Source organism: Aristolochia californica, unplaced genomic scaffold (assembly GCF_029961685.1).
Source record: "Aristolochia californica isolate CCGP_79_NKW_82.1479 unplaced genomic scaffold, dmAriCali1.0.hap1 SCAF_2, whole genome shotgun sequence".
In the NCBI taxonomy this organism is placed as follows: Eukaryota; Viridiplantae; Streptophyta; class Magnoliopsida; order Piperales; family Aristolochiaceae; genus Aristolochia; species Aristolochia californica.
Genome location: NW_027181881.1, coordinates 4,211,624 through 4,316,763, shown reverse-complemented (window position 1 = coordinate 4,316,763; position 105,140 = coordinate 4,211,624). Strand labels below are relative to the sequence as shown.

At 38.2% G+C, this 105,140-nt stretch overlaps 12 protein-coding genes across 18 annotated transcripts; 6 read left to right on the top strand and 6 right to left on the bottom strand.

The window, feature by feature from the left end:
* Positions 1-3,480: 3,480 nt before the first annotated feature.
* Positions 3,481-4,314, bottom strand: LOC137957097 (early nodulin-like protein 6). Its single transcript, XM_068804808.1, has 2 exons — positions 4,113-4,314; positions 3,481-4,010 (listed from the first exon to the last, which is right to left on the bottom strand). Exons 1-2 carry the CDS (start codon positions 4,312-4,314, stop codon positions 3,571-3,573), a joined length of 642 nt encoding a protein of 213 aa, XP_068660909.1. The 3' UTR covers positions 3,481-3,570.
* A 560-nt stretch (positions 4,315-4,874) lies between these two features.
* LOC137956182 (kinesin-like protein KIN-14O) lies at positions 4,875-8,381 on the bottom strand. Its single transcript, XM_068803557.1, has 10 exons — positions 7,912-8,381; positions 7,741-7,824; positions 7,506-7,667; positions 7,304-7,410; positions 7,011-7,195; positions 6,726-6,890; positions 6,374-6,577; positions 6,232-6,269; positions 5,848-5,975; positions 4,875-5,759 (listed from the first exon to the last, which is right to left on the bottom strand). Exons 1-10 carry the CDS (start codon positions 8,087-8,089, stop codon positions 5,136-5,138), a joined length of 1,875 nt encoding a protein of 624 aa, XP_068659658.1. The 5' UTR covers positions 8,090-8,381; the 3' UTR covers positions 4,875-5,135.
* Positions 8,382-10,153: 1,772 nt separating this feature from the next.
* On the top strand, positions 10,154-14,946 carry LOC137956528 (protein MAEA homolog). Its single transcript, XM_068804063.1, has 7 exons — positions 10,154-10,796; positions 10,971-11,165; positions 12,755-12,877; positions 13,603-13,788; positions 13,930-14,063; positions 14,225-14,411; positions 14,496-14,946. The coding sequence occupies exons 1-7, from the start codon at positions 10,515-10,517 to the stop codon at positions 14,595-14,597; spliced, it is 1,209 nt and encodes a 402-aa protein (XP_068660164.1). The 5' UTR covers positions 10,154-10,514; the 3' UTR covers positions 14,598-14,946.
* A 2,656-nt stretch (positions 14,947-17,602) lies between these two features.
* LOC137956287 (uncharacterized) lies at positions 17,603-27,467 on the bottom strand. 5 transcript variants are annotated; one of them, XM_068803714.1, is made up of 7 exons: positions 26,572-27,467; positions 25,346-25,520; positions 24,977-25,176; positions 21,144-21,251; positions 19,327-21,056; positions 18,840-18,912; positions 17,603-18,190 (listed from the first exon to the last, which is right to left on the bottom strand). In XM_068803714.1, the coding sequence occupies exons 2-7, from the start codon at positions 25,452-25,454 to the stop codon at positions 18,050-18,052; spliced, it is 2,361 nt and encodes a 786-aa protein (XP_068659815.1). In that variant the 5' UTR covers positions 25,455-25,520; positions 26,572-27,467; the 3' UTR covers positions 17,603-18,049. The 5 variants fall into 5 exon arrangements, with proteins under 5 accessions (XP_068659815.1, XP_068659816.1, XP_068659818.1 ...); XM_068803715.1 differs by lacking the exon at positions 26,572-27,467 and adding an exon at positions 25,843-25,913; XM_068803717.1 differs by lacking the exons at positions 25,346-25,520; positions 26,572-27,467 and adding an exon at positions 21,463-21,562 and having other exon boundaries at positions 24,977-25,035.
* Positions 27,468-30,359: 2,892 nt separating this feature from the next.
* Positions 30,360-34,908, top strand: LOC137956575 (protein mago nashi homolog). The gene is made up of 3 exons (XM_068804118.1): positions 30,360-30,662; positions 30,770-30,946; positions 34,390-34,908. Exons 1-3 carry the CDS (start codon positions 30,447-30,449, stop codon positions 34,447-34,449), a joined length of 453 nt encoding a protein of 150 aa, XP_068660219.1. The 5' UTR covers positions 30,360-30,446; the 3' UTR covers positions 34,450-34,908.
* Positions 34,909-35,320: 412 nt separating this feature from the next.
* On the top strand, positions 35,321-46,970 carry LOC137956110 (uncharacterized). 3 transcript variants are annotated; one of them, XM_068803453.1, is made up of 20 exons: positions 35,321-35,558; positions 36,031-36,089; positions 37,866-37,975; positions 38,117-38,266; positions 38,684-38,746; positions 38,842-38,931; positions 39,065-39,373; positions 39,526-39,623; positions 39,762-39,797; positions 39,912-40,032; positions 40,132-40,368; positions 42,469-42,564; positions 42,657-42,722; positions 42,930-42,968; positions 43,054-43,188; positions 43,328-43,713; positions 44,933-45,026; positions 45,776-45,952; positions 46,127-46,247; positions 46,380-46,970. In XM_068803453.1, the coding sequence occupies exons 3-19, from the start codon at positions 37,877-37,879 to the stop codon at positions 46,223-46,225; spliced, it is 2,295 nt and encodes a 764-aa protein (XP_068659554.1). In that variant the 5' UTR covers positions 35,321-35,558; positions 36,031-36,089; positions 37,866-37,876; the 3' UTR covers positions 46,226-46,247; positions 46,380-46,970. The 3 variants fall into 3 exon arrangements, with proteins under 3 accessions (XP_068659554.1, XP_068659553.1, XP_068659552.1); XM_068803452.1 differs by lacking the exons at positions 35,321-35,558; positions 36,031-36,089 and having other exon boundaries at positions 37,767-37,975; positions 43,346-43,713; XM_068803451.1 differs by lacking the exons at positions 35,321-35,558; positions 36,031-36,089 and having other exon boundaries at positions 37,767-37,975.
* A 1,732-nt stretch (positions 46,971-48,702) lies between these two features.
* Positions 48,703-53,804, top strand: LOC137956037 (zinc finger protein CONSTANS-LIKE 13-like). The gene is made up of 5 exons (XM_068803336.1): positions 48,703-48,747; positions 50,383-51,027; positions 51,961-52,185; positions 53,129-53,415; positions 53,544-53,804. Exons 2-5 carry the CDS (start codon positions 50,482-50,484, stop codon positions 53,671-53,673), a joined length of 1,188 nt encoding a protein of 395 aa, XP_068659437.1. The 5' UTR covers positions 48,703-48,747; positions 50,383-50,481; the 3' UTR covers positions 53,674-53,804.
* A 2,543-nt stretch (positions 53,805-56,347) lies between these two features.
* Positions 56,348-56,833, bottom strand: LOC137957090 (transcription factor MUTE-like). Its single transcript, XM_068804799.1, has one exon. It carries the CDS (start codon positions 56,831-56,833, stop codon positions 56,348-56,350), a length of 486 nt encoding a protein of 161 aa, XP_068660900.1.
* A 1,662-nt stretch (positions 56,834-58,495) lies between these two features.
* LOC137956638 (CASP-like protein 1E2) lies at positions 58,496-60,436 on the bottom strand. The gene is made up of 2 exons (XM_068804203.1): positions 59,869-60,436; positions 58,496-59,065 (listed from the first exon to the last, which is right to left on the bottom strand). Exons 1-2 carry the CDS (start codon positions 60,129-60,131, stop codon positions 58,726-58,728), a joined length of 603 nt encoding a protein of 200 aa, XP_068660304.1. The 5' UTR covers positions 60,132-60,436; the 3' UTR covers positions 58,496-58,725.
* A 14,293-nt stretch (positions 60,437-74,729) lies between these two features.
* Positions 74,730-76,003, top strand: LOC137957227 (CASP-like protein 1D1). The gene is made up of 3 exons (XM_068804974.1): positions 74,730-75,026; positions 75,139-75,265; positions 75,592-76,003. Exons 1-3 carry the CDS (start codon positions 74,791-74,793, stop codon positions 75,811-75,813), a joined length of 585 nt encoding a protein of 194 aa, XP_068661075.1. The 5' UTR covers positions 74,730-74,790; the 3' UTR covers positions 75,814-76,003.
* Positions 76,004-82,982: 6,979 nt separating this feature from the next.
* LOC137956302 (phytyl ester synthase 1, chloroplastic-like) lies at positions 82,983-99,278 on the top strand. Its single transcript, XM_068803746.1, has 13 exons — positions 82,983-83,380; positions 83,507-83,558; positions 85,300-85,355; positions 87,858-88,016; positions 88,129-88,233; positions 93,335-93,441; positions 94,000-94,121; positions 94,721-94,829; positions 95,146-95,279; positions 95,356-95,725; positions 96,675-96,788; positions 98,579-98,664; positions 98,774-99,278. The coding sequence occupies exons 1-13, from the start codon at positions 82,999-83,001 to the stop codon at positions 99,069-99,071; spliced, it is 2,094 nt and encodes a 697-aa protein (XP_068659847.1). The 5' UTR covers positions 82,983-82,998; the 3' UTR covers positions 99,072-99,278.
* A 3,692-nt stretch (positions 99,279-102,970) lies between these two features.
* LOC137956620 (divinyl chlorophyllide a 8-vinyl-reductase, chloroplastic) lies at positions 102,971-104,620 on the bottom strand. Its single transcript, XM_068804178.1, has one exon. It carries the CDS (start codon positions 104,472-104,474, stop codon positions 103,212-103,214), a length of 1,263 nt encoding a protein of 420 aa, XP_068660279.1. The 5' UTR covers positions 104,475-104,620; the 3' UTR covers positions 102,971-103,211.
* Positions 104,621-105,140: the final 520 nt, after the last annotated feature.

Genomic DNA, 105,140 nt, shown 5'->3' with positions numbered 1-105,140 from the left:
GAATATTAAAGTCAACATGCGTGTACTTCCCTAAATTTTAAATTATGTTTTGGTTATAGTTTATTTATTTACTTTGTGTATAATTTTTATGTATATAAATGTCTCTCCATCCACACCCACTTTCAAGCAAGGATGACTCGTTGAAGGGCTCCAAAATGGACAAGTTTATCAGAGACCTAAGTAGAAAGTTCCCTATGGAGTTCAAGAACTCATAGAGGAAGGCATCAAAGTGTTATAGTCCACCCTTCACCTAATGGATAGGCCATGTCCATAGGAATTATATGGACCCAAGGGTGGATAATTTTAAGGTCTATACTAACGAACAATTATCATATGAGTACCCCTATATTGAGATAAATAATAATATTTTACAACTAGAATTTTATTTTAACACTTACCTCTATTGATGGGTATGATAATATTTTATTTTTGAGTTATTCCTTTTTTCAAGGAAAAATGTTATGTTTATATTCAAAGTAATGCAAAGGCATGTGTTGCCGTGCATTCTATATGGGGTACTGCATTTTACGAGTATTGGGCTAGCATGTATGCTTGGTACAGGGAGCATGGGCCACCTTGTAGCACCGTCGACCCTTTATAGAAAGGTTTCCCTTGAGGATTGGTAATAGTTGTGCCGAAGCGACTTTCAAGGGGAAAGATTTCAAGAAATTGGGATTGTCGGGTTTGTACATAAAAGTTTTAGTTATTCCTTATTATAATAATATTTAATTCTAAATTGCAAAGATATTCTCAAGCAAAATGACAAAAACATTAGGAAATAAACTATTCGATATACTAAGGAACAAAGTCACTCATGTGCATTTGACAAAAGATGGCATGTATTCAAATTGAAGTATTTTTTTGTTAGAAGATATAAACAAACATAGGTGTCATTGATGTAATTATCCTATGATCTCTGTCCCTTATTCACTCCTACTAGGGTGAAGGGTACACTAATAATTTTTTTGTTATTGATATCTATAAATAAAGCTCAAGGGGGAGGGTTAGGATATAAATCTAAAACCCTAATTTTCCTCTATTTTTCTCCTCAACATGCTCTCTCATCTCTCTCTCTCTCTCATTTGTCCTCTCTCTTCTCTTCCTTTCCTCTTCTCCTTCTTTCTTCTCTCTTTCATTACCTTAAAGTTGAAGACCTTAAAGGCAATGAAATCTTGAAAAACAACATGGTATCAGAGTAGTCATTTTAGGATGACATTTTTTTTTCTTTTATGTTTGTATTATGAAATATGAATGTGTTGTTTAGTCTTGAAGATGTGAAGATTGCATGAGTTGTTCGGTTTTGAAGGAGCTGCCTAAGTTGATTCAAAAAAGATAAGTTCTTTCTCTTGGTTTCTCTATCTTTCATATCTAAAGTAGTAGATATACATACTATTCTTTAGTATATGTTTCCAGACTAGTATTTGCATCAGTAAGATTGTTCTTTGAATCTAAAACTGGCTGCAAGATGTGCTTCTTCGTTTTTGGAAAATAGAATGAACTGGTAAGAGACAGATGTTTTGTGATCTTTTGCTAATGACTCGATGAAGTCCACAGTGGTAAGACAAATCTTGGGAAGGTTTGCTTCTGGTCAAGTTGGAAGAAGCTTTCCTTGTTCCTAAGATTCAACAGTCTTGGATATGTGGGTTTTGATATGTGCAAGAACAATACTTAAGAGATTTATGACTTCAACAGGGGATTACTTGTTGATGCCACAGACAAGAAAGTGAAGCAGGGCCTCGAAAATTGTTCTGACTTCTATGAAGTGGTACTCCAGGAGGGGGAGCATGGCAATAAATCTCAGGATAAAAGGAATTACTCCGCAGTGAGGACCAATGCTTTGTACATCAGAGATGATAAGCCCGAGATTCTGAAGAGACCTTTCACCAGCTTCTAATGGAGTTGCCTTTGACGTCGAGGAACTGGAACTTGTTGAGTCTCCATGAAATCCTTTCCATCGTTTTAACTTTGTATTAGAATATACATACGTTTATCTTTTTTTTATTATTTTAATATTTCATTACATTGTATTATACGTATTTCATTATGTTGTATTTTTTCCATCTTGGTGTATAAAGACCCTTTGTATATTTCGAAACGGTAAGAAATCAGAAAAATCTTTTTTACCTTAGTCTTCTCGGCTGCGCCTCCCCGACGAGCAGAGCTTAACGGCTCTTTGATATTTTGAGTTCTAACACTTTGCTTAATGGAGATGCCTGAATCGTTTCAAAACTTCACCAGTACGAATCATGAATTGGTTACTAGTATTCTTCTACTAAACTAACGTAATCTGATTAAATCTGGTCTTCTTGTTGTCACCAGACTCCAGAACAGGAACTTTTATTTTCCTATGAAGCCTGTGATTGCTTGTTCATTGCTTGCCTTTGACGACGATCGATCATTGTTCCTTGCAAGAGAAAGCTCGGCACCATGCAGAAGCTCATATTTTGTAGGAACCGGGAACTGTGTGGTTCAATTATTTTATGGAAGATTTAAGTCATTGCCTCAGAGTTAATGGGAGAAGTTCATCGAACAGATACCTGCTTTCAGCATATAATTACGATGATTTGAAGCTAGAAACTTAGTTGCATTATGTTAGTAAATAATTATCTGTGATTTCTTGTAAACAACCAACGTTTTAATCCTTCTTCGCTTGCAATTATTTATATTCAAATGTACAAGAAAAAAGGCAACCAGTCAGGAGTTCTTCAACGCTGAAGTCCTGGGCGACCTTAGATCAAGCTTCTGAGATGATATCAATGGTGTCCAGGACCAGAAGAACTGAATCTGGTATCTGGCATGTTAGCTTTCGCTGTTGAAGGCTACGGCAACCCCTTTAGCCTGCCTCTCGGAATTCTCGAAAGTTTATTCCACAGGTCTTGAAGTTGTCTCGCGCCATCACAGCATCTTCCGGAACATGGATTAGTTGCTTGTCATGAATCCCAGAACAAAAAAGATAAATCAACATAAATGAAGAGTTAATACTCAAGTTACTGCGTTTGGAGGTAATGGTAGTTTTCTCCAGCTTCTGATATGCACACCAGCTTTGATGTTTATACGTAAGAAATATTTGCCCCGAGGAGTGATTGCAGCCTCCACGCCGGCGGTGATGGTTCTGAAATCTGCGTTGCCATCTTGAGCAACGGCGCCACGAGGGCTGCTAGTCCCACCTTGCCCAAGATCGTATTTAAAATGGATGTCCACTATAATTACTAATATCAGGCATCTCTACATACAGATACGAAGAAGGCAATTTTCTGATCTGGATCGGTTTCATGTTGCTTTCATGGCTTGGCATATGAAGAATTCAAGTTTAACAGACGAGCTCCAAATACGAAAGAGAGAAGGTAGCAAGTTCATACGATTACGTCCTTCATAGAAGGAGTATGCACGGAACAACCGAATCTCACAATCTGATATGTGAATTTATGAGACAATTGAAGTAACATATAATAGAAAACAGAAGCACTGAATAATCCTCGTATAAAACATAATCTAATGAAACGTAACAGGTACATACAGTAAATAAATCGGAAGAAGGGTGGAGAAAGATTGAATCTGCTTCTGATCTGTTCAAACAATCATGCCGACGAGAGCTATCAAAACGGAAGCGACACCGAAGGTCAGTTTAGTGCTCGAACTAGTTGTCTGACTCGCCCCACCTTTATCGTCTTCTCCGCCTTTCCCATCATCTTGACTACCTCCACCTCCTGATGGTGGCCCAGATTCTCCGTCCGCGTTGGGTGGTGGCGAGGTAACCACTACGCCTCCCGAAGAGGGTGCGGGGGAAGCTTCTGGGCTCGAGGGCTCCGTTTGTCCCATGACTTGTACAATCAACTTCTGGCCGGCCTGGCAGTGGCCGGAGGTTCCGCTGATGAAGTAAAAGAAGCCATAGTGATCAAACACGAAGATTGTATTCCCATCTTGGTACGTCGACTCTGGGTCGGACGTATCACATTTCTCGTAGTCTTCGGATTCCACTACCAGCACTGAATCGTTACTGTATTTGAAATCTAAAGGGAAAGGAAAACAGAATAAACAGAAAGAAGAGACCGTTTAAGTAATAAAAGAAAATCCTACATAACTAGGATCACCGAGAGAAGTAGAGAGCTTACACAGAGAATCTCCAACTTGGAATCTGTTCTTGACAGCCCATTCATTGTAGGTTTCAGCCTCGTTTCCACTGGGTTCGATCCAGCCTTCGGAGCCACCGACGGCAAACTGGCGAGCAGAAGTGCCAAGCGCTGCTATGGGGATGACCAAGCCGCAGCATATGAAGAGGAATTCGCAGATGCGGGCAGCAGAGGAAGAAGCCATTGAAGGAACAATCGAACAAATCAACAAAATTTCAAACAGAAAACACTGGAACACGGGTCAAAGACTTCTGCTTGGAGATTGCAGGGTGATTTTGAATGGGGAGAGAGGTGGGAAGGCAAATCGACATTTAATAAGGGTTGGGTGAACAAGTTGGCGAGTGAACTTGGGAGAGTGGGCGAGTGGGAGAGTGGGAGGGATATGAATGAAGGCAGTTAGATGAAGTTGAGGGCAGCTAACCGCCTTAGTTGGTCCAAACCCAGGAGCGGAAACGATCTCAGTTGAACTGGTCAAAGATCAGCTCTGCAAGAGTGGGGCTTTCGAGCCTAAAGAAAGACCTAAAATTGTTCCTTTTGCTTTTGCTGCTCAATGCAACTGCAGACCAGCAAATTACATTGCAGAACGAGAATAACCAACATGAACAAGCTAAGAAAAGAAGGCTTTCTGTCAATACAAAACACTAAATCTCATTACACGGTAAACAATATACCAAATTTTTACTGTTAATGAATTGTCCATTTTCAAGACATTTCAACCACTGTTGATTTGAGTTGATCAGAAAAAAAATGAAAATGAAAAACTACAATATAATCCAACAAATCCAACGATTTTCAGAAACCCGAAACAAGCACCCTTCATACACAGATGAAGGCACACTTCTCCTTGTATGTACCCTCATTACAAACTTCCAACACATAAGTTACAAAGAATCAATGTTATGAAAGAAAGAAGAAGCTAAATCTAAACAAAAAATTTCACAATTGGTTGAGTTATTGAATGTATGATCAAACTTCACAAATCGAAATTTGGTAATGTATTCACCTTCAGGTCAAATCAGACATTCGTCGTCGGTGTCGACCCAACATAACTCTCATATCAGGATGAGATGTGGTGACCCTCTTGTTTCGAGGTATAGAGGATAGATTTGAATTGTTGTCTAAACTGTTGCAGATGGGGTTTTCATTTTGCAAAGAATTTGCTTCTCCATGTCTAGATTTCTTTGGCTCAAACAGTGCAGGCTTAGCCTTTGAACTTCGTAAACTTGCTTTGGAATAATTACCTGAGAGGCTCATGGACTGGGAAACAAACCGTTCATGCGATCTTCTTGGTCCTGGTCTTAACAATCTCATTCCACTAATTTCCCCTTCTGGGTTTTGCCTTGATCGACTTGAGGTTGTGGATGACATAAAGCGAGGAACAGAACGTGACCTAGTAGCTTGAACCACATTTTCAGGCACTCTAGGGCTCTCAAACACTTCTTGGTGCAATATTTGGGGACTATTAGGGGATTCTGGAAGCTGGTAAGCCATGGAGAATAGTTTCATCTTCTTCTGTAAGAGACATTCACTTAATTTCAATTGTTCCCGCACCTTCCGGTATTCTTCTTCAGCATCCATCATCTGTTGATCAAGATCAGCAATTCTCTTTTCCCTCAGCCTCTTCATGTCCTGAAAAAGAACAAATAAAATGAACATGATAACTAGGAGTTCGAACGCTATTAACTTAAATGTTTTAGTTGAACAGCAACCGGCTTGCCTCAGAAAGTTCTTTATTGGACTCAATTGCCCGTGATCTTTCAGCAAAGTTCAGAGAACAAATCGTCTCTCCAACATCTTCTTCGGTGGAGCTAATATGAACAAGCATTAAAGCCTTAGATCCATCACCTAAAATCAAAAGTTAAGAAGCTTTAATTCTTAAGTCTTTTTCTTTTTTTCCTGGTAGTAAAGAGAGAACAAAGAAATAGGAAAACAAAAAGGCTTTGGTTTAACTAGATTCGTGAGACCAGCATATCATAATCATAATTATTGTGAGAGACATGCACGCATACTTATAGAAAGTCAAAACTACAAATTCAAGAGCAAATTAGCTGCATGCGCCAATTTTTCTTGTCATTACATGAACTAAAAACTCAGGTATTACCTAGGGAATCCCTGAGTATTTGAGTTAGCTTGCTATTCCTGCATATAGGGAAGCAAGCACCAATCAAATATGAGCATATATGACAACCCAAGTTAACAAAAGATAAAAGAACTTGTTAAACCAACAAAAACTGAGGATGTGCCTGTAAGGAACATGATTACGCTTTCGTTTAAGAGCTGCAATAACATCCGCAAGAGCTGAAAGAGACAGATTTATGGCTTTTCCTTCTTCCATAGTCTGCCCAGTTGCTCCCGTCTTCAACAGTCGTTCACTCCCTCCAAGATCCACCATCCATAATTTGCTTGGTTCCACTCTGCCTTCTCCGGAGATGGTAATTCTAGTTAAGCTAATTGGACGACACAACGTGAACAAAAGGCAAATCAAAAGGTGAAAAATCCATGAGATGAAAAGAGAAAGAAGTTTTGGACACTGATAATTCAAAATGCAAAAAATCCTTTGAAATGAAAGGAACAAGTTCTGGGACTTGAACCCACCAATGAGATCTGCTAGAGGCCTCATTAACATTTGTCCATGATGTGGCACGAGCACGCCTGCCTTTGCAATACCACCGGTTTGCTTGTGCAAAATCAGAAACTACCACATCTGTGAGTCTTTCAATTTCAACAGAGCCATTTGAACTTGTTTGGACATTGAGAGCACTATCAAAGACAATGAAATAGGAATAAGCAGTCTACCCGGAAAAAATGCGTGTGAAGCTTCTAAAGCAAAATAGCCGATCAGTGGAAAGATCCATGCACAAGTAAACAAGCTCAGCTTACCTTTTAGAGATGGGGCCAATTGTTCGACCTGGAGGTCTCGATGCCAGCAGATCTCTAAGATTACCCATGTATACCTCCAACATGCTAATTGAAAAAGTAAGAGGAACCGACTTAGCCTTAGCTGCTTGATGAAAGAGTTCTTCTAGTGCTCGAGGAACAATACCTAAATGATCGCCTGCCCCTTCCTAGTAATAACCAAGGCAAGAGTGGTTGAATGTAGTGAATAAGAAAACTTTCAATCTTTGATACTGGAAAAAGATGCAATGACCAACAAATTACAAGTTCTTACTGACCATTGTAAAAGTTTTGCCAGTGCCTGTTTGACCATAAGCAAAAATACAAACATTGTGCCCGTCAAGTGCAGATCTAAGGATTGGTTGAACCTCCAAGAAAACATCTTCTACAAAATCCTCAAGGCGAGAAAAATCTCTTATTACTCTGAATCAACAAAATAAAGAAAAATTAGAACATTTAAGAGCATTGACCAATACTAACCCTGTGTTGTCTCTTGAGGAAAGACCTTGTCAACAGTAAATTCTTTCTTGCAGCCAATAGATCTAACGAAGATTTTTTCGGAAGAAATAGAAATGGCCAGATGCGTTCTTCTTCTGTCGGTAAATAGAAGAGGCCGAACCCGACAGAAGACTCTTATGCTCCCTGGAAGAAAAAAAATCGCACTTAAGATGTTGCGCAGATTTCGAACAGTTAGGCAAAAAGCCAGATCCGTCACCTTTAATGTCGAGTAGCTTGTTGAGAGCTTCTCTTCGTTTTTGGTCCAAAGATCTAAGCTTCGATGTCAATTCTGCAATTTCACCTACAATACAGAACCTAAGTGAGACAGATATCATAATTCCCAAACTGAACAGAGGAACCCAGCTAACTATTTGAAGCAGAATATTGCCTTGGAGGTGCGAGATTGCTTCCTCGAATCCTTGCTTTTCATGCTCCGGAACCAATTTTACATCAGTACAAGACGACGAGTCAACCAATTCGGAAACATTTTCCGCCCTATCAAACGAATTAGAGTTCAAGCCGAGATGTGAGCACAATGTGTCTCCCACGGGAATTTCTCCAAACATCTTCAGTAAGAACTACCAAAAATTTTGAATTCTAGAAAGCGCTTCCCCCCCCGCCAAGAGAAACACAAGCAAGACGATGAAAACACCGAACTACCGTACAGTTCAAGAAACCCAGATTCGGGGGAACAGGAAAGATCCAAAGTGAGCTTCCCAAATAATAGTAGTTGATCAAAGACACCTCTTGCGCTCTACTCAGACCAGTACATCAATACCGAAAAAGGTAGACCCTTGAGTAACCAGCTAAAAATACACGTTTAAACGAGGAAAGGATCCAAGCATCAAGGAGCTCGAACAAGTTCTCTTGCAGGAAGTGGAAACAGGATCAACCTTTCCATCCAATAAATACATATTCAACAGCACAATAAATAACTGAAAAAAGGGACGTCCGACTCGTAACAATATTCTAAGTTTCCATTAACAGTGAAGCTAAAGTCAGACAGAGACAGCACAGAGTGAAAAGTAAGTGAATTACCAGGACAGTGTAAGTCAGGGTAAGAGTACAGTGACAGAAACACCAAAGAATGGAACAGATATGCACGTCAATCATATTAAATGAAGCTGCAAGCAAGAAAACAAGAAATTTTCGAACCAACAGCAACAAAACACTGTCGAGAATCCAAGAAATCTCACCAAACCCTAGAATGAAAAATATACAACTAGAAGAAATTCCATGACTCTGGATCAAACTCCATTCATCGATTCCAATAACAGAATCCCAAGATCTCAACACATTTAAAAAAATCAAAAAAATCCTTAAATCCATTTTATCTAATAAAGTAATTTTTTATTGATTTTATTTTTTTTAAAGTCTCCTTGCTTCAGATGCGCGTTATCCGACAATGCCCTCCCGTTAAAATAGCTGGAAAAGGACAGTACCAGACCTGGAAAAGGTTCATGGTTCAGAAGAGGAGCGTCGTAGGGCAAAATAGGGATCGTGTGGATCTTTTTACTCGTATTTGTATTGGAAGTGGCCATAGGACACAGTGATTCTTAGCGTTAAAGCCAATCTTACTCCAATCTGGCAGTGACAATTGGTTCATGGAACCTGAGGCCTTCCATCGTCTCCCTGAATAACTCGTTCGACCGCCATGACTAGAGGTAAAACTTGGGGGTAGACTCACCTGGGAAGAGAGTCACCTATTCTTACCTTAAAAGAGAGTTTTAAAGGGAACATTGCTTTACTCGAACTCGAAGCTGATTCGAAGGCGCCGCTAGACTGGAGTTTCGGTTTAGGACAGTTAGACACACGTGACGTGGATGCCCAAGATTCCAGATTCGAAATTTTCATGTTTTCCACGGTGGGCCCAATTAAGAAGAAAGGGTTTTGGATAAAAAGTTGGATGACCGCACTCACTAGTGGAAGCAGCATATTGTGGGCCATAGTGCATCGTTTCTTTTCGTTAAGATCACGATGGATGGGGCCCATTGACGCGCCTAAGGTTTGAAAGTCGAAATCCCTTACGTAGGCCCAGTGGGAGACACTGTGGTACGAGTTGGAAAACAAGGCTTGACGTTTGAAATTCGCGCCGGCGTGGCAGAGAAACGGGAAAGGATTCGGATTGTTTAATCGGGTGCGACGTTGGTATTGGTGTTAACTTATTCATAAATTTGTTCAATTTATATATAATAATATAATAATATAATATTATTGGCATAGATGGACTAAGTCCATAAGAAAGGCCCATTTTAGAATAATAATAAATAAATTCTTTTTTTTTGTTCAAATGGAATAAAAAAATTAAAAACATTTTTTTAACTTTAATTTGTTTTAGCACCTCGCCACAAAAGACATAGGTACTTAACTCAGGATCACAACACCACACCCACCTTCACGAGCTGATATCCAGATAGTCCACTCTAGTTTCTGTTAGGTTACCCCCTCCGTGTAAGACTCTTTAAGTGTTACTCAGGATTTTTTGATGTAGTATCACTCTGATACCAAATATTAAGCACCTAAACCAATATACCCAAATGCTGACGAATAACACGATTTTCTTCTAAGTGATATAAATTCCTGTTAAAATTTTCTTTTGGTGCACTTCCTTTTGCTCACTGCCACTGATTTCTTCCTACTCGGGGACCCGAAACTCGGGTAGAGAGCAAGGAACATTTATTCACTGTTTGAAAAGCAATATCTAGCTGGTATCCCGCACGATAAGTCCGGTCGCTTTTGCTCATTGGAGGAGTTGAGGGAAACCGACGGATTGGTAGATTGTCGACGGCAAATTGACTGAAGAATCTGAGCCGCCGGCGAGGGCTAAGCCGTCTCTTTTCGGTTACCTCGTTTGACATCTTCCGTATCCAGAACGGCGAGGGAGTGGAACTATCGAACAACACGATCCGTTGTTGCGTGGTGGCGAATCGAATTAATCTCGACTTTGTCTAGGTTTTTGCTTTTGTGGCATAAAAGGGGCCCCTGTGGCGCATGGAAATGGAGTCCTCGCTGCAAAACGTGGAGCCTGGATCGGTGGGCCCGACCACGGTTGCACTCACTCTGGTAGATTCTCTGAAGCTGGAGCATCAATTGTTGAGAGTTCCTTTCGAGCATTTGAAGAAATCGATGAGGGCTAACCACCGAATTGTGGAGAAAGAGATGACCGCTGTCATATCCAGCGTCACCGAAGCTGCTGAACGAGATATGTCCAAAGAAGAGGCAGTGAGTCACCTAACGTCTCTCGTCTCCAGGCTCCAGGGCCTCAAGAGGAAGGTAGTATATACCTCCCACTTGCCCCATTCTATCAGATTTCTTTTTCTATTCGTTCTCTATTTTCTTACTCCTGTTCATGTAAATGATCCTGCACAGCTTCCTATCTGCCCCCGCTCTGAGGACGGGAAGCTGTTTTAGTTTTACCTTGACCCTATTTCTGTTCTGACTTGTCAGCTTGAAGAAGGTAGCAGGGCTGAGCATTTGCAAGCACAGAGGTGTCGGACCAGGCTGGATCACCTTGAGGCTGTGGACATTGAAAGTTACTCCGCGTGGAGTAACACAAGGGTCAAACGGATTCTTGTGGATTACATGCTGCGTTTGTCATATTATGATACTGCAATGAAGCTTGCAGAGAGCAGCAATATACAGGTAATGTCTCTCTTTCAGCATTATTACTCGATGAATTCATCCTGACGTATACCTTTTTATTTTATTTTTTCTTTTTCATGTTCCCATCTGGATGGGAGCAATTCTCCAATGAATCTTTATTTTCTGCTATTTCCCTCAATTGATGAACAAACCCAACGATGTCTTACAATTTATTGATGAAAGTATTTATATTGTTACCATTCTGCTGTGCTAACCTTGTTGTACAACTTGAATAGATAATATCTCTTCTACGAATAGATAAAATGCATTTATAAAATAGGTAAGCATTTATAAAATGCATGTATGGACGAATACATAATATCTCTTCTTCTTGAATGTGCATTGCCATTAACATCAGGGTGCTTTTAGAAATGATAACATATCAAATTTAGGATTTTCTTTACCTACAAATATCTTGAGGAGAAATGGTACTTTTTGTTTTTTGAAGTTATGAGATTTTAATAACAATGACTGAAGCCAAATAATTGTAATACAACAGCTAAAGAAAAAATAAACCGTTGGGGATGAATTCCAGCTATACAATGTACTGAATGATAAATATGAGTATATTTAGCAGTGAGCTCCTTGATTAAATCACCAGTACCAGAGAACATGTTCTAATGTTTGCAAGGGGACTCGTTTTCTTAAGAGGACCAACTAATCACCATTTTGGAATCACCTTCCACTTCAAGAAGGCCAGCAAGACAAGACTTGAAAATTCTCCAGCTGTGGAGTCACGTTTGGAGCTCAAGCGCCGAGTTGAATCTGAAATGCTGGGAAGCCCCGAGTAAGGGGGCACAACTGAAGCCCCGAGTAAGGGATGATCATAGATCCTTCATGACTCTGATAAACTCAGTCATAACCCATAGGACCAGGATTTCCAAAGGAGGACAAGTCGAACTTCAGCATAATTGAAGACCAGGGGATGGAGGTAAAATGTCAGTGGTGTGAGAGGCCGGGGACAGAGCCTCCATTCTGGCCTTGTAAACTCCTTGATGAGGCAAATCCAGCTAACAATTGAGTGGCTTTATCAACCACCATTTCAAGACTGCTAGGCTAAACAGATGCTCGACATGATACAACAATTCCTTGGCAGGGTTATGGTGAAGCGAGGCTGAGTGAAGTCCAAGAAGTTTAGGAGAGGGCAAAGATGAAGCCTAAATCAGGAATAGGTATAGTTATAGTGAATCATAATGTAATCAATAGATTCATCCTTGGCAAGGTGAGATTGCTGAGGTTGGAGCCTCTTCTTCTTTGGTTATAAAATAGGACGAAATTTGGGTATTGTGAATCATATTTCTTCCTGCTCCTCTAATATTTATCTGAATGATTGCAAAATGATGACAGATTTGAATTATATTGTGGACATTCCTTTTAGTGTCAATGGCTTTTTAGTTTTTCTTATAGATATATATATATATATATATATAGATTTTTTTTTTTGCTGGTACAATTGTTTATAGAACATCTCTCTCTACAACATTTCCTTCTTTTTCTTAAGGCATCTCAGACAACATTATTTTGGATATTTCTTCTCATTTTTTGTTGCCTCTTATTTCTAAAGTGCTAAGTCAATCTTTGTATATCAGGATGTTGTGGACATCGATGTTTTCCTTGATGCAAAAAATGTTATTGATGCTCTGCAACACAAGGAAGTTGCTCCTGCCCTAGCTTGGTGTGCAGAAAACAAGTCTAGATTGAAGAAATCTAAGGTGAATTCATAATTCAAAGCTTTGATGTACCATCACTTTCAAACTAATAAAAATCAAAGTAAGATTATGGAAGATTAGTGCAATTTTGATCGGAAAATTCAAGCTGGTGAGGGAAAGGGTTTGGTGAGTGCAGACATTGTAGCTCTGCTACTCGAGTGAAAGAGGCCATTGGATCGGGGGTTGAGCTGCAGTGGACCACACCTAGTCTACGTTGGCAATAACAAAGAAAGTGAGCACACATAATTGATGCATCGTGATTCATGTCTTTGCTAAGTCGTAGCCAGTAAGGTGCTGATGGCAAAGGAAGCACATGGTTGATGAGGTTTTATTTTGCATCACCAGTTTATTTCAGAGTGAATGTGGGCAGGGGGAGGTGGTCAATGAGGATGTTGAAGAAAACTAAAGAAAATGATAGGTCTGCGAGCTTAAACATTACTTCGAGGCTAGATTTATTGTTGGGCAAGCAACACAAAACTGAAGGTTTGGCTAACAAACTGAAGGTTGTTTTTTCATCCTTCAAATAAAGGACAGGATGTCAAACTAGGATGAGATTTCTTGGGTACAATGCATCACTCTGGAAACTGAAATAGTGGGTTTGCCGACTGATGGTTTGAATTTATCACCAGTACCTTACTCTTTTTTAAATGTTTACTGTTTGAGAGAGTTTATTTCCTTTCATAAATAAATATGCATATATCTTTTGCTGACATCTACTTTTTTCACAGAGTAAGTTTGAATTCCAATTGAGGCTTCAGGAGTTCATTGAACTGGTACGAGCTGATAACAACCTTCGAGCTATTACATATGCTAGGAAGTATCTAGCTCCATGGGGAGCTACTCATATGAAAGAATTGCAGCGCGTAATGGCAACCCTGGCCTTCAAGAGCAATACTGAATGTGAAACTTACAAGGTTATAATATATCATTTTCTAGATTTTTTACAGTCTTATTTTCTATGTTTTTTACAGGCTCATATTGGATTTCATCATATTTCATTCATTGGGGAAAATGATTAGAATGATGATCCTGGATGTTTTCACTCGTCAATTCAGGTACTGTTTGAAGCAAAGCAGTGGAACTTCCTTGTTGAACAGTTCAAACAGGAGTTCTGCAAGCTCTATGGCATGACTCTCAAGCCCTTACTGAATATTTTCTTGCAAGCTGGATTATCAGCACTTAAGACTCCGTATCCCAAACTTTGAGAACAGTCCTAAAAATTATCTTGCTTTATCATTTGTATTTTCTTCTTCTAGTTGCATTAGTCACATCAAGCTATCAGCTTGAATTGCCATTTAACCAATTGTTTCTTCTTTTCCTTAACATAAACCTTGTTGAATAACATGTAAGATTCTGTTATGAAGATGATTGCACCAAAGAAGATCCATTATCACAGGAGAATTTCCGCAAGTTGGCACAGCCATTGCCATTCTCAAAGCAGCATCATTCAAAGCTCGTTTGCTACATAACTAAAGAGCTCATGGATACTGAGAATCCACCTCTTGTATTACCCAATGGGTATGTGTACAGCACCAAGGTCAGTTAGATCCAAGAACTCTTTTTTTTTTCAGTTGATTTATCAGTTAGCTGAAAGATCTGGATGCTATGGAGAAACTCGCAGGCTCTTGAAGAGATGGCCCAGAAAAACGACGGTAAAGTAACCTGCCCGAGGACAGGTTTGGTTTGCAACTTCTCTGACCTTGTGAAGGCATTCGTTTCTTAATCCACAACGCAGAGATCAAGTCATATTTCTCCATTCAGGTGTGTCATAATATCCTTTCTGAAGTTATCATGTATTTTAGCTACCTTCATCTGTGTTCTCCCTGTGATTGTGTATTCAGACATTCATCATGTTGCCTTGTAATTAGGAGAGATGGTTTCTACAGGCTTGGCTTGCTTATGTACACAATTCCTTCCCCTAATAAAGCTAAGCCGTTTGAAATTCATGGCTTGTTAGACTACTGGACGAATCTGAGGATCGTCTGCAGCATAAGTTCCAACACATCCCATTTCAGAAATGGGTTTCTCACATAATATTAAGAATAAACATCTTTTTATTATTTGAGAAACTCAAAAATGAAAGACAGTACACACTTACAATTATGGTCAGTTTACAAGAATGTTATTCACTCCATTGAAATTTTAATAATGCCATTTCATCTTTTTATTATTAAAAATTATTCAAATAAAATCAAGATTAGTGCATGGATAAATGTGAAATAAAAATATTTTTTAAGTCTTTAAGTTCAAATCTGATGGTTAAATTAAAATTAGGTTCATTTTCCTTTGATCTTAAGTATCTATCTTAAGTAAACTAAGTTTTTAATTGGCATGTTTAGAAAATTTTAGAATTTATGTTCATGTGGAATTAAAATAAATTTAGTCTTTAAGTGAACTCAGAGTGAGCTGTGTTGCCTTAAATGTTCCTAGAGTATTCTAATTCTACTTTGTCCCAAATTTTCTTAGTTGATTTACATGATGCAACTAAATACATTACTTTATCATGGCATTGTCATTCACTTTAGCAATATCTTTCTCATCCCAATCACTTAAAGATTAATAATTTGTTTGTCATTCACTCTTCATAATGGGAGATGAGGTCCACCTTATATGGATTCCCACATGTCTTAACTCTCAAACTAAATTATAGCCTTTATTTTATATTCCTAGTATTGATATTGGGTCCCATCAAACACGAGAGGGATAACGGGGTCATGGCGCTCCTAATATGGACTCCTAATAGAAGGGGGTTTACTGTGTTTTTAATCCTAATTTTAGGATCTTTTATACTCAACATCGGACCAAACTTTCTTATTACACTTTCTCTAGTGATCACTTAGGGGGGGTTAGTCCAAAATGAAGCAGAGATGAATTACGTGCGCATTACTCCGTTCATTCGATTAGGTTGTTAGTCCAAAATGATCTTATCTTCATTTAAATCACGCCAAGTAATCTTCTCAGGGGGAGAATCGTGTTTCATACCTATTTTGCAAATCATCTACATGAATCGCATGAGAGTCGTGTTTCTCCCTCTCCTGAACAAAAAAATTTCGCTCATTCCACTCTGTTCTCTCCCGCTCTGGGCTTCCTCTCTCGAAAAAATTCTCTTGCTCAGTTTTGCTCCCTTCTCGGCCTTCCTCCCCTAAATTTTTTTTTCCCTCTATCTTCTCCCTCTCTGCTTCCCTCTCGGTGTACCGTCAGAGCCTCGCTTTCGTAGTCGTTGCTTGTTGGCCCACTGTTGTCTCCCGCCATTATCGGCACGATGAGGAAGACGACGCATCAGGGCGTCGTGAGGAAGACAACATTGGTTTAATTTTTCCTAAGTTAGGAAAAATTAAACCTGTGTCATAACTTCATTATATTTATTTTGTAAAATAATTCATATTTTTTATATATAAAATAATTATTTTATTTATTCAGTATATTCATTTTTTAATTACTGTATTAAATTAATGATTTAATAGTCATAATTAAAATATTGTTAAAATAACATTTGATAAATTGTTTTGGTTTAATTATCCCATTACTATAATTAATTAAACCAATGGTTTCAAATTTTGTGGAAATATATTATTAATTAATAATTTTTAAAAATATATATTATGTTATTGATAAAAAAATTATTTTTTTATTTTTTTATTATTGTATTAAATTAGGTAATATAATATAGTATTTCATTAATTAATTTATTAATATATTTTAATACTACACATTAAATTACTTATAAATATAGTAACCATGTTTATTTTGATTAATTATCCGTTTAGGTACAAAAAGTTACTCATTCTCTAATTTATATCATATTTTTTATTTTGAGGCACTAACACTTAAATCTGTTTTCCAATACACTTGAACTTATCTATACTAACAACCAAGGATGAGTTAAAGTTGAATCAATTCATTTAAGATGAATTGAAATCTTCACTTCATTTCAAATTCATTGTAGACTAACCTCCCCTTAGGTTCAATAAAGAACAAACTAAGAGGGGTAAAAAAGTTTATTTTTTTGGTTAAGTTTTTATTCCTTTTTTAATTTTTCTCTTTAATCTTGAATGCATTTAAAATACTAAGTGCAATTTAATGTGCAAAATTAGTTTCACCATAAAAGGACCAGATACAAACATTCAAACTACAAAGAATGTACAAAGTTTTTATAATGGTTCACAATCATTTTTTTTATTGCTAATCCACAATATCACTCACATAGGGACTTACACCACTCAATTAACCATAACATCCAACTTACAAAGCTCGCATTTAAATATGAATACAACAACAAATTAAATTATCTTACTTATAGAAAGAGATTTTCTAGTAGCTAATTAGGCAACCCTACTTGGACTTAAATAAGGATTTGTAGTAGAAACTCACTAGAGCACATCAGGCTTAAATCCAAATATGGGATTTTTAGTATTGCTTACCTACACAAGGACTTATGTATCTTCACAGCCTTTCCCTCATGAATACTCTAGCTAACTAAGCAACTGCTTAGTCCACAATGACCACATGGGCTTCTTAATTAAGTTGAAATGAGAGTGATATAACCTTACCAAGGCTTGACCAAACTACTTACACTTTTAAGTATTTTATCCAGGCTGCTGTTTTTTTCTTGAGATGAATTGAAGTATGTTCTCATCATTTTTCAGTTCAAAGCGGCTAAATATATAAAATAAAATAAAATCAGACAGAAAGAAACAGAAAAGGTTCATTCAAAAGTGATATGCTTTCTCTAGAAAATTTTAATATACATCAATAAATAAGGCAATAAAAATGGTGAAGACAGTTAACCTTCAACTCTATAAAAAAAAAGATATGGAAGAAAGAATATATGAACTTTTTTTTTTTTTTTTTTTTTTAGAAGAGAGAAGCCTTTGTCATCACAAAGAGAGGAGACCCAGGCTGACTTCAAACAGATCTAATGACAAGGCCATGCTACGGAATTTGTACTATTATTTGCTTAACTACATGCATTTTACAAATATAAACAGGTTTGATGGTATTTTCAGATCACATGAGGGAGTCATTCTTGCCTCCTATTCTGGCCCTCTGGGTACTCTGCATTTCAAAAATTTCAAGCTCTTAGGTACCAACTTCTTATCTTTAAAAAATCCCTCAGTGGAGAGAGAGCCCAGCATGGTCATTGCTTTTGAAAGAGAGAGAAAAAGCATATAATTTTTAACACTTTTTTCGAATGTTCCTCCACTTATCTTTAAGATCAACTGGTGTTCGAGTGTTATGAAATACGTGGCTGCCATATTCCAAAATCTTCATCCATGGAAAAACTTTTCTCCCTGCTGAATATTTCTGAACTCCTTCCTGCAAGTGCAAGAATATCAAATGATGGTTATATCAGTTTTGAAGTAGCTGACCTGATGCTAAAAAAAAAAAAAGAAGAATTCCAGACCCAAGCATAAACCTAAACTCAGCTTAGCAGCAACTCTAGAAAACGCAAGTATCCACAAATTTCAAGACAGGCAGGAATCCCCAAATTACAAGTGTACACATGGAACGAGTAAAATGACAATAAATGCCATTGATTGGTCCAATAAACTAAGATTTACAGCCAAAAAGGTGAAGGTAAAACACAAGGGTTGAGGTTTTATAAATTTTATTTGCTTAAAGCACAAGACCCCAAGGGAGGGGCCATGATAAGTGTCAGAATTGAAGATTGAAGGGGAGAGAGAGAATGACAGAGGAAAGGAGAACGAAAAGAGGCTCAGATTTGAGCTCGACCCCACTTCTCTATTAAATTAAGTATTTATTACAATGACTAAAATGCCCTTCTATATACTTAACCACTTCACTCATTATATCTCCCATACTACATATCCAAAATACATGGAACTTAAACCACTAACATAATAAAATATGCAGAACAAGATAACACAGAAATATAAATCATATGCTGAAATGAAATGACCAAAATACCCTTGAGCAGATTTTCTCATAATAAGAAAGCAGGTACCTTTAGCATGTTTTCCTCCTCAGCACTCCAAAGGAGTTTGCTCCTCCTTGCAGGTGGCAGTTGTGGTTTTGTACTGCAAAACGAATTACAAAAAGAGCCATCAGAACAATCATTGGCAGCCCTAAACTTTGCTCTTTATCCAAAACAGTAACAATCCCCACATCCCCCCCCCAATCAAGAGTAATAAATATGATCATTACTGTATAAGTTTGATTCTTCTTCTTTATTATTTAATGAAATCATCAATATTTAAACAAAGAAAGAATGATGATTTTTTTTCTTTAAATGTTGAATGGCTTTATTGCTAAAGAGTAACGAGTAATGAATTTGACCAGCAGACAATGGAAACTAGTAACAAGGACACAAGGACACATAATTTACTGAGAGAATGAGAAATGCCATAAAATTCAAGCTTCTAAGTCAAACTACTTAGACCAAACTTGTTTCTTCAATGTTGTATGTCTGGGTTATCAGAACGGCTACTTACAGTTGCCTTGCTCGAGCTCGGCGTTTGATGCCATAGTTGGAATCTTCTTCTTCATTTCCACTTCTGGTAACCTCCATTTTTACATTCAACAAGGTGGAAGGGTCTTGTGCTTCTACTTTTCTCTGTCTTTTCTTCCTTGTACATCTCATACCAGCCACAATGGTCTTTTCTGCATTTGTTTCATTGACTTTGTTATGGTTAGCACCTTCACCAAGCATCCCATCTTCTATAACACTGCTGTGCTGGTGGCTGTCAGCTATTTCTACCTTTCCTCTTCCATCTTTGAATGGGACAATGAGCTCAGCATCACTGATTGGAGATATCCCAGTATGCCCAGAAGGTACAGCTTCACAAAAATGCTCCAATGTTCTGGCAGATTGATCTTCATCTTTGACTTCTTTGTAAATTGAATCTCCTTTTGATGTTTCATGTCTATCACTAGTTAAAAGCATACTTGCTTCATCACAGTTCAGCCTTTCTGCTTCCCTACAGGGAGATTTTTCACAGCCATATCCTATACCCTCGGTCACTCCCATTAGTAAGTGATTGTCACTAGTCTTCCTACCAGTTTGGCCACTTTTACAATGGGAAACTTCATGTGGTTTGCTGACAGGACTGTTTTTCCCACTGCATCCATCCACCAAATCTCTACCAATGAAATCCGATAATGCTCTCCTTGACAGTGCAACTTTTTTCTTGGCTCTTCTATACACAGCATTTGCCCGTGTATAAGAACAAAAAGGGCAGTAAAATTTTCCAGACTTATCAAAACTACCAGATGAGCCCAAGCAACTCTCATGAATCGCCAAGTCACATCCACTAGAACAACAGGTCAGTAACTCACCTCCACCCTCACATTTTATGCAAAGCCTTTGCTTTTGGGAACAAAAAAATCTTTGCTTCTCAGCGATCACTAAATGATCATCTGAATTGAAATCAGTACCTTTATCAGACAACCAATCATTGCTGCTCATTTCTGGCACAACATCCTTGGATTCATCAATACAAAATTCTTTGGGCCTCCCTGTGGGGAAGGCAGTACCAGCCCCATCAGCAGGCACATCCTTAGGCACTTCCACCCTCTTACCAGAAGGCTGAACATCAGGACTCTGATTACGTAACTGGATATTTTCTTCAGTATTATAGCTGTTAATTACATTAGTGTTCTGCAGTGATGCTGCTTCAGCAAGTCTTATAAGTCCATTCACAGTGCCACGGATATTTGTGTGAAAACTCCATTTGGAAGAGTGGGACTTGGGATCAGCAGTTCCAACATGAAGCCTCAAAGCAGGTTCATCCTCGGTTGAACTGACAGTATAAATTCTGAGGCTTTCTAAGGAATGGGCTTCGTCTTCCTCAGCAGAGCCACAAATTTCCCTCAAGAATGAGGAAGAAGGCTGTGCAGCAGAACTCTGGTTTGGCAGTTGGATGTTAACATCATTTCTGGCTTCCTCATGTTCAGAAAATTTCTGTCGAAACAATTCTTCTCTTCTGGTTAAGATCTCATTTGTATTTTCAGGGAGGCCTGCTGGTAATCTCAGTTCTGATGACCGAAACACCATGGAGGTGTTGTTGATTTTATGCCTCCCTGCTATTTTATCATTGTTCTCATGCCTGGCAAGGCTCTTACTTTGGTCCAAACAACGATGCTCATCTTCTTTAGCACAGTCGGCTATGTCCTTCACATAAGGGACAGATGGATGATTGCCTTCATGGAAGGTATCTATCAGCTGTGCATGAAATACCATTTCTGAGCTAAGAAAACAGAGCAGAGGGGACAAACTCTTATTAATGTTAAATCACAAAATTTCCTGTACCAGGTCTAACGCAAAAGCAGGCAAGTTAGCTCTCTTATGGTGAATGAACCGCTCCACTTCATATTTCAACTCTGATCCATGTCTTCCCAGACAAAAGGCTGTTGCCACCTGGTGGAAGATGAGGATAGTGTCAGATTATTGTTGAACCTCCTCATCTGAAAACCCAAAACAAGTCTATAGGAAGATTTTAGCACCTAGTAAATGCACCAAAAAACAACAAGGTCTAGAAATTAGTACACTGGTCTTGATTCACCAAAGCTAAATAATGAGATAACAATTTTATTAATAGAAGAAAAATAGAGAAAGCAGAGAGCTTAACTAGAGCATCGATGGCAAGGTTGAGGCATTCAAACATCTGGTCTCCATGGCAAAGGCTTTGTTTTCTGTTTCCACGCTGGAGGACATCCATGTTTGGGCCTCTACACCAGATGATAAACTAAAGATGAAAAACTTACAATGAATTCTTATTGTAGCTCTGAAGGGTAAGCAGTGGTTGACGGATGGGGAATTTCCCATCCATGATAGTTAAGGGAGGATCTCCTGGTGATTTTTCTTAAGGACAATAAGAATAGAGATTTCAATAAGGGGCCCACAAGGGGCAAAAGGTACAAAGGAGGGATGAAACACAAGTACAAGGAGAAACAAAGAAGCTAAGCAAATGGAACTACAGGATAGCCAAAGGAAAACCAAAATACAGACTGAAAATCATAGAGGAAGTGCCAAAAACAAGTTGCTAGCAGCTAGTTCCCTCCCTAGCCAAACGATCGGCCACCTCATTGGCACTCAGCAAAACTAGGGGTGTACAAAGATCCAGAGAATCGACTCGGATTCAGATTTGAAATTAAGAACCTGTGAGACCTTAATCAGATATCCGATTAGGTGTCTGATTTTATGCCAAAGCAGAATTGGAATCAAGATATCCAGATCCAAAATCATTATCGTTTCGCCATTGAAGATTTTTATTCCCCCCAACTTACCTTTTGAAGTTTTCACATGAATATAAAAGGTAAAAGTTGACGAGTTTTTTAATTCCCTCTTTCAACCTAGGTACTATGTCATGAACATATGGATTAGCAACTATTGCAGTTTTCATTTAATCTTTTAGCAGGTTTCTTGATCATTTTGACTTCTTCCTCTCTTACTTCTCATCTCCCATCTGAGCTTTCTCAAGGTAAGTTGTTCCTCTTTCTCTGGCCCCCACTCTCTCAGCACCTTTTTCTCTAAGCCTCTCCCTTGGCTCCTTTCTATCAATCCTTCTCTCTGTTTCTCTCCGTGACCCAGCCACTTTCTCTAATTTGTCTTTTGCACTGTCTATATCAAACTATTTCACTCTCACACAATGTTTCTTTTCTTCCTTTTCCCCCTTAACTTTTGTATTTCTCTCTGCCCTCTTCTCTCTCTTCTCAGTACCAATTTCTTCCTTTTACTAACTATTGATCTACTTTGTTTCCATGTTAGAGGAAGATTAAGCTTCTATGTATTAGATAATTATGTATTTCAAGTTTTTTTATTATTCTTTTGAAACATCTTCACTATTTATAATCGGAACTCCAAACTTATCCAACTGAACCGAACTCAGAAATATGGCTTCAAATGATTTGTCACATATTTGGATATCAGATATTCATATATGAAACAGACCAGATATTGAATTGCAATATCCAGAGCAAATCCTGCCCATTTACAACCCTATGCTGAACATGTGCTAATGGATGGATCTGGATCTACTGATGTCCTCGATCTCATCGGTGTACTCCATGAACTGACAAGGTGGGGCCTTCTTGCCTAAGACCCAAGAGATGACCACTTGAGAGTCACCTTCAACAACTAAATTGGTCCCAAATATCTCAAAATAAAGCTTGAAGCCCAATTGGAGAGCTCTAAACTCAGCCACTGTGGACTCACACTGCCTAAAGGGCACAGAGTACACAAAGAGAACCATACAACCTGCAGGTCCCAGGATTCCCCCTGGATCTACCATCAACATTTCGTTTGAACCAACCTACAAGAGGAGGGGCCCACGCAGTTGGCTGGACAATGCAATGCAGAGCCAAGTGGATGATTGATCATGAATTCCATCTAATTACTAAGCTAGGAAAGTGGATGGGTCTTTTAATTTGCTTGCCCAGAAAAGAATGTCATGCATTATTTTTTCAATGATTCCTCCCAGGGATAATTGTTTACCTTCAAAAAAATCTGTTGTTACGTTTATTCCACACACTGAAGGAGACGACAACAATGGTGAGGCCCCGAAAAGCCTTTCCAGTTTTGCTCCATGGCACAAACAGAGAGCTTTTTGCCATGATAACTTCAAGGATCTCTTTAAGGGTACCACTGGCTTTTGATTGGAGCTTCAAGGGTATGCTTGGCTGATTGATGAGAAATTTCCCATCTGTGGTAGCTAAGGTTTTTTCAGGTTTCTCCAAATAGCTGATTCTGCTAACTCCCAGAGCACTTTTTTGGAAGATTTAGAACTTTTTAAGGCTTCCTTCATTGGCCCACTGATAGTCAAGGGCAACTCAGCAAATACCATTGACCGTTAAGCAAGAAGGCCTCCTGCTCCTTCTATATGTTTTTATGAGATCAAGGATATTAGATCTTGCTTTATCCCACACACAAAAGAAGCCAATCATGAGGTTGATTTCATGGCAAAGGTGTGACTTTCCAGGCAAACTTGCTGGTAGGAACACTCTCCCTCGTCACGTCTAATCACCGCTAGTGCCCTTGAATCTTTTGTCCATCCCTCATTCACTAACTCACACACTCTCCCTCTATGTCACATTCAACTACAAATCATCCACATACAGTTCTTTGATTTCCAAATACCATGGATGTGAATTAATTCTATTTGTCTCAGCAAAGATAACTGTGGAGTTTATCTTTTCTCATTGCAAACTGATATCATCAATATTGACTTTTTTTATTCATAAAATAAACCTGTCATTTAAAATGAAATAAACTAAAGAGAATGTCATGTTGGTCTGTACAGTTGCATCCTGTTTCTACCTTTATCAAAAAAATTGGCACAATATACAGACCTCCTGTTACCTGTTTTGGTGTTTGGCCAGCATTTAAAGTGAGTAGGTTGTGAATGATTTACATGGGCTTTGCAGTCCCTTGCATATGAAACCAGTGTAGGCAATACAAAATCATAGTTGGTGCTTGACATCAGAGGATCACCATTTTGTTACAGAGAAATTTGCATTTTTCTTTAACCACCATCCCATTGTTGTATCCATTTAGGTTGGATTGGTGCCTGTGTATTACATTTAACAATACATAGGCATTTCAATCCATCATTTCCTGAGTCTCCCCTAAATATATTGTCATGCTTATACAAGCAGTAGTATGGCAATGAAATGTTAGTAACCCCTCCATCAATGCCTCAATGAAGGTCATACAAATCTCAGAGACGAAATTCATGACAACCAATCTCATTGACATCTGGGAAGCCAAAATACAATCTAAGAATACTATTTCCCAACTTCAGAAATCAATAACACAATAACATAATTACCAATAACATCATGATTAGAACTAGAAAATTCAAATTTTCAAAGGTCATACAAATCTCAGAGACGAAATTCATGACAACCAATCTCATTGACATCTGGGAAGCCAAAATACAATCTAAGAATACTATTTCCCAACTTCAGAAATCAATAACACAATAACATAATTACCAATAACATCATGATTAGAACTAAAAAATTCAAATTTTCAAAAAGTCCATCACCACAACCAGAACTAGAAGAAGCGTACCAATTATTGTGAAAATGAAATACCATCAGGGAAACTCCAATACCCAACACTGGAAAAAAAACAAAAACTACCTTTATCAGCACATCTTCACTTTGTGCACAAATGTCAATAGCCAAACTTGAGCCTGACGAGGAAGGTGCATAAATTGCTAACTTATTAATTGAATTTACGAAATTTGAATCCAACCATTCCTCTAAAAGTTTCAAGGAAGCTCTCTCCCGAGCGTTTCTGTACAAATCATTCATAATGTCTGGAGCGCTTGACAATACAGCTGCAACAGACATAAGTGAGAATAAACCTGGAACTAACCTAATATATTAAAAAAAATGCAAAAGAAGAAGTATAAGAAAGATTGAGGAGAATGAATGCTTGAAGGTTTAAAGAAAGATGATACATTTTCTTCTCCTCAAAATAACTGATATTCTTTACCACCTCAATACCTTGAAGGACATCAGTATCAGTTGGTTTGAAGTCCGCAAGTGCTTCAATAACCCATGCCCACGGAAGAATGGAAGAAGAGGCCATTGAAGGATAAGAGGTTGATTTCATTATAAAAAAATAAAAAAAGGTAGGTAAATGAAATACAGTGACTAGTGTGGTTACTCTTGTTCACTCCTGCAAAAGAGAAGATATAAAAGGCTTAGTTAATGCCCATAATTGAAAATATATCTCACAGAAAAAAACTTGGAAATAGATTTCCTTGGTGTAAAATGCTAGGAAACTGATAATCAGTGGCTTGATAGGAAAGTGCCTGGAAAATGTATAATGTTTCCCCAGTGGCAGATAACATATTTTACTAGAAAATTCTTACAGATACAAAAAGATCTTGATTAAATCTCAAAGATACCACAAAAGAATTTGATTAAACCTCAAAATAGGTTCCCTGCAATCTCAATACATACCAGAAACAGAAAAGATAAAATAAAAGATGTAGTACCTGTTAACAATGAACTTTTAATAAGTAATAGGTCGCTTCTCAAAAATGAACTTTCAAAGGTAATAGGTCTCTCTGAGACCAAAAGAAAATAAATTGAAAGATTAAACCTGAATTTCCATCAGTACAGCAGTGGTTTGGAGAAACAAATATGAAATCTGGTCGTAGAAATAGAGATGCAGAAAAAAATTGGATGTATATTAGTGCCTTTGCTCTGATACCATGAAATAAAATCCAACAAAAAGAAGAGATTAATGATAGACAACAGAAAGAAATAAGGAGAAATCAGAAGATAAAGGGAAGAAGTGAAAGAAAAGAGAAGAAGAAAGGAGAAAAAGGAAACACAGAAGTCCGTCCAGCAAAGCTAACGAGAATGCCTTTCGTAGCAGTTAATGGGTAAGACAAAATGTGAATTATTTCTACGAGTCCACAGCTAAACACCTGAGATGAAATAAAATCTTCTACAGCTCTCAAACGAGTGAGAAAGCAGCAATAACCTTGATTTCGATATGAGTTACGATGAAACAAAAAATACGAGAAGACGCAGCAATGCCCTTAATTTTGGATAAAGGTCAAAATGAAACAAAAAATAAGAAAAAAATGAAAAATGTTAAGAACTACCAATTTTCTCTTTGGCGAAACAACCATGTTGTACCCAAACATCAGACACCAATATATAGAGAAGCGAAAATGAATAATAGAAGATGAAGAAAATTGGAAGGAATCGGTAACCTTTGATGTCATTTGGTAGAGGGATCTGTAAGGGGATGCGGAGTAGTAACGTCAACACCATCGGCAGGTTTCGGTTTTTTTTGTTCTGGCCGGCAGTAACAGAGTGTTTTTTCGTTTTATTTTTTAACCTAAAGAAACGGATAATCGCAGGAGCAACCCATAATTACCCTCTTCTGCCAGCCAACTGCACTCGATCAGTCACAGGTAAAACCATTTTATCGGCTTTCCACGTGGCAGCCATGTTAAAATAGGCCTTTCCCGTCGGCTTCCCCTCCGGTCCGCCCTTTCACGGTCGGATTCCCCTTTCCCTATTCCGACCTCCCACTCCCGCCTCCTCGTCGTGCTTCATTGTTTTTTTCTTTTTCGTAATCTCGGAGTGGAGGGAGGTGAGAGACGGTCCCTCCTCCCTCTAGCATGGGTCCGAACCCAGATCGCGTCCACGGCTAATCTCAATGCATTTCACCACCCACCTTCTCGATCTCCGACAGTGCTGTATTTGTTGCACGAAAAATTCGGATCATATGACTGAACCAGAACTTTTTTATACATTATTGAGTGGTTTTATGAGAAATCTATCAAACGAGGCAGCTTTTAACTCATCAAGATCGGCTAGGTGTAAAACCAAGACTAGTTATATCAGTTACACTGGTTATTGTGAGAACAGAACCTATGGAAGTGTTTACTTCCCGAATTGTAACAATCAAGTCCCTTTGATTCGGCATCTCGACTTGGTCGCCACTAGGAGTTGCTTCTCCGTCATCGCTATCAAATAGTTGAGGGAGGGGGGCGTCTTCTCTCCCTTCGCCGTCGGCAGGAGGGGAGGAGGAGATTATTCCATCTTCTCTCGCCTGAGTTGCCTCGATTCTCTGGCCACTCTCTGCCCATGAAAAGCGGCTAGATTTACCCAAACTAAAATCCGATTCGTCCCAATAAAAAATCCATTGGATCCCCATTAAGAACCCCATACGCCTTATGAAAATACAAATTAGTTGTATGAAAAGTATGTTATATATTAGAAATGTGTTGCCATAAAAATTAATTAAAAATTATCATCGTATGTTGTATTATTCACAATTTTATATGAATATCAGAAGAACACAATGATGAAGACATTCAAGAAAACAAACCTATAGAAGGTATTTGATGTGATACAGAGTTTGAACAATAACAAGAAAAAATTGAAGGTGATTTGAAGGAAGAAATTAACTAGGATACAGTCTTAACATCAAGGAAGAGAAGGAGAAATGAAACCAAGACAACATCTCCGGCATTAAAATGAAAGCCAGGACAATTACTTCCATTATCATCCATTAAACTTTGTCGAGTGAAGTAAACGGTCTACAGGCTCTACACCGCGTAAATGTATTTAACCATCTCCGGCATTTGAAAGCCAGGATCTTCTTTCTTCTTAACTGTACATAATACTGGTAGAGAAATTCGCCGTTCAAAAGAAACTACAGGAGGAGAAATAAAACCCACGATGAAATTGATCAATCCTCAGTTTTTTTTCCGGAGAGAATGGCAAGGTCTCGGCAGCTCTGATGGAAGAGGTTAAGATCGTCCAGAGCTAGAAAACAGCAGGCCGAACGGACGAAGAACAGATAGCATGAGGCCGACCACACACCAGACGGCAGGAAGTGAAGATATTGATGCGAGCGAAGGCCACAACCGACAGCACGGTCTTCTTCACCTTACTGATCGACTGCTTCACCTTACCCACGACACCCGGACGTCGATGCTCGAAGGACAAATTGTAGCTACGGAGGAAAATCTGCCGTTTCCTTGCTTGCTCCTGTTTGTAGGAGTGAGACCCGCCGCGTGTTTTGAAAGATGGCTTGTATGAACCCGTTCCGGTTCCGCTCCCGTTACCAGACCTCGACGGAGTTCTCCGGACACTCTTTCTGGGTTGCCATCCGTAAGCATCGACTTGCTCCAAAAGAAGGTAATAATCGTTCCGGCGGCGACGACTGAGAGATATATCAGTGGCCATGCCTGCGTAAAATTAGTGTGAGCTGGTCGTGGAATATTGGAGCTGCCGGAGAAGAAGAGGGAGAGAGGGGTTATATGGGAAGGGCAAGGGCAAGGAATGTAAGTCCAGGTCAAGAGCTTTGCCTTCTGGGAAAGATCGTCGTGTTTGACCCACCATGGCGGCTGGCGAGTGCTGACTTCATTCAACACGAGATGCATGAAGATCCCCATCTTTGGCCTCGTATGCTCGTCATGGCGTCTCTGTTGTTTTATACAGCTGAGATGGGTCAAGTTAGGCGTCTGTGTAGGAGGACAATACTTAATTACAATATATATTTTTTAAATATTTTCGAAATAACCTCAATTAAAATTAACCTTTTATGTGTTTTATACAGAAATTAAGGGTCAACCCCCTGAAAATAATAATAATAATTTAATCATTATTATTCAAAAAAACATAAGGTAATAATTAAATTTTTTCTAATTATTTTTTAGAAATAATAATGGTCAAAATTTTATTTTCTTTTCTATAGGTTCCAAACAAACCCTAAAATATCTCATTTTATCATTTCATTTGCAAGAATTATTGTTAACTAATTACAGATATAGCCAAAGCCAAAGCTAAAGCTAGGTAAAAGGCAAGGATTTGGTTTTGTTAATAAAGTTAAATTAACACACCAGGGGACTTGTATATAATATTTTTCAAGTAGGAACATATAGGATATTCAGGGTTTGAGAATCTAGACACCATAATTTCATATTTGACCAAATTTTATATATACCCTTAATTATTTTAATGGAAATTGTCTAGATAAGATCATCTATCTGGCTCTTAATGATTTTTTTTTTTTTTGTTTAATGCCCTATGTAAGTGAAATGTATTTCACTTATGCTGGGTAAAATACACTAAAACCCGTTAGTGCCCTCTTTAAGTTGGGAGGGAAAGTAAATTATAAATGTAATTCACGTCCCCCCGTTTTAGGCGTGAGGGAAAGTGAATTCAGAGGGGTCAAGCTCTGAATTCACTTTTCGTCCATCAATTACATGGAGCTATCGAACGAAAGCTTGGAGAAAAAAAAAAGTGGCTCCTCTCTCACTCACGACCTTCAGCAATTTCAATCGGTCCCTCTACAGCCTCTCTTCCTCTTGTCGTCCCCAGCACCAACGAGCTTCAGCGACTTCTCTTCCCCCTCTGCAACCTCTCCGACTCAATTTGATAAAAACTAGGGTTTCTTCTTGAAAATCGAAGGTTCATTCTTTTTGTTGTTTCTTAATCGTTCATCTGCTTTTCATTTTTATTTTCGGAATCGTTCATCTGCTTCTGCACTTTACACCGTATTTTCTATTGTGCACACTAACACAAACAAATATTTTACATTGTATACACTATCCTAAACAAATACTTTACACTACAATTTCTATTACGCACATTAACACAAATAAGTACTTCACTTTACCTCTCACTTTTACTAGGGAAAATACTTCACTTTCCCTCACACTTACAAAGTGCACTAACCCCCCTATAGAAAGTAGAGAGAAGAAAAGAGAAAAGAAAAGGAAGAGAAAAAAAACATGGAAGAGAAATGTGGTTTCTCTTGTTTAGATACATGTGGAAAAAAAAAATAGTACTATTTTTAAATTTTGATGATTAAAAATATCTTTTAAATTTTTTCGTTTATTTTCTTTTTTATCTAAATTCCTTCATTTTTAGATAAATTTTATTAACTAAAAGATATTTTATTTTCTATCAATGATTCTCTACTATCGAACAATAGAAAATAACTTTTATCTCCCGCTTTTTTTTTCTGGGTTCCAAATAGGGAGGAAGAACTCTAGACTTCTCCTGTCAAACGTTCCTTTGGCGTCTCTTCATCACGGTTTACGAAGGTGAGTTCTGGCCAACGACCATGGCGGCGGACGATCAAGGTGAGTTTTACCTCCGCTACTACGTCGGTCACAAGGGAAAGTTCGGCCACGAGTTTCTCGAGTTCGAGTTCCGGCCCGACGGAAAGCTTCGATATGCAAACAATTCGAATTATAAGAATGATACTATGATTCGGAAAGAAGTTTTTCTCACGCCTGCAGTTCTCAAAGAGTGCAGAAGAATCATCGCTGAAAGCGAGGTCACGTTTCTCTCTTTTCATTATCTTTTTCTGTCGGCTTACTAGGGTTTTCTTGTCCATTTGGTTTCCGGGGTTTTGTGTTCATATTTTAGATTGCGGGGTTTCAGATTATGAAGGAAGACGACAATAACTGGCCGGAGCCCGACCGGGTGGGGAGGCAAGAGCTGGAGATTGTGATGGGAAACGAGCATATTTCCTTCACAACATCAAAGATTGGGTCGCTTGTCGATGTCCAGAGTAGCAAAGATCCTGAAGGGCTACGCATTTTTTATTACCTTGTTCAGGTTGGTCATTGACAAAACTCTCTCTTTTTGCTCGTTTTTCCTTCTTTTTGAAGTATTTTTTCTTGTTGTCCCCCTTGACTATAGGTGTACTGCAAATTTTCAATAGTTCAAACTATATATTTCATATTGTCCCTCTGATCAAAATTGTCTTGGCTCTGTAATTATTTTCGTCCCGCTATTTTCATTCAGTAAGCTATTGTACTTTTAGCTGCATAACCTCGAGTACATCAGTCGGATGCAAGAAGCAGTTGTCCTTTGCTGGTTCCACATAATAAGTGTAAAGTGCTTTTTATCGGCTGATTCGGTCAAATACATGTAAAAAAGTCAAATACGAGGGTCCAGGGATCTTTCCTTTCTTGCAGTTTCCATCAAAGAAGAAAAAATTCTTTATTTCTTATAGAGTTTAGAGAAAAAAAAAGCAATTCCTTTAGTGCTCTTTAAATTTTCTTAAGAGTTTAACCTAGTAGTTTCAACAAAGTTATTTTAGACACTTGAATTGAATTGGAGGGTCCTCCAAGGTTTGAAAGGGCTGCGTGATTCAATCCATGGAAACATTCACCTCTCTAACTGTCTTTTCGTTATTGATTTAATAGTTATTTAATGTCAGTCCCGTGCATACCACCAATGTTTGGAAGAAGCTGGTTATCAACATTGGTTGGTTGCTGTGTTCTGCATGACACAAGAGTATGTGCAGTAGCTTAGTCAATAGACACAGCATTATGTGGAAAGGAAAGCCCGTTTACAAAAGCTTATTTAATACAGCAAAGAGCAATAGTAGGGTTACTCAATCCTCTCATGTATTTGATGAACCAGTAGTTTAGTAAGTTCTAGGTTGATATAGAAGTAATGAGCTTAACTTATGTGAAGCAGCTGTTGCTCTATATTTGGGGTTAGGCCTTTGGCGCCCTGGTCACATGGAAGGGTGTCTAGTCGGTTAAAGTCTCAACAAGGGTTATGGGGCGTATTGTGCATGTTTAATAATAATTGAAAATATAATCAGCCTCTAAATGTTTCCAGAGGCTATTTAATTGCCTGCAGTAGCACTTGCATCTTGTGAGTTATGGAGAAGCATATGATGAAGCTAATGTACAAGTATGCTTGATGATCATTGATCCTTCACATGAGTTGATCTTTTGATGTGTGATGGTAGCTGTTTAGATTGATGAGTTACCTCCACTGCAAATGCTTAAATTGCACTCTTTGGCTGTATTTGGTTCCCCTCTTTCTGGAGGTTCTTTTACAAGGAATTTAGTGAGAAGTTCTTTTTAGAGAAGCTTTTTTTAGAGGAGACCCACTTCATATAAAGAGATTTCATTTAAAAGAGCTCTGTTGTTTAGTATGGTTTTAGTTACCGCAAGGAATAAGTTGGACTTCATAACTAATACTGACTCTACGATTCTCTCTCTCTTTTTTTTTTTTTGGCCAAAGTAACTTTACAACTGTATACATGATCTTTCATCAAATCTTGCCAAAAATCAAGTTGGAGGAAGTATCTGTCTTTGGGAGAATGCATTAAGGAGATATACAAAGAAATGCTTTATGATCAATCCAGAAATCTTTTTCAAAAAAATCAATGCAGAAATCGGGTGTTCATTAGAGAAGCTAGGATTTGAATGAAGGAAAGGGTGAGAACATTTTGTCTTTACTCATATTTTGTGCAAGGTATTTCAAAAGTGTTTTTATGCAGAGTATTTCTTGGAAATTAGAAAGACAACTAGGGCATACTTGTTTATAAATAGTTTCTCACCCAATGTTATAAAACCAGACCTGGTGAAGTGAGTGGGTCCATTCTAATCTGATTCAACAATGTTCAACCAATGGTTGAACCGATGATGATGCCATTGTTTTTCTTTATAAAGTTTTTAAAAAACATTATCAAGGAAGAATCCCGGATTTGCTACAGGGTAGAAGACCCACCCCTCCTCCTTTTCTGTTGGCGGCAGAGAGTTGCTGGCAGAAAAGGGGGGGAGGGGGCTTTGCCTTGCCCCTCCACTGCTGGCATAAGGAGGGGAGGGGTGGGGCGAAGCCCCCCCTGTTTTTTGCAACCTGAGGGGGGCTTCCCCCCACGCTTCCCCCTTTCCAGCCGCGTTGGCAGAAAGGGGGGAAGGGGTGGGGCAATACCCCCTTCTATCTTCTCGTTGGCTGTCCGACAGTCTGATTGGGTCAGGCTGAACAGTTCACAGCTTGAATTGGCTAACTCAGCCTGGTCAACTAGGATTTGGGTCAAATCCAGGTTTGCCTTGTACCATACCCAGACAGGGCACCAGGTCACCAGCCAGTCCAGTTTGGGTTGTTTTATAATACTTCTGTCACCTCTTTCCAGCACGGAGAGAGTTTCTCTTTCAAAGTCATTTTTTTTCTTGGAAGTAGGGGGTTATACTTTACTGGGGAGTTTTCCCTCTTTGAAAGAGATATCCCAAACAAATGTGATGTTATCCTAAAGAGGAGCTTCCTCTCAAGAGCTGCTCTTTGGCCCTAAGAAGTGGGGCCAATCATGCCCTTATCTCCTTGAGGATTCTGTTTGGTTCATTCATTTGCCATTCCTTTTTGAGTAACTTTGCTTGAAAGACATGGAAACCGCTTTGCAAATCCTAATTGTTGCTGAAGTACAAGGACACTGCTTTGCAAATCCTAATTGTTCCTGGAGTGAAGTACATGGACACTTCTTTGCAAATCCAAATTGCAGCTGGAGTGTACTTGTGGTCCTTAGGTAGAGAATGGATGGCTAGACCTTTTTGGTGGGATCAAGACAACAGACAATGTCTATTCTTTGCTGTTCTTGGATGGACCTCTATTTGGTCAAGCATGGTGTCTATTTGTTGAAAAGAAGTCACCAAGGCTTCTCTTTGAGCAACTTCTCCTTCTTATATTTAAACTAACTCAACACATTTGTAGTTGAGTTGGGTCTACGCACTTTGAGTTATTTGATGGAAATCTGTCGATTTTAGGGTTAATAAAGCCTCATGGATATGCGTACAAAGGGAATAAAAAGTGCTTCTTATCTGAGAGGACAAGCTAACTGTTATTTGTTGAAGATCTTGATATGCACGTCAGCTTTCTCAGTCATGATCTTGGTTTGATCCTCCTGGGGGTGCAGATGTTGAAGGAGAAATGTGTACCTACTTCCTAGTACTTCACTGTATGTTGCTTGCATATGAAAAACATATTTCTGGGTCAGGTCCCATCTTTTACTCCTGTCTGTATGTTGTCTGGCTTATTTATTCCTCACCTGCAGCCAAAAATATGCTAATTTCTGTTGTGGTATTTTAGTTTTAGTTTGCGTTTTCCCTTTTTTTTTTTTTTTTTTTCACATGGTAAGGTGTTTGTGTCGGTTTTTGTTTCGGGAATTGAAGGTTCGTTCTGATGAAAAGACAGAGTTGAAAAGTTCATTGTTACTTTCTGCTTTTCTGATACGTCTCTCTGCTTGTGGTTGATGATTGCAGGATTTGAAGTGCTTTGTGTTCTCTCTCATTGGTTTGCATTTTAAGATCAAACCCATCTAGACTTGGCTATGGCTCTTGTTTGAAACTCGGGCATGACTTGGGGCAATGGATGTGAAATGGGTTGAATTGTATGGATGCCAACCGTCGACTGCATGCAATTGCCCTTTTGGATGTGGCACTCTTATCTTACAGCCAATTGATAACACCTTTGGCTCTTGCAGTTTGTTTTTTGGGATTGATGATGATGATAATGATGTATCTGTTTGCGAGGAACTGCATCCATTGCAGTGAAAAGAGGCAGCCCGAATATGAGGATAAAACGCTTTTATTTTTTTGGGTTCTGGATTTGTCTTAAAAATGGCTGTGTTTGCCTTGCATGTGTGGAGAGTTTTCTTGATATTTGCATACTTTATAAGGTTACGGTCTATCAACGTTCATGCTGTTTTCAGTTGAACAAAGTTTTTGACCTAAGTGTCACGTTATCTTTAATACTTATGTTGAATGTGTTATTGTTTGGAATTATTTATTTTTTAAATATAATATATAACATATAAGTTACAAGGGTGTGACACATACGAAACGTTATCTCAGTCTGATCAATGGTTATAGTACGATCAAGATTAGTGTTTTTTGCACCCAATTATCGGATGGTTTTTGTATTAGATCAGGTGTGTATAAGTTACATTTATAAGTTGTTCCATGTAGCCAGATGTGCCCGGCGCAATGCCAATTCGGACCACTATTTTTCCCACATACCATAATCCAGTTGACTATACGTTCTTCATGGCCCACCTCCGACCTCTGCTTAATTTGGAACTCACTCTCTGTTCCTGGCTTTTTCTCGTTTCCACCCTTTTTATCCGTCACTTAATCGTCGAACTCCTTAACTTCTGCGTCACTTGATGAAATCTCCACCGTCGGCATCATTTTAGTAGACGCCCGACCGCTACTCGTAGGGCTCGGATCGCGCGGGTGCTTCAAAACGAACTCTGCTAAAACTGTCTCCTAAATAAAATCTCCTCTTCCTGTATCCATCCAGAAGCCGAGTTGGAGAGATGTCATGGCTTTGCTTCCGAACATCACCTCGTCGTCCGGCAATTCTCAGAATTGACGTCTGTAGATACCGACTGTTGCAGAGGATTTAAGCTCTTCACGAGTCCGTTTTCTCAGTTTAGTTTCGAGCTTCGATTAGTTTTGAGTTTCGAGTTTCGAGTTTCGATTCTCACCTGCTGCTGATTTCTTAACCCTAAGTTCTGTTGCTTCTGCTTTGATATCGATGGATTTTTTTATATTTTTTTTTGCCTGACTGGCTTGTGTTCTTGTTTATGTCTCTTGATTGTTCAGATTTTTGTTCGAACGTGATGTTGTTGGATTAAGTGCAATTGGTTGGAGAGTCTGTCTTTCTTTGTTTCTGTGGAGTCGCTTTGGTCTTGATGGAATTGATTGATGTTATTTCATTCGCAGACAATTTTCCTTTTTCTTTCTTCCTTTTTGTACCTTTTTTTTTCTGTTTGACTTCTATGGCACCAGTATCGAGATGTCGTTTTGACCGGTGGTTGTGGGCGACTGTGTTCGTTTAACTGAAGTATCTGACTGTGGTTTAGTACACTTTCTGACAAAATTTGCATTTTTCTAATGCAGAACCGTTTCAACTGTTTATTGTTCCTGAGCTAGGTGATCTTAATTGGTATCATCTTCAGGTAGGATATTTTGTTTTATCTTTGAAATTAAAATTTATTTTTGTTATTCTATCCGTATTAAAATGAGAGGATCTTTCATTGGTAACAAGATGTCCCTTACAGGATTTGTCATTTATTGCAGTGTGGAAATGCATATTCATGGTTTGTTGTTTTTATGAAAGAACAAAAATGTTTTAGCAATAGGTCTCGAATTTCAAATGCATATGAATGTACATGAGTTGTAGTTTTTTTAAAGCACAAAAAAAGGTTTTAGCAATAGGCCTCGAATCATCATTCTTGGTATGTGCTCGGTATCATTCTTGGTTTAGAGCTAGAGCGTTCTGTTTTTTTTTTTTTTTTTTTTTTTGGTCGGGATTGCTTATTTGATTTTGTTTTTGTTGTAAAATGGCTCTAAAGTCACAGATTATTTCTTAGTGTACCCGTGATAACAGGAATCTGTCATTGATAATTTGCCTTCATTGGATTTGGTGATTCCATTGTGGTGGTGGACTAGGTTTCTTGGAGACTAGTTGATGGCATTTGGCTCTTAAAGAGGGTGAGAAACCATGTGTGCCCAAGGAGGAACGAGAACAAGAAACTATGTCTTGCCAAAGGGGAGGAGGACAAGAAACCATGTTCTGGATAAGAAAGAAATTTACATGAATTTATATCCACTTATTAAATAAAAAAAAAAGCATGTCTGCTTATCAGTAATAATTGCATCATTCATCTAGTGAGTGCTTTGAATTAGTTATATCCTGATGCTTTAAATTCCAAACGTTAGATTTAGTGAGACATTGGAAGTGACAAAGTTTCCGAAATCTGTGTTTATTTTCCGAAATCTCAGAATCGAAGAAGCCCTTCGATTTTCTGTTTGATACATGGGTATAGAGATTTAAAACAGAAATTACACTAATACCCTTAGAAATATAGATATTTACAATCTTGTCCCTTATATACGATAACAGGAAGAACTCTCAATATTTAACAGTCAAAAGGGGTTCTTTTTGATAGCACTTGGTTTGCTCATCTTTCATTCTTTGACTGTTTGAGATTTCTGGGTTAAGAACTTTATGAACTTCACTCTGTTGGTGAAGTCCTCGTTTGAGTGGATACAGATGACCTAATAGTTAAAACTGGTCGATTTTGTCTGATTCAATGGAATTTTGTGTCATTTGACCTGCATGATGGCTTGATCTTTGTGATTTTCCACTTCTGAGTTTGGGGTTTTTGAAGGAAAACATAGGTATTCCAAATGGGAAAGTAGGAAGCCTTTGCTTTATCTGGTAATAAATGATTGGTTGCACTTATTAGAGCACATACAATAAATGCTTCGAGTTTGAAATGTCTAAATGTGAGTTCCTATAATTATTTGAGGGGTCATCGATGCCTTGTGAGCTGTTCTATCATTTATTTATATCTAGAAATCATGCCTGTTGTTCTCTCTCCTTCTGTCTCTGCTATGATGAATAGCTAACATTAGAAGAATCAGCAAAGTCACTTGGAATAGTCATTCAAGAAGACCATTTTATAATTTCTTACATTTGTACAAGATTGCATTGTAAGATGATGTCATCCAACTTTGTTTGGATATCTTGGTTCCTCTACATATTAGAGTTGTGACTTTGAAATTTTTTAGTTGAACCAGATGGAAGCTTGTGAATTGGAGAGGGATCTTTTCTTGTGGGTTATGTTTTATTACTAGGAATGCTAATGCTTTAGCAATGCCTGGGCAGGAAAGCAAAAAAAGGAATAAAGTAGTGCCTTATTGTGTCATACGTTTGATGATTGTTTCAGGAACATCTGCAATGCACCGAGTGGGCAGTGCAGGGAACACCACCAATTCAACCCGTCCCCGCAAAGAGAAGCGGTTAACTTATGTGTTGAATGATGCTGAAGACACTAAGGTTGGAAGCAAACCTTCATCTTTTGTATTCTTGCTTTTCATCTGCTTCCTTTTACTATTCTTAATGTTTTTATATCCCTCCAGAGTTTTTAGAGGTTTATACGATTGTTCTATAAGATTTTATTGTTGACATTTTTTTCAGCATTGCGCGGGCATAAATTGTCTTTCTGTTCTAAAATCATCTGGACGCAATTATCTCTTTACTGGAAGCCGAGATGGCACACTGAAGAGATGGACCCTTGCTGAAGATGCTGCAACTTGCTCTGCAACATTTGAGTCACATGTTGATTGGGTAATTTCCTTATGCCAATTTTTTGTGCTGTACAAGAAAACTATGTGGTAATATGCATAAGTAATCTATGATTACAACCTTGGGTAGTTTCAATTTTTGTCATTCATCTGTTTGTAAGATTCTTGTTGGAGTCACCATCTTGACTGCAATTTTACCAATAATTAAACACTTCAATGCCAGCATTGTTTTTAAGAACTTTTAGTTCTAGACTGTGAATTAAAAAAAAAGTGATAGTAAGGCTCATTTAGATGTAGGAGATGTCCTTTATAATGTCATGAAAAGTCTATTGGCCTTTGTTTACTCTTGATCCTTAAGAGTCTGTTTAGTCATTTTGGGTTTTAGTACTTTTAAAAATTTCTCTGTATTATTTTAAAATTTGAATTGATTATTGGATGATTTCCACCTTGTTCCACACAGGTTAATGATGCTGTTTTTGCTGGTGAAACTCTTGTGTCCTGTTCATCAGATACCACCCTCAAGGTTTGCCAAGCTTTAACTTTTCATTTTTGTTGTTTAAACTCTGTTGCATTGAGCATTATATGACTTTTAGCTTCTGATCTAATGAACAACACCAGACATGGAATTGCTTGTCTGATGGGATTTGTACAAGAACTCTACGGCAACATTCTGATTATGTTACATGTCTTGCTGCCGCTGAAAAAAATGTAATTTCTCTCTCTCTCTCTCTGCTGATTCTATAAAGAATGAGTATTTTATTGTCATCATTAGTGTACTTGGACGCTTTCTTTTTTTGGTTACTTTGAATTTCTGATCTTTTTGTAGTGGCTTGCATTTTAGAGCAATGTTGTTGCCTCTGGGGGCCTTGGAGGAGAAGTTTTTATATGGGACATTGAGGCAGCTCTTCTTCCAATTGCAAAGTCCAGCGAGCTAGTAGAAGATGAAAGTTCAAATGGAATAGTTGCCTCAGGAAACTCTGCACTTCCTATCACGAGTTTACGACCCATTAGTTCTAATAGCAGCATTTCCGTGCATACAGTGCAGTCTCATGGGTACAGCCCAGTTGCTGCCAAAGGCCATAAAGATTCTGTTTATGCATTAGCAATGAATGAGAGTGGAATCCTGCTTGTTTCAGGTGGAACTGAGAAGGTGAGCTATGATGCTCTCAGTTGATGCCTTTTTTTTGGTATCTCTTTTATTTTGTGGATATATATAGAACTCTAAAACTTTTGTATATTACTCTACTTCTTCTCATGGAACGTGAAGTATTTGGTTATTTTATTTGTTTCCGTTTTCCATAGGTTGTGCGTGTTTGGGATCCTAGAACTGGTTCAAAGAATATGAAGCTTAGAGGTCATACTGATAATATTCGGGCTCTCCTTCTGGATTCTACTGGCAGGTTGGTTGTCTTTACGTCTTCCTCTTTGTTGTGCACTACTTATTCTTTATAGTTATATTTCAACAGTTATAAAAAAAAAAGATACTATTTATAAGTTTGATTAATCTGAATTTTGGTTTTACTTTCTTTTAAATGCAGATATTGTTTATCAGGATCTTCAGATTCTATGATTCGGTAATTTATTTTATCATTTTTGTCATCAGTGAGACTGTCAATTCTTGATCTCATTGTGTTCTAGTGGTTGTGTTGTGTTTTCTTCTAATTTTTTAATTTCCATTTCTATTATAGTCTATGGGATCTTGGTCAGCAGCGATGTATACACTCTTATGCTGTTCATACTGACTCTGTCTGGACACTTGCTAGCACTCCCTCATTTAGCCATGTTTATAGTGGTGGCAGGGACCTCTCTGTAAGTGTATATCTGACAAAAAATTCACCTCTCTTTCGTGTATTTTGTGTTGCCACAATGTTCTAGCGTCTGATAATCTGCTGTACTTTGTTGTCTCAGTTGTACCTCACTGACTTGGCAACAAGAGAAAGTGTTTTGCTTTGCACCAAAGAACATCCTATCTTGCAGATGGCTTTGCAAGATGATAGCATATGGGTGGCAACTACTGATTCATCTGTGGATAAGTGGCCAGCTGAAGGGCAGAACCCTCAGAAGGTTTTCCAAAAGGGTGGTTCATTTTTAGCTGGCAATTTGTCTTTCACAAGGGCAAGAGCTTGCTTAGAAGGATCTACTCCTGTAAGTGTACTTCTGAACAATCCTAAACATTATGCAGTGTCAGTGATGCATTCAAAGTGTGTAGGTTGAATTTCATTGCGGCTCTACAATCCTTTTCTGTCTTTGAAATTTATTTTTTATCATTAAAATTCAAAATAGAAGCATTTTCAAAAAATTAAAATAAAGGAAAATTTGAATGTGAGGTTGAGTTGAGCCTTGAGCAAGTGGTCACATTTTATGTTTGCTGATGTGGTGTCTTGGTTAATGACATCATAAGCAAGTTCTCTTTCAGTAAAACGCTCCTGTTCATCAAGGTTCCCGGGCATCTTCTTGTAAACTGAAATCACGAACTCAGTTCCTCTTGACTTTCTCCATTTTCTGTAGTTCTATTCTTGGTAAGTATGTCATAGAATGACCTTTTTCTTTGAAGTCTTTTACCACCATGAAAATGCAAAGGTGAAACCTGGATCTTGAATATGTGGATTGTGCAAGTTAATGGGGCATGTCCTGGTGTGCTTCCTTATTCTTTGCGGTGCCATTAGATATGTGACTGTACTCTTTGATTTCATCTGCCTTGTGGTTTGTTCTTTCATTTGCTACTTAGTTGTTTATGATTCATGTAAATCAGTTGTCTTCAACGCTGGGATGGGAAAAACTATTGTATCACAATCTCTGCCATTATTAAAACTTTCTCCCCACTTATGCTGGGGGTGGCTACATGAATTTTTCCTCATACTGCTTCCCTTGCCTCGTATTTGACTGCTAGAACAGGGACAATCCAGGTGTGGTTCCCACCACAGATTGGGTGGCTAAAGTATAGTTTTGATAGCAGTTCTTTTGTTTACTCTCCCCTTTTGGTCAATATGATTCTATTGAGGTGGAGTTTCCAGCCCTTCTTATTGGCCTTGTGTTTATTTACCAGCACATCTGTAGCCTTATCATCATAGAGGGCAACGTCGGCAGTTGTTATCTGCTAGATGTTGTGGGCGATGTCCCCACCTTGGTGCCCACTTTGATATCCGTGGAAATTGTAGATCTTTGGTGGCTTTTGATGATGAATTGGATGTATGTCCCTGGAGGTGCCAATTCTCTAGCTGATTCCTTGGCTAAGTGACGGTCTTATGCCCAACTTGCTGTGGGAGAGTCTCCACATTGATTGACGTTATAGACATTTGGTTGTGATTATGTATGTCTTCTTTGATGTCCTCTGTTGACTATTCTGTTTTTCTGCTATTGTACTTTTCTTTTTTCATCTTGTATCTCTCTATTAATAAATAATTTTTATTGTTGTTATCAAGAATAAAACAAATTTCCTCACTTGCTATGTATTTGCTAGATCCGTTGTTATTTATAAAAGAAAATCAAATGTCCATTGTTAGATCAGCTTTCTTGAAGTTCTGTTCGGCACTTCAATCTTTCTTGGTTTTGCCTTCCTCTTGATGGCTCATCAAACACTACTGACAGTGTCTGCTGTAATGTACCAGCAGGCTTATGCCTAGAAGTTGCTTGGTGTCCTGCTCTACAAAATTAACTTGTCTGATAGCTAAGCTTAAGAATTTCTCCATTACCATATTTTGAATGCTCTGATTGGACAACACTCTAATCATTAATCTTCTCTTCAAAAACCTGAAATTTATGCTATAACTTTCTTGAATCTTCCCCTTTACAATGAATGAACCAAGGGATATACTCTTTGAACTCTGCTAGACTCATGATTTCTTGAATGCATTCAGTACAGTTGTGATTTTCATTCCCTGTTTTCCAGATCAGCTAACTTGGAAACCCTTGAACTTTAATTTCTCTCTCCATCTGTCTATGTCCCGAAGAACTGTATGTCATCTTTTTGAGGAAACATCACACAACCATCTTGTATATGGGAAATTATTATAAATAAGTGCAATTAGTTCAGTTAATAACTGTAATATAAAGTTTAGTAATTTTTTTTTTTTTTGAACATGGTTAATAAAAACTTTTGCTTTTGTTAAACGTGGACTTTAAAAATCAGACTACTTTTACCCCCTTGAGCTAAGTTGGTTATGGTTTCCATAGACCTTGTGTTTTTTTATGGTTGCTTTTTATTTGGTTGACAGTTCCATTTACTGAACCATTACATTGCTTCAGGTTCCCGTTTATAAAGAACCACTATTAACTATTCCTGGAACCCCAGCCATTGTACAGCATGAGATCTTGAACAATAGGAGGCAGGTCCTTACTAAAGTGAGTATTCTAGTGGCCAATGCTTGTTACTATTTTCTGCAGTTATTTTGCTGAGTGATTATCCTGAATGATTTTGATGCTGTCTTCAATAGGATGCTACTGGCATGGTAAAACTGTGGGAGATCACTAAGGGTGCCGTGGTTGAGGACTATGGCGAAGTAAAATTTTTCATTGATGCACCTTCAGTTATTATTTGTGATTATTTTGAAACTTTAGGCTTTATTTACTCCTTAATTGGTATCTTAATAGTTTCTAAGCTTTACCTGGGTTTTTTTTCTAATACCTGGGATAAGCCTTTTTTAGTTAAAGCTATCTTTACTTTGTGTGGGGAGACCATATTTATCTCTTTCTAAATGGATGTGTAGGTTTCATTTGCGGAGAAGAAGGAAGAACTGTTCGAAATGGTATCTTGGTTTGAACTGTATGAGAATCTGTATCTTTGCATATTTGCTCCTCCTGCTGAAAATATCCCATTGTCTAACTACCCAGGTTAGCATTCCAGCATGGTTTACCATGGACACTCGGCTTGGGTGCTTGTCTGTGCATTTGGATACTCCTCAGTGCTTTTCAGCAGAAATGTATGCTGTTGACCTAAACATTGCTGGGGCATCTGAGGAAGTCAAGGTAAATTTTCTGTTTTCATTGGTCACTACAAGTTCAATCAATTTATTCTCTGAAGTGAAAAGGAGTATGGTTATATGAGGTGACAAGTGATGGAGTATAATTATATATTTTGCTTAAAATCTATTGGCATTTACTGCAGCATGAGTTAATCGTGCAGATTAATCTAGCCCAGGAGACTCTTCGTGGTTTGCTGGTTCATTGGTTAGCCAAAAGAAGACAGAAGAGTGGATCTCAAGCTTCTGCCAATGGTGATGTTCCCTCATCAGGAAAAGATATTCCTATTCGAAGTCATTCCCATTCAAGAGCTGAGGTGGAGGATGGTGCTGATAACCACAGTGGTCTGGTGCTCCCTTCTTTTGAGTTTTCTACAGTTTCTCCACCTTCCATCATTACCGAGGGTTCTCAGGGTGGTCCCTGGAGAAAGAAAATCACTGAATTAGATGGGACTGAAGATGAAAAAGATCTCCCCTGGTGGTGTCTAGATTGTGTATTGAATGGTCGAATGCCACCAAGAGAAAATTCCAAGTAAGATCAGTTTTATGGATTTTCTGCTTAACACTTTCTTGTATTAGTTTTCATCATCACATCTCATCAAGAGAAGCTAAGTTTTAGACTCTCTTATCTGAAAAAAATCTTCCTTGCAGTCACAGTATGTTTCATAATTTTCTTTTCTGTAATTACGACATTGTATTGTCAAAATTATCAAGACTATTGTTTCCCTCAAGTGTATAGGTAAGTAATGTGTGCTATCCTTAAGTGTATGGATAATTAATGTTTGCCATTGTTTCCTTAAGTTTATAGGTAATCAACGTGTATTTTAATATTGTAAAGATTGGAAAATGGAAATAGGCAAAGCACATTTGTAATTCACTTGTACAATGGCATGTTTGGGAAGTTTTCCTAGTTCGAGAAAGCTACTAGGTGAGATAAACTCTTTTACCTTATTATACGGTTAGGTGGCATTGTTTGGCTTTTTTGGTACCAGAAAACCATAATCATCATTGTAGCTTTGCAAGTTACCTTGGATGAAGTTACGTGTGAACATAATCAATGTCCATATCAGTTTAGTCAAGGTCTAAAGGCACTTCTTCTCAGTCCTATCATTTACTACTGTGTAGTCCTAGAATTAAATCATTGAAGTCAAACATTGGGTCATGCCATTTACTCTACCCTTGCTTTTGTTTTTGCTTTGTGATTGGCGGCAAGCCTTGTTCTCTTTCTCCTCTAGGAGCCTTCTAATAATATCTCCTTCCCATGGTTTAAAAAAATAAAATAGAAATACGTTGGGGAAAAAAAAATAAGACTTGAGTCGTGCTGTGGTGCTGCCAATCACTTAAAATATAAAAACCGCTAGAGGCCATAAATATATATTAATGGTGATTGATCATCTAGCTGTAGTTCTTTGCAAACCAAAATGATATAGCTGTAGTTGTTTCAAGTTGGACCTTGCTATGTCCACTTGGGGACTAAAGATCTATATGCTTAAGTCTATGCCAATCTGTAACAGGAGTCATGGGTCTAAGCAAAATAGAATTCTATTCACTAAAAAGCAATGTGCTCTGAGTCGTAGCAGACAGTAGTATGATGAGAAGTAATTCTGCTTGACCCTAACAAGTTGGATTGGTGGTGACTAATGTGAAATTTTTTGGCCTTATTAGTGCTGGACTTTCATATCAATAGCTCTGATAATGTACGTCAACGTATCTGTGAAACAGCTTTCACAATGAATCTTGCTTTCCTGCAGGTGCAGCTTCTATTTGCATCCATGTGAAGGTTCTGCAGTTCAAGTCCTCACACAAGGAAAACTGTGTGCTCCACGGATATTAAGAATACACAAAGTAATTACTTCTGTGCCTTTATTTCTGTCGGCACTTAATTTCTTAAAAATCTTATTCTATATCAATTTTCAGAGTTTTACATGCACTGGCTACTTTTTAGAATGACTAGCATAAGTTTCATGAAAAGAGCAGATAGAGGATCAATTTGATCCTAAAAATGGTTTTCTAGAAGAGTCACATATATGGTGCAGTTTCAGGGTTAAGTTTTTGCAATTGTGAAAGTTACTGGGACAAAATGTTGAGGCAAATAATGTTTTGACGTTTGAGGCAAATAATGTTTTGACATTTGAGGCAAATAATCTTCATGTGCCAGCCATTACAAAGAGCATTGTGGAGTTGTATGGAGATGTAAACATCTTGCACTGGTCCAGAAGTACTGCAGAAACAAGAGAAAGAGGAGAAGAGATCTTCTCTTGGTGCACTTACATCTGTAGGGATGTTTTCTTGTATAATGTAGCGAACTTATCCATTTGGTGGGCATAAGCATAGAGAATCTTCTGCTTTATTGTGTATTGTTATTTGGCTAAGGTATTTGGCCGGTGCATTTGCAGGAGCTTTCTGCTATTTCTCTGTCTTATGTTTTACCAACTTCACGAGTTATATTTTACTAAATTCACAAGTTATGTTTTACTGCATTTTTCATCTATTTTATTAGGCATTATATTTTCTTGTGGTGATATGAGAATCTCTAACAGCATCTGTTCACTGTCTTTCTGGTGCTTCTGTGGCAATTATTGTGGGGTCTACAGGTTGTCAACTATGTCATAGAAAAAATGGTTTTAGATAAAACACTAGATGGGGGAAACTCAGATGGCCAGTTTACTACGGGACAAAATCAATTTCCATCCCTTGGAGATGGTTCTTTTAGGTCTGGCTTGAAGCCTTGGAAGCTAAAGCCTCACATAGAGATCTTGTGTAATAACCAGGCAAGTACTTCTATACCCTTTTTGAGTTAGTATGGCTTTCGTGATGCACTTTCTTCCAATCTCAATGTTAATTCTAGTAGTCCTTCTTGGTAAATTCTAGCCTGATGAGTGACTACATGTTCTTCAAATTTCATATTTATTATCTTATATCAGAATATATGTGACTTCTTGCAGGTCCTATCCCCAGATATGAGCTTGGCCACAGTTCGGGCATATATATGGAAAAAGCCAGATGACTTGATCCTCAATTACAGAGTGGTGTCAAGCAAATGAGTCATGGATATTACCTTAATATGTAAGTGCCTGTTGAAACTACGTGTGAAATTTAGATTGAAAGAATTATGTTTCCTTGATTGGTGTTTCCAAGTTCAATAGAGATTCTCTTTTCTTTACCTTTAAACTTGGGATTTTTATTTTGTGTGTGCAGATCTAGTGTTCGCTTGGTCTGTAGCAAGCGACAGAGCTAATGCAGGTGGGCTCTCGGTCTTTGGCAGGATGTAGCTAGTTTGCTACTGATTCTTGTATACTTCTCTTGTAAAGTTGGAAGTTCGCTCTTTCAGTGTAGCTTATATTCTTTGGAGGTTGGTTCCCGATTTCAGTTGGACTTGTTCACAGCAGGGGCTCGGGCAACATTCTAGCCCTCGTGAAGGGTGTCAAAGGCAGTCTGAAGGAGCTCAGATAGAAGTCACTGCTGGCTGTATCTGGAAGGGCACTAAGAGCAATCTGGAGACGGGGAGTCGAGAGATAATGTCGAAAGAATGTTGTAGATGTGAATTTCTGGTCTCTTACTGCTGTAGGAAGTAGTTTACCAATGAAATAAAATAGTCTCACTCGACCAGTTTCCCAAATTTTGTTTTTGTTTTTTGTTCTTTTGATATTTTTATTGAGTGTTGTTGTTGTTGGAAGTTTCTGGCCAAATACCCTATTTTGCATTCAAAATAGTGACTTGGTTATTGTTCCATACAGCCAAATTGTTGTTTCCAGAAATCAATGCAGTAAAATTGAGTATGAATTTGCTACTCAACCATGGATTTCTTGTAGTGGCATCATATGCAATTCGATTGTGTGAATCTTCTTTTCTTAGCGACTGTTCCTTTTATAACACCGACCATTTTCTTTTTGCATGATCGCTTGAAGATAAGGAACAACAAAAAGGCCGTTGAAAGAAAGAGATCCTAATCGCCTTTTCGTGTTTAAAGCCAGGGTTTCGCATGAGTCTTATGATCACAGCAGGTTGCTCACCATCAGTCTGCTTAAGAACGTCTCATCTCCGTTCACGTGATTCTCTTTCGAGACATTAAAGACCGTCAATTCAATTACTTCTTTCCATGGAGTTTATTCGGTTTGGATATCTCATCTCTAAACGGACCAAACACACACACAAGAGTACATGATAAGAACCCACTGGGAAAGGAAAGGAAAAAAAGTCTTCAACAGGCACGAAAATGTGTTTTGGTCCTCGCTTCATCAGTTTGGATTGATTACTCTTACACCAAAACTGTTTATAATTCTCACCTTTTCAGTTATAACTAGGTATAAATTGCATTATAGCGACCCAGAGTTGCTATAGATCCGTCTCTTCCAAATTACTCAAGTCTCAAATAAATGTGAGGGCAAAAGGTCATCTGTAAAACTCCAGTCATGAAACAAGAAAAACAATTTGCTTGCAACTTCAATAGCTTGGGTGCAAAACTCCAAAAAATTTCAGGCTTTCAACAAACTTGTAAGGTGAAAATCATCCCTTAAAAGCTAAACTTGAAACACTTTGATGGTAAACTCTCAGAAAATGCCAAATGAACTTTGGGGTAAAGAGTAATCCTCAAAATCCACTTTGCAAGAAAATTGGAGGAATAAGTCATTGTCCTTTAAACCTAGCATCAAGCAACTTGAGGGCGATCAGGAATAAACAAAACAAAAGTAACCATTGGTGGGTGAGGTCAAACTAGTCATGGATGTGGTTGAATCGAGGCGGGCAAGCTGCAAGAATGAATCAGTCATGGCTACGAGTTATTGTTTAAGAGACAAAGAAACAGAAAATGATCAGAGAGAAAAGAAATAAGAGACAAAGAAAAGGAAGAAGAGGAAAGAAAGAAAAAGAAAGAGATGTCAAAGGAAAAAAAGAAAAAGAAAACAAAAAAAGATGAAAAAAGAGAGCCTTTTGAATCAACTCTTAACAGCTGCAAGCTAGCTCGACAGTCCCAGCAGGTTCAGTGGCAATGACAGAGACAACAGAAGGTCTAACCCCCCCCCAAAAAAAAAAAAAAAAAAAAAAGAAAACTAAAGGAGAGAGGAGCTGTTGTTCTGGGAACTAGAAGAAGAACCAGAGGTCAGAAGGGTTGAGGTAGAAGTCTGATAGAATACTTATAACTTCAGTTTGTTGCAAAGAGGAGTTTGGTGGTTGGTAGATTCCATAAAGTAAGGGAAAAGTGGTTGATACGATGAGAGATAAATTTGAGTTCAAATTCAAAGTGATTATGCTGTATCAGGCACAGTTTGATTAGAATTTGAAACCTGTTATTGTTGGTTTGGGTTTCTCTCCTAAGCAGAGGATGACCGATTTCTGTGAAGAGAAAAAGGAAAAAGAGAAAAAATGACAGCCTCCAAGTGAGAAGAGGCAGGAAAAACAGTCTTGTCTTTTTTTCCCATCAAGTGCTTTGATCGAGTGGAACCCGTGGTCAGATTAAGGTGAAATTTTATGAGCATATTTGTGACTCAATACTCTACAATCTGAACGATGGAGATCAGGTTTGGAGCTCTCCAAGTCCATTTTTGAGCCTACAAACAGTACCTATCTGGTGAGATCTTTTCTTGCTCATTTCCTAAAGAAATTTGATTTCCTTGAGATTTCTTCACTTGTTTGCCTCTAGTTTTAACTAGAGAAGATGATTATAATCTTACTCTTGATTATAGTAAAGATTCTTGGGTAAGACCTAGATAAAAGAGAACTTAATCACCAATGGTCAAAAGTCGAAGCTCGACTAGTCAAACAATCCATCAGAAAATTGTCAAAATCGCAATTGAAATCAATTGTATTAGGCCACTACCAAATTAAAGGAAAATATCATTTAGATGTCAGCTAAGCGTCAGACAAGGAGAATTCCACAAGGCATAAGACTTGGTCCTGCTAGGTATCACCATCTCAAGGAATGAAGACTTATCGCTACCATGAGTCACAATCTTAGGGAATGAAGATTTGGCTCCGCCACCAGTTGTGCTCTCACCAAATGAAGACTTGATAAAAGAGATATTGAAGGAGAGAAAGGCAGGTGAGTTGAAACACCCTAAGGCCTTTACAAGTAGTGAATTCATTAGAGAGGGATTGAACAAGAGTATGAGAGTGGGAGAGTTGAAGAAGGCCGAGAAAGAGATGATTGAAGGATGAAGCAAAGTCTTGGCAGACAAAGAGTTATAGTTTCTTGAAGAGTTTAGCTCAAATTGTGAAGATGGAAAAATAACAGAAGAATATCACATCAGGGTATTCTTAAAAATGCTCTCCTTTCCAGTTTTGCACCAACCTAAACCCATGTTGAAAGGAGCAGACTCGGTAGCTTGGCCATCAAAGCTGTCTCAATCAATTATTTCATAACCAGCAGATCATTCTAGACAGGGTTCGCTCCTGTCAAGCTTCTGTTTCTAGAGGGACTCGAAAGTTGTTACAAAATTTCTGCTTTATCTCCTTCTTTGAACCTTCCTGGAACTAGAAAAAACCCATTGCCTGCTTACCAAAACCAACTCTAAGCAACAGTAATTACAGATAATTCAACACAGATCTTCTTTCTGTTAAGCAGGTTTAGACAATGGATTGGTGGTCAAGGGTGACAGAAAGAAGGTCGGTGTCTTAAAAAACCTATTATAGATGGCTAGCATCTTTCCACCTCTCTTCTGAAGACTGGAGACTATTTTGCAAACAGACGGCTACGCTGCTAGCTGCAACTTTCTAGAAAAATGGGTGGTTGAGAGTATTTCACACTGAACTCACATTACCGTCCCATGTAGGTTGTTGCGTTCATCCAAGATTTGCATTACCTAGTTGGTTGCTCTGCTCTGTCAGTATCTGAAAGATACCTGACAAGCATTGTCCCACTTTTTTTTTTTTTTTTTTTGTATTTGGCTGGAAAGGTAAAATTTTGTTCTGATGGAAGCCATTTCTGATGAGTCTTTGACGAGTGCTTGAAGTGTTACTCTCCTGTTTTTTTTTTATATTATGGACCCACTTTGAAAGATTTCTCTTCCTTGGTTGGAAAGAAATCAGGGGTGATACTTCTGAGCGCTTCAATTTTTTCCGTGTCTTCTTTCTCCTCCTTTTTCTATCTGAAAAGTTCTTGACTCACCGCCAACAACTACAGCTCTTGATTTAATATTTTTAGCAGAGAATTCTTGAGTTAATTTGATGATAAAGTTTTCAGTTTTTTATTTATGTAAATCACCAGAGAAGGCATCTGAGAAAGAGGGAGAGAGACGAAGGTTGCTGGGAACTACAAAAGGAGACCAGAGGCTCAACGAAACTTTACAGCAGGAGTTGCTAAAAAATGGCGAGAAATGCCCAGGATGAAGACCACCCAGAGAACAACAGCAAAGTCTGCGACCATTGCAACGAGAAACAAGCCTTGCTCTACTGTCGAGCCGATTCTGCCAAGCTTTGCATCTCCTGCGACCGTCAAGTACACGCCGCCAATGCTATTTTCTCCAAACACTCCAGAGCCCATCTCTGCGATGTCTGCCGAGACCACCCGGCTTCGATTTTCTGCGCCTCCCACCAACTCCTCCTTTGCCCCAACTGTGACTTCGACGCTCACCCACCTTCCCTTGAGGCACACCAACAGAACCGTCGCTCTCTCGAGCCCTTCTCCGGCTGTCCCTCCGCCACCGAGCTCTCGTCGCTATTCGGCTTTGACGACGACAAGTCTCTATGGTTTAGTGATGGTAATTCGGGTGGATCAGACGAGGGGTTGTGGAGTGAGTTTGTGTGGGAGGCGCCATCTGTCCTTTCTATACAAGATCTTATTATGCCGACGGAGGCAAGGAATGGATCTGGTTGGGATTTTCAGGCCTTAAGCGTTCCACCACCGCCAAAGGTGAGTAAAATTCTTGTTGTGTCACCCCTCTAGCTCTCCTTCACGTTGTCGGTCGAAGTTAGTTTTTGACTATCTGATTTCTTCTATCTTCTCTCGTTAAAAGTTTTATGCCTTCCGCTGGACCTGGACCAATCAACTATGCGTCTCTACTGTTACTTTTCAGTTTTTGTGTTTTTGCTTGATTTCGCCATTCTGTAGACTGGTTGTTTTCCAAATAGAACGTAGAATTCATCTCCTATTGGACTACCATGGTTGTTGTCGTCAACCTTCCAAAGTTTTCTTGTCTGGTTTCCTAGTACAAATTTCTTCTTTGCTGCTTTTTTTAGGTTGTAGATGCGGTTTTTTCGGTTTAAACTTTTGTACTGCTGTACGATTAACTCTTCGTTATCCCCTTGCAATTGCTTAATTTTTCTCTGCAACTCTAGCTTTTCTTTTCGCGATTAGAAACTTCGGAAATTGACAACCTCTTATCTGATGTAGCCGAACCATGTTCTTCTTTTTCTAGATTTGGTAGGTCATTTTTTTATTTTTTAATGTAGGAGCTGGCTGTTGAAACCTATGTAATAGATCCTCCATCTTACCAACTCTTCATTGCCCTAAGAATTGATGTATTTTCAATTGTAAGCTCACCAATTCTTCTTCATGCTCTTGTAAGCCATCATCGTTGCTGCTTCAACCTCACATACAGAAATTCCTACGTTTCATTTTGTCAGGATAATAATTCTGATATTTTCACAGATGAAAGTTACCAGTTGGCTTTTTCTTTTGCTTGTAAGAGTGTCTTCTACCTTTTTTTTTTTTCTGTTGAATGGCTTTTGATTTTCTTGTTCAAAGTACACTTTGAACATAAGGTTGTAGCTTGCTCTTTTTAATTGTCTACAGGTGTTCTAGTTTGCTTAGCTAAACTTTTTGGGGATGTTGTCATTGCATCAGCACCGGAATGTAGCCTGTGGGAAGAACAAGGAAGAAGTCATCCGGCAGCTTCGTGATCTGTTCAAATCAGAATCCGTCCTGAATAACGATTACTCTGAACTCGAATCTGGTCTAGTCTTACAGTTTTTGCTACCAGAGGGCTCAGATCAAACTGATTTCCCACAAAATATCGATTCGATAAATGTGGAACCTGATTCTGCCTCACTTGCTGCACCTGGTTGTAAGGTCTGGTTTCTTGCCTCCTGCTTTATTTTAAACCCTCTTCATTGCTTTGTTGTATAAATTTTTGATCGATTTTGATTTCATGATATATGTTTCTCTAGTGTTTTTGGCTTTTTTCCTTGTTATATTCATTTGATGTTTCTCTTTCAAAAGTTGATCTGAAACTCATATCTGGCAATTTCAATATTAAACAGTACAATCATCCTACTGAAGAAACTGAGAAATGAAAATCAGCTGTTCATATTGTTGACAAAAAGCCTTTCACAAAGAACATTGCAGGGGGCAGTCCTCTCGTTGTTGCAGTTTCATTTATTGTTATTTACCAGTACCTTCTTCTTGAATGTGGAGCATTGGCCATGGGAGTCGAAGCATATCTATGCTTCCATTTCGAATCAAATGCCGGATTGCTCACATCATCTGCTTATCCTTTATACAGTGTTTTCTGTAGAAAACCATATGGAGACTAGTCCTGTTGCTTTGAAGCTCTCAAGATATTATTTTATAATCTGTAACTCAATGATTGATTGTCGTTTTCTTTCTCTATGAGTTTGAAGCTATTTTATACTTATGTTGCTGTTCTTACTATTCTTTATTAAGTTATCAAAAAGAACTTTAAAAGAATCTGCACTAATCTCTAAATCATCTACAGGATTCAGGCAATAGTTGTTTTTTTTTTATTTTATAGTATTACTTTCTCTGGCACACACCTTAAGGACATTTTTAAAATGTAAAAATGTTTAGGATTTGTTTCTGGAGTAAGGTTGTAGTTCCAGTGAACAGAGGAAAAGCACTGAAGCAGTAAGATACTTACAATTAGTTTATTTCTGTTGGGACGATGATATCACATTTTTTACCACACTTCAGCCATTGATACTCCCTGGAACTATTCTAGCAAGTCTGCCTGATGCATAACCTCACCTAATTCATAATATACTTGTCCGTGCAGGAAAATTCTCCCAAATGGAATGGCAGCAGTTGTGAGGTGACTAATCAAGTTGCTTCCACTGGTGAACATTTATTAGAAAACTCCACTTCAAAGGTGGTTGATGGACAGAATGCAACTGTTACTGAAATTCGTACTGAGAAAATTCATAGCAATGTTGACGAAGGAGTTCCCCAACACCCAGTTATCAGAGAGATCACATCATTGCCACCTAAAGCTGTATACGAGTTACTAGCCCAGGATAGAGATTCAGTTATTTCACGGTATAAGGAGAAGAAGAAAAGTAGGAGGTAAACTTGCTTCCAGCCATGGCTGTTGAATCACTATCGACAAACTATTACAAAACAAGCACAGCAAGTTCTTTCTTCTTAAGAATCGCTGTTGTTGTTGATAGTTGGCAATGGGTATATTGATGCAGGTATGATAAACAGATCCGGTATGAATCGAGGAAAACCAGAGCAGATAGCAGAGCTCGGGTTAGGGGCCGCTTTGCAAAGGCGACTCAGGATCAAAGCGAGGGCGAGGGTACATCTGTGAACCGCACATGAATTCTGCAATCTCGTGTTGTTTTGTTTATAGATCAGGGACGGCGTCATCAGCCCACACTCACGCCATGGCTGTTTTCTTCCTTGAATCGCATAAGATGGAAGTAAAAGGGCGCTCTGTTCTTGTAGCTGAATTAATTGAAGAAGAAGAAAAAAAAGTATGTTTTTAGGTAAAGTCCGGTGCATAAATGCTGCCGGGCAGTGTTGATGGTTGGGATAACTTGACAGGAAAATGGTTGGCAATTTATGAGCTGATTGTCTGAATGTAGCTCCTGTTTGGTGTACCAAGTGACATTTTTGAGATAAAAGCACAAAGAAAACGATCCTTTGTGCTGTTTATCAACTGAACTGCTTTAAAAATTGAAGTGCAGATTGAGTCAAAATGCTTCATAGGAGCCAGTAACTACTTTCTTTCCATGAACCCTAGAAAAGAAAAACAAAAGAAAGTAAGAATTCTCCTCAACCAACTAGCTAGAAAACTTCCTTCCCTCCCTCTGCTAATATGTTCGCCCATATGCAGTCACTTCTCTGTCCCTCTCTCCAAGCTCCTCCCTCGCTCTCTTCTCCTTCTACCCCCATTTCTCTTTCTTTTTTTTTGGCATGGAATTCCCACCATTGATCGAGAAGCGAAGAATAGGAAAAACTAGTAAAGCAAGTAAAGAGAAACATAAAACAAATAACAAATAACATAAAACATAAAACAGGGAAAACCCAGATCGTAAAAGAAGCGATACAGGCTCGGGTATTAGAAAACAAAGGAAGATCGACAGTCTCAACACCCACAGACGAAAAAAAAAACCCAGATGTATAACCAACTAGGAAAAAGAGAAGCAAATGGTAGGAAGTAAGAACCCATACAAGAAACGGAAAAACAGGAAAACAACCAGAAAGGTGCCAGATTGGACGTGCTTCCTGCAACAGAAAATGCATCGAGAACAAAGAGAAGGAAAAGAAGGGACGCCGGGTCTAACCTGACCGAAACCGAGAGATAAAAAGGGGGCTACCGTGTTAGACAGAACTACGTGCGGAAAACTGAAAGTTGAAACTACAGAAGGATGGATGTGGCACGTCCCGTCCTATCTCTTCACTGCTTTTGGACTCTTGGAGAGTAGAAATCCACTGGTTTGCTTCCTATTTCGTTTTTTTTCTCACAACGACGGTTACATCTTCATCAAAGTAATTGACGAATTACAGACCGAACAACAGTCTCAAGTCTGAAACGCTTACTCTTTAAATTTCATAGTTGGAACCGGTGAGTAGTTGGATGGTCTGTAAGCGCATGGTCCCTACATTAATTTGTTTTCGCCAATTTTCGCTAGATGGACCCTCACCTACCTTCTACCTTTTAGCACAATGGTTTCAACATGGTATAAGAGCAGGTTGGTCCCGAGTTCGAGTCCCGCTCCCACCGAATTTTGTCCCAGGTATTTCTGGTGAATTTGTCTCGGGTTTTTCCGATGAGTTTGTCCACGGGTTTTCCCCGTGTGGGGGAGTGTTGGAATTTGTGTTTGTATCGACCGGGCCAGTCCTTGTATAAGATCCTAAAATGTTCAAACCTTTAGCACAATGGTTTTAACATAATACATGAAGAACAAATATTCGAACCATCATTGGCCCCTCTGAGTTGCATAGATGGTGAATCTTTGTTTTGCCTTTCGTTTCTTTTTTCTTTTTTAATGAGTACTTCCTCAATCAGGCAACACTGATAATGCCTACTTCACTGAATCACCATTGTGGCACAATACTACCATCACTTTCAATTGTTATTTCCTGAGGACCCTTTCTTCTACCTAACACAAAACCAGCACAGTAGTACCTGTAAGCATTATATTAATCCTTCAAAGTGTAGCCATCAATGGATGAATCAATCTAAAAAAACAGGCATATCTAGGAATGTTCTGAGTTTTGCTTTCTTTAGCACGGGGCTTCCATGGTAGGATTTTGTACAGATCAAAATTGAGGTAGTGGTAGGGGCACTGTAAATGGGCACAAATGTTGACGGGCTGAAGTGTATGCATGCTTCTTCCTCGGATGTGCATTACAATTCACTGGGGTTGTCGGGTTGTGGAATCACCATCGAATGCGACAGAGAAAAGAAGTTATAACGTCACATTATAGTCCTAATTTTCACGCTTCTATCTCTTAGACTGTTTGGTCTTGCTTCAACCTCCTAAATGAAAGATTGAGATCGATCGGTTCCTTCCAATATCTTTGACTGTGACTGATCCGTAATTGCAGAGTCGGTCTTCACTGGAGGCGCCCGACCTGTACGAAGATCACGCGCCGCAAAATCCACGACGCAGTGACCGTAGCAGCCCGTACGTCAAACTCGATCATTTCCTCCTGCTTCGACCCGTGTTCAACGGAGTCGTTTATTCTCGAATTATTGTGAGCTTCGAAGAGTAGAGGCGTAATCGAAAGTAGTACAGTATCGATTAATCAACTGTTTACTTTCTCTGTCATTTTCACAAATTTTTTGCTCTCCAATCTGAATCTCTTTAAGGTTTTAACTAGTAAAAAATTTCAGACCTGTAAATCTCCTTGTCTAATCTTTATTTTCTGTATATAGCGGCAGGAAAGAGTAGAGTAGATCAATAGATTCGAGGCAAGCATTTCCGGAAATCGGCCTTCGGCTGTTCGATCGTCCTCACCGCATCTGTAGAGTAGATCAATGGATTCAAGGCAAGCATTTCCGGAGATCGGCCTTCAGCTGTTCGATCGTCCTCTCCGCATCTCCGCCGTCCCCAATCACTGCTGTGATGGTCACCGTCATTGTGTGCTCCATACGCGATGTGCTAGCTGCCAAAACCTGCGCGTTTGTATTCGGCGTCTCGAACACTTGCACAATCCGACTCGCCAGTCCAGGTATTGCTGCGGATTGGATCCCGAAGAATACCGTATTGCCGGTAAGCGTGGCATTGACGGAGCTTCGAGGAGTCTGTAAGGATAGGGTGGTTCTGGACGTAGCGGCGGGCGCCTTTCTCTTCTTCTCCTTCTGAGCTTCCAGATCTTTGATGCATTGCTCGAGATCCTTTATGTAGGAGATCGTCCCGCTGATTATTCTTTCTCTTGGTTCCTGAACAGACAAGAGACAAATAATCCGAAAAAGTGGTGCAAGTCTGCAACGACAATCAACCATGAAGGATACGAGCACGACCTCCATTACTTTTCGAGGATAAAAACAAGAAAAATTCTAAAATTACGTGCAGCCATCAGAGGCGGCCCCGGCCGAATCATGTTGAAGAAGATCCAAAGGTTTATAAAGATCAAATTTGCTTCCCTACCTTGGGCAAAACATTGGGAACCATCATTTGTAGCTTGAAGTAGAGGTCAGTCATCTTATCCCTCCTCTCTCGCTCATCTCGTACAACTTTCCTCGACTTCCCGCTGCATTTCTCCTTGTCCTTCACCTTTTCTTCACCATTCGCCGTAGCTGGTCTGGAAGCCTCTTCTGCCATTTGTTTCGGACACAGAGGGAGGCGCATCGTGGGAGGAACTGCACAACGCTTCTTCGTCCCCGATTTCGTTACAACCCTAAACTGAAAAAGCAAACAACTCTCGTCCAAGAATCAGAGGAATGAGATCTGGTTTATAATAGAAACTCTTCTGGTACGCAGAGGTACTCTGACCGATGTTTCTGTTAAGGAAACTGTACCGATTATGTTGTCGAGAGATTGGACAGAAAGAGGAAGGCGGAATGTGCAATTATCATTGCGAATAGATTCGTTTCTGACCATTTTTTAACTTCTCTTTGCTTCTAATTCCAGCCCTACCCTTCTCCATTCTCTTTGCTTCTAATTCCAGCCCTACCCTTCTCCATTCTCTTTGCAACTCTTTGTAAGAAACAGAACAATTTCAAAATTGGACGACAAAAAAAAAAAAAAATTGTTGGAGGAATTGCAGAGATAATGGCATTAGGAAAAGTGGAGAGAAATTAAAGAGAAGATGAGGGACAATTTCATACGAGAAAGTGGAAGTCGGAAAGAATCACAAAAGTACAAAAAACAGTAGAGGTTCCTGATTACATTGACAGGAGAAGAAGAAAAAGGAGAACGACGAGGTCAAGAGAGCCCTTTTTTCTGCCGCAGAAGCAAATATAGTCTTGGCCCTTATTTTTTCCTTCTCGGTCGTGTGAAGTAGTGTTGCTTGTATAGGAAAACTAACATGTATTAGGCAGCGGAAATCTGACATTAATCGTTTGATACAGGTGAAGACTCGGCCACAACAAGCTGTATACTGTAATTTCACAGGTATGGTTTGATACGGATTAAAAAAATTCTGACATTTTTTTTTCGAAATTGCTAAAATTTAATTGACTTTATTTGATTTAGATTCGTATAAATATTTGTGGGAGAGTGTTTAAGAATAGGAGTTTTTGACTCTTATATGCTTGAGAAGGATTATTGCAAGAATGCAAGGTATAACCTCCGTCATATCCATTATATCTCCAATATCTATGGCTGCCTGAATAATACAATTTATAAATACTAATAAGTATAAGAAAATACCCAACTTTGACCGGTCCATTATACATGTGTACAGTCAAAGGTGACACATAAGCTTTGACTGATTACGTATGACTATATCATCAGCAAACACTGAGTGAGTAGATAGACACATCGATTGCCACATCACAATTCCAAACCGTGGCGGTCGATGTGTCTATCTACTCACGCAGTGCTGAAGACGTACGACACATAATCAGTCAAAGCTTACGTGTCACCTTTAACTGTACACATGTACAGTCAAGGTCAAAGTAGAGTGTTTTTTAAGATAAGTTCAAAGTGAAGTTATTTATCGAAATAAGATTTTTTAACATGGATAATTTGGTAAAAAACCTTTTTATTAACCATAAAGTTGGTAGTGAAGAGATAAGGTGATAACAAGTTGATTTTCACTCAACCTTACAAAGACGGCAAGCAGACTGGAATTTAGCTAGAATGAAAGAAAGATCTAGAAACAAAAGTTGACTACTCTCACACAGGCCAAACTTCCTCAACATCAAACACAGTTTCAGGCTCTAAGCTTTCCACACCACCGAATCCAGTCTTATCATCAACCAGACCTGCGCCGGAGATTCCACACTGATAGCAAGATCACTACGATAAAGACGAACATGGTAAGAATAGAGACAGCAATTGCGGCCCCCGCCTGCCTGCAGAACTTGGTATAGATGTGACAGATTTTATGCCAGTTCACATGAGAATTCCCGTTAGCAGCGAGGACTGCAACAGCGGACGCCGCCCCGGCGGCGGTGGACAGTAGTACCAGAATGATCAGGTCGAGGAGCAAGATGCCCAGTTCCAAGCTGCCCTTCCCGGCCTTAGGGACCATCGACAGAAGAAGCGACAGTCCAGAGTAAGCACATGCTATGGCATTTACCACCACGAAGAATCTGAACAAGAAGAATATATTATTTAGTTGAGGAGATAGTGGCTTGAAATTTATGGAAGAGGACGAAACAGCGTTGTCAGTTTCTTCAGACTCGGTCCATCTTTCACGTTCGTGACCGGCTCATAAGTAAATACTGCCGTAGTAGATGAACCACCATTATAACCATAGAATAGCCATTATGATCTTCCAGCTGTACGTGTTTCTTAATTATCCCCACCAATATCCAGTTTTCTGGATGAAACTGGCAGAAAATACAGCGGAGCAAATCAAAATTGACGTAATTATAACCTTTCTTTTTATGAGATCATACATTAATGGAAACCAAAACCAGGAAACGCCGCCGGAGGAACCATAAATATTGGTGGTCTGTAAGCTCTCTTTGACGGTGAGCCCCGCATCAAACAGCCTCCGTTTCTGAATCTGATTCTAGCTTAAGTATTTCAAACCTCTTTTGCTTTTCTCACGAAAGTTTTCAAATTAAAAATCTCAATTAAATTTGAAGAAAAATTCAGAGTAATTTAAAAATGATCTACTAACGATTTTCGAAGACGTGCTGTGGAGGATATTAAGAGCGAAGAATACAAAACATTTAGTAAATCGTTGAAAAATCCCTTGTAAAGCTACCATCTTCTTGATCTTTATATATGACAGTGATACCAGTGAGAAATAGATAGTTAAAATGAATAGCAGAACACTGAAGCTTAATTTAGTAACTCGATCGTTACGAAAAAAAAACAAACAAACCATGGAAACGAGAGATCCGTTGGGCATGAAGAAGGAAATAAAAACAAAGAAGCCTCTTACTTGAGAGCAGAAACGTAGTGCCACTTGGCCGGAACCGGAAACTCCAGCGGTGGCATATTGGGACTAAAAGAGAAGGGAATCATCTGAGTCTCCTTATCGATTCCCATGACTATAGCAGCAGTAAGGGTGGTCAGCACCGCGAGGAGACGAAGCAGGAAATCTGAAGACCGAACGCTTCTCGGGTTCGCAACCTTGACGGCACTCTCCCGGCCCGGCGTGCTAGGGGTCCCTTCCACGTTCGCCTTCATCTGGGCTTCCATCATATACCCACGTAAACAAATCCCCACCACTCCTAAACGCCTGGTCTTTCAAGTATTACACTCTACTTCTGCTACTTTCAAAGCAGCAGAACACGAGCAGAAGAGAAACAGCAGAGGGAATTAAAAGGTGAGAACTGGAGAAGAGGGGAGAGGACCTTAAAGACAGAGAGAGGCAGTGAAGTGAATGACGTGGAGAAAGGAAACCCGAATTGTGACTTGGCGTACATGATTGTTGGAAGCCAGCGAGACGCAGAGTTAAATGGAGCTTTTCGGAGTAATGTCGACTGTGCCCAGTTTTCAATCGGGCGTTTTTTTCTGGAGAAGGCAAGACCGAAAATTTCTTTTTCTAGAAATTTCTTTATCGGAAGGTATGTCTCTCCCTTGTCTCCCTCTCTACTCCCAGTTCTTGCTTCTTGCGACTTTGCTTCGGTATTGTTTCCCTTAACCAATCTCTTCCTTTTTATCTCTTCTTTCAGCCCAAATCTCAGCCTCTCTTCCATTTATTCTAGTTGAGTCACCGTTTCTTCTTTGGTATCGTTTCTCTCTCTTCCATTAATCTCTTCTTCTTTCCAAATCCAGGCGTTTAGACCTTTTATTCCAATAAGCATCTGTCTCTGCCTGAGTTTGTTCTTTTTCCCAAATCACCATTTTCTTCTTCCCTTTGCAAAAGCATTGACGACCCTGTGAGGGTATAAGATTTGATATACAGAATATCTGTAATTTTCGAATAGGCGGTGTTAAAATAAAAAAAAAATTGTATCCTGAATCGGAATATAAAGATCCAGATCCAATAAATATCTGAATTTGGATTTGGAATAGGGGAAATTCTTCATCACTTTATTGCCTATTCAGTAGTAGCTTCTTGAGTTATGTCAAATAATTTTGGATTTTTTTGTGGCTTGCAAAGTATATTTGTTAAACATATTAAAAACAGGTTGAAGAAGTTGAATAAAAACTTTGGTACACTTCAGGAACTCCATCATAATAATGGTAGTGAATTTGGTTTTAATCACTCAACCATGATATTTGAAGCAACTCCACAAGTGTGAGACAGTTACATAAGGATAAGGGTATGTTCATACATATTTTGGTTTTTTATGTTTTAACTAACCTTCTTTGGGAAAGATCGTGCAACTGGGTCTAGCGGTACTAAACCCTAAAACTCTCCTACTAAAAAACGCAACAATTCCTAGAACATGTACTTCGTGTGGAACTAGTAAGGTAAAGCGTAAAAAACGACGGCTCTTTTATGTCCTAGATGAAGATCTAGATTCAATCAAGGGAGTCTTGATGGAATTGCAATTGCCATTTCATTAGGAAACATTCAAACCTCTCATGCATGTGAGTTGTGCAATGAAGTGATGATGATTCCAGAACTTGACAAACGTGCCAAGATGAAAACAAATGATTTTCTTGTTGAGAGTTCTATTAGAACAATTATTTTTGTGGGGTGTCCTCCTGAAGATCGAGCAATGTAGTTGATGATGAAAATAGATAATTAATTGTCTTACTTCAAAAATTGAGTACTTAAACAATTTTGAACAATGTTGTTTTGACAGTTTTAAGTATGTTACAAATTAACTTACTTTATGATTATGTGACTTGATTAAACAATTGATGTTTAAGATAGATTTTATTAAGTAGATCTCTTCTTATTACATATATTATTCCTATGAATGTGTTGATGGGTTTATTGAATAAATCTTTTCTTACTACATATGTTATACTTATGAATGTGTTGATGTTATTCTTATTACGGATGATATTCTTTTCTTCTTTTTACAAATGTTTAAGATAAATTTTATTGAATAGATCTCTTCTTATTACAAATATTATTCATATGAATGTGTTAAAGGGTCATGTTTACGGGGACGGTCCGAGGATGGGTTAAGTTTAAGTTGGGTTTACAAGAGCTCGGGGGACGAGGTTGAAGGGATGGTGACTGGGTTGGAGTTGGGTTTGACATTTCAAGTTTTTTCGAGTTTGGGTTTCAGGATCAGGGATCGAGGTCGTGTTCATGTTTTGAGAAACTTGACTTGTGCCAAGTAGACTCGAACTTTCAACTTGCAACATTTTTATGTTTAGTAATTACTTTTTTAGGTTAGATTATGGCATTTATAATTAGAGCCTCCAAATATTTTTTAGGAATATTATTTAAGAATAATAATAATTATTATTATTACTATTATAGTAAAACTATAATAATATTTTATAGATAATATTGATCTTAATTGATAAATAAAAGTTTATCGATAATATTTCAATAATTATAATTTTTTTAGTTCTTCGGGTTGTATATATTTTTAATTATTTCAAAATTTAAAAAATTACTATTTTTCTTTTATTTTCCATTTTTCTTGTGCATCCAAACAAGAGAAACCATTATCTTGTTTTCTCTCTTATTTTCCATGAGCATCCAAATAAAAGAAAAAAAACCTCTTTTCTTTTTTTTTCTTTTCTTTTCTAGGGTTTTCAAACCGACTTTCAAGCAAATCTTAAAAAAGTTTTATCTCAACAAATTTTTTTCATATGGAACTATAGTATTTTAAATTATAAAATTATTGTGAGTAATTAAAAAATTCATATGATATGATTTTTTTTGTTTAAAATTTTATGAGAAATATGATAATTGATCATATTTGTCTATTAACTTGAAAATGAACTATTTTATAATTTTAAAGAACTAATAATTTTTTTATAAATATTTGATATAAAATACTAGTTTTAGAAAAAAATTTATAATATATTAAATTTTAATTTAATACTTTAAATTTTTATTATAATATTTTGCTACATTTATTTATTTTCATATATTATTTTGAAGTATATATCCTAGTATGACTTACTTTAAGAGCTCTCCGTTACCGCTAGCGAATTTAAAGGCGGTAACGGTCTCCACCAACCAGGTTTGAATTTGTCGGTGAGCTTTAGGCCCCCCTCATTTTCTTTCCTCTTCCCCGTCCCGGCTATTTCTGTCTGACGTGTCGGTAGTCCTGGCCTCTGTGTCGTGCCACCGCTTGTCCTCTTACGTTTTTGTTTTTGTTTTTTTCCTACGCTTGACTCGTGTAGGAGGTCGTGCCTTGAATATTACCATCTTGATAGTCAACAATATGAGTTTTGCCTTGTTCACAGTCTAATTATTTTGACGCTAATCTCTCTAATGTTAAGTTTTTCAACTATTTAATTGAAATGTGACTACTGAGATAATAACATATATGTTAATTTTGTGCAAAGTTTGGGATATTCATCTTTGTAAGCAATCTGTGCCAAGAACTAAATATACTTATACAACTCTTGAATTGTCCTATAGGATAGTCCATGACTCGTAAGATTGTAAGTTATAGTTAGTGTTATAGTTTGAGACTGTTATCGATGCGTTTCAAATGCATCTCTTTGATTTCTTCGAGTGTTATACTACATACCTTATTGACTAGTTTGCATTGTGCTATGGTGATGAAGTGTGGTTCATGTATATCAACTAATTATGCTAGTATAGTATGAGGGGTGTACGAAAATGTTATCAAAATTTTGACAAGTGTCTTAAATTGTTACCATGCAATAAAATATAATTGCGACTCATGGATGGGTAATGTGGAGTCATGAACTCAAGTGAATATGAAGTTGGATATGATCTAGGAGCAACAGTTTGGGACCTCTCCCGTCTAGAATTAGGGATCTTTGTTGAAAAGTATAAATAAGTTGGGGTGTCATTGATGTAATTAGCTTATGATTTTTCTCTCTTATTCCCTCTTATTAGGGTGAAGGATATACTTGTAATATTAGTACTTTTGACATATTTAAATAAAACTTAAGTGGTGAGGGTTAAGACACATGTCAATAACCCTAATCTTCCTCATCTTTTTTTCCCAACATGCTCTCTCTCTCTCTCTCTCTCTCTCTCTCTTCCCTCTTCCTGTTTCTCTTCTTTCTTTTTCTTCTTCTTCATTACCAAAGATCTTAAGGCTATGGAATCCTGAAAATCAACAATCTTAAATTAGAGTCTTCTCTCATAGAAGTGGTTCTTGTTGATGGCTAATTTGTGTGTCTATGACATTGGTGTTTAGGAGAGAATGGACAAGAGTCAGATGAAGATAGTTCATAATAGACCCTTGAGTGGAGGATTTAAGGAAGGGGTGGAGGCTTTATCTGTATGGTGTACACCAAATTTATAGTATTTCTTTTATTAAGTGTAGTATTGTTGATGTCATCTAATTTATTATAGGTCAATACTTTAGTGGCTTGTAGCCAATTTGAATTAAGTTGTGATACCTAACCTCTTGGTTTAGGTCTTATATCTTACAATAGCTACTCAAATTAAATTGTTAATGGCATGTGCATCCGCATCAAGAGGCAAATTGTAGGAATCAAAACAATGACATCATTTTAAAAGGGGTTGTACGAGGATAATTACCTTGACTACTTTAAGGTTGTAACTGATACAATCTGAGTATGGTACCTGGGAAATCATTCAGTTTATGTGCTCATTTACGGTGGTTTGATATATGCAATAGTAGACAAGGTATTAGAAAAAATAATTGGTTTACCTGTTAACACATAACAGACAGAGAATAACAACAACCCTTTTGCATTGGTGTTTCAATCAGAACAAGTTTATTATATGGATGATCCTAAAAAAGGTGGCTCATGGCATGTAGTTCAGAATCCGATTATGAGAAATGTATTCAATAGGTTAGAGCAACCGTTAACCACATTTAGTGAAGAAAATTCCTTCTAACCTCCATGTTGCCAAGGTATTTGATAAAGTTTGGCACTTGGCAAAGTCATACGTTCTGCTTGAACGTACAAGTATGCCAATTCACATGGTAAAGAATGAAGACAATGAAGATGAGGACAAAGACAAATACAAGGAAGAAGAAGGAGAAGATAAACGTAAGGAAGGAAATGAAAAAAGTGCAATTAAATGAAAACGAATATGAATAACTTTTGATAATCAACAATGTTAGTTTATGTTAACATCTTTATTTTGAAGTCTTTCATTTTTTTATTAGTAGCATTATTAATATTGTAAAAAATAATTTGCATATCATCTTACATCATGCCTCCTCATCCACCTAGGTTATTACTTTCCTTTCTTGCATCATCTATGGATAGTCCAATAGTTTAGAAATGCATGATGGTGAGCCACTTGGGGAGAACTATGTTATGCACCTAGCTAATACTATCCAAAAGACCGTCCTGTTAGGAGCGGAAGACATAGGTACTTAACCCAGGACCATAACATCACACCCCACCTTCGCGACCCGATGACCACGGTGGCGCAACGACACTGGCCCAACCGCAGCGACACTGACCCAACCACGATAATACCTAGACGCGACCTACCATTAATTTTAATCTAGCCTCTGCGACCTACCAGTAATTTTAATCTAGCCTTTACGCGCCCCGGGACTCGAACTCGCGACGTGGGAGCCCGCTCTGATACCAAATGTTAAGCACCTAACCAATACTACCCAAAAGACCGGCCTGTTAGGAGCGGAAGACATAGGTACTTAACCCAGAACCATAACAAATTATCGGGTCCCAAACACCAAGGGTATTAAAGACTATTCAAATTTTATTTTCTATTTATTATAAATTATTTATAGTTTATTTATTTACTCTCTATTTAACATCATATACGATATAGATGCCTCCACATCTTCTCCATCCATGACACATCCATCCACATCGTATCCATCCATGTCTTTATCCACATCTTCAATTAGGCGAGGGCATAGCCCATCGTAGGGCTCAAGAGTGGACGACCTCATGAAAGATCTTGGTGGAAAGATCCCTATGGACTTTATAGATTCACAAAGCAGAGCATCTGGGTTTTATAGTCCCTTCTTCGATCATAGGGTAGGCCATATCCTTTGCAACCATATAAATGTAAGGCTAGAGAAGTTCAAGGATTACACTTATCAGCTAGGTACCGTATATCAAGGTCAACATTACAGCTCACTCAATTAGATTTTTCACATGCCTATATTGATAAAAAAAATCGTGTTGTTATTCTTTGATCAAGGATAAATTTGACATTGATATACAGAATAATGGGGACATCATGTAGATGGGGTGCCACATTTCGGCAACATTGGACCAACATGTACAACTATTATAGGCACATGGAGAGCCACTCGACTGGTAGGATGTATAGAGGTTTCCCTAGTGGACAGGCAATTGCTATGCCAAAATGTATTTGAGAGATCTAGGTTCTAGGTAATTGGATTTGTAAGATAGTTCTTTTAGTTTTCTAACATTTAATTATGTATTGCAAAGGCATTCCTATGTGAATATGGAAAATGTTAAAAAAATAAAATGTTCGACATACCATGAGATCAAAGTCCTTTATGTATTCAAATTAAATTATTTTTAAAATTTTATTAATAATGTTACAAATTTACACCTGTTTTTACAAATTTTTAGGGTGAAAATTGCTCTAAGATTGAGTAATTTAGGATCACCCATCAGTCACAATACGGGTGGACTGAAATGTTTGAAGTACATTAGTAAGTAAAAATAAGTATAAACACTTAAATTTTTTTTTAAAAACTTTTACGTATTTTATTCAATTTAAAATGCATTATTATAACTCTATCTTTTTAGTGTTAGCAAGAACACATGCAATAGATGATGCAAGAGGCTGGTCAACCTGTTAGTGCCATAGTGGCGGTCGTACGGGGGAGTTAGGTCTATGTACATTAGGGGATGGATTTAGCTCCATCGCCTGTACCCAAGATGCATCAACCATCCTCTTCTCATACGTGTCTTAGGGATGAGTTGCACCAAACTTGAGCGACTTTGAGTCAGACTTAGGAGCAGTTGAGTCGAACTCAAGAGCAGTCGATGGATTTACACCATGGAAATTGCATTCTCACCTTATGTTTAAAGACGTACTATTTGTTCCTCAATTCAAATTCAACTTGATCTCTGTTAATGTTTTAGTTGCTAACTCTGGCCTTACTGTAAGTTTTCTTCCTGATTGTTTTGTTATCCAGGATCTCTCCACCCAGAGGACGATTGACAAGGGTGACAAAATCCAATATCTCTATGTCTTCAGTGCTCAAAGTTCGACTTCTGTTTTGTAGAATTTAGGATCTCATGAAAGGAACTTTAGATCAACAAGAAAGAAGAAGAAGAAGAAGTGAGAAGGAGAAGAGAAGAAGAAGAACGTGGAAGAAGAGAGTTTGGATTAAGAGAGAAGAGGGTTGCGTCAAAAAGAAAAATGAGGGTTGGACGAATTTGTGGAAAGAGTGGAGAGTGCGCCCTACCTCTTAGCCAATGACTTTATTTATAGTTTTACAATACCCTTAGGGTTACAACTTGATAAAACAAAAGACATAAAAGGAACACATATTTACACTTCTATGCCATCTTTATGGAAAGTACCATATTTTACACATATGCCACTCCTTTGTCGTTTGGGCTTCTTATCTGGAGCTCGTGGGCTTGAGCCCATCTTCCAACATTCCCCCTTAAGCTGGAGGAGAAAAGACATCATAAATACCCAGCTTGCCACATATAAACGATAGGATTTTAGATATAACGGGTTTAGTGAGAATATCAGCTACTTGCTCTTGAGATGACACATGTTTGAGAGATATTATTCTTGCTTGAAACTTCTCCCATATAAAATGACAATCTACCTCAATATGTTTAGTTCTTTCATGAAAAACTGGATTTGAAGTGATATGAATGGCTGTTTGATTATCACAATGCCCATGGACCCCTTTTTATAAAAACCTAGTTCGGTAAGAAGGGTCCTAATCCATAAAAGTTCACTAACGGTATGAGCCATAGCTCTGTATTCTGCTTCGGCGCTAGATCTTGCAACCACATTTTGCTTCTTACTTTTCCATGTAACCAAGTTTCCCCCAACCAGAGTACAATATCCTTATGTAGAATTTCCATCATCAGGAGATCCAGCCCAATCTACATCTGAGAAGCCTTCTATGTTGAAGTGCCCATGTTTTTTATACAACAATCCTCTTCTTGGAGCTCCTTTTAGATAACGTAATATTCTCTTTAAAGTCTGCCAGTGGGTAATTTGTGGTTTGTGCATGAATTGACTTACCACACTTACAGCATATGATATGTCTGGCCTATTACCGTGAGATAAATCAGTTTTCCCACGAGTCTTTGATATTTGCCAATATCAATATCTTCTTCATTTGTGGCACATAATTTTACATTTGTATCTATAGGTGTGTCAACTCGTCTACAACCCTTCATTCCTGTTTCTTCAAGGAGATCCAAGACATATTTCCTTTGAGACAATATTATCCCATGTTTGGATTGAAGAACTTCTATACCCAAAAAATATTTAAGCATACCAAGGTCTATAGTCTTGAATTCCTGACATATCCTCTGTTTCACCTCTTGTATGCTCAAAGCATCATCATAGGTTAAGATAATATCATCCACATATACGGCCAATAATATTTTCCCTTTGACCGTATCTTTATAATATACGGAATAATCAACTGAATACCGATGAAAACCAAACCGTAGGAGTGTTTGACTAAATTTATCAAACCAAGCCCGAGGGGACTGCTTAAGCTCATATAAAGGCTTTTTTAACCGGCATACTGACTCCCCCTCAACCACATAAACAGCTAGTTAAATCATATAAATTTCCTCACTGATATCACCATTTAAAAAAATATTTTTAACATCCAACTGATAGACAGGCCATGAGGAGTTAGCAGCAATAGATAAGATGATGCGTACCGAATTCAATTTTGCAACAGGAGAGAAGGTCTCCTCATAATCGATCCCGTAGCACTGCATATAGCCCTTAGCAACCAGTCGAGCTTTAAGATAAGCAACTAATCCATTCGGATTATGTTTCACCAAAAAAAGCCATCGACAACCAACCAGTTTTTTACCTTTCGGGAGTGATGTTAAGTACCAGGTTTGGTTTTCGTATAAGGCGTGCATTTCTTCATCCATAACCGCCTTCCATCCTGGATGTCTCAGGGCCTCCTGATATGACTGCGGAACGGAAGTAGAAGAAAGGGACGCAAGAAACTGAAAACACTCGGAAGACAAGCGATGGTGAGACATAAAATTTGAGATAGGATGCGAAGTAGTATAGGAGTGACGTTCTTTTCTTAAAGCAATAAGCCGAGTATCAAATTCAGGCCCATACATAGGAGGAGGACTTACCTCGGGTGGATCCGACAACTCCACAGGTGAAGGTACGACCGGTGCATCAGGGGATGAATCCACTTCAAGATTGAACGACACAAGCAGACAAGGTGTAGTAGAAGGACAAGTCCATCCTTGAGGAGCATCATGGGAGGAGTAGAAGGGAGTGTCCTCAAAGAAAGTCACATCCCTAGAGATAAACATCCTCTGAAGGGTAGGATTGTAACAGACATAACCTTTTTGGGTGAGAGAGTATCCCAAAAAAATGCACTTCATAGACCAAGGATCAAGTTTATTTTTATGTGGAGATGTAACATGAACAAAACACGTACATCCAAACACTTTCAAAGGAAGAGAAAAAGGATCTTCACCATTAAATAACACAGAGTAAGGAGTTTTATGATGAAGGACTGATGAAAGTAACCTATTAATGAGAAAACATGTTGTAAGTATAGCATGAGGCCAATAGAAATAGGGTACCTTCATGGAGTAGAGGAGGCCCTGAGCAACTTCAAGAAGATGATGATTCTTCCTTTCAGCAACACCATTTTGTTGAGGAGTATAGGCACACGATGTTTGATGAATAAGCCCATTACTCTCACAAAATGATTTGAAGTCATGAGACATGTATTCTTTAGCATTATCAGATCTAAGGGTTTGAATTTTCTTCCCAAATTGTGTCAAGACCATAGCATGAAAATTTTTAAACAAAGGAAGAATTTCGGAACGCTCTTTAAATAGATATAACCAAGTCACTCAAGTAAAATCATCAACAAAAATGACAAAATATTTAACTTGGGAAATATTTGAGACACATAAAGGGCCCCATACATCAGAATGTATTAACTCAAACGGAGCAGTACCTGTAGTTGTAAGACGAGGAGAATATGTACTCCTGACATGTTTACTTAATTGACAAACCTCACAACTGATATTAGAAAGCCCTTTTAAAGATGGAACCAAAGAACGAAGTGAAGGGGTAGACGGATTACCAAGTCGGTTGTGCCAAAGTTGGGCCTCAGATGTAGTGGACGATAATGCAGCTAATGGTGGAAGAGTGAAGTAGTACAAACCCCCCTTTTCATGGCCGCCACCAATCACCCGCTTCGTAGTGAGATCCTGAAAGACACAAGAAGACAGTGAGAAGGTAATAGAGCAATTTAATTGTTTGGTCAATTGGCTAACTGAGAGCAAATTTAAAAGAAATTGAGGAACAAACAAAACATCTTGAAGGGGAATAGATGAAGTAAGAGAGGAGGAACCTTTGCCAAAGACCTTGGTTTGGGTACCATCAGCAATAGTGACGAATTTATGAGGATAACAAGGAGATAAGGACTGCAACAAGTGTTTGTTACCTGATAGATGTTCGGAGGCCCCGGAGTCGATGATCCAAGAGGAAGAGGAAGAAGAGGAAGAAAGCATACCTGAGGCAATAGTAGTGGCAACAGTAGATGATGAGGGAATAGTTGATTCCATGAAGGACTTCATTTTCTGAAATGCAGCATAGTCCTCAGCCGTAAGAGTCACATTTCCAGATGATGATTCAGCCTTATCTTCATTTTTCTCAACGTTAACTAAGACTGGGTTAGCTGTGGCCCAATCAGGCTTGCCATGAAGTTTCCAGCATGATGCCACAAGGTGGTTCTGACGGCCACAATAAGTGCAAAGTTGAGGCTCAGTATGGAAAGAATTCTGACCCGTTCTACCACCTCTATTTTCAGCCCCTCTCATAGTTCGACCCCCTCTCATATTTCTGCCTCGTCCTTGGGATGAGGAAGATGTTCCCCGTTTGCCAGAGAACATCACCGATGGAGCATCAATAGGAGAAGGAGGGGATGAATCCGGTATCCTAAGTAATGTAGCACTAATATCATCGAAGGATAGAAGAGCAGAAGAACTTAGAAGTTGAGTTTTGGCCACCTCAAGGTATGGTTTAATATTCGATAAGCAAATGGCTGCTGCCAAAACTTCTCTTTATCGTTCTTGAAAGGCAATATTAGTGGAATATGGCTGATCTAGTTTCCATTCTTTAAGAAGACCACAAAACCGTGCCAAAAATTCGTGAATATTATCTCCATGTTTCGTATACAACATGTTTTGTAAGACATCATATATTTTTTGTAATAAAGCAGTGCTTGAGTAAAGCTTGGCACAAGTGTCCCATATGTTCTTGGCGGTTTCCAAGTGAACCACATTGTTGGCCACCTGCTCTTCCATGCTATTAATGAGCTAACTTATCACCATGTTATCATCTTTAACCCACTTGTGGTAGGACGCATCTTCTTCATTAATCGGAGGAGGAAAGTTAACAACGTGGCTCAAGAGGTCACGAGTAATAAGAACCCTCTGAACCGATTGTGACCAGTTCATGTAATTAGAGAGACCTCTAAGTGGAATTGTAGTAATACGGAGTATATCACTCTTATTACTATTGTATCCGATCTCCATGATGAGGCAAGTAAAATATGGAGGTCAAGGGAAAAAGCCTTCTTCAAAGAACAATTACGCTATGTAATTTGAAGAACCAGTAGACCAAATTAATCACCAACAAAAGTGAACAAGAACCAATTTCTTTCACAAGGGCAAGCACCAAATTATCAACAAATTTGTGCTTTTAGAAAGTGATAATAACATCCATCCATTACTCAACTTCTCTTGTATTCATAAGAACAAAGAGAAGAAAGTAGATGCAACCTATTAGGCCTTAATCCAAACTTCAACACAAACGAGCAGTAGAAAAAAAATTAGAGAAGATTTAACGACAAACCAAGACACTTGGAAGAGATTTATCTTTAGCTCATGGGAAACTTCAACGTAAGAAATAATTCAATTGTTGAAGTTCAAGAAAAATAGAACTACAAAGGGTAAATGGCTGTTGGCATTTCATCAAACATATAATGGGCATCCAACAACATAACACAAACCCATGAGCAACCTAAAGTAGGAGAAGATACAACAACATGTGTTGGGATTCTACCTCAAATGAGATGGATCCAAATTACATAAAGGTAATTGAATTTCACCCATCAATCTTAATAAGATGTAAACAACAAATGATCTTGATCACTCTTGTAATTGATTTACAAGGAGTCAATATTATAACATCAATTTAGTCATAGAAATAAATCTTTACAACATATAAAGATTTATCTTGACTGGATGTGACTCAAAATTCAAGAAGTAAAGAAAAACAGTAAAAAGGAGTATGTAAATAAGAAAAGGAAACAAAAAAAACGTAAATAAGAAGATGATGAACTTATCTCTTTATGACTTAACTCCTTTTACAACTTCTTGAACAGATTTCATAATAACTCCATGAAGAGATCCTAAACTCCTTGCTCTGATACCATGTAAAATTTAGGATCTCATAAAAGGAACTTTGGATCAACAAGAAAGAAGAAGAAGAAGAAGAGAGAAGGAGAAGAGAAGAAGAAGAACGTGGAAGCAGAGAGTTTGGATTAAGGGAGAAGAGGGTTGCGTCAAAAAGAAAAATGAGGGCTGGACGAATTTGTGGAAAGAGAGGAGAGTGCTTCAATGCCCTACCTCTTAGCCAATACCTTTATTTATAGTTTTACAATACCCTTAGGGCTACAACTTGATAAAACAAAAGACATAAAAGGAACACATATTTACACTTCTATGCCATATTTATGGAAAGTACCATATTTTACACATATGTCACTCCTTTGTCGTGTGGGCTTCTTGTCTTGAGCTCGTGGGCTTGAGCCCATCTTCCAACATGTTTATCATGTTTTTGTTAACAATATTTCTGCCCATATTTGGCATAATAGATTAGGACACATTTCTTTCAAGAGATTTGATTTTTTTAAGGATCAGTTAAACTGTGATGTAACTAGATTACATAAATCTGATCCTTGTTGTATTTGTCCTCTAGCTAAACAACGTAGATTATCTTTTGAATCTCATAATCATTTGTCAGCATGTCCTTTTGATTTTGTGCACTATGATATTTGGGGACCATATCAAGCTGTTTCTTATACTGGTCATCGTTTTTTCTTATCTCTTTTTTATGATTGTACTAGATTTACTGAGATTTATCTATTGAAGACTAAATCTGATGTTGTCTCTTTGATACAACATTTTTTTAACATGGTTTCTACGCAGTTTAATGCCAAAATCAAGGTTTTTCAATTTGATAATGCACCTTTTGAATGTGGTTCGATCATTGTTTTTTTAATCCCGCATCTCCATCCCTTTTTGGACCAAGTGTATTCTTACTGCGGCTTTCTTAATTAATCGAACTTCTTCTCCTCTACATAACACCACCTTCCATTTGCTCAATGGTTTCAACCAGAATCTGACTCATCTGTCACCAAGAGGCAAAGATTGTCGGATATTAATTAAACCAAAAGCTTGTTGGATATTAATTAAACCAAAAGTTTGATGTAAGTTGCTGGGTGTTAGCTGATGATGTACGCTTCGTTAACAGAATTTATCTGATCTGTCAAATAAGAGGTAGAATTACAGGGCAAGGAAGCTCTCATTTATCAAATGTGGATAAGATCGTGACGTGTTCTGTTTGCTGCTCCTTCCATTTTTCTTCTTCCTCCATTTATGGAAGTGTTCTGTTTTCTGCTCCTTTCCTTTTTCTTCTTCCTCCATTTATGGACGATTCTCAGAATTCTATCCGTCATCTTCTCCATAGAAAATTATTTCCGACTTTCCCCAAGTCTTCTTCTTATCTGTTTCACTTTAAAAGGAACCGCCCCTGTATGAATGCGATTGTCAATGTACCATTGCTCGAATTCATCACCGAGCTTATCTTATTATTTCGTCGTCGTCGACGATCGTTCAGCTTTCGAAGGTGTGAACTCTCGATTCCTTATCAACAAGGTTGGTAGCAGTATACGGAAACGATATTGTATATGCTGGAGTTTGAAAGGTTCCTCCAATTATCTCAGTAAATAAATTTATATATACTTAAATCTAATATGCATATAAAGACAATTTTTTTATTTAAAATTAAAAATTCAACTAATAAAATAGTAAACAGTGACGGGGGTGCTTTACACCGAAATTTTGATGTATGCGCAATTAAGGCTGGCTGACATTTCTTTATGGCTTCAGTCAAACAGGAGAACACGCTTACGCGAAAGGGAAAGATTTTGATTTGGCCATAGGCAGGGAGTTTAAACGAAAACGGCACGGTTGACATGATAATTACATTTTTACCAGATTTCTTGATAACTAGGATTTCACATGTTAATAGCTTTATTCGCGTAATGGCATTCTTGGAATATAAAGAAAAGGCGTGGACTGGGTCATCTAAAATGTGACGTCACGACTGTTGAGGATAAAATATTATTAGTTTAATAATTTCAAAACGTGTCGGCGACTGCAACCAACCATCCGGCTCGTGGCGGCCGACATCCTCCCTCTTATTTAACGGTTCTTGGATCCTCTCTCCCCCTCTCAGGCCCCTCTCTCCCTTTCCTTCGCAAAGCAGAGAACAGAGAACTGACACGTTAGGAATCCGATCGCCGGAGAGATCATGGCTTCTACCGACAAAGTTTACGAGAATACTGCGACTGAGTCCCGGTCGCCGGCTCCTCCACCGGCCACCAACCTTTCTGGAGTCGATTTCACCTTGAGATTTCTTGTGTTCGCCTCGACCTTGACGGCGTTTCTTGTACTGGTCACCAGCAAGCAGAGCGAGATAGTCACCATCCCGGTGCTGCTGTTGCAAACCGTTCGTTCCGCCAAGTTCCAGCACTCTCCGGCTTTCATGTAAGTACTTCCGCGGAGTAACAGCTACTTATAATTATTAGCTTTTCTCACGTCTTTAATCTGTTTAATTTCTTTCGTTAACATATCGTCGATGGACACTGTGTATATGCAGATACTTGGTCGTAGCGATGTGCGTGGCTTGTGCTTACAGTATTCTCACCATCGCCACCTCCATCTCCTCCATCTTCAAGCCGTCTCGTCCCAGCAAATCACTGATGCTACTGGTTTTCTTCGATGCGGTAAGTTGAAGAGAACATCTATGTTTACTTATTCAACTCCGTGCTTCAATCTGTTCGTCTCGAAGGTCAATATGGCTAGCTGCAATTTTTTGACGCCTGACGAATGTAGAATGATAAACTTCCTCTGATTAGGTTCACTTCTTCTTCAATCCTTTTCCAAGTACTGAAGCTTATATTAAAATAAACAAATTAGAAAACGAAAGGAGAAGCGAACAATCGAAAATCTGTCAATCTATTGGAGAAAAATAATAATATATGCCTTGACTATCTCGGCACCATTATCGTATATTTAACCTTTGTGTTGCCTTTTTTGTTTCTACGTGCAGCTGATGGCCGGAATAGTGGCATCGGCAACCGGAGCCGCGGGAGGCGTAGCATACATTGGCCTGAAGGGTAACTCTCACGTTGGATGGGTTAAAATCTGTGGAACTTTCGACAAGTTCTGTAAGCATGTTGGGAGCTCCATTGCGTTGGCTGTCTTCGCCTCCGTTCTTCTTGTCTTGCTCGTCATGATCTCTACGTATTCTCTTTACCGCCGAAGCCGATGAAGACAGCAACCCAGTCTGCAAACTCGATCCCCGTTGCTTGTAAACCCATGTAGCATGTATATCCCCGTAATTCGAGCTCCTGAAATGCCGTGTTCCCTCTCGCCTACTGTTATTTCTGTAGTTTCAGCCATGATCTTTTGAATTGTTGTTTTCTTTAATCTGTTCATTATTCTTCAACATAATAATCGACTTTTGGGAGGTAGTTTTCATTTGATTAGTAGTTGTCTTTTGGTTTTGACATTGATTAATCGTTCGTTCGAAGAGATGTTATTCGGCTTAAAGTGCCTGCATAAAAGATACAGTTCCATAGGATCAAAACGAAAATGAATTGAGCGATAATCTGCAAGTCATGGCCGGAAAGTTTGACGAGCTCAGAACAAGAAGATTCGGACAAGTTCCAGTCTAACCTTATCACAGTAGACTCTTTTCAAGGAAATTAGACAAATGTAAATGTTTTGGACGGGTCTGGATAATTGGTCAAGCCCGCCACTCAAGAGAAGCTGGCTTTGGTCAATTATTCACAGAAGCAACAATCCGTTCCAAGGGAAAAAAAACATTAAAATCTCCCAGTCACAATCCTCTGCAAAGAGGTTCAAATATGTTGAAATGATGTAAATGGGGTTATATGCAAAATATACCTTAGTTTAGAATATGCTTTAGTTTTGAAAATTTATCTTCTTTGTTTTTTCCTTCTCTTCCTATCTCCCCATGAGTTAGGGTTTTTTCCTTCTCTTCTATCTCTTCATTTTTCCCCTAACCCTTTGTAAAGATTATGAGAAAGCCCTAGAAATCAATAAGTGACACCAAATTTCATTAGTTTCTCTACATTCATTTTCATCAACATCAAATTTTTTCTACTATATTTTTAAGGGAATTTTACCAAAATACCGGTTTGAAACAACTTATTTGTGAAAATAACAAAGATCTCAAATTATTTACAAAACTACCGAACTTTGACTGGTCCACTATATATGTGGACAGTCAAAGGCGACACGTAAGCTTTGACTGCTTACGTATCACCCCGTCATCATAGCGATGTTGTAGATGAACACATTGTTGCCACGTCATTACTTTTGACACGTCATCTGCCACATAATCTACCACATCAATATAAACTACTTTCTTTTTGCCATGTCATCTGGGCCACGTAAGCACCCGCCACGTCAGCCCTCACATATATTTTTAATTCTAATCTCTTCCACAATTTTCTCCTCCTCTCATCTCGGCTGCTCTCCTCTCGTCGCTCCCCTGCTGCCACCTCCCCTGTTGCCGCTCGCCTCCCCTACTGCCGCCGCTCGTCTGCTGCCGTTGCTCTGCCACGGCCTTGCCGCCGCCGCTCAGCCTCGCTCTCGACGCCCCCTCTCAACCACTCTCTCTTCGTCTCAGCCTTTTATCTCTCGTTCTTTTTCTCCATTCTCCTCTGTTCATCCTCTAGCCGCCAACGTTCTTCCTCTATGTTCCCCTTTGTTTGTCCTCTCGTCGCCCCTTCCCTCGAAACCTAGGGGGTGATTTTTTAGGGTTTTTGTTAATTGAATCGAATTATTATATTTAATTATAATGTTGATTTGAATTTAGGTGTTTAATTATTGTATTGATTTTTTTGTGATTTACTGTTTAATTTCTGATTTTATGTTAATGAAAATTTTGCCAAATTAAAATTATTGTAAAGTTTTGTAAGATTTTTAAATAAATAATATATTTTTTAATAATTTATCATTTTGTAAATAAGGTGATAAAAAGTATACAAATAAAATATATTTTTAAACACTAAAACAACTTTTTTGTATATATTTTTTAATTTATAAATATTTTAAATGGATAATATATGGGTACGACTTAAGAGTAAATTTTTTTCTATTTATAAATATTTTAAATAGATAATATATGGGTAAGACTTAAGAGTAAATTTTTTTCTATTTATAAATATTTTAAATAGATAATATATGTGTAAGACAAAAAATAAAAAAATAAATTATTTATAAATATTTTAAATCCATAGTAAATGGGTAAGAGTTAGATTATTTTTATTTATAAATATTTTAAATTTATAAATATTATTATTTTGTAAATAAGGTGATAAAAATATACAAATAAATTATATTTTAAACTCTAAAATAGTTTTTTTGTATATTTTTTAAAAATTTTAAATATTTTAAATCGATAATATATGGGTAAGACTTAAGAGTAAGATTTTTTAAATTTATAAATATTTTAAATTCATAATAAATGGGTAAGAGTTAGATTTTTTCTATTTATAAATATTTAAAATTTGTAAATATTATTATTTCGTAAACAAGGTGATAAAAATATACAAATAAATTGTATTTTTAACTCTAAAATAATTTTTTGTATATTTTTTAATTTATAAATATTTTAAATCTAATTAATTTACATTTTTTATTTTATTTTTTAAAATATGAAGAAATAAAAAGTGTAACAATAATTTTTTTAATTAATAAATATTTTGATTGATATTAAATGGTGTTAAATAAGTAAGAGATAATTTTTAATTGTTTATAAATTTTTTAAATAATTTTTTATTTTAGATATAAGGTAATAAAAAGTGTATTTGATTTTTTAATTTTTTTTAAATTTATTCAAAATTTTATCATGTAATGATGTGGCAGATTATGTGTCAATAATAATGATGTGGTAGCCTATGTGTTCATCTACAGCATCGCTCTGATGATGGTGCGACACGTAAGCAGTCAAAGCTTACGTGTCGCCTTTGACTGTCCACATATACAGTGGACCGGTCAAAGTTCGGTAGTTTTGTAAATAATTTGAGATATTCTTTATTTTCATAAATAAGTTGTTTTAAACCAGTATTTTAGTAAAATTCCCTATTTTTAATGCCCAATAGTTCATTTTCCTTTAACAAAACTTTTCTTATGTGGTAATCACCGATTCTTTGTCGTAATGTTATGCCAATGTATAGTTTTAACATACTTATGCCGTCCACAAAAAATTGTTATTCTTTTTATCTTGTGAAAACATTTGCCATTTGCAAGGGGACCATCACAAATAGATTTATTAGTCAATTCCAGTTACCCACTTGTGGGGTTATTGATTACTACTATTATATTGTTCTCTTTCGAAACCTAAAGACTTTGAAAATTTATTTTTTTATAAGAATGATTTTTAAAGACTATGAAAATTTATTTTTTTATAAGAATGATTTTTAAAGACTATGAATTTTTTTTTTATAAGAATGATTTTTAAAGACTATGAAAATTTATATTTTTTTATAAGAATGATTTTTAAAGACTATGAATTTTTTTTTTTTTTATAAGAATGATTTTTAAAGACTAGGAAATTTTTTTTTTATAAGAATGATTTTTAAAGAGAATTTTTTTTTTATAAAATTGAAGAAAGATAGAGGGATAAAAAAGTGGGAAAATGTGGTCAGATTTTATCTGTTAGGGAAAAACTACGATGACAACAAGACAAGTAATCGGTAAACGATAACCACGCACTACACACGTTTTATGTGGTTCGGCAAATTGCCTACGTCCATGGGAGTTGCAGAGGATTTTATTACTTCTTTGAGGAATCACAATACAATAGAGAGGCTTCTCAGTTACAGCAGTAGCGTCGTCCCACTGTCTCTGTTCAACGACATTATCTCTCACAACAACGACTCTCTGCTGTCTCTACCAGCAGCACCTGGACACCTCCCTGTTGCCTCTACCAGTAGCACCTGGAACGCCTCCCTACTGCCTCTACCAGCAGCACCTAGAATGCCTCCCTACTGCCTCTATCAGTAGCACCTGAATGCCTCCTTGCTACCTCTACCAGCAGCAGCACCGAATCCCAACGAGACCGAAGCTTCTCACAGCAGCTTCGTCTTCCTAGCGCACACCTAGGCACCGATACAAAATCCCGAGAGAGTTCCGAGAGGTTTTTCTCTTCCCGCGTTGCTCTGTTTCTGTAAGTGCCGAGGGCTTCACTGTTTCAAAAAACTAGCGTCTCTCTGTAAGTCCCGAAGTCCTCTCATGACAACGTCGTCCTCGGCTAAACCAAAGCTTTCTCAGCCTCTCGAGCCTCCTCTGTTCAGAAACAGTGTCGGCGTTCACAACCTCTCTCTTCTTCCACTCACACAGCGCACAACAATACATTGTTACAGCAAGCCCAAGAGATTTGTTCTTCCGACAACAACAGCGAGTGTCAGAGCTCCTTTCATTTGGCAACAACACCGAGTCTCACAGCTCATCTCTTCCGGCAACAACGTCGAGTCTCAAAGCTCATCTCTTCCGACGACAGCGCCGAGACCCGAGCCTCCTTCCGACAACGACTTTGCTTCTCACGATGATGAGAAGCCTCCTCTCTTCCGACACCGGTGACGCTTGTCGAGCCCCTTTCTGTATCTCTGTCCCGAGATACTCTGTTTTTGTCCTGGTGCCGAGAATCCTGAGCTTTCTCTGTTTTTCTCCCGGGGCCGAGAGTCTCGAGCTTCTCTTTTTTTCTCTCGACGTTGAGAGTCCTGAGCTTCTCTGTTTTTCTTACAGCAGCCTGCCCTCTCTGTTTCTCGTCGTAGCCTGAAGTCTTGAGAGGAGAAAATATCTACATAAATGAAAGACCTTCATTTCTTTGATTAAGTGCAGCACACACAACGGAAGAGAAGAATGACCCTCGGGGTCCCTTGGGCCAACCTCTCTGACAGTGCCCATCTACTCGAGTGTTGTGGACTCAGACTCCACCACTCAATAATTCTCTCACTTGGAGACTGATACACCAACTGCATCACCCTCTTCCTCAGATATGATATCCTCCATCTCTGCAACTCACTGCCCCTGTCTTCATACTAGAAGACCAACTGAAGTTGCACACAACTTCAGTTTCTCAAGGGTAACACCCTTTATTGCCAGCTCCCACTTGCTAGAATTTTCATTTTGCAAAGTTTCTTCGTAACTCTGCGGTTCTCCACCATCTACGAACTGCAGTTGCAGGAGTGGACAACTCTGGATCTAACTACGGAATAATAGGAGTGGGTGCACTGGACCCACTCTCCCCATCACTCGCATCTCTGCACTGCACAATGTCCTTGTACACAATCTTCTCATCTTTGTCCAGCCATTGTTTTCCCTCAGACCCGAACCTCAGCTCTGACACCAATTATTAGGGAAAAACGACGATGACAACTTGACAAATAATCGGTAAACGGTAACCACGCACGACACACTTTTTACATGGTTCGGCAAATTGCCTACGTTCACGGGAGTTGCAGAGGATTTTATTACTTCTTTGAGGAATCACAATACAATAGAGAGGCTTCTCAGTAGCGTCGTCCCACTATCTCTCTGTTCAATGACACTGTCTCTCATAGCAATGACTCCCTGCTGCCTCTACCAGCAGCACCTGAACGCCTCCATGCTGCCTCTACCAGCAACAACGCTGAATCCTGACGAGATCGAAGCTTCTCATTGCAGCTTCATCTTCTTGGTGCACACCCAGTCACCGATACGAAATCTCGAGAGAGTTCCGAGAGGCTTTTCTCTTCCCGCGTTGCTCTAATTCTGTAAGTGCCAAGGGCTTCACTGTTCCGAAAAAGCAGTGTCTTTCTGTAAGTCCCGAAGTTCTCTCACGACAGTGTCGTCCTCGGCTAGACCAAAGCCTTCTCAGCCTCTCGAGCCTCCTTTGTTCAGAAACAATGTCGCCCTTCACAACTTCTCTCTTCTTCCGCTCACATAGCGCACATCGATGCACTCTTACAGCAAGCCTGAGAGATCTATTCTTCCGGCAACAGCAGCGAGTCTCAGAGCTCCTCTCATCAGGCAACAACGCCGAGTCTTAGAGCTCATCTCTTCCGGCAACATCACTGAGTCTCAGAGGTCATCTCTTCCGACGACAACACCGAGACCCGAGCCTCCTTCTTCCGACAGTGGCATCGCTTCTCACGACTGTGAGAAGCCTCCTTTCTTCCAACACCGGTGACGTTCGTCGAATCCCTTTTTGTATCTCAGTCCCGATATACTCTGTTTTTCTCCCAGTGCCGAGAATCTCGAGCTTTCTCCATTTTCTCCTGGCGCCGAGAGTCCCAAGCTTCTCCGTTTTTCTCCCGACGCCAAGAGTCTCGAGCTTCTCTGTTTTCTCACAATAGCTCGCCCTCTCTGTTTCTCGCTGTAGCCTGAAGTCTCGAGAGGAGAAAATATCAATAGAAATGAAAGGCCTTCATTTCTTTGATTAAGTGCAGCACTCGCAACGAAAGAGAAGAATGACCCTCGGGGTCAACCTCTCTGACGGTGCCCATCTACTCGAGTGTTGTGGACCCAGACTCCACCACTCAACATTATCCTCTCTGATACACCCCGTATCAACCGATCTAGAACAACATAAGGAAATTTTAATTGGCTGATATCCAGAAGGAATATATTTGCCAAGATGCCCGATAGGTATCAGATTTTGAGGTACCCGATATGCCATCACTAAATTCAAATTTTAAAATTATTTTAATTTGATCGTTGCTAAGAAAAAAAAAAGAATAGGAGTGAAAAAATTATGAACTATGAGGGAGTGATAGAAATATTTACTACTTTTTAGGAGCAAGAGTAATTAGTTCTTGTAACAAGTAATATATACAGAATTAATTAAACAATAAAAGGTGGAATAAAATGTAATTTTCGACCAAAATAAAGCTAAATAATTTGTTAAACGAGCAAAACACTAAATTGCGTTTAAATTTAAAATAAGTACAAAATCAGAAAACCATAAAAGCCGCCACGGAACGACGGAGTCACTGTTTAAATCCGTCTACGCTCTACGTGGTTCTAAGCCCAGCCATAAGAAGGAAACACGTAGGAATTCACGAAACCCGTCCAAGCCGCTTTGACCGCCCTCGGCACTCGGCCTTTGGTCAGCAAATCTATTAAAATAATTTCTTTACTGGAATAAAGACAAGAAATGGAAGAAAAAAAATTGTACCTGGAATAAATGACAGAATCCTGTCTCCTTCTTGCATTTTCGTCTTCGTCATTTCGCCATCATCTCTTCTTTAGCTCTCCTGTCACGAGTCTTTGTTTTCTAATAACGCAAGTCTTCCAATTCCTTTGATTGCTGCGCTGACCCGTCTGCTCTCACAATGACAAAGGCGTCGCTTGGTTTACTTTATAAGAGCTATTTCAGACGCCTTGGTTTCCGTTAAGAGCTACTTCAGATGGTTTAAAGTCTCCTCGTTGTCTGGAAACCATGACTTGTACTGCTGCTCTCTCGCTACCTGTAAATCTCAACTCTTTTTCTGCGTATCGGTGTCCAGATGGTCGTCGTTGTTCGAGGAGGGTGACTGCTAAGTCATCGGCGGATTTGTCGGTTGAGACTGATGGAGCTGCTTTGGTTAGTGAGAGAAGAAAGCAGGACAGGATTAATGGTGTGCAGACTAGACGGAAACCGATGACCGGGCCGGAGGGGTTAGATCTGTTTTATGACGATGGTTATGGGAGTACTAGTGTTATAGACTATCTGGACGTTGCCAAGGATTTGGTTACGAAGGACGGCGGACCTCCTCGCTGGTTCTGCCCTGTCGAGTGTGGTGCTCCGATCAAGGGTGCCCCTCTTTTATTGTTTCTACCAGGTAAATTCGCGTTAACAGAAATGCTTGTTTTTAGTTACTAGAAGTGGATTTCTGTAGTTTGGCAATCGTACTTAATGAGTATTAGACGATTAATTTATTTTTTGCTCCTGTAACTGAGTTGTTCAGGAATTGATGGTGTTGGATTGGGGCTCATTCTGCATCACAAAGCTCTTGGCAAGTAAGCAGTCTTTTCCTTGTAGACCGAGTTCTTTGAAGTTTCTTTCTTTTCTTTTCTTTCTTTTTTTTTTTTGTAAAATTTTTTCCTTGTTATATATGTCAGTTCAGAACTTTCTTTTATAATAATTTTGTGATTTTTAGATTTTTAAATATTTTTTATTAATTTTTATGAATTGACCTGATTATACACGTTTTACCTTTTGATGAACATATAAATAAAAGGGATACAAAATAAGACGTGGATAATCCAACAGATATGTATATGGACAGTATAGGGAATAAGGTAAGAGATAATCGATGGTATATGGAATAATTTGTTCCATTCAATTGATAATACCATTTACAGCCCTAATGGTAAAACAAGTTTATAGAGTTCATCTTTCAAAAAAAAAGAAAAAAAAAAGAAGGTTTGATGCTGAGAGGAAAAAAATGACAATTGGATGGCTTTCTCAACTCTCAAGTTTGAAGGGCATAGAGAAGTGCCTCACAACTTGCTTGAGCGAATTTCTGTCCCCTGTTCATGCTAGCTCCAACTCCCTCTGCATTTTTTATGTTGAAGCCTTTCTTTCCTTTAATAATGCTAATCGAGGGAATTTTGGAGGGGGAATATGCAGAGACACCGTGAGAGAGATTAGTGACAGGATAGGAGATTTATTACAAGGACGTCAGAAATCATCACAATTAAGCAGGAAAATATAGTTTCTCAGAATGTTTTCCACCTCAAACTACTTCAAAGTTTCTCTTGCAACAAGTCTCTCATTGATATGGGGTATATAGAAAGAAGCAGAGAAAAAAGTTAGCAGGATATACTGTCAAACTAAGGCTATTGTAAGGGGCATTTAATTTCTTTAACTGGACTAATGGCATTTACTATTAAACCAGATGTAGTGGAGAATGAAACTGAGAGAAGGATGAACAAACTGCTCAAGAGGCTGTGTAGTTCCATGTTGACTTTTCCAACTGTTAAGAGTGGACTGCAGCAACCAGGGCAAGGCTCAACAAGAGGCAAAGGTCTTTGCTATTGGACTATGTGATTGCTGGATCATAACATTTTAGTTTATGTATCCGATTTTCGCAACACTATATTACTTGGTCCTACATGATGACAGGCTGAGAAATAATAAGAATAAAGTTCACCTGATTATGACATTTCCTCAATTTTGAGAAATAAAGTTACAGACTGCTTGTTTTTGCACTATTTTCAGTGTCGTGTAAATTTTAGTATGTACTATCTTTGAAAATCAAAAAGTTGCTTCTGCCTCACAAGGGATTTGGATAAAGAATTATTTGATTTTGAACGGTCATGCTTTATAACATAAATTAATTTTTTTAATATATCAATACGAGTTATAACAAATTTAAGGAGATGTGGTCCTTAGTTCCAAACTGATGACATAAATAATGCTTATGAAAATTTTCTTCCCTTGAATTATCTTAGGAAGCATCTGTTAGTTTTGCTATTTAAACAGCATGTCCATCTGATATTGTTCGAGGAACTGCCAAACTTGTGTCTACCTCTCCTTTATGGTGCCCAATCCATCAGTTATGTGAAATCAACTATTGCCACTGCAAAGGGAGAAAATACGACCCAAGTAACATTGTCTGATTCACATATTTGCTCTTGATTTTTAAATTGCTATATACAATTGTTCCTTATCTGATGGTCTTTGAATGCTGCTTTCTCTAACACTTTGTAATTGCAATACCTGCAAAAACTAAGCTCAGATTTCTTTGTAGAGCAGGGCTTTTGAAGTGAGATGCATGCATATTCCTGCTTATGATCAGACTCCATTTGAAGGTTTTGATCTTTGGACACTTCTTTAAGCAGCTGATGTTTGCCCTTTTATTTTTCAATTCCTGCATGCTTTATTGCAAATTGTGAAGTACTTGAACATTCTATATCATAAAAATATTAGCAGTTTATTCTTATGTTCTTATCTGTTTTGTGAAACTTTGCAATTAAGATATCTTTGGTCATTGGAAATAACTACTGCTAGATTTAAAATATCAAAATGATTTTCATGTCCTTAAGCATGTGAATAGCAGATTATACCTCTTGAGTTGGCGTGAACTATTAAAAAAAAAAACTGCTGCTAAAATAAGTGTTTAGGTCCTTTTGTGTGACAGGAATGCACAGTGGACAAAAAATGTGTGGATAATCATCTTAGTAAGCTGGGATGTGTGCAAGAATTAGTTGCTCTGGATAATCTAGTAGAGCCTCACTAATAATGAAAACTAATTCAAATGAAGTTACTGAAGTTTGCTTTTTCATTTGCATATGCTTCTCAAGATGGCTTTTCAGTAAGAATTAAATAACTTCTCCTTAAAAAAGGAAAAGAAAACCCGAAGGACTATATGGCTTCTAAAATTATTTTGGTTTAACAAAGTGCTTCTGTCAAAGATACACTTGTTTTAATTCTGGGAGAAATTTTGGGGTAAATTTCTATAAAATATTCCTCAAAAGTTGCTCTCACACTTCATGCTGATGGCAGAAGCCTACAAATCTGTCCTGTACTGACGCAGGAGGGTTAACATTCAATCAAAGTGTTGATATTGACTCGAAACTTTTGTTATGGTTTACACATGAATTATTAATTCTTTTCAAGAAATGGTGAGAATGATATCAAATGAACAAAAGAAAAGAAAAAGTTATAGAACAAAAAAAAAGGAAAAATGTGCCTCAAGCAAATGAATATTGTACTTGGCTACAATCTCGTCTGAAGTGAAGAGGGAAGGAGTCTCTCACAAGAATATTTCATTAAGAACTGCGATTGACTTCTGTCTATATGTGGACCCATGAGATAGTGCACTGGGTGGAAAGGCATGTTGTCTAATTGTATACAATTGGCAGCACCAAGGTAGGGAAGAACAACAGGGTGCCCGAGTGATGACGACTCGGACTCCACTGTCAACAACTCAGAGAATGAACTGCTATAGAGCTTGAGCCCTTGTTAAGGTGCTCTCTACTCCGAGTAGCATGGGGTGCACATGCTAAAGGAGGTCAAATTACCAGTTTACTTCTATCACCATTGTCGTTGATCGTGCCTCCCCCTCCTGCTATTGGTCCAAGGTTACCTTTGAGCTTCATCAAAATTTACTGTAAACAAACAAAAGTGTTGTGTTGCTTGTGGTTTTATCCTCTTATCTGAAGAAGCTAGTACTAGACCACAATTGAACTGGATAACTGTAATAGGCTGATGCTCTGAATTCCAGGTAGCATGTAAGAAGTAACTTTCTCAACTCTGTAAGACCTTGATCTTCCATTCATGGTTCTTTTACTGCTAGGTTTCAAGATAGACTAAATAATGGCGTCAATTGACAGTTGTAGCAGAGTTGCCTGTCATTGGCTAATTGGCTCTTGGGGCATTTCCATATTGTATTGATCTGATCCATGATGAGACTCTTGTGCTTGATAGGACAATTGTGCCAGTGGCTAATCTTATAAGGTGCAGGAATTCTCATGTAATGGTTCAAGGGGGTAGTTAAGAGATAGATGATGGTGAGGACTATAAGGTGCAGGAATTCTCATGTAACGGAGCAGGGAGAGTAGTTAGGAGGCCAATGTTGGTGAGAGCCAAATAGACACCATGAACTTTGTAGTCCCACTTGACTCCCACTTGAGCTGGTCATCCTGTCCAATCAACAATGAGAATGAACATCTAAATTGGAAAATCTGCAGCCAAAGTCAAGACTTGGCAATCAGCTATTGTCCTCCTGAAGTTGCAGTTCCTTTTTTTTGAGTCTTGCTGGTAGTAGAAGAAGCCTCCAGATATAGTTATTGTCCTGCATCTGTACTGCCGATAGAGTAGTGAAGGTCATAGGAAAGCAGCGATCTCCGGTCCAAGTGTCTACCCAAGACCAGTTGACCACTGTAATACATGCATGAATTCTTATCTGGCTTAGTTGTTATAACTGGTTTTCCAGAAACTAGAAGCTTGTGCTGGAGTGACTTCTGGAGGAAGTCAATCCAATTTCTGATATTTGTATTCGACAGTGATGGTGCTTCTCCTTAGGATAAAGTTCTAAATCTTAGCTTTGTGTGATTAGAAGAATGAAATTGTGGTTATTTCTCCAAAGCTTATTTCTCATGTCAGCTTTCTATATTCATGTTATCCGTGATGAGCTGCCCCTCTTTTGATGTAATTGCCAATACTTGTGTTTATAATCTGAAGTAATGTTAGGCTTCATAATGCCAAAGTGACATGACAACATGACAGTAACTGATTAGGATTTGTGAAGCCAAGACCATGTGATTAAGATTTTGTGCTGTTGCTGATTTACGGGATTTTGTTGCTTGAAGGACTGGTTAAATTTGTTGAAGATACTGTAAGATGTGAACAAATTCTATCTCCCAACATGCCTATCTATCTTGTTGGTGATTCCTTTGGTGGATGCCTTGCACTTGCTGTTGCTGCACGTAATCCTACTATCGACCTCATACTAGTATTAGCTAATCCAGGTCAGTGAGCAGTGTATGAGCAAGCAAACTTTTGCTGCATCATAAGATATGCTACTATATTGTTATTTGCTTATTTCTGAAGCATTTCTGATGCATTTATATTGTCTTTTAGCTACTTCATTTGGGAATTCACCATTGCAGCCGGTGTTGCCATTACTGGAATTATTGCCAAAAGAGTTCCATGTCACTGTTCCCTATCTTCTCAGTTTCATTATGGGTATGCAAGCTGTGCTCTTCAAATTTGTCGTTGTTCAATTCTTCATTTTACATAATGCGTTAGTGCTGCCAACATCTTTTTTTTTTCCTTTTATAATCTGTTCTGCTTTCTATTTAATTGCTCTTCATGTTTTTTTTCTTTATATTGTCATATACCCATGTTTATTTTCTGATTGCTATGCAGTTGTGTTTTACCAGTTATTTTTATTTGTATTGCATTTTAGGTATCTAATTGAGGGTTTTTGGACATATTAACAACTCATAGCTCACTATAGCCTGCAGAAGTAAGGAGATTTATAAATAAAATAAAAATAGTAGGTTAAAACTCTTCATTATTAGTAACTCACATTTATTGCTTTATTTCAATTCATATGGCATTTTTTTCTGCAGCTCCTTGCATAAACACTAGCTACAAAGGACTTTTGATGTTTGTATTTTCTATGTTTTGTATTGTCTAGTATGTTTTGGTATTTATCATTAATCAAGCGCTGTCTCAAAACTCTGATATTCTTTTTGTCCTTTATCTTGTTGCTCCCCTAACTTGACCACATCTAAGGACCTTTTCTCTAGGCCCTTATTTACTAAAATATTACTTGCATAGGTTTTAAAATTTCAATTTGTAGCCTTTGGTCAATAGAATAGTTCTATGTAGATTCAGGATTAGAAAAAAATCTTGTTATTTTTCTTTTTTAGTAATATATTCACACCTTTCTACTCAATAAAAAAAAAAAAGGATTAGAAAAATCCTATGCTTATTACTTGCGCAGTGGCCTCCTAACTTCAGCTAACCTTTTTGGGATGGACGCTGACCCAACTTTATTATGGAACTAGAGCAAGTATGATGGACCTATACGTGAGCCTCCACCCAAAAATCATCCATGTAGGCGATGTGAAAAGGCCAACACGGTTTTCCAAAATGAGTTCTAGATTCATTATGAACATTTAGCTGATCATGTATATCGCTACTAAAGCAACCAACCTTAATCCTAAAGATATTGTATCTGTTTGTGCAAGTAAGAATAGTGTTGTGGGATTAGGATGTTGTCACTGCTTCAGTTTGGGGCACCTATGGGCTCTCGATATGAAACATGTTTGATGTGTTTAACATGTACAAAATGTTTAAAAACAGTATAAAGGGGCAATTTCGTCATTTCATATGGTCTTTAGTTTCTAGTGAAGTCACTACTGGACTCAGCATGTTTAGTCGTGTCTATGGTTTGATTTTCATGTACTTTGGAGGTGTATGTTAGGAGTTATAAGTTGTTATGTGTTTGGAGGGTATTTATGTAATTGCTCTCATTTTCACTTAAGTCAAGCATGAACCCCAACGAAAGCTTTTCTGTTGCTCTCTTTTCAGCAACTCTTTTCTGCTGTTCTTTTCTTTTTTCCTCTCTCAATATCCTTCAATTCATTATTTCACATGGTATGAAAGCAATAGATCCGGATTACAAGCAAGTGAAATCCCTTCTCCCTCTCCATTAAAGACAGCGAACTCATAGAAAGGGGGATATCAAGGTTTAATTTTGACTGGTTGACCAAAAGTCGATTTTTGTTGTTCTTTTTCTGCCATAAATGGCTCCTACTGCTTTCGGAGCAATTTGATGCTTGACTAGAGCCCCAAGAGGGACATCTAACTTGGGTTTACCCATCAGATTTATGAACAGCCCAATATTGGGTCGAATTGCCTGCATCGTCATATGTTAGGCTGATGTTAGCCTATTTTATGGCTATTTTGGAAGAATTTATAGTTCTGCATTATTGAGTGTGTGATTGCCCAAACCGTAATTTTTTGAGAATTGGAGCCCACATAGTCTGCGTAGGTACTTTGTTTGTGTGAAGCTGTTGTTACTTTATTTGACTATTTCTTGTACTTTTGACTAACTCTCGTGAAATACTCACCTCCTCAAGGGAGTTTGGAGGTTCTGAGGGCAAAGATTTAATTTTGATTATAACTGGAGAGGTTAAATAGGTAGAATTACCTCAGCTAGTCAAAATCAATTATTATATATCTCAGGAAATATTTTACTGATACACCTATGGAGGTAGGACATGATCTTCATGATGATCAAAGTTCATAATTGAAAGATAAAACAATATATCGGAGACTAGCAGGCAAACTCATTTATGCTATAGTTACTAGACCAGATATCTCATTTGCAATCAGCATAGTGAATCAATTCATGGAGATTCCACGTAAGATTCACCTAGAGGCTCCAAAGAGAATCTTACGATATCTAAAAGGAGCACCAAGAAAAGGTCTCCTCTTTAAGCCTAATAATCACTTGAGGATTGAGGCCTTCTCTGATATTGATTATGCAGGTTCCTAGTTTGACAAAAAATAAACTATTGAGTACTGTGTATTTCTAGGAGGAAACCTAGTTAGCTGGATAAGTAAAAAGCAACATATCGTTGCCTGGTCCAGTGTAGAAGCTGAATGCAGAGCAATGACCCACACTGTCAGTGAGCTAATGTGGGTGAGATTTGTTATCTAGGAATTAGGCTTCTATCAGAAAGATCTTATGACTACGTATTGTGATAATTAGGCAACAATCTTCATTGCAAGTAATCCAGTGTTTCATGAGAGGACGAAGCACACAGAGGTAGATTGTCATTTCATCCGGGATGCAGTAATGAGTGACCACTCCATATGTTCAGTCTGATGATCAACTCAGCGAAATCTTCACTAAAACGCTAGTAAAGTGTGAATTTCTGAACTTCTATGGCAAGATGGAACTTTTCGACATATATTCTCCAACTTGAGGGGGAGTGTTGAAAAACAAGTACAAGGATATTTTGGTCATTTTATTTTATCTTATCTTTATTTATCTGTCTTGATGTAATCTTGTTTTGTGTGTCCAATTATGTCTATGGACCAAGTTTCATGTAAAGAGGACACGTTGAATGAGAGATATAAGAAGATTAGGGTTTCACAAAAGGGCATATTTATAATTGTACTCAAACTTCATTATAAATAGAGGTTGAAGGATGTGCACGTCCTCCAATGCAGATCATTCTTCAGTTTATCTCTTCTCTACCTTCTCTTCCTCTTTTTCTCTCTCTTCAAATCTCTTTTTTCTTTGTTTCTTCAATCACCACTTAAGGCTTCACCTAAAGAGTATCCATGATTCTTTTCATCACAACATCTTGAATAAAATGGCAATCCTCCTTAACATGTGTAGTCATCTCCTGACAGATTGGGTTATTGGCTGTGAAGATGACAACCTGATTACTACTACCCCACCTTTGAGAGATTGCATTACTAGTAAAGAAGATGATGACCTGATTGTTACAACCCACTACCATCGGCTTGCAGTAACCACTTGTTGACCTCCCATCAACCTTTGATCCTACATAGCATTAGAGAAACTTGTAATATCATCCTGACATGAAATTTATATTTCCTTGGAGCTGTCTTTAAATATTTTAATACTTGTCATATTAACATATATCAGCTTCCCAACAAGCCTATAGTACTCTTGTAAGTCCATGTTTACTCGAAATGTCTACTGGTTTTACAGTTGGGTAACCTTGTTTTAGAAATACTATAACAGCTCCAAGTCTTTATTGTGGAGGTGCCTTTTTAAATATGTTTTTATATTTTCAAATTCCCTGCAAGTCAATTCCATAAATAACAATGTCATCCACATAGACAATTAATAGTACAATACCAATTACCCATTCTAATAACAAAAACAAGGTAGGCTGCATGACTCTTCTTGAAACTGAAATGTACAACTTTTGTTGATTTTCAGGACTCCATGAAGTTTAGCTCATGGAGAAAAAGGGAGAGAAACTCATTGGGAGAGACCTGGAGGAAGAAGGGTTATGGAATTGATTCTCCTATCCCTCCTCCTGAAGCTCTATTTATAGATTTATGAAACTACTATATTACAATAATACCCCTGAACTTAGGGTTTAGGGTTTTAACCCTGGAACTTTAACTTAATTACATCAATGCCATCTCTATGAGATGACCCTTTATTTACCGTCCTGCCATCAATGTATGTGGGCCTATGGGCCTTCTCCTTGATATTGTGGGCCTTGAGCCCGTCTTTTATATTTCTTGGATACATGGGTCTTCCTTGGTCTTATGGGCTTGGGCCCATCTTCTAATACACTTGGATATGTGAGCCTTCCTTGGTCGTGTGCGTTTGGGCCCTGTCTTCCAACAACTTTGCTAACCATACCTTTGAACTTTATTTCAGCTTATAAATGGCTCTCATTAACCTAAAAACTACTTTTGTCTCCTCCTGTATGAGAAACCCTGGTGGTAGCTCTATATATATTTTTTTCAATAAAGATTTCCATATAGAAAGACATTCTTTACATCAAGTTGCTGCAAAAACCGCTCTTTGTTCACAATAATGGATACCATAGGGTGAATGAAACACACTAGGCAGGTACTAAGGACATCATACAAGTTTGTACAGAGTTCAATACTGGGGCCAGATAAAGACAGCATTGTAAACACACCCTTTCAAGGGCACTACCATAGCAGTGTGGGTCAACTACCTCTTGCACCATCAACCAGAGTTGTGACCCAAAACGAAAAGGAAAGAAAGCTCCTTAAAGTCTACGCAGAGCTAAAGAACAAGTTGTTGACCTGATCTGGTCTCCATTGATTAAAAAAGAGGTATGAGGATAGAGAAGGAGGGTAAGATCTTATGCAAGATACTCTATTTCTCTTGTACCATGTAAAATGAACTTAGAATGAAGAGCAATGCAAAATAGAAGGAGAATACAGAGCACCTGTAAGTTGCCTTGAAGGAGAAAAAGAAGATTAGGTACTGATCAGTCCTCTCCCTCTTACTTCATTCACTTAATGATAAATTACATTATCTGACCATATTACCCCTCACATGACTGATATACTGCACAATAAGTTATGAGACCAAACTGCCTTACTTAAAGAATCACAGAACTCCACAGCCAAAATTACTGTACCATACTAAGAGAATCTCGGCAAGACCCAACTATCAGTATAACAAATTATGATTTCTTGTCTGAAAGAACGGTAGTTGCATTTTATTTCTTTTCTTTAATGAAATAGAATCTATTGTCGGCTGCTCTTATTATGATTTTCCTTTTGTCCGAAATGCCAGGTGATCCTGTGAAGTTGGCAATGGCAAACATTGAAAGTGGGCTGCCTCCTCTCCAAACACTTGATGAATTGTCAAAGAGTCTCACTTCCATGTTGCCTCGTCTTTCTGTGAGTTGCTTCTTCCATTCACATGGTGCAATCTTGTAATGCATTATGAGATAAGCATCCATTTATACCTAAAATTTAGGATTGCGAGTTGCTATGCTTGTTCATGTATTTGGTTTTTCAAGAAACTCAAACTTAGAAGGTAAAGAGTTTTTTGTTAAAAAAGTTATGCTCATTGTCATAACTGAATTTGTGGTGTCTTTGTTGTTTTTCTTTGGGATCAAAGTAGTGTCTGTTAAGGACTTATTTCCACCCAAAAGATTTTCTTTCAAATGTAAGGATTTGAATGGGAAGATGTAGGAGCCAAACATGAGTAAAAGAGGACATGTGTGAGGAAAAGGGAACCATTATCCGTTGATTGTGCTGAGATGTGTTCGAAGGGAAAAACCTTAGAACAAAGAATTTCTCTTCAAATTCTGCCTTTTTCTCCTCTTTTTAAAATTTTTTACTACAAATTCTTTTAGGTTTTTCTTTCTCATATTGAAGATGCTGTCCAGAGACTTTATCTAATAAAGAAAAGTCAGTTTCAGGACTTACCTAACTTGATATACTCTCTTGCAGCGTTTGGCTGATATAATACCAAAAGAGACACTCACATGGAAATTAAGGCTGCTGAAATCAGCTTCTGCTTATGCCAATTCACGTCTCCATGCTGTGAAAGCTGAAGTACTCGTGCTAGTCAGGTGCTTATACACAGGTTTTATGAACTTATTTGTTAGATATTTATGGTATTTGAGTTTGAAGACATCTTATAATTATGCAATTCTGACATGCTTGAGGATAAGAAAGGTTTTTTTTTAGTTGTGTAATTAACTTTATGAGTATCGCAAAAACAAAGAAAAGGGTTGAGGAGGGCCACTTTTTGAGACAGTATTGGGATGGACCATTTCTTGGAAGCCAAGCATCTGTTCCTGTTATGAGAAATGAAGCTAATAACTTGCAAGCTTCATACACGTATTAGAAATCCATAACTGACATCGGATACTTCCTGCTGCTCATCTTGTGGAATCTTCTCCATCTATCTACTTCCAGCATCTTGGATTACCAACAGTTCACACCTGTTCTTTATTTTTCCTTCATGATTTATTGAATAAAATTTTCACCATTCACAAAGAAAAAAAGTTAACTCCTTTCTGTTTTTTAAAATCTATTGTATGTCTCTTCATTTGCTTTTAATAAATGTTTCTCTCTTGTTAGCTTTTTCTTTTTTTGATAACCTTGGTAGCTTTTTTTTTTCTTTGATAACCTTGGTAGCTAATTTGTTATTGCAATTCTGACATAGTGGCGAGGATAAGATGCTACCTAGTAAAGATGAAGCTGAACGCCTTGGGAGAACATTATCCAATTGCACAGTTCGATATTTCAAAGACAATGGTCATTCGATTTTGTTGGTAGGTGAAACAAATAGTTAACTGTAATCCTAATCATTCTGTCTGGAGTTTCTGCTATTGTCAGAACTTCTATATGATGCATCAAGAGGTGTTCTCATCTTCTTATGAAAGCATCAGATGGCAAGGTCAATCAACAGCGAATTTCTTAAAAAATTTCATGTTGTACTAAATAGGTCTAGAAGTTCCTCATCCAAATAAAAGGTGCATACTATGAAAATGGTGTACTTAACCTGGCATGATCATCTAATTATAATGATATGTTTCTCCACCAATTTTATGGTAATGGCTAAAAGACATACTTATTTTGCTGGTTTAGGAAGATGGCATCCATTTGTTGACAATCATTAAAGGTGCACAAATGTATCGCCGGTCAAAACGATTTGATTATATCACAGATTTCCTTCCTCCATCTTTGACAGAATACAAAGTAGAATTTGAGAAAGAGAACAGGTAAGTAGACTACTTTAGTAGATTATTGGATATATTTTACAGTTTACTCATTAATTGTAAACTCATTCCACTGCAGGTTCTTTCGCTTAGCTACTAGTCCAGTAATTCTGTCAACATTGGAAGATGGCAAGATTGTGCAAGGTCTAGTTGGAGTCCCAAATGAAGGCCCTGTTTTACTAGTTGGGTATCATATGTTGCTGGGATTTGAATTGGCCCCCCTAGTTGATGCATTCTTGAGAGAGAAAAAAACAGTTATTCGTGGGATGGCACACCCCATGTTATTTCCTCCTATGAATGAAGATGTGCTGCAAGAGTTTTCTCGGTTTGACTTGATGAGAGTGTTTGGTGCTTTACCTGTTTCACCTAGCAACTTCTACAAGTTGTTGCAAACAAAATCATTTGTTCTTCTGTACCCTGGCGGTGCACGTGAGGCTCTTCATGCAAAGGTTCGTTCATACTTTCACTTACTAACTTGTTCATTTTTCTTTTTTCTGCTGATATTCATCTCTTTCAACTAACTGAACTGATATGAGTTCTCTCAGTAAATAATATTTTGGGAAGTTCTAACTCACATGGTGGGAAGTTTCATTTATTTAATTTTTTGGGCATGTGATTATTCTTCATTCAACCTTTTTAATCGATGGAACTGGGAGTCTGTATCAGAAGTGAGATCTGGCATCCTAAAAGATGAAAAGAAGTTATACAAGAGGATCAAGAGGGAATGTCTAACTGACATGGTGGGTGTTTTGCAAATAGAAGGCAAACCAATAGAATTTCATGTGCTGTGTTCTGCTTGAACAAATTTACTCGATTTATTCCTTTTCAACTTTTCCAAGTTTCACTAGTTGTCCAGAGCTTACAGGGAAGTGTCTAAGTGTTAGTAAAAGGGAAAACATTGAGAAATTTTGAGTTACCTGGGAGTTAAAAGTTTTAATTGAAATCATATCTCGTGTTGGGGATGCAAATTTCAAAATTGAATGGACTGTGCAGAGTTTTGGTCCCAATTGTGGTGCAGAAGCTTATGCCAGTGGAACTCATGTTAGAAATGACAAAAATTGCAAAAGCTACTTTCGTTACATGTCTGTTACATAATCATAGGTACATCAAATGGACTCTGATTTTCTGGTTGGTTTCTGCAGGATACAGAGTAGGTATTTCTATCCAAAAACCAACACGTGCATCTATCAAGTTCTTTCAAAGTCATAAACGTTGGATCTTAAATTTGTTGCTTTTTTATCCTATTATTAATATTAATTTTAAATTATATGACCCGTGATAGGCCTATTTTATATTTCATTTTTACTGTTTTCTTCTCATTTAAGCTATCCATTTATTAAGTGTTCTAGATGTGACCACTAACTTGACTGTGTTGTGGTTTTTTACTTGGTTTGATAGGGTGAAGAGTACAAGGTGATCTGGCCACACCAACCTGAATTCGTGAGAATGGCTGCTCGATTCGGGGCCACAATTGTACCTTTTGGAGTTGTCGGAGAAGATGATATAGCAGAAGTAAGTAGTAATACTTTTTTTCTTTTTTTTTGAATTGTAAATTAAGTTGTAATACTTACCTCTTATACGTTGAAGCTGCTGATTCTTTTGGCACATTAAAACCCTCAAAATGTATAAACCCAATTTGGGGCTGATCAAGTTGGTTTTGATTACATGACAACCTGATCAACATGGATTTACCTTAAACAAAAGATACCTAACCAGTTTGAGCAAGGTAATTTAATTAGGTTTTGCTGGTCGGGCTTTGTTGAGCGTTAGGTAATTTATGTTGAGCTTTTTTTAAGCTTACAACAAGAGGGAAACCAGCAACCCATATTGGCTTACTAAATTTAATGGCAAACTTTAGAGAAATGATCCCATGTAGATTATGATCAGGAACAGCGTGTGGTTCTTTTGTGAGGAAAAGACCTAATTTCAGCTAGCCATTTTGGGATGGATTTGGATCACATTCTATTAGAACAAAGTGTTAGTTTTAGTGGGCCTAGTTGTGGCCTGGTTTGTATTGTCCACATTTTATGCCTGTTGTCCAGTTGTTTAAACTTGGATATAAGGGGAAGCATCAGTGAGAATAATCCCATATGGGTTAAAATAAAATAAAAAAATCTATGATTTATTAGTTGAGAAAAGGCCCCCTAACTTAGTATATTTTGTGATGGACTTGGACCCAACTTTTACAACAAACATATTTTATCAGTAACTTATCAAGAGGCCATCATAAGACATGAAATATGAATCTAGATTTTTGAGTTTATGTGCTTATTATTATTTAAAACTTTTTTGTTTGCTAGTGTCAAGTGCCATAATGGAACTATTGGTGCTAAGAATACGTGAAAGTTTACAAGCTGCTGTCAAGGGGTATTTTTGCACACATGTGATTCCTGAACTGATTTATAAGTATTTAAGGAAGTGGGATTGAGGTTAGACCAGAAATCCAGTTGCTCTATGCCAAACCTTAGGTCCCTCTCTCTCTCTCTCTCTCTAAACTAAAATCTCAATCTTAATTCTGTCATATGCAGCAGTATTAGATCTGGATGACTGTTAAGTTGCTTAGTGCCTTATTTCGTGTCTTGTTTAGTTCATACCTCATTTTATTGTTTACATCTTGAGCTCATTGTTTGTTTATGTACACCTGGACATAAGAGAGTTTTAATAGGAATAATCCTACATAAATTAATACCAGGATAAAACCTGTATATATTAGTTAGGAAAAGACCTTCTACTTTTGGCTACTCATTTTAGGATGACCTGGAGGCTTTCCTTAAAGGTTAAGATCTCATTAACCCACCGAATACTTAGGGTTCATATCAATATTTCCCAAGATTATTTGCTTTCTGTCATCTTGAGTAAAACCCCCCTATCTGCTTAGCTTATCTGACCAAGCCTATTATCATGCTATCAGTAGGGCTTTTTTCTTTTTTTTAGGTAATTTCTGAAAATGAAAAGAAGCAAGAGTTGAGTCCAGCTGCAACCCACTTTGACCCTTTAGATGGTCATGATACTTGGAAGATTGCCATGTTATTACATTTATAATGCTGTCTTTATCTCCATTATCTCATTCTAAAGTTACAAACAAAATAATATGAGAATCGAACGCAAAGGCATAGAATTCGAAAAAAAATGTAGAAAAGAAAAACAGCAGTTATTTATGTGTAAATCTGATGGCTGGATTAGAAAATGGGACTGTAACTCAAATTCTATTAGTCTCATCTTTCTTTTTCCTATTTTTTATAAGCTTTTTTGTGTGTCCTCAAGTATGATTTGCATTTGTTATTTGTTGAATGTGGTGGCAGTTGGTTCTCGATTACAATGATCAAATAAATATACCTTTCCTCAGAGACTGGATAAAGGATCTAAACGAAAAGGTGGTACAAGTGAGGTATTGTGAATTACTCCTAATTTCTGGGCATGGTTTCACATACAAATTAACTTGGAACATGAAAGAGTGACATGTTGTTATGTCAACAATGTTTTTGTTTTGGTTTTAGGACGGAGGCAGATGGGGAGGTTGCAAATCAAAACTTTTACCTTCCAGGAATTTTACCCAAGATACCTGGGCGTTTCTATTATATATTTGGAAAACCAATTAAGACAGGAAGAGAGATGGTGTTGAAGGATAGAGAAACTGTAAATACAGTTTACTTACAGATTAAATCTGAAGTTGAGAAATCATTGACCTATCTTCTAAAGAAGCGAAAGGAAGACCCTTACAGAAGTATTGTGCAAAGAAGTATTTACCAAGCCACTTGGGGTTTGACAAATCAGGTTCCAACTTTTGATCCATGAAGGTTCACCCTCAACCATACAATTCATTTATTCATTTTTGTGACACTTGATATTTTAATGGAAATGTGATAACGGCGGTATTGCTACTTTAGCAGATACCGTCTGGCCATGTGAAGGCAATCTTGCTGACCATGGATATTGCTGTAGATGATTCATTGTTTCTTAAATAGAAAAGAAGAAAATAAAAGAAGGGTGATTCAATTAAAAGGTCTTAGGCTCATGAGAGCTTTGGACATTTCCCTGGTATTATTGGCAGATCAAGAGATCCTGCCACTTCTATGATAATATTTGTTTAGAAATGATTGTAAACCCTTAGAGCTCCTGGAACTATGAGCTATCTGCTCTTTACTGGGTGAAACTACTTCAGCACTACTAAAACCATGCGAAAGCAAACATTCGTTGAAAAAATATTCCTATTTCATAGAAAACCTTCTCCATCTAAGAGAGAAATCGAAGCAAAATGAGACATCATTTGCTCATTACATTTAATTATAAGGTTATTTAATGAAGCATAGTATCTAAGAAGCTTGGCTTTAAATATAGCCCTCTTTTTTTTTTAATGAAATCACTAGTAATTGCATGTCTTGTTATGTCTTGTTTGGCTTACTAGTCTCAGGGACGTTTCAAATGTAATTTCTCGTGTTCCAAGACTCACCAAGAGGTAATGGGTATGCATTTAATCAAACATTCCAAAGGACTACCTTTATGAATAGTGTCTGACATCTTCCTTCTCATGTGGTCCTTGATGAAATCAAATTTACGTTAATGGAGAAAGCAAGAAATGATTACATTATGAGCTAACCTTTGTAAAAATACTTCAAACAAAGTGAAGGGCTCACTTCCTTTCATCTCTCCTCTCTAGTTAGAGATCTGCTGACGAAGAGTTAGAAACATGGAGAATTTTGAGCCATTGTTGCCAAGATGCATATGGGTTTCGGATAAAATTCCAGAAAGCATTAGTTCTGCATTCTAAAATTCATGTGCAAGACTTCTTTACTCCAATGGATATGCTTCCGACAATATTCCAGAATTCAATTCCCAATTATTTAACTGTTCGCTGAATGCCCATTGGATAAAAGTAATCATCAAGTCTTTGCTTCTTTCGTGTTTAGATTCCTGCAGTTTTCCTTTCTCTTGTGTATAATTTGAGAGAGGAAAATGAGTTTTGCTTAGAGTGCAAAAAGAAATCTGCTTTCCAGTTGTTGTGTCAGAGAGAAATGGAGCTTGGGGCTGTGTTTCCACCAACAACCATCACTGAAAAACACCGAAATGACTGAAATCAGAAGCAAATTAGCTTTTTTTTATCCAAAATAAATGGTATTTTAGGTTGGGTGTGTCATCTTCAAGTCTTCCGTAAAGCTAACAGCAACACAGACACCGAGTCATCCTCTCTGTTAATGAGAAATTCGAGGACACCTGGATGAAGTGATGGAAGGAAGCAGAATCAGCTTTGAAGAGCTGAAAGTAGAGCACCCCAAGATGCAACTCTCTGAGCTTTCAAAGAACTTGCATCTGATACTGCAGTCTTTGTTGCTTATGCCAGTTGCACCGTTCCCCCTTCAATGACCACATTTTACAGCATCCCGTAAAGAGCAATCTATGGATGGCCATGAAAGAATTTCCAGTCTGGACAGAAAACTACTTGACAAACTTTGTGAAAGCAGCTCGAGTTTTGCTACTTTTGACTAGCCCTGTTCAGTTGCTTGGTATGTTGATTGTGACAAATTCCAGTTGACAGGAGACAAGGCCGGCCTCAAATGTGATAATGAGAGAATATGATCCTTCTGTAAACCATTTTTAGTGGTGGACTCAAGGAATTTTAGACAAAGTGCTAAAGAACCTAATCCTTTTGGCACCCATTGGCTTTGGTGCATTCAGAATTATCAAAGAAGTAAAAGAACATGTAACTTTCCTGAGCTGTTTCTTGTGGTGCACTCAAAGAAGCAGCAGGTGATTTCTTTATAAAAAGGAAACCAGCAGCTTAAGAACTCAGGAGAGATACGATTTTTCATCAGACTGCAAGGCTAGAAACCAGGAAGAGTTCATGGCTGAATACGGCTACAATGGAGACAGCACTGAGAGGAGGAGCAGGCAAGGCACCAGGTTCCCAGTGAGGGACCACACCTTCAACAATTATGAAAGCGAATGGAGCAAGCCAGGCTATGGTGCAAAAGGTGATACACACAGAGATCATGTTTGCAGGCCCGTTGTAGTAGATGCCGAAGGTAAGCTTGTCCCTGGAGTTTTCATATTGCCTAGCCAGCAAATATCAGATGCATTTGTAACCCAATCAGAAACAGTAGTGGAACATGTGTATTCACCTCAGGGATATACAAGAAGCTCTGCCACTAAGGCAGAAACATTAAGGGACTATGCAGGTCCTGAAAGCGAATGGGGTAGGAAAGAGGCCTATGTGGATCCATCACCAGGCATAAACGAATACATTGACATGAATAAGAAAGGTGGTCTCCCTCTGGGATTGTTTCAGCGCCGAACAATCTTCCCCAGAACTTCTGGTGGCAGCCATGAAACTGGCACAAAAGAGTGGAGTAACCCAAAGTATGATACTGTGCATCAGCCAAAGTATGAAGGCTATCATGGGAAAGATGTTGGTAGCCATGAAAGTGGGGCCAAAGAGTGGAGTAACCCAAAGTATGATACTGTGCATCAGCCAAAGCAAGAAGGCTATCATAGGAAAGATGTTGGTAGCCATGAAAGTGGAGCCAAAGAGAGTAACCCAAAGTATGGTATCATGCATCAGCCAAACCATGATAACTACCGTGGGAAAGATGTTGGTAGCCATGAAAGTGGGGCCATAGAGTGGAGTAACCCAAAGTATGATACTGTGCATCAGCCAAAGCAAGAAGGCTATCATAGGAAAGATGTTGGTAGCCATGAAAGTGGAGCCAAAGAGAGTAACCCAAAGTATGGTATCATGCATCAGCCATACCATGATAGCCACCGTGGGAAAGATGACCGAAGACTGGATGACCCATACTCTACTACACCACATAGCACAGTTGGTAATGGGTTTAACAGAGGAGTCCCATCTATTGCAAGGAACTATGATAGCCCAATTACCAAACCTACAAATGATATAGGAGCCCTGGCAGATTATGTGAAGGAACCCACCAGACAAACATATGATACCGGTGGTCTGACAGATTATGTGAAGGAACCCACCAGGACTCCTTTGGTCACCAAAGCTCCACAGGGCTATCCCTCAGTATCTCCAGTTTCACAGAAAAAACCTGCTCAGGAAAAAATTGACAGCAAAGAAGCTGAAAGGAGGTATGGAAACCTACAAAACCCTGTACCCAAAGTTGACAAGTCGGTACCAACAATAGATAGCAAAACAGCTGCACAGATTTACAAGGGCAAGTTTGTTCCTGTCTAATTAGGAATGCAATAGTCTCATAAATGTCAAAAGCACAAGATTATAAGATGTTAATTGTGCTTTGCTGGGTGTTCTGTAGTTTCATGTGATGGCTATGGTTTTGTCAAAAAAAAGTGGTGTGCATCGTTTTGTCAAAAAAAAAAAAAAAAAAAAAATAGAGTGATGGGTATGGTTTTGCATGAGAGCAGTTGTAATATTAGCAAATCTATAAGACATGTAACTTATGTTCTAATGATAATAAAGGGAATATTTGAGTGTCTAGCTAGTTTCTTTTATTATGGATTAGTAGCTGCTGGTGCCAATGTGATTTTTGTCAATTCTTCATATTGAGGTGGATAAAATTGAGCTACCTCCAGATCCAGACTAAAGAAATGGCAATTGGCAAAGAGTCAGGATGTATGTGTAACCTCTAGATGCTGTCTCATTCTCATATCAGCCTTTTGGTATATAGGGAGGTAAATGGAGGGAAATGTTACTGTGTAATTCACTTCAAGCCCCAAAAGCCAGTTCCAAATATTTGAAGAAAAAAACAGAATATCAACTGATTTGAATGACCTATTATACAGCAAAAAATAAACAAAGGCAGAAGAGTTTCATTACACAGTTCATAGCACTCAAAAAAAAAAAAAAAAAGCCACAACACAGTTCAAGAGTAAGAGTATTTTTACTTACTCAAATTTGTTACAAAACTGTTTGATTCGAAGAGTGCAGAGCTCAACGTCATAAAATTCCTCACTGAATGGTTAAAATATCGTTTGTTCCCCTAATTCTTGACCTGCCATCCCTTCTCTGATCACCCTCTCAAAGAATTCCTCCAACGTATCCTTTCCATAGCTTGGTGTCTTCTCTGCACTGTATTCTCCCGTTTCTGGGTCCAATACTAACATGCTCTCGGCTGCATAATATTTGCCAATTTTCCCAAATTCTGCTGCATCCTCCAACGAAGGGAAAATTTTCACAAGGAAATCGAGAACACCGATCGCAAAATCCATAATCTCAATCGGGACTTTAAAGAAATTGGGTTTCTTTCCGAGCAGCCTAAACAGTATCTCCCCCTGCTGCAAGGGCGTCAAGGCCTTCCCTGGCCCCCCGATAGGCAAGATCTGATTGATCTTATCCTCGTCAAGCACACAGTCCGCGATGAAAGCAGCTAAATCCGGCTCGCTCATAGGCTTACATGCGCACAGTTGGCCATCACCGAACATGACGTAAGGTTTCCCGTTTTTTACAAGCTCGACCTGACCGCCGAGGCTTTTGAAGAAAGCCGTCGGCCGTACAATGCTATAGGTGAACTGGGTATCCTTGGCGGCTTCTTGTGCCAGCTCGGCCTCGACTTTGAGCTTGGCCCGCTGAAACTCGAGAAGTGGCTTCTGAACGCAGATTGCCGACAACAGAACGAAGTGTTTGGCACCGCGCCTACGGCCGGCGGTGAAGCTGTTCTTGGTGGCGGAGTAATCGATGAGCCACGAGTCCTTGACGCCGCCGGAGCGGCTTGCGAGGCAGGACACTACCACGTCGACGGGCCAGTCTAGCCCACTCAGCGACTCATCAAGACGGTCCAAGCTGGTGACATCGGAAAATAAGACGGTGCAGCCCTGCAGCTCCGCCAAAGTTTCCTCCTTGGTTTTTTTGCCGCGAATGCCGCTTCGCTCTCGGGCGACTGCGATGACGTTGAAGCCACGGTTCATGAGCTCCCGGACAACGAATTTGCCAATGTAGCCAGTTGAACCGACGACGAGGACCGTTATGTCGCGCGGAGACTTGTCACGGAAAGAGTGAGAGGAGGAAGTAAGGGTCTCTTCAGCTGCAGCAGCGGATACCCTTGTTGGTTTTGACAAAGAATGTGGTTTCAAGGGCGAATAACGTTTAGTCCTGAGTCTGCAGGCCGAAGGAGAGGGAAGATGAATACGAATATGGGAGATGGGCAATGAGACAGAAGCAAAGGAATGCAGTCGTGGGGAGTGGACAGTAGAGAAGGAATTGAGAGGGGAAGAAGACGCAGACATCCTTCTCGTCTTCTTCCAAAATTTTATTTGTGGGATTTGAATTTGATTGCAAGTGATCGATGGAAACGAAGAAGAAGAATGAGAGTGGCACTGGAGGTCTTCTGAAAGTGAAAGACGACATGGATGGGTACGAGAGGAGGTGAGAAATTCGGAATTGCGTTTTTTTTTGTGTTTGTTTACTTCTGTGGTGGAAACTACTTGCCTTATCAGAAGAAAATCTAAGGAAATGACCAGAAAGGGTAGAAAGAGATAGCCGAGACCTTGCAGACAAAATGGACTCCTGTCATGGGTACCCATAACTAAGGCACAGCCCACAAGAACCCCAAACCCTGAATTCGAATCCGGATCTCTTACTCAGCTAACTGTAAAATTCTCTGAGGGGTCAGAGAAACCCCTCCAAATTATGAGATTCTACTTTAAAAAAATAATTAATTTTATAATATTCAAATACATAATCAAATTGTTACCTTTTAATATCTAAATTCTCACTATGAAATTGGAAATCGAATATAATATTAAAATCATGAATTTATATAAATAAAAAAGGTATTTATTATATAAATTTACTCTGATTGATTTAATTTTTATAAGCTAATAAACTAAGATGAATTTCAACTTGTTTAAATTGATAAATAAAATAAAAATTAAATTAAGAACTTTTAATTA

Bases quoted from the DNA above. Each gene is read 5' to 3' on its own strand.
- LOC137957097 (XM_068804808.1), bottom strand. From the start codon at position 4,314: ATGGCTTCTTCCTCTGCTGCCCGCATCTGCGAATTCCTCTTCATATGC. The intron at 4,011-4,112 runs GTAAGCTCTCTA...CTTTCCCTTTAG, and splicing joins CCAAGTTGGAGATTCTCTGT to ATTTCAAATACAGTAACGAT.
- LOC137956182 (XM_068803557.1), bottom strand. From the start codon at position 8,089: ATGTTTGGAGAAATTCCCGTGGGAGACACATTGTGCTCACATCTCGGC. The intron at 7,668-7,740 runs GTGACGGATCTG...TTTTTCTTCCAG, and splicing joins CAAGCTACTCGACATTAAAG to GGAGCATAAGAGTCTTCTGT. The intron at 7,411-7,505 runs GTTAGTATTGGT...AGGATTTTGTAG, and splicing joins TCCTCAAGAGACAACACAGG to AAGATGTTTTCTTGGAGGTT.
- LOC137956528 (XM_068804063.1), top strand. From the start codon at position 10,515: ATGGAAATGGAGTCCTCGCTGCAAAACGTGGAGCCTGGATCGGTGGGC. The intron at 11,166-12,754 runs GTAATGTCTCTC...TTTGTATATCAG, and splicing joins CAGAGAGCAGCAATATACAG to GATGTTGTGGACATCGATGT. The intron at 12,878-13,602 runs GTGAATTCATAA...CTTTTTTCACAG, and splicing joins CTAGATTGAAGAAATCTAAG to AGTAAGTTTGAATTCCAATT.
- LOC137956287 (XM_068803714.1), bottom strand. From the start codon at position 25,454: ATGAAATCAACCTCTTATCCTTCAATGGCCTCTTCTTCCATTCTTCCG. The intron at 21,252-24,976 runs GTAGTTTTTGTT...ATCTTCCACCAG, and splicing joins GTGAAGATGTGCTGATAAAG to GTGGCAACAGCCTTTTGTCT. The intron at 18,191-18,839 runs GTACCTGCTTTC...TTGCACTTGCAG, and splicing joins AGGAGGAAAACATGCTAAAG to GAAGGAGTTCAGAAATATTC.
- LOC137956575 (XM_068804118.1), top strand. From the start codon at position 30,447: ATGGCGGCGGACGATCAAGGTGAGTTTTACCTCCGCTACTACGTCGGT. The intron at 30,663-30,769 runs GTCACGTTTCTC...GCGGGGTTTCAG, and splicing joins GAATCATCGCTGAAAGCGAG to ATTATGAAGGAAGACGACAA. The intron at 30,947-34,389 runs GTTGGTCATTGA...TGATGATTGCAG, and splicing joins TTTTTTATTACCTTGTTCAG to GATTTGAAGTGCTTTGTGTT.
- LOC137956110 (XM_068803451.1), top strand. From the start codon at position 37,793: ATGCCTGGGCAGGAAAGCAAAAAAAGGAATAAAGTAGTGCCTTATTGT. The intron at 39,374-39,525 runs GTGAGCTATGAT...CGTTTTCCATAG, and splicing joins TTTCAGGTGGAACTGAGAAG to GTTGTGCGTGTTTGGGATCC. The intron at 45,027-45,775 runs GTAATTACTTCT...TGGGGTCTACAG, and splicing joins GGATATTAAGAATACACAAA to GTTGTCAACTATGTCATAGA.
- LOC137956037 (XM_068803336.1), top strand. From the start codon at position 50,482: ATGGCGAGAAATGCCCAGGATGAAGACCACCCAGAGAACAACAGCAAA. The intron at 52,186-53,128 runs GTCTGGTTTCTT...TTGTCCGTGCAG, and splicing joins TTGCTGCACCTGGTTGTAAG to GAAAATTCTCCCAAATGGAA. The intron at 53,416-53,543 runs GTAAACTTGCTT...ATATTGATGCAG, and splicing joins GAGAAGAAGAAAAGTAGGAG to GTATGATAAACAGATCCGGT.
- LOC137957090 (XM_068804799.1), bottom strand. From the start codon at position 56,833: ATGGAGGTCGTGCTCGTATCCTTCATGGTTGATTGTCGTTGCAGACTT.
- LOC137956638 (XM_068804203.1), bottom strand. From the start codon at position 60,131: ATGATGGAAGCCCAGATGAAGGCGAACGTGGAAGGGACCCCTAGCACG. The intron at 59,066-59,868 runs GTAAGAGGCTTC...CTTCTTGTTCAG, and splicing joins CACTACGTTTCTGCTCTCAA to ATTCTTCGTGGTGGTAAATG.
- LOC137957227 (XM_068804974.1), top strand. From the start codon at position 74,791: ATGGCTTCTACCGACAAAGTTTACGAGAATACTGCGACTGAGTCCCGG. The intron at 75,027-75,138 runs GTAAGTACTTCC...GTGTATATGCAG, and splicing joins CAGCACTCTCCGGCTTTCAT to ATACTTGGTCGTAGCGATGT. The intron at 75,266-75,591 runs GTAAGTTGAAGA...TTCTACGTGCAG, and splicing joins TACTGGTTTTCTTCGATGCG to CTGATGGCCGGAATAGTGGC.
- LOC137956302 (XM_068803746.1), top strand. From the start codon at position 82,999: ATGACTTGTACTGCTGCTCTCTCGCTACCTGTAAATCTCAACTCTTTT. The intron at 85,356-87,857 runs GTTTTGATCTTT...TGTTGCTTGAAG, and splicing joins TGATCAGACTCCATTTGAAG to GACTGGTTAAATTTGTTGAA. The intron at 94,830-95,145 runs GTAGGTGAAACA...TTGCTGGTTTAG, and splicing joins ATGGTCATTCGATTTTGTTG to GAAGATGGCATCCATTTGTT.
- LOC137956620 (XM_068804178.1), bottom strand. From the start codon at position 104,474: ATGTCTGCGTCTTCTTCCCCTCTCAATTCCTTCTCTACTGTCCACTCC.